Source organism: Momordica charantia, assembly GCF_013281855.1.
Source record: "Momordica charantia cultivar OHB3-1 chromosome 1 unlocalized genomic scaffold, Mcharantia_2.0 BLBB01000001.1, whole genome shotgun sequence".
NCBI classification, from domain to species: Eukaryota; Viridiplantae; Streptophyta; class Magnoliopsida; order Cucurbitales; family Cucurbitaceae; genus Momordica; species Momordica charantia.
In genome coordinates, this window is record NW_028275157.1 from 12,764,422 (window position 1) to 12,875,218 (window position 110,797).

General features: G+C 33.6%; 7 protein-coding genes across 14 annotated transcripts; 2 read left to right on the top strand and 5 right to left on the bottom strand.

Annotated features, from left to right (window-relative positions):
* The first annotated feature begins 4,903 nt into the window (after positions 1 to 4,903).
* On the top strand, positions 4,904 to 16,012 carry LOC111023173 (ankyrin repeat family protein / regulator of chromosome condensation (RCC1) family protein). 3 transcript variants are annotated; one of them, XM_022300546.2, is made up of 11 exons: positions 4,904 to 5,061; positions 6,395 to 7,093; positions 10,089 to 10,266; positions 10,344 to 10,572; positions 10,849 to 10,988; positions 11,190 to 11,479; positions 11,639 to 11,851; positions 11,939 to 12,430; positions 13,423 to 14,085; positions 14,820 to 15,359; positions 15,463 to 16,012. In XM_022300546.2, exons 2-11 carry the CDS (start codon positions 6,818 to 6,820, stop codon positions 15,688 to 15,690), a joined length of 3,249 nt encoding a protein of 1,082 aa, XP_022156238.1. In that variant the 5' UTR covers positions 4,904 to 5,061; positions 6,395 to 6,817; the 3' UTR covers positions 15,691 to 16,012. The 3 variants fall into 3 exon arrangements, with proteins under 3 accessions (XP_022156238.1, XP_022156239.1, XP_022156240.1); XM_022300547.2 differs by having other exon boundaries at positions 5,042 to 5,182; XM_022300548.2 differs by lacking the exon at positions 4,904 to 5,061 and adding an exon at positions 5,098 to 5,261.
* Positions 16,013 to 25,425: 9,413 nt separating this feature from the next.
* LOC111023192 (hydroxycinnamoyl-CoA:piscidic acid hydroxycinnamoyltransferase) lies at positions 25,426 to 28,189 on the bottom strand. Its single transcript, XM_088123915.1, has 2 exons — positions 27,638 to 28,189; positions 25,426 to 26,732 (listed from the first exon to the last, which is right to left on the bottom strand). Exons 1-2 carry the CDS (start codon positions 28,187 to 28,189, stop codon positions 26,346 to 26,348), a joined length of 939 nt encoding a protein of 312 aa, XP_087980041.1. The 3' UTR covers positions 25,426 to 26,345.
* A 12,321-nt stretch (positions 28,190 to 40,510) lies between these two features.
* Positions 40,511 to 42,524, bottom strand: LOC111023154 (hydroxycinnamoyl-CoA:piscidic acid hydroxycinnamoyltransferase-like). The gene is made up of 2 exons (XM_022300519.2): positions 41,693 to 42,524; positions 40,511 to 41,225 (listed from the first exon to the last, which is right to left on the bottom strand). Exons 1-2 carry the CDS (start codon positions 42,484 to 42,486, stop codon positions 40,640 to 40,642), a joined length of 1,380 nt encoding a protein of 459 aa, XP_022156211.2. The 5' UTR covers positions 42,487 to 42,524; the 3' UTR covers positions 40,511 to 40,639.
* Positions 42,525 to 46,633: 4,109 nt separating this feature from the next.
* LOC111023137 (Tmem18) lies at positions 46,634 to 48,435 on the bottom strand. The gene is given in 5 exon segments (XM_022300496.2): positions 46,634 to 46,941; positions 47,080 to 47,228; positions 47,867 to 47,972; positions 48,107 to 48,163; positions 48,165 to 48,435. Coding segments are annotated over 5 exon segments (492 nt in total). The 5' UTR covers positions 48,249 to 48,435; the 3' UTR covers positions 46,634 to 46,845.
* Positions 48,436 to 52,461: 4,026 nt separating this feature from the next.
* On the top strand, positions 52,462 to 59,977 carry LOC111023153 (C2 calcium/lipid-binding plant phosphoribosyltransferase family protein). Of its 6 annotated transcripts, none has more exons than XR_015791701.1 (6): positions 52,462 to 53,115; positions 53,990 to 55,506; positions 56,497 to 57,569; positions 58,158 to 58,905; positions 58,989 to 59,490; positions 59,572 to 59,977. XR_015791701.1 is itself a non-coding variant. In XM_088125706.1 (3 exons), the coding sequence occupies exons 1-3, from the start codon at positions 52,557 to 52,559 to the stop codon at positions 57,571 to 57,573; spliced, it is 3,153 nt and encodes a 1,050-aa protein (XP_087981832.1). In that variant the 5' UTR covers positions 52,463 to 52,556; the 3' UTR covers positions 57,574 to 57,662. The 6 variants fall into 6 exon arrangements, 1 of the variants encoding a protein (XP_087981832.1); XR_015791702.1 differs by having other exon boundaries at positions 59,103 to 59,490; XR_015791703.1 differs by having other exon boundaries at positions 58,158 to 58,517; positions 59,103 to 59,490.
* A 6,282-nt stretch (positions 59,978 to 66,259) lies between these two features.
* Positions 66,260 to 68,970, bottom strand: LOC111023179 (hydroxycinnamoyl-CoA:piscidic acid hydroxycinnamoyltransferase-like). Its single transcript, XM_022300555.2, has 2 exons — positions 68,222 to 68,970; positions 66,260 to 67,249 (listed from the first exon to the last, which is right to left on the bottom strand). The coding sequence occupies exons 1-2, from the start codon at positions 68,888 to 68,890 to the stop codon at positions 66,512 to 66,514; spliced, it is 1,407 nt and encodes a 468-aa protein (XP_022156247.1). The 5' UTR covers positions 68,891 to 68,970; the 3' UTR covers positions 66,260 to 66,511.
* Positions 68,971 to 82,125: 13,155 nt separating this feature from the next.
* Positions 82,126 to 84,120, bottom strand: LOC111023140 (hydroxycinnamoyl-CoA:piscidic acid hydroxycinnamoyltransferase). Its single transcript, XM_022300498.2, has 2 exons — positions 83,388 to 84,120; positions 82,126 to 83,033 (listed from the first exon to the last, which is right to left on the bottom strand). The coding sequence occupies exons 1-2, from the start codon at positions 84,048 to 84,050 to the stop codon at positions 82,305 to 82,307; spliced, it is 1,392 nt and encodes a 463-aa protein (XP_022156190.2). The 5' UTR covers positions 84,051 to 84,120; the 3' UTR covers positions 82,126 to 82,304.
* Between the last annotated feature and the right edge of the window lie 26,677 nt (positions 84,121 to 110,797).

Consider the following 110,797-nt stretch of genomic DNA (forward strand, 5'->3'; position numbering starts at 1 on the left):
GAATTAGATCCTCAATTTGGCGCTTCAATTCCCAGCAGTCCGACGTGTTGTGGCCGTGCTCCCGATGGAAGCGGCAATACTTGTCCTTGCTGCGCCTCTCTGGGGCTCCCCGAAGTTTCTCCGGACGCTTGAGTAGTTTTTCCATTCCAGAATTCTCGATGTTCGTTAGGATCTCGGAAATTGGAATCGTGGTTGGGGTGAAGCGCTCGTAAGGTCGGCTCCTGGTAGGTCCGTTCTCCGCCCTTCGATACTCAGCTCGGCCGCTGGAGAAGGATCCCTTGTCCTTGGACTTGGGATCTGCCCTTTCATCTTTCCCACTTCTGCCCCGGCCGATCTTTTGTTCAGGTCGGCCGGTTTTGGTTCGGAGGAGCTCCTGTCCATCGATGACTTTCTTCGCCTTCTGGAGCACCTCGGCGAAGGTGGCCGGGGCCTCTTCTCCAAGTTTCACCGTGAGGGCTTCGTCGGCTAGACCGGTGAGGAAATAGCACATGGCCGAGTCATCGGAGCAGTGTGCAACCTTCAACTGCTCCTCCTGGAATCTGGTGACATACTCCCGCAGCATCTCACCCTCCTTCTGCCTGATGGTGGCGAGATGGGTCGCTGTCTTTTTGTCATAGTGCCGAGAAGAGAACTGGGCGAGGAACTCCCTTCTCAGCTGAGAGTAGGTTGAGATCGACCTGGCTGGCAGTCTCCGGTACCACAATCGCGCGCTGCCAGTAAGCGCGATCTGAAAGGCGCGACATTTGATTGCGTCTGATGCCGCTTGGAAGTCCATGAGGCCTTCAAAGACTTCAACATAGTCCTTGGGATCCTTCGTCCCGTCATAAGGCTTCACGGTAGGAGCTTTGAACTTCGGAGGGATTGGTGCTTCCAAAACGTCCGAGGTGAAAGGCGATTCTCCCAAGTCGCCATCGTTCAGTGAATCGTCTTTCTGCTCACATTTGGCCTTTAAGGCCTCCACCTGAGCATCGAGCTCCCCCCTCAGCTGGTCGAACTCCTCCCTTGTGATTATCCCCGCGGGATTGTGAGAGGATTCAGCCTGCTGGTTGGAGTTCCTGTGGGAGCGGGATGGTGACTGCCCTTTTCGGAGAGACGAGCCTCTCTTTCTGTTGAGATGCTCACGGAGGTCTCCCCTCTGGCGAGTGTACCCCTCACTCTCGTTGTCTTTGGGACGTTCTTCCTCGGCTGGGCCGAGGTGGGAACCCCTTTGCTCGCGTACGTCCATGCGCGTCACTCGATTTTCAGATTGGGACCCTGCGCCTGCAGCCAGCACCATTTCGTTATACATTGCCTCCATGGAGCGCATTTGTGTGCGCATTGCCTCCATCTCTCTCTGGAGCGCATCAAAGTTCTCGCTTGTTGGAGCCGGGGCTGGACCCCGAGCGCCCTTCTTAGAGGTCCCACCTCGGCCACGGGTGGCCTTGGACGTCCTCGGGTGCGCAGGCGGTAGGGCAGGCGCGGTGATCCGTGCCGACCTGCGGAGGGGTTCCGTTGCTAGGCCGTCGTGACCTTGCCCCTCTACCGCCGCTGCTCCGACCTCCCTTTGGTGGGCATCGCTGGCAGCTAGAGTCCTTCGATCTGTCGTATTAGTCGAATTCGCTGGTTGAACCATGTTCGCTCGCGTGTTGGTTTAAAGGAATTGGGATGACTTAGATTGTCAGTCGTTCCCACAGACGGCGCCAAATGTTTATGCAGAGATGTGCACAACAGTGTGTTCCTGATTGTAGCTCGAACTCGACCTCCGGACCGACCTGAACACTTGGGCGGACCTGCACAAAAAGGTGAGCACTCCGACGATCAAGTCAGTATAGGTCGGATTCCAAGTTTAGTTCGGAGCCAGAAATCATCGTACCTGATCGGGGAGTGAGGTCCTCTACTTATGGGTGGCGGTCCCGCTAATCTAGCGGCTGTTACATTCGGTAATCTCGGGGCCGTCGGTTACACCCGGTAATCTCGGGACCGACGGTTACGCCCGATAATCACGCCGCAGACAGTTGCTCATCTCGGTCCCTACCGAGCTCCCCGGTAGGTCAGACCTGGGCCAGGCTCACCTCGGCCTTCATACTTAGCATTTGTCGGCGTTGGTGGCGGCCATCTCGGCTATCCGAGCTGGGCATGACTCATGAGCCATCTTGGAGCGTCAATGGGGGTCCTCCACGTGTCCAGGGTATTCCCCTCCCCAAACACAATACTTTTCAATTGCACTTCTCCCCTAAAATAAAAAAAGACTCAAATGTTATATTACACGTCACATTTACGTGCATCTATATTTAATTATATTCTACAAAAATTTACACCTGATAAAATATAATTTTTCGCATATTTAGATTTCTAAGCTTTAATAATTATTTGTTTTGGTTCCTAAGATTTCAAAATTTTTTGTTTTTGTTAAAACTCTAAAATGTTATATTTTAGTTTTTTTTTCCTTTCTTTCTAGACAGGGTTCTATTTTATTACTTAAAACTCTACCTTAACGAAAATTTGTTTGCGTAAACGTCTAATTTACATGTACTTATCCATATAAATATTTGTGGATAAGGTAAATAATGAAAAATATGTTATTAAGTCAATCCAAGCATTATTTGATAGATATAACATTTATTATGGTTGAATCTTTCAGCATGTAATTGTTGAATTTGAAAAATATATATGTGATTACAAAATCAACAAAAAAAATTAAAAAAATTATTACATCATAGTTTTTTGAAGTTTATAAACTAAAATGAAACCAAGTATAAAACTGCACATGATTTCAACCAATAAATTAGGTTTAAATAGTATTTTGGTCATTATATATTTTTTGCTTTGATTTATGTTGATATTTATACTTTCAGCTTTTGTTTATTTTAGTCATTCTATTTTTCAATGTTTGTTTTGGTCATTTACTTAAAAAGTAGTCGTTTTATTTTCTCTTTGTAAAAATTTAACACATTTTATTCACAATAAAAATCATTTAATATATATCTATGACGAAATGAGATAAAAAAATAAAAATGAAATAACCAAGATAATCATTTTTAAAAAATACAAAGATCAACGTATACGTTTTAAAAGTAGACAATTCAATTGAACAAAATTGGGAAGTATATGAAAAAAACGAATATTTTAAAAGATAAATGACAAAAAATGAATAAAAAATACAAAAATACAAAAATGAAGGATGAAATAAAACACGTGATGTGCATGTGAAGCGTACCTGTCAAATGGCCTTTATTCCCATTATTACGTTTCGTTTTCAACTTCCATGTGGAAATAAAGGGTTGGTTGATTGAACATTAATTAGTTATTTTTTTTAATTTTGTATTTTTTATATTATCATTTTCTTATTTCATGATAGCTTACCGAATCAGCAAAAAGTTGGTCAACTTTTTCCAATATATTTCTTTTTTATTGAAAATACATTTTTAATTCAACCTTTATTCTTCATAATATTAAATAGCTTATTAATATAGAGTCGATGATGCAAAGTTAATGACATTTGGAATAATATATTATTGAGTACAATTATTTTGTTTTATTCAAGACTCTTGTATTTCTCAAAGTTTTGACTGCAATTTTAAGAATTTTATTATTTTAAAAAATGAAGGGTTGAAGATTATTTGGATAATTTTAAAAGTGATCAACCATCGATCTTTTAAAAAGGTTGTCTTGGGTGAAAAAGTCAATTAACTTTTTTTCTATATCCAATTAACTCATATTTAATGAACTATTTTTGATAAGATCAATATTAGAAAATGCTTGTGAATATTTTTAATTTCTCTAAAATCAAAATCAAACTTTTTAGAGTGAAGGTTTTTTATATGGTTATTTGTAATTATTTGATTAAATCATAAGTTAATTTATATCAATGTATATACTAAATGATTATATTTTATGTGTTAAATACGTAAAGAATATAAATATATATTTTTAAGCTTGTTCGAGTTTTGTATGGTGTGAAAGTTTTTGCCACTGCTACATGACTTTTTTTTTTTTTTTTTTTAAGTTTGATCCCTACATGTTTATTATTAAGGTTTTGATGGTTGTGAGTTGTGGGGGCATATAAGTAATATTTGAAGTAATAACTTTACTTTTAATTTAAGGAAAATAAAAAAATAATGGAAAAATGTGATTGCTTGCATCCACACACTCTTCTTATTGGTCCAATATTTGATTGAAAATGAAAAACAAAAGGAAAAAAGAAAAAGAAAAAAGAGTGCATAAATGTGAAAGTCAAGAATCAGATGCCCTTTTAAAATAAAATACCAATGGGTTTTGCTAAAAAATAAATAAATAAATAAAAAAGAAAAAAAAAACAATGGGTGAAATGGTAATTACATCCCACAATCTAGGTTTACATGGTACTTACAACCCACATTGTCCAACAAATTTTCTAGGCCCATAATTGGCAACTTATATTTTTGTCCTAATTTGTATCCTTTCATTTAATTTTAATTTCATTGAAAAAAAAACTTGTGCGTGGGGTTTTTTTAGGAAAATTAGAAGTGGAGTGTAAAATGATTTTAATTATAAATGAGCTATGCTCAACGATAATTGACATATACCTTAAACTAAGAGGTTGTGAGTTCGAATCCCCTTTCGGGAAGAAGTCCCACTCGACCAGGTCTCGGCACTGAGACCTTCTCGATACCGAGCAATTCTCGATTTTCCGATCGAGAACTATAACGATCCATCCGATCGTTACACAGTTACACCCGAATACAGATACGAAATGTGCAGATTGAACCATTCCACCCTGCTCTAAAATATTTAAATACATCTAGGGAAATCTTGAAAATATTTAGGCAAAACCTGTGATGGTGAGGTGGCAGGCTGTGGAGAGTCCACGTGTCAGGAGGATGAACGTGGAGAGCTGGAGAGCACGTGACAACTCAAACTCTGACGACACCAACCAATCTCATACCGAAAAGTCAATTTCCGAAATCTTCAGGGGCATTTTCGTTAAACACCTCGAATTTCCCAAACCGCCCCTTACCAGTCGAAGAAGAAACCGAGCTTCACCTTCTGTAACTCTCTCTCTCTCTGCCTCTCTCTCCTCAGTGTGCGAGCTTTTGATTCGAGGTATATTCTTTGGTCCGATTCCCTTCACCTCCTACAGATTTTTCACAGCTTTATATTCAATTTGAAGCTTCTTTCTTCCTTCTATGCTGGAATCTTTCCAAGTTTTCGAGCTCAGGCCGAGGTGATTCTGGTCTTCTCTGTTCTTCTCGGCCGCCCTTCATTTGTTTCATTTGAGTACTTGCTGCTCATAATTGGATCATGTAATTCGATTGTTTTTCTGAGTTTCTGTTCCTTGTTAGCTAGTTTGTGGTAGCAATTTTGCGGGTGGGATTTTGGAATGGGGATTTTGTCTGTTTCTAGGATTTCAACCTGTTTTCGAGGAGCATTTTGGTGCTTGGCGTGAAATTTGATGAAGTGGTGATGTTATTTATGAGCTTATTTTGGAGAAAGTTGGCATTTTCTTTCGTGGGTTCGATTTTTTTAATGGGGGAATTCTATTTTTACTCCACGGGGGCTTCCATTTTAAGGCGATCCATTTCTGTGATTGTTTGACAACTGTTGTTGATGATTAAATAGTTTGCATTTTATGTGGTTGATGATTAAATTATACGAATGCTTGCAAATAAGCGTCTGTTTTGACGCATACATGTCTACTGGAGGACTCTGGATGTGACTCTCTTCTCTTCTTCTTCATCGCTTCATGTAATTTACGGAGTATTCCTTTTTTTTTTTTTTTTTTTTCTAATTTTTGTTTTGAAGAAGAAACAAGATAATGAATGTCAGTAGAACTTACGACTTTGAGTATATGCGTTTTATTGATTATTTCCCATTCTTAGCTTAGCAATGGACATGTAATCTGCTTGCTCCCTGATTCATAATTTTTCTCTGTATATGTGTTCTATATCGATTGCCTCTTGATACGGATTTTATTATTTCTTAAGGAAACAGAAAAAAGAAGAAAATGTCTCGTGTGATGTTTTCTTCATTTCTACTTTTTCTTTACCCAATGATTTATTGATAATCGAAGAAGTACCATACCGTGCAGTCTTTACTGAGTCTGTTGATGATAGGCGCGAACTGCCTTTATGAGACAGATAGCATGTTCTAAGAATGCCTCTTATATAACTGTGTACAAGTGTCCCATGCCAAGATATAATTGATATTCACAGTATGGTTATTTTATTTTTGTTAAGAAAATGGTTATTTTATTTCCTTACCCAAGCTGCAAATGGTTGTGCCACTTTTTTCTCTTAGCATATCATGTTTCTTTGTGTGTTAACCATCACTAGTCACCGTTGATTTTGTTCCTCTAATTTTTTTTTTCTTCCTTTATTTTATTTCATATTCATTTTTTAAAAAGTTAACCTTTCTAATGGACAACATTGAAATGCAGGGTTCTGCTTCACCTGTTTGCACGTTGATTCTTCTTATCATCCATAATGATTGGTGTTCTAAGTGGCTGCTACATTGTGTGTTCTCAATGATTATGGAGATGTTCAGGGAATGATGTTCTTTTAATCCATTGAAGGAATGTGCTGCTACCCTGTAGTTTGATTTTAGTTTGGGACATTTAGTATAGCATGGACTAAGATGAAAGGGCATATTTTCATGTAAAAGAGGAGTTGGTTGGCTTGGACTTTCTTCTTACCAGACTTCTGTTGATTGACGTCTTGACTTTATTGGCTCATGAGTCATGATAACATATTCTTAAGTAGCTGTTTTCATGGTTACTGTTCCGAGAATTAAGGAATATTTATGTATTGTTCTTCTCAAATTTAATCGTAGGAAGTGAAATAGAATACTGCACATCTAGAAAATGGATGTGCTAGTTTCACCAAAAGGACAGAAGCAAACTCTACAGACCTCGTTCCGCAAGTCTTCTTCAATGAGTTCCCAGAAAGATCTGTGGCTTGTTGTTCGTGAAGGGTCCTTCACAGATGTGGATTCAGCATTGGCACTGCTGAAGAGGAATGGGGGAAACATCGATGCAAGAAACCCATTTGGTCTCACGCCTCTTCATATCGCAATCTGGAGAAATCATATTCCCATTGTAAGGCGGCTTCTTGCAGCTGGTGCTGATCCGGATGCTAGGGTATGTTGGTTATGTTCTTTATCTCACATTTGGGCATGGAATTTGGCCAAAAAAGGAAGAAGAGATGGATAATAGGGAATTTAACAAACTAAAGAAAGTCGAGGAACCAGTTAATTAATTGGTGCTTTCTTATCATGAATGTACATTTGCTCCCTGTCTCGTATTAAAGTAATGGGAAAAAAATCAATTTATGCCCTTAAACTATGCCGGTTGAATCAATTAAAACCCTAAACTAATGATTGAATCATGATTTTTGTTTGAAAATCGTTAATAAACAATTTTCACACATGGATAGACTTCTTTAAATGCAAAATTAATGAAATATTATATGGAAATATTGTAATCAAGTGGGTTGTAGTGGCTTTGATCAAAAGAAAAATAAGGAAGAAAAATGGAGGAAGAAGAGAAGATGAAAAATTGACCATATTGATGAAATAACTCTCTCTCACTTAATTCTAGCATTTTTCTCTAATATTTCGTTAATCTTGCATTTAAAGAAGTCTACACAGTGTGAAAATTGTCTATGAACTATTTATTAATGATTTTCAAATAGAAACCACAACAGAGAGTGTAAATTTATTCACTTATGAAAGTTACTTTCAGGGTTGTAATTGATACAATTGTTACTTAGGATTTTAATTGATCCAACTTGTATAGTTTACCGGTATAAATTTATTTTTTTTACCTAGAGTAATTCTTGTCAGAATTTGTCTAAAAAGGGGGAAAAGTGAACTTGTGTTGTTTAGTTTTGTCTTTTGGATTGAACTTTACTCTTCGAAACCATTAACACATCTAACTCTTAATTAGTGAAATATATAAATTCTTTTCTTGAAAATTTTAGGACGTGCTTTAATTTTTTTTTTTAACCTCCATTCTATATGATATGCATGCATGTATTGTGGTAGCTAGGTGGATTAGCTGCTTATATGGCCAGTAACGGTAAGTAGGGATATGATAGAGGAGTTGCTCAGTAACCCTCCTTTTCATTATAGGGATTGGGCCTTTGACCGGTGACATTCTTTGCTATCTGATAGAATTTATGGCATGAAGGAAATATGAGAAATTTTAAAGACGTTGAGAGGTCTTGGAGAGGTTTGAAGCAAGGTTTATTTCAATGGCTTGCTTTGGATGTTCTTGTCAGAAGATTTTGTAATGACCCTTTATTTGTTTGATTCTCGAAACCGGAACAACTTCTTATTATTATTTTTTTACTTTGCTCCTTGTTTGGGTCGTCTTTTCTACTAGCCTCCTTTTAATTCTTTCTTTTGTTCGAGTGAATGCTTGTATCTTATCCCTCGCAAAAATTCTTGCGCTACTTCTTTCTATCAAGGACGGGCGAGTACCCTTGAAAGGGCTTTGTAAAGGATATTAGAGAGTGTGTCCTTAGGGCACTTTAACAAGATCAGATATTGTCATGCAAGTTCCCTTAGGGTGCTCCTTCAACCATAGTAGCATATTTGGTATGAGCCTATCGTTGGGTTTTTTTGATAAACATCAGGTCCTCATAATTTTCCTTGTCTTGGTTGGTGATAGTTTATCACGTTTCAAGTTCCAATAGTCTTTGCCCAAGAAGATGAACCAATCTTGTTTGATGGATGCAAGAATTGGTTCAATGTCATTTCACCTTTCTTTTTGTATCCATATCATATATTTGATAGTGGGCTGTTCCACGTGGTTGAGAGAGGTCTTCAGAGGTGGTTTGGAAGCTTCTCTTTTATTCCTCTCTTGAACTTACCGTAAAACTTTTTGGGAAGGTTTTTCTAGGTTCCTGTAATCATGTTAGCCCCTCCAAATTGTGTTGTGTTATGTTTGATGAGATCTCAATTCACACTCATCCCTCTGGAAGAAAGTTCGATTATGTTTTGCAGCATACTTGACTTGAGAGAAAGGGGCGTTTTAGTGGGAGGAGAAGGCATGAGAGGATCTTTGGTTTGATGATTACTTCACCTTTTCCTTTGGTCCTACGGCTGTAAGTTAGCCTTTTTTCTTCCTCTCTCTCTCTCTCTCTCTTTTTTTTTTTTCTGCTTTTTCTTTTTTGGTTGTCAACAACTGAAGTTTCTTTTTTCAAAGTTCTACTCATTTTTGTTGCCCTGTTTTTTTTTTTGTTGTAAATTTTGCGTCCTTTCTCTTCTTGCCTTTATTTTTATATAAGGCGGGAGTAATTATAGAATGAGAGTGAAAGGGAACACCAAGGACACCATTGAGATTTAACTAAATCTGAACTTCTTCCATATCCTAGATTCAAACCCCCTGATGTTCCTATCTATCCAAAGTCCCTGCGGCAATGCCTGCAGTACTTCACATTTTATTAAAGCCAATTGGAATTTTCTGTAAGACTACAACATGTTTTGCGGCGGCAATGAGGAGAAATCAAAGTATATTTTTAATGTTCTTAACATTTTGAGTTAGCATCAGCCCTAAGGATGAACCCTTCCTAAGACAGCTCTTTTCTTTTCTTTTCTTTTATTATTTATTATTTTTTAAATGGATTTTACCAGGGAGGATCACTGGGAATTTGGCTATTAGGAATCTTGCTGTCCTGGCGAGTGGTTATAATCTTGTGTGTGGTTCCTTTGTCAGTTGAAGATTTAAACCCCAACTTATACCAAGTTGTTGCCTAAGAAGAAGCACAGAATCATATGCTCAAATATCTTTTGCCCGCTCGTGTGTAGTTTGAATTCAGTGGAATAGAAAGGTTTTTTTTAAGGATATAGGTTGGAATTTGTTGAGGTGTGAGATAGTATATATCTCTTTGAGTTTTCCAACACCGAAATAGTTTGACATTATCCTGTTGCATTTTTTATTAATTGGTTGGAGAGTCGTTTTACGGTTCATAAGTTGGGTATGGTCTACTGCTTTCACTTTCTTTGCATTTTTTCTCTCACTATATTGTTATTTCTTGTGGAAGTATTTTTGAAGCTCACCTCTTTTGATTTTCCTTATTTTAATTTCGCAATTTCATTAGTTGACAGATGACATCGATAATTTGTTTCAGGATGGTGAATCTGGATGGAGCAGTCTTCACAGAGCTCTACATTTTGGTCATCTTGCAGTGGCGAGTATCCTTCTCCAGTGTGGTGCCTCTATTACGTTGGAGGACTCCAAGTGCAGAACACCAGTTGACCTCCTCTCTGGACCTGTATTGCAGGTTGTGGGAGGTGAACCTAGCTCAGGTACCTTTTCTGCCTTCTATGATATGTACTTGATAACACTGATCGTTAGACTCATCACATTCATTTTCATTTCTCAGTTGCCACAGAGTTGTTTAGCTGGGGTAGTGGCACAAACTACCAACTTGGAACTGGCAATGAGCACATCCAAAAGCTTCCATGTAAAATAGATTCTCTTCATGGTTCTTTTATCAAGTTGGTTTCTGCGTCGAAGTTTCATAGTGTAGCTGTGAGTGCTCGTGGAGAAGTTTATACCTGGGGATTTGGAAGGGGAGGCCGGCTTGGGCACCCAGACTTTGATATTCACAGGTTTGAGTTCTCCTTTAACACATACCTGTGATTCAATCATTCAGTTACATTTGTATGCTTGTGTTAAATTGTATAATATAAAGTGGTCAGCAGTGGATTCTTTTTCCATTGACAGTTCAATGATCCTGGACTTAAAGAGACTATGGCAGTCAATCCCACTTTAAATGGGAGATGCTGATGTGCTTTTGTCATTGTTACAATTGGCTAAATGTTCTTTTCCAGCCTTAATTTTTCCCTCATATTTTCATTAGATACATTTGACTTCATTCATAACAGTGGTCAAGCCGCAGTTATCACCCCCCGCCAGGTGATTTGTGGATTGGGTTCCCGCCGTGTGAGAGCAATTGCTGCTGCCAAACATCACACGGTTATTGCCACTGAGGGTGGTGAAGTATTCACCTGGGGATCTAATAGAGGTATTATATTCTGGATGCTGTGGAGCCAATACATATACAAAGTTATAAGGCAATTATATGTTAAAAATATTGGATGGTGACCAGAGCTAATTATTCATTGAGGTCTATGAAGCAAAAGAAACATTGGAGCACATTGCTTTTAGCTTTCCGTGTCCATTTTACTATTAAATAGGAACTGAGAGTTTCCTTATTATGATGTAGAGGGTCAGCTTGGTTACGCTTCTGTTGATACCCAACCCACACCTCACAGAGTTAGTTCTCTGAGGTCTAGAATTATTGACGTTGCTGCAGCAAACAAACACACTGCTGTGGTCTCTGAGTCTGGTGAAGTTTTTACGTGGGGCTCCAATAGGGAAGGCCAACTCGGTTATGGCACCTCCAACTCAGCTTCTAATTACACTCCTAGAGTGGTTGAATACTTGAAGGGGAAGGTCTTCGTACGAGTTGCTGCAGCCAAATTTCACACAATATGTTTAGGGGTTGATGGAGAGGTAATTTTTTAGTATTGTTGAGCTTGTAATTTTTGATACTAAATAATTTTAATTAGAGACCCAGCCAATTATGCTATGTTATAATGTCATTTTGTGACAGTAGATAAATTATATATATATTTTAGCTCTAGTTAGAGAGAGAAGTCTACATTGTTGCAGGTTTACACTTGGGGCCATAGGCTTGTTACTCCTAGGCGTGTTGTAATTGCCAGAAATCTGAAGAAAAGTGGGAACACCCCATTAAAGTTTCATAGAGGGAAACGGCTTCATGTGGTTAACATTGCTGCCGGGATGGTTCATAGCATGGCTCTCACTGATGATGGTGCAGTATTCTACTGGGTTTCCTCAGATGCTGATCTTAGATGCCAACAGGTTTAATCTCTTGGTTTCATTTATTTTCTTGCAAACAATTTGTTAGTTACTTATTAAGGTGTAACCTCTGTTTTCTATTTCATGTAGTTATATTCACTTTGTGGAAGAGATGTTGTCAGCATTTCGGCAGGAAAGTACTGGATTGCTGCAGTTACATCTATCGGTGACGTATTCATGTGGGATGCAAAGAATGGCAAGGATAAGCTCCCTGTTGCAACACGTTTGTATGGGATAAAGAGGGCTACATCGGTGTCAGTTGGTGAAACACATTTATTGATTGTTGGTTCTGTATTTCATCCTGTATATCTTTACAATGTGAACAATATTTCAAAGAGCCACATCTTCAATGGCATGAATGAACTAGATGAGCTTAATGAAGATTTGATATTTAATGATATTGACTCTACTACTGAGTCGTCTACCTCCCCGAAGGTTGCTACTGAACTGCGTTGTGTACCTAGCCTAAAAAGTCTATGTGAAAAAGTTGCTGCAGAGTGTTTAGTGGAACCACGAAATGCTATCCAACTACTTGAAATTGCAGACTCACTCGAGGCTGATCATTTAAGAAAGCACTGTGAGGTATGCAATATGAAAATTATTGGATATTGAAAATTATTTTTATTTGGAACACGTGTGCTTCACTTCTAGATGATATGAAAACAATTAGTTATTGAAAAAGTATATTTATTTGAAATACTTCTGCTTCACTTCTAGATGGCTGCTTCATGAATCTTAGTTTGATTAAAATTTTGGGGACGTGATTGATGATACCATGTGTTATCTCAAATATACTCTTCTTTACTCATATATAGAGCTCCCCCTCAACACATGCCTCCATCCCTCAACCCCCACATGTATACACACACACATATATCTTTTCCCACCACCCTACTCCAATATGAAAACAATTGGATATTGAAAACTTAGTTTTATTTGGAATACTTCTGCTTCACTTTAGATGGCTGGTTCATAAACCTTCGTTTGATCACGATTTCGGGGACATGATATCAGTGTTATCTCAAACACACGCTTTTGTACCTCTTTCTGCCAGTTAGAGAGTTGCATGTGGTATTCTTATTCACTACAAAGTTTTGTTCTAAAAGAACACACATATTTCGTGGTCATTTGATTTAGTAATAGTTTAATAGTAATTCTGGTTGTCTTGTTCATTTCAAAATCCATATATTGTCTTTTCCACAGTATCATCTTAAGGTTACTTTGGGACGTTTTGATTGTTGCTGAAGGCGCTCTGTGTTTATCAATTGACTATTGTGTATACAGCTATCCTATGCTTTTATATGGATTGGATAGTATATTGGTATTCTAGACAAGTTGTCGTCTGGGCTACATGGTTGTGACTTGTGAGCACAACTTGTTGGATATAGCTCAATCACTTTATTTGGATGTATTGCTAACTTTAATACTATTGCTTATTTTTCATTGGTTTTATTTTTTATTGTCCAGTTTGAGTAGCAAAATGTGACAAACTTTTAATTTGGGTTACATTCCTGATTCCTGTTGATGTAGTCTTTGGTATGGCGACTAATATTTCATTTGCCACACGATTTCAGGAGATAGCTATTCGGAACCTTGATTATATTTTAACAGTGGCATCACAAGCTATTGCGAATGCTTCACCAGATATTATGGCTAAGCTTGAGAAGTTGTTGGACTTAAGGTCATGTGAGCCATGGAGCTACCGTCGACTCCCTACCCCAACCGCTACTTTGCCTGTCATTATTAACAGTGAAGAGGAGGATAGTGAAACTGAGATTTTAAGGTCTCGTGATAATCATATGATGAATAGCATGAAAAATGAAATGGAGCAAAGATCAGACTCTTTTTTCCACAAAGATAACCAGAATGAAGCCATCTCCAAACAAATTCGTGCTTTACGGAAAAAGTTGCAGCAAATAGAAATGCTTGAATTGAAACAGTCGTGTGGATATCTCCTCGACGAACAGCAAATTGCAAAGCTCCAAACAAAGGCTGCCCTTGAAAGTTCACTTCTGGAACTTGGTATTCCAGTGGATACCCTGCAGGCTAAACCATCTTTAGTATCTTCAGATGAAAAAGGAACTAAGAACACTGTGCTACCCAAAAAACATAGGAGGAGGAGCAAATGCAAATTAGAACCTTTGGAAACTTCGGCTGGTATTACCAAATCTGATGTAGAACCGGATCGTATGGAAGAGTTCCATGATGTTGAAATTCCTTCAGTTGCCAAGAATAAGGTTAGGCTTGAATTTTTCTTTGTTTTTCTTTTTGGAGGATTGAATTTCTGCTGCAGAGTTGTCTTTAAGAATTTTGCTGCATGGACTGATCCCCACGTTTTCTTTGTTAGCAATTCAAGGTCGTGTACTGCTTCTGTTTTCAATTACAATTTTCTGATTTTTGTTTAGGAACTATGTTTAAGAACTGTTATGGGACGGATGACTTGTGAAGGTCGTTGTAAAGGTTGATGTAAGAAAGAATTACTTCAATGGTTTTTAAATAGGCCATCTGAGAGAATTAAATAATGAAAACAACTACAAGTAACTTTTTGAAAACAATTACTAGAATGTCTTAACTGATCTTTTGTTCCAAAAAAACAGGGAACACATCTTGTAAACTACTCCCAAACAACCATTTAATTGTTATATGGTGCTTGGGAAGCTTTTATTTGTCCTTAGTTTATGAGTCTTTTGTATGTTTCTTTTCGTATTTTGATTCTTTCGCTCCTTTTAGAATCTTTGAATATTTCTGATTTTTTTTATTTATCAATGAAAATCTCGTTTCTTGTTAAAAAAAAAACCATTTAATTCAATGTTGACCTATTTTTGAATGTGGTCTTCCATTCCTCTTTACCTGGTGTAACGTTGTTGAGTCTTACCTTGTTCCCTTTCGGATTTCCACTGCATTGTGTTTACTTGATTACGACTTTCATTGTTTTCTGTTTTAGTTAAAGTTGATTGATTATGTTTGACAGGGGGACAACACCATTTTTGAAGAAACAATCAACAATAGTACTCTTGAGTCGTCCACTTGTATTTCAAAGAAAATAGATTCAAGCTTGTTAAAAGATACAGACTTGAAGAATAAAAATTCATCTCCAACAGCTACGAAGAAGAAGAAGAATAAGAAGGGTGGGCTTTCACTGTTCTTGAGTGGTGCTCTTGATGATACACCCAAAGATGTACCTGCACCATCACCAGCGGCTAAAATAGAAGGTCCTGCCTGGGGTGGGGCAAAGGTTGCCAAAGGATCCACAACACTACGGGAAATTCAGGACGAGCAGCGTAAAACCTTGGGCAGGAAAATGAATGAGAGTAAGGATCAGGCTGATCTTGTTGATTGTAGAAGTGAGGGGAAAATCCGATTAGTGTCATTTTTGTCTTCCAAGCCAATACCTGTAGTCCCAACTCAAACTTTTCAAGTTTCTGATGGGGAAAGAAACACGCCTCCTTGGACTGCATCTGGAACTCCGCCCCCTTCTCGGCCATCTCTTAGGGACATCCAGATGCAGCAGGTATGCCAAATTTTCACCTCTCTGCTCAAATGGATTGGTCCAAAACCAAGGCAATTTTTTATTCATGCTTGAAACTAATACTGCGATTTATTTTTCTTCACAGAAAGGAAAACAACAGGTACTATCAAACAGTCCAAAGATGAGAACAGCTGGCTTTTCTATTGCTTCTGGTCAGGGCTCTCCATCAGATTCCAGCGGCGGAGTAAATCGTTGGTTCAAACCAGAAGTTGACACACCATCTTCAATTCGTTCAATTCAAATAGAGGAGAAGGCCATAAAGGACCTGAAGCGTTTCTACAGCAATGTTAAGATTGTGAAGAACCCATCTTGAAATTGCTATTTAGATTGGGTTAGTCAGGTAGCAATTTAGGTTCTTGGTTCTCCCTTTCAATTCACTGCTGTAAATGTAACTGTACAAATGAGCTCACTGTACATCCTTAGTCCTAACTCAACTCCCTTTGATTCTAAAGTAGTTGACAATGTGGATCCTTGTCCTGATGGCGTAATTTGCAGTCATCATGGAGTCGCCCCATGAATTTGGATTCAGTCAATTGAAATAAAAGGGGGAAACAGAAACAGTATTCATGGGATTCATTTTGTTCTTTAACTAAAAAAGAATAATGGGAAGGAATACTGTAGCATACTTTGTATTATTATCATTTTTTTTTTCTGTTCTCAATTATTCCTTCAGCCATTTAGAACATTTTGTATGAAATTGTGAGCTCCTTGGGATCTTTATCATCTTCTGGTTGTAAATCATCGTCCGTCCAAACAACAGGTATCTATTATTACTCTGCTTGAGGGATTCTGTAGCATCCTCTCTCTCTCTCTGTTTGGCTTGGGGAAATATGATGAAAACTATCTGATTCTGAACTGAATCTTTTTAGCTGCTTGTAATTAATCATGAACCCATGTTTGTTGATGCCTTTTCACAGGGGAGCCTATCGTAGATGCATGTCCACGGAGACTCAGACCCGTGTGGGTGGATCCCACATGAGAACTGCATTTGTGACCATCGATCTTCCAACGGGCGATGGTTATTTGTCGGATCAAACAGATGACAAGACAGGTGAGTGGTCAAAAGTGATAGCTTGATTAGGCTTAGCTCATTGATCTTTCCTCTTGTTTCTCTTTTCTGCAAACTCTGCATGGAAATGCACTGAGATGGAAACAGGGGTTGTGTGCTTGAAAGAGAGAGAATGCGAAAAGAAATGAAGAGAAAAAAAGAGAAAAAAGAGGCAAAAGAAAAGCAAGAAAAAGAAAAAGAAAGATGAGGGGAACGTTGTGGCTGTGGAGCCAATGTATAGGGGAAAAGTTCTAAAAGTTCGTGATTTATGAAAAAGAAAGATAAAATCCTCTTTTCCTTGGGGTTATGGTCAGGAATTGAATGATCTCGTCGGCTATATGGGACTTGAATAAGAATGAGACAAACCAAAATGGAATGGTTGAGAATGAAAGAGATGCTTTTTTAGAGAGCGAGTGAATAGAATAGATGGGTTCTTTTTTCTCGAGGTAAATAGAAGAGATGCATTTAATAATCATCATGGGATGACCTAGTGGTCAATAAGGGCCAATGTTAATAGGAAAGAGCTCAAATACTACGTAGGATTTAATATATTACGAATTTCCTTATCAACCAAATAGAGTAGGGTCAGACGGTTAGCCTGTGATTAGTTGAGCTGTGTGCAAGCTGGTCCAGTCAAATGCGGTAGCTAGCATCAAAGAGAGCCATCATAGACGAGAAAGTGGGAGTTTGAACTTGGCGCCCTGAATCAGGGTCTTAGCTACTTGCTTTCGAACGATCTTGAAGAGATAGGGGGATTGGCCCCAATTCGACTGCTGTTAGATTGCTCATCAAATGATGGGTATAGCCCGAGTGTAAATGTAAAAGAACCATTGAGAATGACGTTTGGAAGATGAAGCCTTGCCCGATTTTAGTGATGTCGTCTTTGTTAAGGAAATGTTCCGATCAATGCGCCATCTCCCTGGATCAGGACTCGGCCGGTGTCACCAAGAAATCATGGAGCCAATTCATCTCCAGGCGATTGAGCCACCTTTTGGGTTGCCCTCGATTGTTCCAGAGAAAAGGATCATGGCACACAGATATATAAAAAGAAAAGAAAAGAATAGAGGCATTTAGTAATGGAGAAAAGGGAAGAAAAATTAGGCAAGACTACACAAGTTAGTAGGAATTCCTTTTTACGGGAGAGATTGTCGAGCGATTGTCGAGCGAGTATAACTTCTAGTGGATAAAATAATTATTATCATCACATGTTATACTTCTAGTGGACAAAATACTTATTATCATCACATGTTATATGGTTGGATTTTGACCCCAAGTGTTACACTAAAAAAGTAAATGGATTACGCCGTATCATATTTATCTTCAATTGGATTGTCTTGGTACTTTGTAAATTTCCCAAGTTTCATTATGAAATTTTTTTTAAAATTTTTTTTTATAGTATAAGGGAAGAGGATTCGAATTCACAACCTCTTGGTTGGAGGTATATGCCAATTACCGTTGAGCTATGCTCCCTTTGACGTTTCATTATGAAGTTGGAGAATGGTAAAATATCTTTGTAATGTCTCTCAAACTTGTTTCATCTTCAAAAATTGCTCAAAGAACTTCTCTTCTTTAATTTTCTTTGCTCTGAGGTGCTTATAACCTGCACTCTCCTAGATGCCTCATGGTTTCCCACAAATGCTAAGAATGTTGTTGAATGCTACAAGTTGGATTGTGAATCATTTGTGTCTTGACACTCCTTTTTGGAGTTCTGGGGTTCTTTCTCTTTTACACTCGTTCCTATGGTATCCAAACGTTATCGTTCACGGCTTTGATCAAATTTTAGTTACATATTGAACAAGTTCAATGATTAGACACACAATCATAATTATATATATATTTGATAGTCCCAAGGGGCTGCCTAAGCTAGCAAGAGATCTCTTGGTCATATTTGTTTAGAGGTCTCAAGTTTGAACTTCTAGTGAGCTTATATAAAAAATCCTTGACGTCTCTTGGGTCTGTACCTTGGGGTAGGCGTGGGTGCCTTTGAGTAAGAGGAGTAAAGTTCCGACACTCAGTTATCAAAAAAGAAAAAAAAATTATATACATATTTGATTTAACTACTACTTTTTATTAATTGGTTTTGCATCTAAATTGAGAGAGGAAAAATAGCAAGGAGTTTCACTAAGAAAAACAAGTTAAACTTACTTTCCTCTAAATTAAAAATTAAATCTATTTCTTTAAAAGTGAAATAAATATCTTATGATCTGATCCGATGATTATTCTCGAAACTATTCTCTCTACAACTTTGCCTCCATGAAAAGCATATAATTTCTTTTTTGAGTAATTTTTGGTCCAAAATGTGACCACATATAGACTTTCAATTGTATAATAATGGAAGATTCAGTATTGTGGTTGTGGTAGTGGAGGCCCATGTCCCCCCTTCCCTTTTTCCAATCCCTAAACTTGTCCTCTTGCCCATTTTCTCCCCCTTTTTATCTTTCCTGATTTCAGTGCTTAATTATTTTTAGAGAAGGACGGATAAGCCATTGGTTCTATAAAAAAAAAAAAAAAACAAGAAAGAAAGCATGCACTAGAAATTGAATAGGGGCAGTTTGCACTAGGATTCTCTCGTCCGTCGTCCGTACCAATTCTGAGCTAGAGTTAGCTGTTTGATGTTCGGAGATGGTTCTTGAGGGAGTTGTTTCTAGTTCGTCCTCTGGCTGGTACGCGTGCGCCTCATGCTTAGCCAAACTTTCTATCTGACAATGTCTTCCATCGGCCCGCTAGAAGTTAGAAAAAGTATTCTCCCACTCAATTTCCATTAATCCGGTCTACCATTGAGCTACCATTATATATATATATATATATATATATATATATATATATATATATATGTAAAATTCTGAGTTAGTGTTAGCTGTTTGATGCTCGGAGATGGCTCTTGAGAGAGCTGTTTCTAGTTCGTCCTCTAGCTGGCACGCGTGCGCCTCATGCTTAGCCAAACTTTTCATCTAACAATGTCTTCCATCAGCACGCTAGAAGCTAGAAAAAGTTATTACCTCCCACTCAATTTTCATTAATCTTGGCTAACATTGAGCTATCATTAGTTTTTGATATATATATAATTTAAATATAATTTTAGTTTATTAAAAGTATTGACCTTCCATCCTGGCTTTGAGACCTGAGCTTCCATTGTCCTAAGGGAAACTTCCGAGGGAATAGCTACCAGATACTTAATTACAATTTGACCTAACAAGCTAAAATATTTACAAATATGATACAATTTTCGAAAAACTCATTAACATTTAAAGCATCTCGCTTTGATCATTCGATTATCTACTAATGTAGAAGGACTGCTACAAAAGTTAGAAGTAATCTAATTCAATCAAAGCTAAGGGGATCTTACTTTCTTGACGCTGAGTTAGTTGGGCTTTGACTATGCGCACCATTTTGAACCTTTTTCTCATGTTGCTAGCAACTACATATCAGGAAAGGAAGTTGACTTTATTGACCTAAATTGAAGCATGCTCCTTTACAACTATCTTACACCAAACATGATTCTGAGAACCAGGATAGAGCATAACTTACTTATTCCTTGAACGAGCTCCAAACTAATTGCTTCCAATATTATAGGGCTTCCATTCTAATAGACGTACAATAGTCTCTATTAGTAAGACATTTCTAGACATATATGATAGACCTTATCAGTCGTAGACACATTGATAGATGTCCACTCAACAAAATTGTCATATTTGTAAAATCTTATTCTTAGGGTTCTTCGAACAACGTGATATCTCAAATCTAATAAATTCTTAATCCTTCTTCCTTTCATTAAGACTACAGAATGTTCGGTAGATTATAGACTATATATTTGGAAATATGATAAAATTATTTGGACCAATACAATTCACTAAATAATGGTACCACATGGCATATAAAAAGGTTTAGAAGAAGACAAGGTGATGACTCCAAAAACCACCAAAACTCCTTTTTCCATTATTATTCTTTTTTGCTTTCTATGACCTGTCTGTCATCATGTGTTTTCCCACCATGAAATAATGTATCAATCTTCTTCCCCTTTTTCCATTCCTGCCCTCATCTCTCTCTCACTCTCAATCAAATTTCTTCTTTCAAAGCTCAATTTTGAGGAGATGGGGAAGACATTTTAAGAACACCAATTTGTCCCTATCTCCCCTCTTCTTGACAGGGTATGAAAATTTGAGAGAGATTTGGAAAAGGGGTGTTTGGAATGGAGTTTGTTCCGAAATCTTTTTTTCTTCCAAGTTTTTAGTCTATTTTGTTTTCTTTTGAAACTCCTTACCTTATCAATCGTTAGCCTAAGTTTTTGTTTAATTTCGTGTATTGAGAGGGTCGAGAGAAGAAGAATGAGAAATAAGTAGTTGAGATATCCCGCCGGGGTTGAGGGATGAAAACTGACATGTCAATTGTCTTTGTCATCTTTTCTTTGCAAAGTTTTTTTCTTCTTCTTCAATTTGAAGATTTTTGTTGTTTTCAATTGAAAGTTGCCTTCTTTTTACCTTCTTTGTCTTTGAGAAGTTTGTTCGAATGGAAAAAATGATCTCGGACCAGGCTTCATTCCTCGCATGCAGCTTTTCCTTGAAGAATTTTGGGTATGACAAATATTTTCACGTATATATAAGAGAAGAACTCCGATTAACTTCTGGTAAGCTTTCTCTTTGAATCTCTCATCCAATCATGCACAATAGGTATATAGTTGCGATCAACCTATGTTTTTTCATAATTTACATTGTATTCATGTGAATGCAATATTTGGTAAGATGCATATTAATTTAAAGAAAGGTAGTTTTTTATTAGGAATATTGTTAAATAATTTTGAGTACTTGACCATGTAGATTGAATGATTCAATAGTTTTTCATTTCAGTGATTCTACATCTTGAGATATGTCGAGAAGTCACGTCATCTGTCTAATCAATCTAAAAATACAATTCAAGATTCAAAATATTTCTCAAAACAATAATATCTATTAAAAAAGAATATTATGAACAATATTAAGAGAGAAAAATCTATGACATAATGTTGTGAGATTGTAGGGTTATATATGTAATGAATTCACCATACAATTTTAGACTAAAGAATTATTTTGTTTAAATAGCTTAATTTTTTATTTGCAAGAATAGCAATCCTTACCGTTAAAGAAATGAATGGTTTTTAATTATCAATATGCGACCTATCGAATTGTATGAAAATTATTTTTAGCTAGTTAGTTTGTTAATGTATGTATTTAGTAAATAATGAAAATGTGAAAAAGATGATTCTGATTCCTCCATGCTTCATCTATCACTTTATAATTGGTTAGTTCATATTATATGTTTGTTAAAAATTCCTTACTTCGAGTTTGACCCACTAACTTAATTAAACCTGTAGTTTGACGATAAGAAAGTTTAATAAATGATTTTAGATGATGTGATTTGAAATTAGTGAAATATTTACAATTCTTTGTCTTATTTGAAACATAGTGATTTGAAAGGAGTTAAATTGAATATCTTTGTTTTGATGTCTGCTGGAAAGGAGAATTTTTTGTTGTATTTTTTACTGATATAGGATTTTGGTCTAAATTTATTAATTAGAAATTAAAATATCACAAATTAAAATCCGACTAGTTTGATTCGAAATTTAATTTATGTAAAAATAGGATTTGAAATCTGACATTCGAAATCACAAATTAAAATCCGACTAGTTTGATTCGAAATTTAATTTATGTAAAAATAGGATTTGAAATCTGACATTCGAAATCATGAAGTTACTAAACAAAAGAATTTATTTGGAATCCGTCATAACTTTTCATGGCCTCTATCTCATGATGAATAAACATTATTGGATTTATGTCGAAAAAAATACTTAGGTACTGAGTGGTAGCACCCCATGACTAGAATAAAAATTTGACAAATTTTTAATTTTTTTGAAAAATAGGAAAAATATTTAGTTTTCTACATTTTTCTCTTGCTTATCAAAGATTTAATGGTGGATAGTAATAAAAAATGAATGCTGATTGGTAAACATCTAAATATTATTATTTCTACGTAGAATTTCAAAGCAAGAGAAAATTCCTTATGAATTTTTCAATTGAAACCCAATATAGGGTCGTTTTCCCGAAGACTTTTCCCGAATAACTACTTCCACTTTCATTTTTTCCCTAATACGATTCCCGGGTGGATGTCCACATGTACAGAACATAAAATCTGCATATTTGGCAGTTTATTTACAACACATCAACCGTGCCACAGTGTGCCTATTTATCTCAATGGGACGAACACTTTTGAACCAATTAAGATCGACATTTTTTAAATTCAAGGACCAAAATTAAACAAACTAAACTCAAGATTTAAGGACCAAAATAAGATTTCAACCTAATTTTCTTCGTGCCGTCTCTCTGAAAAGAACTTTTCAAAATTTAGCCCAATTTTAAGAGAGAAAGGATTCGTGAATGCTAATTTTTTTACTTTAAAATTTTAGCTAGGTTTTTACAACTTTATTAAGACTAGAATATAGAAAAAGGGGAAAATTTTTAGTAAACGAGTACATTAAAAAAAAACAAAATTGTTACGGTTATAAATGAAATTCGCTAAACGTACTATGGATCTAATCTCTCTTTAAGATTGTATTATTTCCTTTTGATTCTTAATCTATCTATTGATGAAATTAAATTCGAGTATCTCTCTTATTCGATTCTTCTTGATATTCCCTGGCTACTTATTCTCAAAAATCATGATAAAGGGGTGGTTAACCTTCATGATTGAGGATTTCTAGTTAACGAATATGAAAAAGATTAGATATAGATCGATCGATCAAGATAGTGTTTTATAGGGTGAATTGGAAGACAAATTATTATCATAATTAAAGAGTATACTCTTATTAAGATTTTATTTCTATCTCCTTGATATCACCAAATTCTCTCTTTTCCTCTCTCTTATGCTCTCCAAACTTCTCTCTAAAATCTCTCCCCACTCACAAACCATCATAGATACAGCTTCCTCTTCTTCTTCTTCTCCGAGCAAACAAAAATCAGAAGATGATTTTTCAAAAGTTTTAGCCGAGCATAATTCAGACGAAGCTCATCTAGCCAAGGTTGAAGATATCTCAAAAATTGGTCTATCCCTAAGATAGATCCAAATCAAGTATATAAAATAAATACCTTCAATTTCTCCAACATATTTCTCCCAACAAGATGTTATCGTCATCACAGAGGAGAACGTTGCAATGAAGGATGAATTCACCGAGATCACTCCTCTCCCTGAAGAAACCCTCTTCAAAGTCAAGAGCAAATTCAAGTACCTCCATATAGGATGTGTTCAAGTTGCTCTGAAACCTCTCTTCAGAGAAGGCTTAGATGTCCCAGTTTATCTCGTCCTAAGAGATAAGAGGCATCTCAAATTTACTCCCTCTTTGCTAGGGATCGTTGAATCTAACCTGGTGCAAGGCCCGGTATACTTCAATTGCAAAACCCGGTCTTACCGTTTCTCTTCAAGATAAGAACATCATGGACGTCCTTTGTCTAGATGTTCATTCTGAAGGGCTGGAGCTAAAAGAAGGTTTTCTCCCGTTTGCTGTTTCTTATCGCATCTATTACAAATTAATGCATACAAACCTTTCTCCAAAATCACTTGGCGTATCTCCAAAAGGTTACACCATGTTGATGGAAGTCAATATCAAAAAATCTTCAATGACCATTCCAAAGACACTTCACTAGGATGAGATTTCCAGAAACACTATCTGGAAACTATAAGGAGTAACAGCCCCCGCTAGAAGAACTAGCACAGAGGCATCAATCACCGAATTTCCAGATGGAAACGTCGAAATACAATTCAATTCTGGGGTAAATTCAATTCTGAGGTAAGATACCCAAGAATTAGAGAAGTCATGAGTAGCCGCCCAAGCGTATCTTCAGATACAAGGTCGGTAAACTCTATTAATAGATCTTTTAAAACTCTATTAATTCCCGCCCTTTCGGCCCTACAACGAAAAACAGGCGTCCTGCTTCAGCGGTCGTTCCTTCAAGATCTACTATTCCGAGGAATCCTTTCTCGTTTTCTCAAATCGTCAGGCCAAAGGTTTTTCAGCCAAGGCCCCCAATCAATGGATATTTCACCAAAACTACAATGGTGGATTCAACTATCGAACCAGAATTCGACTGACCTTCGGTCCAAGAAGTCTACAAACAAATATTTCCTCACGGCTTTAACTTCTTGCCAGAGGATCTTCAAAAGACTCGCACCTTTTATGAGTTTATTCTCGAACCAAAATTTACGCTTTGAAATTGCCACTGGGTTATATCTAATCTTTTTCATATTCCTTAACTAGAAATCCTCAATCATGAAGGTTAACCACGCCTTATCATGATTTCTGAGAATAAGTAGCTAGGGAATATCAAGAAGAATCGAATAAGAGAGATACCCGAATTTGATTTCATCAATAGATAGATTAAGAATCATAAGGAAAGGTAATTCTAATCTCCTCATAAATTTTGGCTTCCTTCTATATTTCCGCTTTTTTGTTTAATTATTTTTGAACTATTATAAGATACATTTAAATATTTACCCATGCATAGGAGACTACTGGATTTTATTTTTTCCTTTTATTCTGTTTGTTTACGTTAAGAATGTTGTTTTTTCATGACGATTTATTTCATTGAATATGTGAGTTATGTTTATATGTTTTACAACATGCCATTAGGATATTTGGACTCATAGAGATTATTGTTGATCTTATTTTCTTGAATGATATCTTTTATATGAATTGTTCCAAATACTAAAAGCTCAGCTGGTTATGTCCTTATGCACTATTTATTATAATTGAGAAAATCGATAACTGCTACTACATTTTAACGACTGGATTAATGCACACATAGTATAACTAAGAAATAAATTGATATCTAGCTACTGCTTAACTTAAGGTCGAAAGTTCGTATTCTCATATTTCATTCCGATGTACTACAAAAAAAAAAAAAAAAAAAATCCTTCATTGAACCACCGGCATCCATTCAACCATTCTGGAGGCTTCATTAAGGTTTTAAGCCTACATCTAGCTCTGTTTAATTTTTTTTTATTTTGAGAATTATAAATGAATAATTAAATAAAGGTCGTCCACCAGTTACATAAGAATCATGAGCATCACAAGAACCATACTTAACTATTAATTAATAGGGTAGAGGCATAAAGTTTCTAAGTGGTTATAGGTAAGGATTTGATCATGCGTATAGACTGAAACCTGTACGGGGCAGAGGCACATGTTGCCAATTTGATCAAGGCTAGTGGAAACATGATATGGGGTAGCGTATTAATTTGATCATCTAGCACCGACACTAGCACATATCTGAAAGAGATCGAAAATAAGTTGTTTCAAAATTGATTATCGAGTAGCAACATCCCCAACCTTCCACAACCACACCATGGAGGTGGCCTGGTTTGTTTGAATTGGGCTTGAGCCTGGATGATGAAAATTATCGTGTCTAGAGCAAGTCTTTGTCGACAATATTTTCATTGTATGGAATGTGATCTATCTTTTAACTCTCTAAATATGAAGACACTATGATGGAGAGTGAAAACATAGAAAGGAGGGAAAGAGGTTGCCTATTAATTACATATTTTTGTATATTTATTCCAAGAAAATTTACTGCAACTAAAAATCAATAAAAAGAAAAAAAAACAGAAATGAGAAATTAAAATATCGAAAAAATTTAAGGTCTATAGAGACATTTCTTTTATGCGGTGGAAGTATATTATAAGATCAATTTTAGCACATTGAGATTTTTCGAAAGAGTTTGTCAATAAAAGTTCTTTCAAGTTCTCTAGCGAATCTCATGCTCAAAGTTATGACAGTTTCGTTTCAATATTCGTATCAATAATGAAAGACAATTTATGTTGATAGCTATTGATTTGATTTAAAAACTTGTAATTTACTTAAAAACCATGCTCGCTCATCAAAATAAAATCAATTTGGCTCACAAATATTGATAGAATAACTTCTTAAACTCATCCATATGCTTGGTCTGCAGGCATATGACCACGGCGAGAGATCCATCATCTGGACCCGTCATGATTATCGACCACCCATCATCGACTACCAACGGAATCGGACCGACGTACGATGGTCTTCCCCATCCAAAATCGGCATCGTAAAGTGGCATCAAGGTCCAGCACCCCAAGTCCAGGTTTGGGTTGCCCCAGAAAGGAGTTGCTTTAGTTCGATACCACTCTTTTATCCACTCAATTTCTCTACTCGCCAGAAAGCTAATCGCCGACTTGATGTATTCGTCTGTAAGTTTCCATGTTCCTTCTCTTATTTTCCCTGCAGCATAACTGAGCGGATTCTTTATAAGATCCCCAAACTTGCATATTGGTGTCACAGTCAACAAAGTTGCATTTCCACAGAATCCTTCAGGGGGAGGTGGCCTTATCCGCTGCCTTATACTGGCCGTGATAAGGGCCGCTGTCGGTTGGTCGCTTTCACATGTTGTTGTACTGTTGCGAGCCTTGCAAGCACACGCCCATATATGCCCTCCCACGGCCTCAAATCTTGTGTATGGTCTATTAAAATATAGATAAAAGATCAAATTTATCGTAAACCACTAGTTTTATCTTTTTAGTTTAATGATAGGTAGTTTCATGTGGTAGCAGAACGTAAGGTTATGTATGTGTTTGAATCCTTGCAAAGTCATTTTCTCTCAAACTACTCCATGGAGGCATTTAAGATACGGATGAAAGATTAAATTTACTATAACTCATCAATCTAATCTTTTGGATTCAGTGGTATAGTAGATAATTCTATATTTGAACTCCTACAAAATCATTTCCTCCCCCAATTAATATTCATAACTACGTATCGAGAAGTATCAATAAAAGATTAAATTGACTGTAATCCATAAATTTAATCTTTTGGTCGTTTGGTGGTAGTGCAAGAGGTTCTGTTTTTAACTCCTGTAAGGTCATTTTTCCACCCCAAATTTAATATTGAATAATCACATAGGTAGGCCTTTAAAGTATGGATAAAAGATTGAGTTTACCGTAACATTGAACTTCCTTCATTTGCTATCTTTTTCAGTTTCTCATGTTGGTGTTTTGTGAGTTTTAGCAATGCGACGGTGGTTTGTTTGTTCCGCTCCTCCTCGACGCATGAATGACCGATCAGAAGTGGAGGTGATTCGTACTCTTGATGATGGAAGTGCAGTGGGTCGAGTACTGGTCGTAGAAAGTCTCTCTCGTGATTTGGCCACTTAGGGATAATACTCTCTACCGTCTTCTCTCCTCGTGCGATGCTCGCCCACGAGTTGATAAACGTAATGACCGAAATCCCATCGACCACAAAGTGAGAAACAGCAATGCCGATCACAACCCCACCGCAGCTGAATCTCGTCACTTGCACAAGAACCAACGGTTGGTCCTCGATGGGAGCGCGATAATCAGGTTTTGGAACGAGTTGTCTCGTCGCATCGGAGGGTTCAAAGTCACCGTAATCATCAAACTTTGCATCAGCGGAAGCTTCAGCCTCGGAGAGTTGAACTCCGGCACCACAACAATCTATCTCGAGACGACCGCCATCAATCCATCGGAGACGGCCAGCTAGAGGATAATATGGAACCAATATCTGGCTCAACGAGTTTCTCATGGAATCAATGGTGAGTGAAGAAGCATCAATATCAAAGGCTTTTTTGTACACATAAATGATGAAAATATAACCCTCCAACATTGCTTGGTCGCTCTCTGATAATGTAAGTGTGCGATGGGGAGTAGGGTGGCTAGGGATGATTGTAGATGAAGAATGAAGGGTTACACTCGGCGAAGCCATTGCCATTTTGCTTTGCTCTGCTCTACCAAGTCACATAAACACCTTATATACAAACAAGAATGATTGTTTATGTGCTAATTTAGTAAGAGCTCTTGCTAACAACTACTAAGATATTTTGTTCTTCCTTTGATATTGTAGGTTCTTACTCTCACTCTAACATATTTATTTGATAGTCAATAGGAGAATTTATACCTTTTTTTTCCCTGGAGTACATCGAGTATGTTGGAGTGATGTACTTCAGGGAAAAAAAAAAGGGTAGAAATTCTCTTATTGACTTATATTGCATTTAATTGATAACTTGCTATATGAATTCCAAACATCCCCATTATCGGGATGTAAATGTGTTGAGTTACTTATCCCTTGGTCTATTAGTGAACTATAATTGAAATAGTGCATTCCTCGAAAAGTTAAGGATTTAACTTTTTCGAAATCGAGAATGGATTCGGTTAACTACATATGCGTGAGGAAGGAGAAAAGGAAAGAAGGTGAGTTTTTTCTTTTTTCACTCAGAGCTTAGGAACTATGTGAGATGAAAGACTCATGCACTGTTTTGAATGAGAGAAAGAAGTGAGGAATCCTCTTTGGACTCTAACTCTCCCACTCCTTACTTTTCTTTTTGTTAGTTCAAAAGTAGCTGTTTCAGCTTTAGTTACTCGAATTTTCGATATTTCAGGTAAAAAATGTTCCATTAAAAATACTTTTGTTATTGTTTTAATTTGACCCATACTTCCCAAAAAGTGGAGCGTCTCTGAAAATATGCCACGAAATTTCAATAGTAACTCTTAGTAGCTGATGTTTATGTAACTACGTAAATATTTTTCTTAAATACATAATCAAGAATAGAAAAACTACATCCTATCAAATTACTCAATATAAGAAAAGACATCTCTCTAAAAGTATAAATATGTGGCGAGAGGTGTGTTGGCAATATTGTTTTGGACAAAAGCTTGGAGAGAGGGAGAGAAAGGAGAAAGAGACAGATCTTTTTTTCTTTTCATGATATCATAAAAATATTGATAAGAAAAGAAAAAATATACAAAATATCAACCATATCAAAACAAAATGTGAATTATTTGTTATTAAGTTAAATATATTTTTAAGTTTCAAAAATTAAAAAATATATATTCGATCAACTTTGCCACGTGTGAATATTAGAGGTTTATTCACACCTCAAAAATTCGAACTTTATTTTGGTCCACACGATGGCGATGATAATAACAATAACAATGACAAGTTAAAAGACAATGATAATAAAGTTGATAATAACTTTAATTTGGTAATCGTATTGGCAACAAGTAACATGCTTTATTTGGGTTCAATTCCTTTCTTTTTCTACCCGAACTATCCCTATTTGTTTGTTTGAACAAGACTAAAAAGAATGCCCGCCAGATAAGGAAATGACCTTTGTGGAGATATAATCCTCTGTGATGATACACTAAGGTTAAGAAGGAAAATTAAGAGACTAGAAGAAGACAATGGAAATAAGAACATATTTTGTTAAAGAATATGCGGCCTAGTTACCTTCACGAGCTATATGGACATGCAAGAAGAAGAAGGAGATTGAATGAAAAGTTAGAGTTGTTGGGTTCCTAACTGAGATGCAAACAAAGTCCATTGGTATAAGGTTTTTTGGGTGAAAATCAAAGGCAAAGTCGTGATGGTCATGTTGAAAACGGACAATATCATACCATTGTGGAGATACTCGGATACTAAGATGTCGTTGTGAACTTTCAATTAAATCAATTGCCTGCTAAACTTACAAATTTGAATAACTACAAAGACCTACTAACCCCATTTTTTCATTATTGGTTTTTATGCTTTCTAGGACCTATTTCGTCATGTGATTATTCTTCCACCCCGAAATAATTAATAATGTACCAATCTTCTTCCATTTTTCCATTATCTCTCTCTGATCTCGTTCTAAAAATTTCGTGGTCTACTTTTCTTGTATACGTAAGTGAATCTCACTAAAATTTTGAGTCAGTAAAAATATATCACATCATTAAAAAGTCAGTAAAAGTTTCTACTGTCCATCTCTCTTCGTGACTATTGTTTCTCGTTTCAAAAATTGAGTCGAGATTGTTCCTGTTTCTTGTTTGAATTTCTTCATTTTTAATAAAGAAAGATAGAATTTTATAGCCCAACACCTATGAATTCAAAGATGATCAATTAATATTTATATTTATGTATTGTAACAAATTGGAAACAGAAACAAGAAACATTTTTACTTGTTTGGATAGTTTCCAAAATTTCTATACAAGAATGTTTCAAAAAAAAAAAAAAGAAACAAGAAACATATTTAATTGCAAAATGCTTAAGTTTCTTAATAAAATTTGGAAACGCGAAAAAGAAACGGAAATGTTACCAAACGAGTCCTAAAAAAGAGAGACGAGAGAGAGATGGGCGTTCCTGATGAGATTTGTTTCCCAAAGTCTTTGTTTTTCTTTTAAGTTTTTAATCATTTTAAATGGTTTAGTATTTTCTTTAAAAAGTTTCTCTCTTTTTCTGTCTTCTTGAGTTTGTAGATTTTTCGGTTACCTTCTTCTTTTTCGTCATTCGAAAAGTTTGTTAATGTTAATTATTGAGTGGAAAAGATCATGATCTCGGACCAGGCTTCATCCGTTCCTCGCACGATAGCCTTTCTTTAGAGAATTTTGGATATATAGTAGCATATACTCTCATGATGAATATTGTATTGGTATGGTGTCGCTCTCTAGGGTTTAATCTCTATGTGAAGATCAATTTGTGATATTGGGGTTTGTCTATAAATGATGAATGATTTGTAATATGGGGTAGGGGTGCAAATTATTTTGAAAAATATGGTAGCTTTTGTGATAGGTCGATATGTTGGGGTTAGGATGTCGATTTTTGAACATGTAGGGATGGATTCTTTTATATATTTTTCTCTATTTTAGTAAATTACTTGTTTGTCCTTCAGGTTTGGATAATAGTTCTATTTAGTCCCGAGGTTTCAGAATTTGACATGTTTATCCTTAAGGGTTAGGGAATACTTCACTTTAGTCATTTAACTGCAACCTAAAAGAAAATTGGCGTGACATATTTTATAATAAAATAAATGACGTGATAGTTTTTATTTTATAAAATAGGTGATTGTTGCAGTTAAAAAAAGAAATCCCTCTCCTTCCCCCTTCTTTCCACCCATCCTTCTTCCCTTTCCCGTGACTCGAACCGCGCTCTGAAGCCACTTCCTACTGTACCAACGTTGTTCCTCTCCCTCTTTGGCACTCTTCCCCCATTAGCTCCACCCCATCGAAGGAGATGGGAGAGAGGGGGGATTGGATGGGGTCGATAAGGGAAGGGGGCGTCAGAATGGGGGAAGGGACATTGGAGCTGGGAGATAAGGTGGCATCGGAGTGATAGGCCTCTAGTATGAAGTATATCACTGTTTTGAATGAGAGAAAGAAGTGAGTGATCCTCTTTCGACTCTAACTCTCCCACTCCTTGCTTTTCTTTCTGTTACTTCAAAAGTAGTTGTTTCAGCTTCAGTTACTCGAATTTTCGATATTTCAGGTGAAAGATGTTTCATTAAAAATACTTTTGTCATTGTTTTAATTTTACCCGTACTTCCCAAAAGTGGAGCGTCCCTGAAAATATGCCACGAAATTTCAATTGTAATTCTTAGTAGCTGATGTTTACGTAACTACGTAAATAGTGATAGGCCTAGTATGAAGTATACCACTAATAAACTTGATATTAGGTATGTCAATGCAATGGGTATAAGTGACCATTCCCTTTCATATTTGCACTTGGTTGGGCTTCCATTCTTTTTCATTTTGCATTTGGGGGAGCGATGGCTATATTTGCAATTAACTATTAATTTTTTTCTATAATTGCAAGAAACCTATAAAATAATAAAAATTACAATTAATAGTTAATTATTTTAATTACAAATAGTAAAAATAGTCTTTATCAACCAAAGTCAGAATACGAACTTTTATTTTACCTACAGGATCGGTTCTTTTGTTTCTTATAATAAATAAATCATTTCGATAATACGAGACTAAACGTGGTAACTAGTAACCATCTATAAAAGACACTTGCAAAGGTGTTAATACTTCATCACGAACAAACTATTCTTGAATCTAACTTAGTTTATGTACCTCACTTTTTTAAATTAGTAATCGATGACAGATTCAATATATATGATTTGTGACAACTCCAAATTTTTATTCTCAATAAAAATATAATAAAAAAATAATAAATATGTGTTGTCCTTTGTTGCAATCACGTTGAGACACGTTTAATTTGACCAATAAGGTAAGTCAAAAATAAAAAATAAAAAAACATAATCAACAAATTGGGGACCAAGGGTGAAATATGTGAAATTTAGGTTAATTGAAATTACACCTCATTTGGATATTTTGTACAGCAGAATTATTGCAGTAGGATCCTCCCTTTATGAGAATATCAAAATTTCCTTACCAGAGAAGCAACCATTAATTTTCCCAAATCGATAACAAAAGGAAAAAATATGGCTGGAAGGTTAATCATTCTTATTGATCATTACAGCTGTATTGCCTTTTCAATTGTGCTGTAATTATTTTGTTTAAATCCCTTTTAGTTCTTCCCTTATTTGTGTTCCCCAAATTCTATTTTTGTTCGTGTAAGTAGTATTTTTCTAGACTAAGGTGTATTGTTCAGATTGAATAACAAGAATTAGTACATACTGTAATTTGTATATATCAAACTGATTTGAATCTTCATTATGGTATCAGAATCGATATACTTAGACGAAAGTAGAACTAATCACTTTCTTCAAATTCTAACAATGGCCCCTTACAATATAGTTTTTTCACCAATCTGCTAGTCTGATTTCTATCAAATTAAACTCCACCAATTATCTTCTTTGGAAATCTCAGATTTTGCCTCTCATCATGGACATTGAGGGACATCTAACTGATGACACGCCACCAGAAGAATACATCGCTGATAACAAAGGAGAGAAACAATGCAATCCCGAATACTCTACTTGGAGGAGTAGTGATGAACTTTTGTCTTTGGCTCTTGGGAACCAGTGATGAAGAAATCCTTAGCATGATCGAAAATACTGATACAGCTCGACAACCGTGGATGTCTTTGGAGGAACAACTCCTCACCATGACCAAGGAGAATGAAATCAATCTCAATGAAGCATTGGTTAGCCTAAAAAAAGGTAGTCTCAATTTCAAAGAGTATGTAAAAAGGTTTAATTAAATCTATTTGTGACAGGTTAGCTTTAACGAGGAAGGCTTTGGATGAAACCACCAAAGTATTTCATCTAACAAAAGGATTGGAAAGTAAATACATGGATTTTAGAGTTGCAATGCTATCAAAAGCGCTCTATCCGAATTACAATCAATTTATTAAAGCCCTTAGAAATCACGAGGCCAAACTTACATATTGCATCATTTGCTTTACAAAAGATTCATTGTGATTTGTGGGGACCTTCCCTATCTCTTCTTGTCAAAATTTTAGATACTACGTTAGTTTTGTAGATAACTTCTCTAGATATTGTTGGATATACCTGTTAAAGAAAAATCAGAATTTTTGTCTTGCTTTATTAAGTTTCAAAAATTTGTTGCGAACCAATTTGAAAGAAAGATCAAGATTTTTTAAAGTGATGGAGGAGGAGAATCTAACTCCATAGCACTCAACATCTCTTTGAAAAACGTGGCATCTTTTCACCAATTTTCTTGCCCACACATCCCACAACAAAATGGAGTAGCGGAAATAAAACATAGGCACATAGTTGAGACTGGATTAATTCTTTTATTCCAATCAAAATTGCCCACAAAATATTGGGTGAATGCTTTCTTAACAACGGTTTATCTCATTAATAGGATGCCTAGCAAGACGCTTGATATCCAAATTCCTTTCTGCTTTTTCGGAAAAATCCCGACTATATGGTGCCTTAAAGGTGTTTGGGTGTAAATGTTATCCTTACTTAAGGAATTATAGCAAATTATAAGTTCTCTTGTGTCTTTTTAAGCTATAGTACCGAACATAAAGGGTATAGATGTTTGGATCATTTCATTAATAGAATATACATATCTAGACATGTTATTTTTGATAAAATTATTTTTCCTTTTGATAACACAGCTAACAATGTAGAAAGAGAGAGATCTTTCCATTTGTGAACTTACAAGATATGAAGGGTGGGTTAACACATGGTTTCCTAAATATCCGTCGACACATCGACATTTCCATCAACATATCCATGTTTTCAAGGGTTCAACATCGACATAAAGGATAAATCGATATTTTCATAATAGTATAAAAAAATCGATAAAATATGAAAAATATCAACAAAATGTCACTAATATATACATTAATATTAATTATTTTTTAAACTTGCCAAACCGTGCATAGCTCAAATGGTTAGGCACCTATCTCTGACCAAGAGTTTATGAGTTTGAACCCCCGCCCCCCATGTTGTATCAAAAAAAATTATTTTTTAAACTTATTTAGAAAGAAAATATTAATTTGTTAATTTAAATATCTTTTACAATTTTTAATTTCTATAACTTTTATAGAAATATCCATTCACATCAACCTTTTATTGATATTTCCAGAAAATTGAGACTTCGACATTTCCATCGACATCGATATTTAAAACTTTGGTTAACACTAAGAAAAAGTCAAATAACAATCCGGAAAGCATCACATAACAGACTGCATCACATAATCCAGCAAGCAGACTTCACTTACTACCCTTTGACAATGAGCCATCTGTGGGGAACAAATTAGCAAATTACAAACCGATGAGAATGGTAGTGAAGTAGGACACACAAATGACCAAAATGAGTATTCAAAACATCAAATATGTAAAGGGAAGAGGAGAGCACAAATGACCTATCAACCAAAGCAATCAAGAGCAAAAATATACAAATTACTCAACATATCAGTAACTTCACACCCAAACCGAGCCTTGGTAGCTGAACCAAAAAACTACAAGTTAGCACTTTAAGTCCCACATTGGAAGCAAGCCATGGAAGAAGAAATGGAAGCCTCGGAGAAAACCACCCATGGAACCTTGTTCCTCCTCCGCACACCAATATTGTTGGATCCAAATGGATTTTTAAAACAAAATTGAAGGAGGATGGCAGTATCGAAAGATATAAGGCTCGATTAGTGCCTCAAATTGAAGGTGTAGACTATGATGAAACCTTCAGTCCAGTGGTTAAACCTACAACAATTAAATTAATCATTGCCTTGGCCATCCACTTCAACTGGAGTCTCAAACAACTTGATGTGAAAAATGCCTTTTTCCATGGTCAAGGAAGATGTGTACATGAACCAACTACCAGAATTCCAACATCGAGAGAAGTCTCACCTTGTGTGTAAACTTAATCGATCGCTATATGGATTGAAGCAAGCTCCAAGAGTATAGTTTGAAACACTCTCCCAGTACCTTCTACACACAGATTCTCCAATCCTTACTCCGAGCCATCTCAGGGTCCTCCTCATAGGACAAGTAATGGGCCAATAAATAGGGCCTCCTCAGAAGGAGTGGCCGCATAAGCGGTTGTTATCCCCCATTGTTGGGATAACCAAAGGACTAGGAAATATGGTCCGAAGAATCTCGATAGTAGTTCCATGAACAATCCTTTGCGGTATTTTATTTTTTTATAGTGGAAATGCCATAAAGCGCGAACCAAGATCCGTGATACGAAAACAAAAATCAGAATGAGGAAGAAAAAGATATCGTGATGTAAGTCTATTATCTCATTCTGTTTGAAAATTCGTGTAAAAGTTAGTAATTCGACTTTCTAATAGAGTCGTTAGTTTCGCAGCTCTGGGAGAGTCTTCCATTTATTTATTCTCAAAACTGATTCAATCTCTCATTATAATGTTCATTTATGTTGATGATATAATTGTGATGAGTACAAATACAAAAATGATGGAGGACCTCATTCACCAATTGGGCACGGAGTTCGTCATATAGGATTTGGGAGCTCTTCGTTACTTCTTTGGCTTAGAAGTGTTAAACACTCCAACATGAATTTCTATATCACAATTTAAATACTCTCAAGACCTCCTCTGCCAAACTGGAATGCTAGAAGCTACTCATCTCAGCATTCCAATTGAAGCCACAACCACTTCAATCCATACACAACAATGATCTTGTTGATCAAAATAAGTATAGAAGTATTGTAGGATCACTATATTACTTGACCCTTACAGACCAAACATAACTTTTGCAGTAAATAAAGTCTGCCAACATCAACAGGAACCAAAGCACAAAGACTTAAAAGATAGTGAAACAGATACTGAGATACATCAAAGGAACACTAAGGTATGGGTTAATTTTCCACAAAAATAGCTCCCTAAATGTTTATGGTTTTTCTAATGTAGATTGGGCACAGGATGACCTAACATAAGAAGGAGCACCACAGGATCATGTATCTTCTTAGGAGCAAACTGCATATCATAGAGCTCAAAGAAATAAACAACAGTGGCAAGATCAGACTCATGAGCTGGAGCAATGACATCGACTACAAGACCTAACTTGGATCATTTTCTCTCTAAAAGACATTGGAATAAAAATCTTAAAGCCTCCCCAACTTCTATGTGACAACGTTGGTACCGTGTACATGGTTAAGGACCTCAGGAGCAAACTAGGAGTGCATGAGATACCCACCATTTCGAGGATAAAAGATGTGAAATTTGGGTTAATTGAAATTACAGGTCATTGGGCTATTTCCTTGAAGCTGCCATTAATTTTCCCAAATCGGTAACAAAAGGAAAAAATATGACTGGAAGGTTATTCATTCTTATTGACCATTACAGCTGTATTGCCTTTTCAATTGTGCTCAAATCCCCCTTAATTTGTGACGTATTTGATTGTAATTATTTGTTTAAATCCCCTTAGTTCTTCCCTTATTTGTGTTTCCCAAATTAAGTCAGCCGTTGTACACTTTCTATTTTTTATTGTGTAAGTACTATTTATCTAGCATGAGGTGTATTATTCAGATTGAATAACAAGAATTATACATTGCAATTTGTATCAAACTGATTTGAATTTCTTTAAAAGAAACAGTTTCTTAGAGAAAATTTGAATATCTAGAAGAAGAGAAAAAACTCCCAAATTTATGACAAAAAACAAGGCATGTTGAAGTCTCTTTCTTTTCTTCTTTCTTTTTGAGTTTGAAGATTTTTTGGCTGCCTTCTTCTTTTTCGTCATTCGAAAGTTTGTTAATATTGATTATTGAGTGGAAAAAATGATCTCGAACAGACTTTGTTATTCTTCACACGATCGCCTTTCTTTATAGAGTTTTGGATATGGTTTGACGATGAATATTGTATTGGTACAGTGCCACTCCTTAGAGTTTTATCTACATGTGAAGATTTGTAATCCAGGGATTTTTGTCTATAAACTGATGATTTGTAATATGGGGTAGGGCTGCAAATTATTTTTAAAGATATGGTAGCTTTCCTTATAGATCAGTACATTGGGGTTAGGATGTTGATTTTTGAACATGTAGGAATGAATTATTATTATTTTTTCTCTTTTAGTAAAATACCTTGTTGGTCCTCCAGTTCAATTTAGCCTATAGATTTCACAATTTGACATGCTTATCCTTGAGGTATTTAGGGAGTAATTCATTTTAGTCCTTTAAATATTAGTCGAACGTAAAAGAAAAATGATGTGGCATATTTTATAATAAAATAACTGACGTGATAGTTTTATTTTATAAAATAGTGGTGATGTTGTAGTTAAAAAGAAAAAAAGAAAAAAAAAGAAGAAGAACGTCCCTCTCCCTCTTTGGCACTCTTCCTGGCCCCGATAGTCCCTTTCCCATCGTTTCATCTCCTTAGTGGGAGAGAGGAGGAGATTGGATAGGCCGATAAGGGAATAAGATCGGAGTAATAAGTCTAATATGAAGTATACTCACTAATAAACTTGATATGGGTATATGTGATCTTTATTCGTATTTTGGTTGGGCTTCTATTTTAAGTCAGGGTTATATTTGCAATTACCTTTTTTTTTCTGTTATCAAAATAAAAAAAAAAAAAGAAAAAAACTATTAAGGTTTTTCTGTAATTGCAAGCAACCTATAAAATAATAAAAATTACAATAGTTAATTATTTTAATTAAAAATAGTAAAAATAGTCCTTATCAGCCAAATTCAGAGTAAGAATTTTTATTGTACTTAAAGGATTGGTTCTTGTTTCTTATAATAAATAAATCATTTCGATAATAGGAGACTAAATGTGGTAACCAATAACCATCTATAAACACTTATAAAAGCGTTGATTCTTCCGCACGAAGAAACTATTCTTGAAACTAACTTAGTTTATGTGCCTCAAATTTTTAAATTAGTGATCGATGACGCATTCGATATGATTTCTAACAACTCCAAAATTTTCTTCTCAATAAAAACCTAATAAAAAAATAAATATGAGTGGTTTCTTATTGCAATCACGTTGAGACACGCTTAATTTGACAAATAAGATAAAGAAAAAAAATCGAAGAAGGTTACACAATCAACAAATTGGGGACCAAAGGTGAAAGAAGCAGTTTCTTAGAGAAAATTTGAACACTGAAGGAAGAGAAAAAACTCCCAAATTTATGGTAAAAACAAGGCACGTTGCAGCAGCTCCTCCTCTGAAATCTCAACAGATAAGAAGCAAAATATGTGGCCTTTGTAGCTTCTTTTGAAACAAACTCCAAATGATCCAAGTTGGTCAAAAAGTGGCGTAAGCTCTCATGTGATCTAACAATTGAACTATGGAATCATTCGTATGTACTTTTAAGAATGAATAAACTACTCCTCAACCAAAAAACTAAAACTAATGGAATGGATAAATTTAATTCATATATTGGATATCTAACACTAACTGCACATCTTTTGGCAGTTTAGTGATCTATTTAATAGTTTAAGATAATTCTAATCCTTTACAAATTTTTGTTTCCTTCCCTACTTCGTTTTTTAAATTATTCTTTGAATGATTATGAGATAAATTTAAATATTTATCCAGGTTTGCACAGGAAACTACTGGTGTTTTTTTTTCCTATTTTTTGTTTGTTTATGTTGAGATTGCTGTTTTTAATGTATTAATCTTTATTTATTTCATTGAATGAGTTATATTTATATGTTTTACAACATGCCATTAGGATATTTGGACTCGTAGATTATTACTAATCTTATTTTCTTCAACAATATTTTACATGAATTGTAATTTTAAATACTAAAAAACTCATCTAGTTATGTCTTATGCTATAATATTGAGAAAATCGATTTATTTCATTTTTGTTGTACTACAAAAAATAATCCTTCATTAAGCATTCATTAAACAACTGACATCCATATTTTCAACCATTCTGGAGGCTTTATTGGGGTTTTAAGGTCACATCTTGTCCTGTTTATTTTTGTTTTCTGAGAATTATAAAAAAATAAATAATTAAATAAAGCTTGTCCACCAATTACATAAGAATTATCACCATACTAAACTATTAATTAATAAAGTAGGGGCATAAGGTTTCTAAATTGTTATAGGTTTAAATTTAATCATCTTACATGAGACTACTGAAACTTGTGTGAGGGGTGGTAGGTGCACATGTTGCCATGGTTAGTGGAAACATGATATAGGGTGGTGGTCGCACTTATGGACCACATACACATTTCTTTTACTGTGTCCTATTTTTCGTTTGACTGTCTCATTTGATCCCCTTTAATAGTACGAAATTAATTGACTATCTAACACCAATACCAACACATATAAGAAAGAGATTGACAGTAAGGTGTTCTTTTCAAATTGACTATCAAGGTGCGACAACCCCACCCACACAACCATAGCATGGAGGTGGTCCGTTTGAATTGTTCTTGAGCTGGATGACGAAAAAATATTGTGTTTGGAGCAAGACTCGTTCAAATCTTTATTGATAATATCTTCCTTGCATAAAATGTCCATTTTAACTCTCTAAGTATATAAAGACATTAGGTTGGAGGGAAAACATAAAAAGGAGGATTAATTACATGTTTTTGTTTATTTATTGAGAGAACATTTACTGCAATTAAAAATCAATAAAAAGAGAAAAAAAAAATGAAGAAGTGAGGAAATAAAATATAGAAAAAATTTAAGGTCTATAGGCACATGTCTTTTATATTGTGAAAGTATATTATGAGATCAATCTTAGGTAAGTTTGAGATTTCTGAAATGAGTTATGTGCATAAAAGTCTTTCAAGTTCTCTAGTACAGTGATTATGCACTCGGGAATATTTAAATGATTAGGGGCGATAAATGATAAATGTCCCTTGAATATTAGAAATGAAGAGTTTCATGCCTAAAGTCATGACACTTTTGATAAAGTATTCATATCAAGAATGGGAGACCAAATTTATTTTGATAACTCTTGATTTGATATAAAGAGTTGTAAGATACTTAACATAGGAAAACATACTCACTCATTAAAGTAAAACCAATTTGACTCGAGACGTGTTTTGCTCATAAATGTTGATAGAACAACTTCTTAAACTCATTCATACACTTGGTCTGCAGGCATATGATCAGGATGAGGGATCCATCGTCTGGACCCGGCATGATTATCGACAATCCATCCTCTACTACCAACGGAGTCGGACCGACGTAAGACGGTCTTCCCCACCCAAAATCGGCATCGTAAATTGGCATCGAGGTCCAACACCCCAAGTCCAGGTTTGGGTTGCCCCAAAAAGGAGTTACTTCAGTTTGATAGCACTCCTTTACCAACTCATTTTCTTTACTTGCTAGAAAGCTAATAGCTGACTTGATGTATTCGTCTGTAAGTTTCCATGTTCCTTCTCTTATGTTTCCTGCAGCATAACTGAGTGGGTTCTTTATAAGATCCCCAAACTTGCATATTGGTGTCACAGTCAACAAAATTGCATTTCCACAGAATCTTTCGGGGGGAGGTGGCCGTATTCGTTGCCTAATACTGGCAGTGATAAGGGCCACTGTCGGTTGGTCACTTTCACATCTCGTTGTATTGCTACGAGCCTTGCAGACACACGCCCATATATGCCCTCCCACGGCCTCAAATCTTGTGTATGGTCTGTTGAAATATAGATAAAAGAATAAATTTATCGTAACCCATCAATTTAATCTTTTTAGTTCAATGGTAGCTAGTTCTCGAATGGTAGCATATCAACATGAGATTATGTATTTGAACCCTTGCAACATCATTTTCTCCCCAACTATGCTATTTGAAGCTTTTAAAGTATGGGTAAAAGATTAAATTTATTGTAACTCATCAAATTAATCTTTTGGATTTGGTGGTAGTTGATTATGTATCTTGAACGGCTGCAATGTCATTTCCTCCCTCAGTTAATATTGATAACTGCATATCAAAGGCCTTTAAAGTATGAATAAAATATTAAACTGAGTATAGTACATAAATTTAATCTTTTAAGACGTTTAGTGGTAGTGCAGGATATTCTGTGTTTGAATTCTTGTAAGGTCATTTTTTCCTTCCTAATTAATTCATATGCATGCCGGTGGCTTTAAAGTACGGATAATTACCTTTGAGGGGTTGCACTTCCTTCATTTGCCATCTTTTTCAGTTTCTCATGTTGGTGTTTTGCGAGTTTTAGCAATGCAACCGTGGTTTCTTTGCTTCGCTCCTCCTTGACGTCTGAACGACCGATCAGGAGTGGAGGTGATTCGTACTCTCGATGATGGAAGCGCGGGGGGTCGAGTACTGGTTGTAGAAAGTCTCTCTCGTGGTTTGGCCACTTCGGGATAATACTCTCTATCGTCTTCTCCCCTTGTGTGATGCTCGCCCATAAGTTGACAAACATAATGGCCGAAATCCCATCGACCACAAAGTGAGAAATAGCAGTGCCGATCACAATTCCGCCGCAGCTGAATCTCGTCACTTGCACAAGAACCAATGGTTGGTCCTCGATGGGAGCGCGATGGTCAGGCTTTGGAACGAGTTGTCTCGTCGCATCGGACGGTGCAAAGTCACCGTAATCATCAAGCTTGGCATCAGCGAAAGCTTCGGCCTCGATGAATCGAACTCCAGCGCCACAACAATCAAGCTCGAGCCGACCGCCATCAATCCACCGGAGACGGCCGGCTAGAGGATAATATGGAACCAATATCTTGCTCAACGAGTTTCTCATGGAATCCATGGCGAGTGAAGAAGCATCAAGGTGATCAAAAGCTTTTTTGTACACATAAATGGTGAAACTATAACCATCCAGCATTGCTTGGTCGCTCTCTGACAATGCAAGGGTGCGATGGGGAGTGGGGTGGCTAGGGATGATTGTAGATGAAGAATGAATGGTTACACTTGGAAATGCCATTGCCATTTTGCTTTGCTTTGCTCTACTAACTCACATATACACTTTATATACAATGAAAGAATGATTATTTATGGGCTGATTTAGTAATAGCTATAGCTAACTTGAGTGCATAATTCTACCATTAATAAATTTTACCTTCTTTTAAGTTGGAGGTTGAAACTCTCACATTTGTTGTACTGAAAAAGAAAGTCGAAATCTCTTATTGATTTATATTGCATTTGAAATATGCCACCTCGTAAAATTTCAATAGTAATTCTTAGTGGTTGATGTTTACGTAAGTATTTTTCTTAAATATATAATTAAGAATAGAAAAATGACATCCCACTAAATTATTGATAAGAAAATAGACATGTCTTTAGAAATTAGAGGTGAGTTGGTAAGTATTGTGACTCGTCATCTGCTAAATAAATTCATAGAGATATGAGAGGAGAAAGACACCATTTTTGTTAAAAAAATATTAATAATAAAGATCTTGCAAAGGATACGTATCTATATAAAAGTATTGATAAATATATATTAAAAACTCTTCCTAAACAAGCATGTACATAATAGATCTTTTTTCTTTTCATGATCTCACAAAAATATTGATAAATATATATTAAAAAAATCTACAAAATATCATCCACCTACAAAAAATTGTGAATTATTTTACCACCTAAAATATTAATAGTCAGTCAATAATTAAAAAAAATAAAACATTTTTATATTCATGAAACCTTTTCTATTAAAATTCATGACTTTTCATTTTCTAAAATGACTTTTCATTTTCTAAAGTTATGTATTTTATTTTTTATTTTTACTTTTTATAAGGCTTAGAAAACTAAATTGATAAATAAAAATTAATTGCTCCTATAATTATAATATTAATGACCAATCAAAAAAACATTCTTACATTCATCATAAAACTTTCGTCTTAAAATTCATTACTTTTCTTTTTCAAAGTTAATTTTTTATTTTTTATTTTTGACTTTTCATAAGGGTTAGAAAATTAAATTGGTAAATGAAAATTAATTGCTTCCATAATTACAAAAAAATTATAATAGGCATAGTTTTACCACCTAAAATATTAATGGTCAATCAAAATTAGAAAAATATATTTTTTACATTCAACACAAACCTTTCATTTTAAAATTCATGACTTTTCATTTTCTAAGTTAATCTTTTATTTTTTATTTTTGACTTTTTATAACAATTAGAAAGTTAAATCAGGAAAGAAAAATTAATTGTTCTTATAATTACAAAAAAAAAAAAAAATAGGGATAATTTTACCAACTAAAATATTAATGGCCAATCAGAAATTAAAAAAAATTACATTCATCATAAACCTTTCATTTCAAAATTTATGACTTTTCATTTTCTAAATTAATCTTTTATTTTTTAATTTTAATTTTTTTTAATGGTTAGAAAATTAAATTTATAAATGAAAATTAATTGTTTGCAAAGGCAAGTGAATGAAAATTAATTGCTTCCATGATTATAAAAGTGTAGAATAGGCATTAGGGCTAGGGAGGTAATACGGGCCCGAGAGCCCGAATGGACCGAATACCCTAAATTTGACTCCTGCAAGCCCTAAAGGAATAAGAGTTAAGCAACTATAAATAGGGAGGAGGCCAAAGACTAGGAGGTACGCAAAACATATCCCACACTCCCATACTCTATACTTGATAATCAAAATCTAACTTAGACATCGGAGCTCCGTGTGGTAAAGCCATACCGGTCTTAGGGTAGTTTCGTTTTGCAAGTTGATTTGGTCCCTTTTCATATCTAGAGGGTTGGTGCACGGTCCCGAGAGAATTTCGTGTAGCTGAATTCCATCATCAACAGAAATCAAATCAATCGAAATTAGAATGTTGTTCCTTTGATGTTGTTTACCAAAAATTTTATGGAATCGAAATCAGAATTCCTTTCATGTTGTTTACTAAAACTGTCTGGAATCAGAATTTGAATCGGATATAAGACAATTGCTAGTATACATTTTTATTCTTCCTCGCTAATTACAAATATATTGTTGTGCTAATTTTTTAATTACAACAATAATATAGTTTGATTTATTTTATTGCTATATTATTGATAGTATTTTTGTTTATCCTAACCATTTATTTAATATTAATATTAATGAATAATAAATAATTAAAATGAATTATATCCACTAAAATATTTTTTTTATTATAGCCATCCTCATTTAATATAAAATATTAATAATTTTTATTATTATAATATTTAATAATCATGAATAATGTTTTAAAATTCTATTGATATTAATTATTAATGACAAAATAAAGTTAAAAAATTTAAAACTAAATATAAATTTATAATATTTTATCATAAAATCATATCAACTGTGAGAGAGAGTAAAAATAGGGGTGTTCAAAAAATCCGATGACCCGAACAACTCGGACAAGGTTTGGGTTGGGTTAGAAAAATTTTCGATTTGAGTTGAGTTGAATTTTTTTTAAATTAAATTTCGGTTTGGTTCATGAGTTAGGAGGTTTTTTTCTCGGTCTAACTCGAACCAAACCGAACCACCATTAAATTACATATATATATATATATATATATTAACAATTAGGGGCGTTTGTTTCATGGGATGGTCGTCCAGATGTCTGTGTTTGTTTGATAGGAATGTTGGATTCCCAGACATTCTTAGATGCCCGGACATCCTAGGATGTCTATACGGGAGGCGTCTGAGCAACTTTATATGCCCTCCTGTAACATGGGTTTCTAAGATTCGAGGGAATCTTCTTTTGACAATTTTGTCACTCGTCATTTTTGTTCAATAATATTTATTTCTCATTTATTTTATCTTATTTTAAAAATAAATGTATGCACTAATTCATTGATCAATGTCTAAATATAATTTTATTTATATGCTATATTTATATATAAAATAAACATTAGTCAATGGTATTATATCTTAATTTGTTTTTAATTCAAATCTAGGGTGCCTTTCGTTTATTTTACTCATCCAACCGTCACCAAACATAAACTAAAATTGAAATAAAAATATAATATTAAATAAATAAAATTACAATTTTTATATGAATTCCAATAATATTAAATTTAACTATAAATTATACGATGACCGCTAAGGGCATTTTTGGAAAATTACATAAATTTACAATATTCCCATGAATAAATCCTGCAAAACAAACATGGTTATCAAAAATATTCCCAAATATCCTTAAAATTTCAGGCATATGATATTCCAAGCATGTGAAAATGTCAGGCATCTACATTCCCAAAAAACAAACGTCCCCTTATCAATTAGGGTTTTCTTTTTTGGTAGTCACCTCCTTCCACACTCATCTTCTTCCCCTCCCTCTCTTCTTCTCACTCCCTCCCTCGTCTCCCTTCCATCATCTCTCACTCATCTTCTTCCCATCTCTTTCATGTTCTCACTCCCTCCCTCGTCTCCGTTTCCCATCTCTTTCATGTTCTCACTCCCTCCCTCGTCTCCCTTCCTTCACCCTTCCTTCATCTCCGCTCCTCTTCTTCCCTTCCTTCCCTCTCATTTGTTAGCCATCTCGATTCCCTCATCTTCTTCATCTCACTAATTTCTAGATTTTTTGATTTGGGAGATTTCGATTTCTCTCTAGTGACGTAGGCTTCGATTTGGATCTCTAAGTCGTCGGAGAGGGTGTCGCCGGATTTCGGGAGGAGGAGGGCCGAATTCCTTCGCATTTGATAACGACGGAGAATGTTGGGAGTGACGATGAACTTGGAGATTGTGGGGATGTTGATGAACATGGTGCTTGTTGAATTTCTGGGTTTTGGGATCCGATCTCCCAATTTCTTCCCTCTGGTCTCTTCTGCACAAAATTTCTTAGCAACCCGAGAACCCAACCTGACCCGACCCAAAAATATAAGGGTTGGGTTGGGTTGCAGACTATCTTCGGGTCTTTCGGGTTACAATATTTCATCAACCCAAAAATTCGGGTTGGTCCCTAAAATCCTTCTAATTCGTGAACACCCCTACGTAAAAGTAGAAAAGTAATTGCAAATGATCCAAGTTGGTCAAAAATGGTGTAAGCTCTCATGGTGATCTAACAACTGACCTAGGGCATCAACATTTTCAGCATTCCATCTACATTTTATCGTCTGTATCGATGTTGAAATGTCGTTTTTAAAGTAAATAACTGAAAAGACTACTCAATGGTGAAATTCAAGCTATATGAAGTGAATGTGGTATAAAGTTTGATCACAATAATATCTACGTAGGCTATTCAATAAATAAGAGAAAAGGTGTAAACAAAACCGCTCCTCACATTCTGCTCGTATCAGTCTAATAGTCTCAGTAAAGGATATGGTATAGCTACAAACTATCAGCAAAAGACATTAAAGCTAAAGAAACTTCACTTCTGGGGGTTAATCTTCTTTACTCTGCGAAAGTCTTGCACGGTGTTGAAGCTCGGCTCTTTTCCATCTAACCACTAGAAAGCATAAAGTCAAGAGTGTGTTTATCTGCCATACAGAAATGAGAGAGTTCAGTTAGATGTTCTTAAACCAGAAAACGAAAAGCAATTTCATTCAAGAGTGAGTGATTGGAGATGTTGGGGTCTATTAGGGGCTTGAGAAAAACAAGTAACCACAAGCACTTGCCAGGATTATCATCGAAATTACAAGCAGCGGCCCAGACCAGAGTGTCGATAGGAAAACTCCATTTGGATCGAAATAGTTCTGGGTGGCAAAATTCTTCCAGTTTTTGCTCAGGATTCTATTGATTCTTTCAGCAAAGTATACACCAGCCACTGCAAAAAGGACCTCTTAAAATGAGAATTGAGAAATTAATGCAAATCTTCATATGAACCTATAAAATGTTAATATAAACTGTATCCACAGGCATGTATTAACATTGAAATTATAAGCATGAAAGAATTTTTGTTGTATGCAAAAAGGATTTCTTCTCCCTGAAAGGGTAGGCCATTCTCAATATATGAAAATGTGAACATGAACTGAATGTGAAGGAAATGACATTTAAAACATTTGATCTTCCACCTTATACTTTCTACAACAAGCAGAATGAGATTGAAAAATAGAGAGATCAATTAATTTACAATAGTCAGAAATACAACAGGATTAAAGTTTAAACAAATATCTGAAGGTTGGAAATTACACAAGTATATGAAACATTGATCACCAACATAAATTCCAGTTCGCAAATATAATTCTCTGATTGCAATGTGAACACAGCAATAATTCCCAAAAGATAATTAAACCTCAGAATTCGTCTCCAAGCTCAAAAAGTAGTAAATTTTCATAACCTAGATGGCTAGACCAAATCTTACTACTTCGCCAGTAAAGAGGATGCAATATGAACAGAACAGCAACAAAACATTTCAACATTGCAAAAGCACAGATACAGAGCAAATGGAAGTAATAATCATACGTGCAAGAAGGAACAAGAACATCTGGAAATTGGTACGCTTCCTGGTAACAATAGTGATTATCAGCAACAAGGCATGAAAACCCAGTAACCCCATCAACCAAGGTTCCTGCAAAACGTTGAAACATATAAACAAATTTGATTTCGAATACTTAAATTCACACAGTTCCAGATTGAAAAACAAACTCCAAAGGAAACATAAATAAATTTCATGTGGTCTAAAAGGAGAGAGTAGGGGAGTACCTTCCAGCCAATGGCGTGGAAGAAACCGATGAAATTATCGACGGCGGGACGAAGACCGGGATCGGAGTTCGGAGGATAATTTGTGAATCAGATCCGCCATTTGGTCCATATGTTCCTCCATTGCGGATCGCAACTCCTCCATCAAGTAAAAATCAAATTGAAGCTCCAAAAAACCCAATTTCTTGATAATGGAGTTTACAGTCTCAGTCTCGGATTTCGTCTTCTCGATCTTCGGATAATCTTCGGGGTTCTTCTTCGACCCAATTTCTTGCTCGGATCTGAAATCGAAATATGAAACGGCAGCGTTTTGCTCTCAACACCGCCGAAAAGAATCTCCTTCGTTTTTTTTTCCCTAAATTTTTATGAATTATTTATTTTGGTTAAAAAACTTTTAAAATGTATATTTTAATTGTTAATATTTGAGAACTACTTCATTTTAGTTCTGAAAATGTAAAATTTATGGTTTCGCCATTAGACCTTTTTTTTTAATTGACTTTCACTGTGAATTAATAATTGGATAGTGTGAACCTTAAAATGAGTGGAATTAATATGCTAATATGAGTTTTAAGTGGGTGAATATTAAGGTGAAATATAATAATAATAATCAGAATAATTACTTTTTGAAAGTTGAATGACTAAAATTATATTTTGATAAGTCAATAACCAAAATGATACTTTATTTAGTTCAAAAATTAAAATAGACATTTAAAAGGTTTATAAATAAAAATAAAATCAGTTAGAAAATTTTAAGAACTAAAATGAGATTTAAAACTTGTTTTTTTTTTCTTTTTAATTTAACTCTACCTAATATTTGAAGTTGTGTGATCGATTTTATATTAATTTTTTTAAATATAAAAACCTAACCTAAGCATATGTTTCTTTATCGATGTGCCTACTGATAAAAATTTCAAGCCTATTTGAATTACATAGTTATATTTATGTTAAATAATTTGTGAAAAATTAATGACAATGATTAAATAAGTATATATGCAAGAATTTAAGAATTAGAATAACTGACATGAAAGTTAGAAGAGCTAAAACAAGACATTTGAAAAATTATAAAGACTAAAACAAAGCTTAAGGTGAGATTGTACTTAATCAAATGGACCAACAATATTAACGTGTGATTGGCAACTAACAAGTGGGAGATGAATTTGACAAAGCTTAATCATGAAGGACAGCTTAAACATATAATTAGAATTCAACAAGTGTTAACGCTTTCCAAAGCTCCGTATAAAAGCTAGGGTCGATATTTCCTAACGTGCAATCTCTAAGCAACTTTATTAATCTCGACTCGAAATCGATTCGAATTAAATACTAACTTAAGCCTTGAAATGTAGTAATTGAGCACCACACCAGTGTAAGATTCAGGTCGGAAATCAACTCGTCACCTCGTTCAAAAACATATATTTCGTCAGCAAATATATCTATGACAATGAAATAAGGAATTCTTTTTGGTACAAGATTGTCTCAACAATTCTACACCACAAAATTGGCAATGAAAATTGTTTATCATAAAAGAGCTTTAGCAACAAAATATGCCGTTATGTCGATAAGTTTATGCATTGAAAAAATTTGAATTTGTTGGAGTAATTGTTGGAATTAATTAAATTAATTCATTAAATGAGTAATAATTTATGATAAATTATATGGTAAAATAAGTGGTCTAGTTAAGGTCTATAAACTTCCTATCTATAGTATGGTCCACGGGACAGATACCAACCTGTTGATTCTAGAGCATTTCTAGAATCAACTTATAAATACAGGGTTATGGTCCCCAATATACTATGTCTCTTTAGTCTCCTAGTTCCCATCTAATAAAGAGTATTGTCCATCTTCGATCTCAGGTGCATAATTGAGGATGACCCAAACCATGCAAATATTGTTACAGAAATTTTGGAATCTCGACTCATTCCAACTCATGGATCCAGATAATTCGAAATAACTTAGAGTTATTTGGCCTACTCTCATGCATAGATCCTATAATAATGTTTTTTTGTTTTCTAACCGTGATAGCCAATTAGAATCATACCTTGCTCGAGTTTGGGTCGAGTTGCACCAAGCATAACATAGACATAATAATCGATAGCATTTGGCTCTCTTGTTTATGAAACTGGTTGGACTATATGACAATGAGCTACCATATTAAGTAATTGATAGTTGAGAATAGCCCATATTAGTGAATATACTTTATACAAATATTAAAAATCTCACATTTATAGAAGTTTGGGAAAGTTACATTTTAGTGGTGGTGTGACTAACATCTATGTCAAACAATGTTTAATGGTCGGTGTGTGACACAAAACTAAAGCTGTTTTTGGATAAAAAAAAGGTACCTCCTTTTTGACTCATTTTCATTACCCATCTATCCATCTTTGTTAAATAATATCAAACGGTCCGTAAAAGTGATTGCTACGTTGCTCAACTAGTTAAAATATACATCATCGATTAAAAAATCAGATGTTCGAATTTCCATCTCCAAATGTCGTTGAAACTATAAAAAAGTGATGCTAGTGCTACGTTACATTTATTTAAAAAATTTTAATAATTAAAGTTCAGGAATCTATTGTTTTAGTGAAGGTTTCATGTACTGAAATATTTTTGTCCATAAATAAAGAGTTCATAAAGAATATTTAAACTAACAAATAAACATTCTTCTCTTAAAATTTATTACTATTAATATTTTGTTTAAATTTTATCTTTTTTTTACGATGCTATGAAAACGTCAATTCACCTTTTATGTGGATGTCGAACTCATAAACATATATAAATGTCAATGGAAATGTTTAGACAAAAATTTAATAACCTGATTTTAGCATTAAAGAAATTATAAAACTTTATAAAAGTTTAGAAAGTTTAATAAGTTTGGTTCGTTTATGTTAAAGTGAACGGAATCTCTATGGAATTGAAAAAGTTGCAACCTAGAATACCTTACATAATTAAATAGGTATTAGTTTGGTTTTCTTAACATTATTTTTAGAAGTTATAAAACATAATTTCTTTTTAATATTCTTTTTATAACTATTAAGTTTAACTAGATAAAGTATTTTCTTGATAATTAAATAGAATATAATACTTATTTATCAAACCCTATACTTTTTAAATGATTAATATAACATGTGAATTTAGAATGAATGTTAAAATTGGTGGATTATAATTTTTTTTATTATTATTTAGGTGTCAGCGACCCATTGGCTTTTATGCCCCTATACCTGGGATATAAATAGTATCTCCATATATGTACATACCTAAGGAGTCATTGCTTAGTGGAGCTGTCGTTTCATGCTTTAACCTAAGACCTCAAGGATATTCCTTGAAGCCCCAAGCCACTCAAGCTATCCCTTGAAAACGATGGATTATAAATTTATTTGGTACGATACTTAGTCAGGTACTAGAGACCACACGAAAGAAGAAAAGTTGAATTTTATGCTAATTTCTTATAAATTTGGAGGAAGTATTAGAAACTTTTTTCTCTCCGATAGCTTAAGTATCTTTTAAATTTCTACCAACTCACGAAGTACATGTCAGGTAAAAATTATCGTTAGTGCTTGTATAACTGAAAAATATTAAAAATTAGGGACTAAATTGAAATATTAAAAAAAAAGTTCTTGAACTTTCATGTGTCCAATATGTCTTCGACCTATTCGATGTTTTTTAAAATTAACAGATCTATTAAACATAAAATTGAATGTAATGTTTAATAGAACTATATAAACTTTCAATTTGAGTCTAGTATATCTATAAATTAAAAATTATATTGATCAATTATTGGTCAAGAATCTATAAGACGTCAAATTGAAAAGGTTAAAAACCTAATAGATGCATAATGAAATTTCAGGTTTGGGACACCTTAGAAACCCTATTAGACCCAAATTAAGAGTTTAGAAACATATTGGACACTTGTTAAAGTTTAAGAATCGAAAATTACTTGGATACTTATTAGTCAGCACTTATATTTTGCTTATCCTATCAAATTTTTGACAAGCAATAGATATAGATATTAAAAAGATGTATTTCAACCATTTCAATAAAAAAACTATTAATTTTTTATTAGGATAAGACTAATAATTAAGCAACTAAGTATTATTCTTAAAAATCTATTAACCAACGCTTAAAAATTTAGAGGGTAAACTTGTAATTTAATATGTATATGTATCTATGTACTTTATATATAAGCTACTACTCTATATTTATGAAACTCTAGAAAGTTCCATATGATATATCATAAATTTCTCCTTCATTAAGTAAAGTAAAAAAGATCACTAGAGAAGACGTGAAAAGAGAGAGTGTGTGTGAATAAAGCTGCTTGCCCATGAAGTTAAGCACCTTTAAAAACTTTGTAATATATAATAATATAATCTTTCATCTTTCCATCTTCATTTTCCTCCTTCCCATTAAAAGCTCCACTATTTTCATTCCCGCCGGTCACCGGAAAGAGCTGTCTTTTACCATGGCCACGGCCGGGCACGTGAAGAAGCTGATCGTGGAAGTCGTGGATGCTCGTAATCTCTTGCCAAAAGATGGCCATGGAACTTCAAGTCCTTATGTCATCGTCGACTACCACGGCCAGCGGAAGCGGACCCAGACTGCAGTTCGGGACTTGAACCCGACATGGAACGAGGTTCTCGAGTTTAATGTCGGGCCACCATCGAGCGTGTTTGGAGATGTTTTGGAGCTCGATGTGAACCATGATCGGAGCTACGGTCAGACGCGGCGGAGCAACTTTTTGGGACGGATCAGGCTGAGTTCCACGCAGTTTGTGAGGAGGGGTGAGGAGGCTTTGATTTATTTTCATTTGGAGAAGAAGAGCCTCTTTAGTTGGGTCCAAGGGGAGATTGGTTTGAGGATTTATTATTCCGATGGGGTTGCTCCGCCACCGTCTCCACCACCACCGGCGGTTGCAACCGTTGATGGTGTGGAGGAGCCATCACCAACCACGGAATCTGAGCCGCCACAACTACCATTGGCTTCCAAAGAAACGGAAGAATTGGCTCCAGTCGAACAACAAGGTAACTCAAATTAAAAAATTTAAGGAGATAGACTATATTAAAATTTAAGGAAAGGAGATAGATTTAAGGAAAGGAGATAGACTATATTAAAATTTAAGGAGATAGACTATATTGTAAATTTGATCCGATAAAATTTTTCGTTTTTATTTATAAATTTTTCTTTTTAATATAATAAGTTAGATAAGGATTCCAACTCACAATCCTAAACTTGGTTTTTGTCTGTAACCATAAGTAAATTAATTTGAATCTTGAATTTTTTATTTCATTAGTTAAAACCTTTTTTGTGATTATTTTATTACTATGTTAAATTTGGATATTTTCATGTTACATGATATGGATGTTTTGTTTAGTTGAATTTTTTTTTTTTTTAACCAAGATTTATTGGTTGATTCACACATGAATTTCTAATTTAATTTTGTAGTATTAATTACCACACCTATTTTTGTGATAAGTTCCGGCTTTAAATGAATGAAATTGGAAATACAAGATTAAAATTGCCTCACCCCATCTCAATTGAGGAGTAAAAATTCAACACCTCCCTTTAATCTTTTTCCTTCAAACATATAAAACCTCTTCTATCTCAAAATTATTATTTAATTTGACCCGTACAAGGTAACTAAATTTATAAATTTTTTTAGTAAGAGTTAAGGATTCGAACTTACAACCTTTGCTGGTCAGTAAATTCGATAATTATTTTATAAAAAAATTGATTAATTATTCTATAAAAAGATACTTTTTTGAATTCCTTTTTATATATACTCAAGGTTACAGAATTTTCAATCGCGACCTCCAATAAATTCTCATTAGTTTAATTCCACGTTTAAATGACCGTTGAATTCAAAATCTTAAGCTAATTTCTTCGTATTCTTGATAGCCGCAGAGCCCACCGTAGAAATACGAGCCACTGAGATCACTCCTCCAGTAGAAACCGTTGTTGAAACGCCGACCACTGAGATCACTCCTCCGGTAGAACCTGCTGTTGAAACGCCGGCTGCTGATAATAGTCCTCCAGCGGCTGAAACGCAGCCGTTGGAACCACACCCACCGCCGGAATCAAACGTGGGAGCGGAGGAGGCGCCGCCGGAAACATCATCGGAAGACGATCACTTTCAAACAATGACATCATTGGAGTCAAATTCAGAACCAGAAGTCAACTTCGCGCCGCAGCCAATCAGAAGGTCGGTTCCTGCGGTAAGATACTCATTGGAGTCGGCAGAAAGTCAAACGATCGAACGGTCCACATTCGATCTCGTCGAGAAGATGCACTACCTCTTCGTGCGAGTAGTAAAAGCGCGCTCGCTCGCCACCATCGACCGTCCGATCGTGAAGATCGAAGCATTGGGCCAGCGCGTCACATCAAAACCAGCAAGAAAGAGCCACGTGTTCGAGTGGGAGCAGACGTTCGCTTTCGGCCGCGATGCACCAGATTCCGCTTCCACCATGGAGATTTCGGTCTGGGACAGTAAAGAAAACGACGCCGCATCGTTCGACGGGGAGCCACATAATTTCTTGGGCGGGTTATGTTTTGACGTGTCTGAAATTCTCCTGCGGGACCCACCCGATAGTCCGCTGGCCCCTCAGTGGTACAGGCTGGAAGCGGAAGGAGACGACGTCGTTTCAGGCGGGTATTTAATGCTGGCCACGTGGATCGGAACGCAAGCCGACGACGCGTTCGCCGACGCGTGGAAGACAGACGCCGCCGGGAATTTCAACTCCAGAGCGAAAATTTACCAATCGCCGAAGCTCTGGTATCTCCGAGCCACCGTGATCGAAGCCCAAGACGCGGTTCCTCTCGCCGCCATGAAAGAAGCTTCGTTCCAAATCAAAGCTCAACTGGGCTTCCAAGTTTCGAAAACCAGAGCCGCCGTGGCCCGGAACGGAGCGCCGTCGTGGAACGAAGATTTGCTCTTCGTCGCCGCCGAGCCGCTGACCGATCACTTGGTCTTCACCCTCGAGATCCGCCAGTCGAAGGCGGTGGCCGCCGTGGGAGTAGTTAGAATCCCGCTCACCGATATCGAGCGGCGCGTGGATGACCGGAAAGTGACCTCCCGGTGGTGCACGCTCGCCGATCCGGCGGATGAAAAGGGATCGTCCTACATGGGAAGGATTCAGGTGAGGCTTTGTTTTGACGGTGGGTATCACGTGATGGATGAGGCGGCGCACGTGAGCAGCGACTACCGGCCCACGGCGAGGCAGCTGTGGAAACCGCCGGTGGGGTCCATTCAAGTCGGAGTGATTGGGTGCAAGAATTTGGTTCCGATGAAGTCGACGGCGGGCGGGAAGGCATCCACAGACGCGTATTGCGTGGCCAAATACGGGTCGAAGTGGGTCCGAACCCGGACCGTTTGCAACAGTTTCGACCCGAAATGGAATGAGCAATATACGTGGAAGGTAATTTAATTTTTTAATAAAATTTTCTTTCTCCTTATTTTCACTAAAAAAGAAACATCTTGATTCTTTATCGATTCAAATATATGCATGTAAATAATCTTTTTTTCTCCTTAATTTGAAACACTTCTTTAAATATGGTTTTTTCCTCTGTATTGATATTCAATATACATTAAAATATGTGAACTTTTTTAACAACATTTGAAGAAGCTTTTTTATAGAAGCTTTCTTGAGTTTTTCTTTTAAGTAAAATTATAATTTTATTTCCTAATCCTTTAGATTAGATTTGTGTTTAATTAGATCATTTCAACTTTAAATATTATCTAATATATATTTAAATTTTTAACTTAAATATTATCTAATATATCTTTAAATTTTTAATTTCTTGTCTAGGTTATTTTTTATATTTAATAGATCTTTAAACTTTTAATTTTATAATTAATAGATCCTTGAATTTAAGTTGTTTTTTTAAACCATTTACTATTTGGACGTTTTTTAGAACCCATTTAATTTTATATTTCATAAATTTATCAATTAAAATAACTTGAATAAGACAAAAATTATTCCACAAAATTAAAAGTATTTATACATTTTTAATTTTATGGATATATTAGTTACAAAGTTACAAGTTTTGAAACTTATTAAAAAACTTGAAAATTATGGAATTTAATTTTTTCACCACACAAGAAAAAAATAATTTTAACGACTAAATAATAAAATAAATCTGACTTAATACTGTGAGTTTAAAACATTTTAATTTTCTTTACAATCTAATATCAAAGATATACAAAAATCAGAATTTATTTTTTAAATAAATTGATATAATCAATAGTATTTAATTTAATTGAATATTAAACAAAACTTAATTAAACTTAAGACTCCAAGAGAATTTCCGACATATATGTTAGGAATTTATATATTAATATATAAAGAATATAATATTTCAATCAATAAATCTCAAATTATTTTTTAATTTAACATAAAATTTTGTAGGTTTACGATCCGTGCACGGTGTTGACCATCGGAGTTTTCGACAGTTCAGGAGAATTCAAAACCGACGGTCCAGCCGAACCGGATAGGCCCGATTCGCGAATCGGAAAAGTTCGGATCCGTATCTCTACGCTAAAAACCGGTAAGGTGTACAGAAATTTCTTCCCTCTCCTAATTTTCTCCGCCGCCGGAGCGCGGAAGATGGGGGAAGTGGAACTCGCCGTCCGATTCATCCGCACGGCGCCGCCGTTGGATTTCATCCACGTGTACGCCAAGCCATTGCTGCCGTTGATGCACCACGCGAACCCGCTCGGAGTGAGGCAACAGGATCTGCTGAGGAGCGCGGCGGTGGAGACGGTGGTCGGCCACCTCTCGAGATCGGAGCCGCCGCTCCGGCGGGAGGTCGTCAGTTTCATGCTCGATGCGGAATCGCAAAATTTCAGCATGCGGAAAGTGCGTGCGAACTGGTACAGAGTAATCGGCGTGGCCGCCACCGTCATCGCCGCCGTGAAATGGATCGACGATACAAGGTCGTGGAGGAATCCGACAGCCACGATTCTCGTCCACGCGCTGCTGCTGGTGCTAATTTGGTTTCCAGATTTGATTATACCGACGGTTGCATTCTACGCGTTTGTGATAGGCGCGTGGAATTACCGATTCCGGTCGCCAGACTTGCTCCCGCATTTCGATTCGAAGCTTTCGTTGGTCGACGTCGTCGATCGGGAAGAACTGGACGAGGAGTTCGATGGCGTTCCGAGCAGGAGGTCGCCGGAAGCCGTACGAGTGAGGTACGACAAACTACGCGCGCTTGGGGCGCGTGTGCAGAGCTTATTGGGGGATTTGGCAACGCAAGGGGAGCGTATGCAGGCGTTGGTGACGTGGCGTGACCCACGCGCCACCGGGATTTTCACGGCGTTCTGCTTTGCAGTGGCGGTTGTGTTGTACGTGGTGCCGTCCAAAATGGTGGCGGTGGCGTTTGGGTTCTATTATCTCCGCCACCCAGTATTCCGGGACTGGCTGCCGTCGCCCGCGCTCAACTTCTTGAGAAGGCTTCCGTCAATGTCTGATCGCTTAATGTAGGTTGCCCAACAATTTACTCTTTGTACTTCTAAATTGTTCTACGCTCCCAAATTTAGGTACGTAATAATTTATTCTTATAATTCAAAACTCTTAATGATTTAGTCTATACTGAAAGAAATCTCATAAAACATAATTGTTATTTTTATTATATAATGATTCAATTTTTGTATCTTAATGAACATATTTATTTCTCCTACTTTTATATAAGAAATCTTATTAAATTTTCAGATTTTACAAATGAGATTAAATCATTATAAATTTTAAACTACAAGTAAATTGTTAAATATTAAAATTAATTGGTTAATTATTATTAATTAGTTAACTAAAATTTTTTAATTTATCTTTTATTAATTTGTATAATTAGATTTAGTTACCAAATTTAAGTCATGTGGAGTTTCACTGTTAATAGTGGTATTGATTTTGGACATTTTGTTGAAATGGTTGGATTATCATTGAACTAGATATGCTCGTGCTTACATTTTGCAACTTATCGGTGGTAGCCTATTTGCCGATAAGTCTAATAACTTGGTTCACTTGATATTCCTTCCGTTGTTGGCTGATTTTGAAATTGTTGGACGATTCAGTTGGGGAGGAGCATGCTTGGTATGGTTGTATCAACATTTATGCAAGACATGTCGATCTGATTCACGAGACATTGCTGGTCTGATTATACTTCTTCATGTATGGGCTTGGGATCGGTTCCCAAGCATGGCTCTAGCTCGTCGCAACATCGCGGAACATGAGCTAGCAGGACAACCATTAGCTGCACAATATACTTATCTAACTATTTCATTGTGACATAATATTAATTCTTTTAATATATATACAACTTGACAAACTTAGAGTATTATTGTAGGTGGAGAGATCAATTTTGTGTCACAGAATTATCGACACATGTATTGGTTCAGTATAGATACATGTCGGACTTCCTGACACTGGGATCGGTATGTATTTAAATATTTAAAATTATATATATAACTTGGTTGACTTTTGACATTGTTTGGGGAAAGAATACCCTGGACACGTGGAGGACAGCCATTGGTTCTCCAAGATGACCCATGAGTCATGCCCCAGCTTGAACCGCCGAGATTACCGCCACTAGCGTTGACAGGTTCTAAGTATGAGGGCCGAGGTGCGACCTGGCCAAGGTTCGATCTACCGGGAAGCTCGGTGGGGGCCGATGTGAGCGACTGTCAGCGGCGTGATTATCGGGTGTAACCGTCGGTCCCGAGATTACCGGGTGTAACCGTCGTTCCTGAGATTACCGGGTATAACCGTCGCGGGATTAGCGGGACTACCACCTATAAGTAGAGGATCTCACTCCACGATCAGGTACGATGATTTCTGACCTCGAACTAAAATGAGAATCCGACCTATACTAACTTGATCGTCGGAGTGCTCACCCTTTTGTGCAGGTCTGCCCAAGTATACAGATCGGTCCGGAGGCCGAGTTCGAGCTGCAATCAGAAACACACTGTTGTGCATAACCTTGCATAAACTGACATGATATTTTTGTCTAAATATTTCAGATGATTTGGGACCATATAATAAGGAATTTACATCCCTACCAGATTAGTGCAACAACGGACATGAAATTGGTGCACAGTAAGTGTACTCATTTGTTTTCATGTTGTTGAGTGGCATCATCCAGATAGAGTTGGTAGGCAGTTCGGGATGAAACAATCAATTCCAGATGTTCCTAGTTGGGACCCGAAGATACATGATATAGACCTTCGACATCGGGGATGGCAGGACCATGTAACACCTTTTGTGGCAATGTGGTGCATGCGTAGAGATTATATTGCTATTAGTCATCTGGTGGACGATGATGGTGATTGCGATCCCAGATACATGAGTTGGTATTTGTCAATTAATAGACTTTATATCACTCAAGAAGGAGCAGCGTCTAGTGCTACTGTATGTTTTTCAATGTTTTTCAATTTTGCTTTACAAATTATTTGAATTTTATATATTTATCTTAATTCATTTTCTATGCAGACGGGCATGTTTTGAACAAATTAGTATCATCCCATCGTCAGAAGATATTAATAGCTTGTGTACCACTAGTGGTAGATATCTTCAAAGGCTTCATCAGTTGTATAGAGTACCTACACCCAGGGTTCAAAATGCCGCTCGACATGTCGAGTATGTCATCATTGACATAGGGGGTAAAAGTCGATTTTCCCTCATATCGTCGACATGTCGAAATGTCGACAAAATGTCGACATGTCTTTTTTTTCCTCTTCTTCTTTTAAGGTTATTTTATTTTCATCATTTTCCTACTATATCACTATAGTCTATAATTTCTTACAACCTCGATGATTATAATCTTAGTCTGTTCAATGAAATATTCGAATTTTAATACCGTATAAATTATAACTAATAAGATTTGAAATTTGCTTTATTGATAATTTCTAATTCAATCTAGTTCTTAGTTACACAATTGAACAATATATGTAAAATATTGACATATATAAAGATTAGAATAATCTTAGAATTTTTAAAAAATAAAATATTATTATTATTATTATTATTATTATTATTATTATTATTATTTGGAAAAACTACATTTAAATATGTGAGAAACATACACAAAAAAAATAGGACTAAATGAAATCACTAAAATTTAGAGATATGGTGGTTGCATCATCATTATAAAAAAAGGGGGATTTTTAGAGGACCAAAGAGAAGCCGAAATAGTTATATCTTCTCAAAGGTTGGCCGGGGACTTCGATGTGCCTGAGAAAGTACAATGATTTCTCTCCAACCAGATATGCCAAAGAATCGAGCTCACAGCGTTACTCTAGAGAATATATCTTGGTTTAGTGAGTGGAACAGGTAGAACCTCAACAATGAAATTATCAATATGGTTCGGGAGAGCGAAAGAAATATGGAAAGTATCGAAAAGACGATACCAAATACTTTCTGTGTACTTACAGTGGAGAAAAATATGATCTAAAGTCTCATACGCTGATTCACAAAGATAGCACTGATCTGGGCTGATGCTCATATTTGGAAGGTGTTTCTGCAATCTTTCCTACGTATTTAGTGCTCGGGTTACTTAATATTTGTATAAAATATTATTATATACAAATAGTGGTGAAACATGAAGTAGAATAGGTAACTTAATTAATACAAAAAATATGATCTCGGAGGATCCAATGCACTATCTTGATAACTTTGATATAAATTACAATAGTTCTCCTCGGTCATCTTAGCTGAAAGTTTTGAAAGTAGTTGTTCAAATGAGTAGACTATGAAGCACATATGGATGCCATTGGTAGACACTTTGGATGAATGACACAATCACGCTCCACCTTTCACACAGCACAAGATGATGCCGACACATCCACACCTATGGTTATGATACCGACTCCTGATTCCATCCAGGTTCACACACCAGTACAATATGATTATAAAGGTCATGGACATGGACATGGAGATTATGGACAATACATCAACCCTAACGAGGATCAATAGACAGGCACCGAGAGCTCGTCGTCGACAACCACATCGTCATCGACGACCTCCCTCATGTGGCACACATTAGATGGATTGATGAACTATAATGCTTAATTTTGGTTAATCAACTGTACCTTTTAGATATTAATTAATATTTTATTCATATCTTGAATATTATTTAATAATCTGATAAATTAACTATAATTCTCTAATATTGATAAATTAATAATATTATTTTCTAATTAAAGTATGATATTAACCAAATTAAATCTTTAAATATTAAATATATTAAAATCAAATTATAAAATAAATATAGCAAATAACTTAAGAAGCAAAAAAAAAACACAATAATTACTTGGTCTCGAAGAGACGACCAGTTAGTAAAAAAAATGAAACTTGGTCGAGCCATATAATTAAAAAGAAAAAGGACTTGGTCGTCTCTTCAACCAAGCCATGTAATTTTAAGAAAAAAGGACTTGGTTGTCTCTTAGACCAAGCGTTATTTAAAAAAACAAAAATTAACGTGGCGCTTGACCAATCTTTGCCACTTCACAAGTCGTCTCTTAAATAGACGACCTGTTATTTCCAAAACATTATTTTCAGAAATAGTTTAGGAAGTGGTATATTTTCGTAATTACTTTAACCTTTAACATTATATAAAAAAAAATTCATTAAAGATCTATTAAATACTTTTCAAATGTTGGATGAAATTATTTAATAAGTTTGGTCGTTGATAATTTTATACTCTTTAATGTATAAGATTAACTACTTTTTAAAATCCGTGGACTTTTAGGTTTATAATTTTCCAAAAGTCCTTTTTTTTTCTTTGAACAAATGCAAAAGTGAGAATAACTATATTTTGTTCATTGCTACTGTTTTGCTAAATAATATACATTTAATGTTCATCTCAAATAACATAAGAGACTTCAATACATATCCACATCAACATCTAAATATAGCCGTCATATGTTAAAAGTAAATCAATATAAAAGTCGAAGATTTGGTAGTTTTCTCTAATTCTTCCCCCTCCAAATTTTAGGATATAAAAGATAATTTTATCAATACCAAAAAATAATGAAAGAAACGTCCCTACACAAATTTTTAAAATTGAAATGATTAAAATAATATATTTTTTTCTTCGTCTTCAATATTTCTTCTTTGTCATACAATGTTTACGTAAACTCCATCAATTCTATTTTCAATAGTTTTGATTATTATCTCGAGTCAATTAAAGGACATGTTTGGGAGTGATTTTAACATGTTAATATTAAAATTACTTCCATTTTAAATATACATACTTGACAATAATTCTTAAATGATTCTCTGTGAATCACTACAGAGATGATTCTCCAAATAGTTTGTGGTCAAAAATTAATAAGAAATTCATTTTTAAAATGGTTGTTGTTTTAAATCTCAAATTTATTTCTCTATTTCACCTTATATTTAGCATTTTTTTAGTACAACTATAATTACCATTATGAGAAAGTTAATTTTTTCACTATGCGTCTCTCTAACTTTATATATTTTTAATATTTTTTCTCTCTCATTTTTTAATCTCTTTATAAGTTTTTAGTCTCCATCTTTTTCTAAGTTTATTTCTCTCTCTCAAATTTCTCTCCCTACATTTTTTTCTCTTTTAATTTTTTTTCTTTCTTTAAAAGTTTTGTCAAATTATCTCTTTAAACTTGAAATATTAAGAATTAAAAGTTACTTTTAGAGTCAAACGGATCTCATCAAGGTAAAACGAGAAGTTACTTAGAAATAAGAACTAAAACAAGATCCTAGACGTAGGCTCTCTTACCCGTTAAACATAAGTTGGCATTTAATTTATTTAGGATTCTAGAGTTGCATAAACATATGTAAACACTAGCCTAAACTTCTAAACAAACCAAAAGCAGTATGGAATAGGAGTTGAACCAGTTTGCATAAATTGAGTGTAATTACGGGCACATTTGGTAGGTGTAATTCATCATTTTAGAACTAAATAGTAGTAGGGGGGTTGGTCTTTTAAATTCTATTATTTTCATGTGTTTTTCGTGTTCAACCAATCTGACCAATTTTTATCACAACCCCGATTGCTCATTGCAACCGTTTTCAAATTCAATTTCAAAAGAAAAACTAGTCCCTGTGGAGACGAACATGGAATACTTCCAGATTATTAATTGTGACAGTGTGCACTTGCACTTATCCTCTAGCTATTAAGCTGAGGCGCAACAATAGACCACAACATGCTGGCAACGAACGTCATACGGCTATGAGGCTGCCTTTATCTGAGTCGACCGAGGGTGAAACAGGTCGACAACTTCCCGAACAGGCCCTGGGTAATACAAGACGACTGATTCTAGGGCAGAACAAACAACAGACAGAAATTCCTGAACAACAGGAGAACAAATGGGCTACTTTAGAAAAGAAGATTGCAGGAGTTAACCGAAACACACCTCTCACTCTTGAGAGACTTGAGCAATAAGAGAAGAGTCCACCAGCACTTGTATGAAATCTACAAAAGGGCAAAGCTCCCGAGAATAGAGACGTGAGGGAGTCGACAAACAGCCCATTGGCACGAAGTAAACTGGTAATGGGAGGGAACGACAAACCACGAAATGATACTTACCGTCGACAGGAAACCCGACAAGGCCTCAAGAACACTACGCTACATAAAGAAAAATCACTTAGCCAACATGAGCTTACAGAAAGATCACAGAAAGACTGTAAAAGACAAAAAGATAGAAGATACGATCTTGAGGAGATTATAGAGCCAACAGATTCCCCATTCGTGGAAGAAATAATGAGAAAAAAGATCCCTCCAAAGTTCAAACTCCTTGCTATAGAACAATACGACGGCTCGACAGATCCTTTTGACCATTTGGACGTGTATAAAGAATGGATGGACCTCTACGGGATGACAGAAGCAGTCAAGTGCAGAGTGTTCTCTTTCACGTTAACAGACACTGCTCGTGTCTGGTTTCGACAATTAAGAAGAAAGTCAATCTTCTCCTTCAAAAAACTGGTCGAAGCATTTGTCACGCAATTCATTGGATGGCAGAATTGGAGCCAACCTGTGACTTACCTCCTGACCATAAAGCAAGAATCAACTGAGAGCCTCAGAGAATATGTGGCTCGCTTCAACGAGGAAAGACTACTAGTCAAAGATCTTACCGACGGAATATCACTACTCGCTTTCCTATCTGGAATAAGAGATAAAGAGCTTTCATTTTCTTTTAGAAAGAGAGCTCCAATAACCTTCTCATAAGCATTGACTCGAGCTAAAAAATATATGAGCGCAGAAGAACTACTCCATTCAAAACAGGGTCTTGACAAAACTCAAGACCGGTTGTATCAACGAGGCCATTTGAAGAATTACACTCCAACGACAGACTCATTCAAGCTAGAGTCGGGAGAGAGCAATGAGTATTGCATGGATGCTACTACGTCATCTCAAGATGACGCGTGACGACCTGATCAGACAGGACAATATTTCTTTCTTTTTTGCCTGGTTAATAGTTTAGGCTTAATTTCTTTGATAATTGCTTATATAAATTATCGTTTACTTCGTCTCAAATTACGTTTGGCCCTACATTTCAGAAAATTTCTACTTGCTTTTGGTTATAGCATGTGATATTTGTTTAATTCTTTACTACTTGGGCATTTATCTTTATTCTAATGAAAACTCCTCAAGTGGGGGGCATGGATAGATTAATCAATAGTTGGTCAATGAACTCAAACTGGGACATACCTAGAAGCAGGCCGATAAACTGGAAACCAATCAGTGAAACCAGGGAATAGAATCCTAAAGGTGCTGAAAAAGATATGCATACAGGCCCAGCAAGGTTGAAACAGAAAGCATGCAAGTCAAACCAATCAAGGATATTGATTAAACCCAGGGTAAAAAACTGGCAGAGGCCAAATAGGTTAGAAACCCAAGGGTTCCGACTAAACTCAAGGTATAAAACCATTGGGAAAAGTCAAATAGGTTAGAAACCTAAGAGTAAACCCGGAGGTATAAAACCATGGGCAAAAGCCAAATAAAGTTAGAAATCCAAGGGTGGTATCGCTGGCCGAGCTATAAGTTAGATCTCAAGGCTAAAATCTAAGGTTAAAACTAACCATATAGTAGAGCCCATGAGACTTGATTGCAGCCAACTATATAGAAATAGTATGGAGCTAGCAAGATCAGCCCATGAAACGACAACCGACAACGACAAAAGGGTATCAACTGGATTCACGGTATAAATCCATTGGCAAAAGCCAAATAGGTTGAAAACCCAAGATTAAAGTCTAGAGTATAAAACCATGGGCAAAACCCAAACAGGTTAGAAACTTAAAGGTGATACAGCCAGTCCAACCGAGAGTTATATCCTATAGCAAAATATGGTGGTTAAAACTAAAACTAACAGTACGGTTGACCCAAAAGACTTGATTACAGCCGACTCAATCAAAGATAATGGGGGCTAGGAAAGTTAGCCTATAGAGACGACAACCAACAGCGACTAAAAATAGGGCTGTTCCACAAAAGTAGTCATTCACACCAGATAACAAGTACTCTCAATATAGAAGTCTTAGCATGTTCTTGTCTTCTATTTTGAGAGTGGGGACTACTGTTATGGGGAGATAAAAGAAGAATAGACCAAGCGACGAGGCCCGAAGGAAACCCAAGAGAAAGCCCGAACCAGGAAAGGGGGGCCGGCACCCCACGACTTGGGCCGGCCCCCGGCCTACCAGGCCTCGGTGCCGAGCAGTTCTCAACTCCCTGGCCGAGAACCATAGCAGTTCATCTCGATCATTTTGTAGTCCCACTAGAAGTATCCCGACTTGATTCTTGATTTGACCTAAAGCCCACAACGAACGAGCGAGCCCGAATATTAAGATGTATGAGGATTCGACTGGGGTAAACCTTAAAGGGATGAGAACTCGACTTCTATAAATGGAAGGGTGAGCCAAACCCTAGAGGTATTAAAAAAAACACCCTACTCTCTACACTCTAACTTGATTATCCATTTACCCTCCTTGCTAACTTAGGCATCGGAGCCCGTGTGACTGGAGTAACACCGGTTTAGGTTTGACTGGTTTTGGAGGTTCTCTGATCCCCGATTATCAAGTTTGATGCGAACCTCGAAAAGATCCAGGAGAGTATAATTCACGCATCAACACATTACTTCATGATGCAATACCGTCTTAAACATGATTAAATCACCAATAAACCCAAAAGTTAAATAGAGAGGAAATAAAAATATAGGGTTTCTAACACAAATATGGTTAAATCACTAATGAACCCAAAAACGCTTAAGCTAATGAATTAGGGTAAATTTAATCATTTATAAGATATCTAACCATATGTAATAAATAATGGTGAAAACTGAGGTACACGTAAAGCTAGTTCAGACACTTGTAAAAAGAAAAAATTAATGGCGACAACACTTGCATCGTTAGATGCAAAGATTATTCTATTTTATTCCATTAATGATCGATCCTTGGTTTCTCACAGATCTTCATAAAAGAACTTCTTGAAATCATCCATATGCTTTGTCTGCAATCGTATCGCTATGATGACCGACCCATCATTGGTTGGCCCCGACATGATGTACGCCTTTCCATCACTGTTCACCATTGCCGGCCCAACGTAAGATGGTCGTCCCCACCCAAAATCTGCATCATACAACGGCATCGACATCCAACTCCCTAAAGCTAGATTCGGGTTGCCCCAAAATGAACCTTTGACCCGAACTATGGAGTGGTGCAATGTTCTTGCCCAGGTGATGTCCTCTTTCCTAGCCAGAAAGTCCATTGCCGACTTTGCGTATTCGTCGGTCATCTTCCACGTTCCTTCTCTTATTTTTCCAACAGCATAGCTTAGTGGTTGAGTCATCAGATCACCAAACTTGCATTGCGGTGTTATCGTGATCAGACATGAGTTTCCAGTGAAGTTTTCGGGGATGGGTGTCCTTAGTCGTCGACTTATATCGACGATGATACGGACCACTGTCGGCTGTCTACTCTCAGCATTGTTACGGGCCTTACATGCACACAACCACATGTATCCAGTGATAGACTCATATCGACTGTATGGTCGTGGCTGCAGTTCATGATCAAGCATTGCCATGTTTTGATTAGTTGTATTTGGATTTGGTTGGTTCGAATTTGCTCTCTTTTTCAACTTTTCAACTTGTTCCTTTGTAAGTTTTAGCAATGCACAAACAGATTCTTTCTTCTCCTCCTCCTATTATGAATATCAATAAAATATTTTATTAGTTTAAATATTATTAAATTAATATATTTTTCCATTTGAGCTAGGTTCAGTTTGGCTCACGGACAAAAAATATATATTTTATTATTTCTCAAGAAATATTTAAATAACATACCAGCAATAAGAATACTAAAATATATAATTTCACATTAATATTATAGGTAAATAAAAGAAATTATCCGGTCACCATTAACTAATTCAAAAGGTATTCGTTGGACACAACTGATTTTTTAAAACCCAGAGGGGAAACGTGGCTTTTCAGAACTAGAACAAATTAAAAGAAGTGTGTCCTATTAGCAAAAACTTTAGACTAAGAAGAGGCATTTTTCTCTTTTATATTTTACAAGATCCTAAATTCTAATACAAGTTTGACTCAATAATTTTATTTTAATTATATATTATTTATAATATTAAAGTAACATATTGCTATCAATACAATACTAATAAAATAAATTAAAATTTATTATTGATTTGAAAAATAATATTAATATTAATGTATTTCTAATTATTTAAAAATTAGGAAGAGATGTTCTAATAATTGTTATAGGTTGACTCATTTAGGTTACAGATAGTTTTAGAAATTAACATGATCAATAGATTTTCAACTTCTAACAATCAACATACCAGTTAAGATTTCCTATTTCAATTCCGGATAAGTAATTGTATGAGGTGAAAGAGATAACCTAGAGCGAAAAGTAAAGAATAATTTTGTTATTTAGAAAATCAAGATTGATAAGATTAAAATAAACCAAAAGCGAGTATAGCTCAACGGTAATTGTCATATATCTCCGACTAAGAGAGTGTGGGTTCGATCTCCTATTAAAAATAGATTAAAAAATAATTCATTCCGTACAATTAAAATTATATTTAAACAATAAAAAAGAAATTTGTAACTTTACAAAAATGATCATGTATATTGTAACCTATTTGCTAAAGCTTAATTACCTCGGCATTGGAGTATCCATGGAGAAGCGGTGGTTCATCATATTCACCATGGTGAAACCGCGGTGGAGGAACCGGCTTCTGCGGTTGCAAAAACTTCCTGTCATGAAACGGCTGCGGAATACTGTCCACCGTTTTCTCGCCGCGCGCCATGCTCGCCCACGAGTTGATGAACGTAATGGCGGAGGCCCCGTCGACGAGAGTGTGAGAAAAGGTGACGCCGACGACAAGCCCGCCGCAGCTGAATCTCGTCACCTGAACCAGCAGCATCGGTACCTCCTCGATGGGAGAATTATCGTAATCGACGTTGGGAGCGAGTCGTCGGAGAGCATCGGAGGGTGCGAAGTCGCCGTAGTCGTCGAGCTTGGCAGTGGAGGAAGCTTCCATGAGTGTGGCTCCGGCGGCGCAGCAGTCAAGCTCGAGGCGGCCGCCAGCGATCAAGCGGAGGCGGCCGGCGAGAGGGTAGTAAGGGACGAGGATTTGGCTGAGGGAGTTTTTTAAGGAACCGAGGACGGCAGCGGTGGCCGCGGCAGCCGGAGATTTGTAGATGTAGACGGTGGGGACGTGAGTCCATGCCCTGAACTGGTCGTTCTCCGATAAGGAAAGAGCGGCGGCGGGAGTAGGGTGGCTGGGAAAGACGGTGGTGGAAGAATTAATGGTTAAAGACGCCATTGATTCTGGTTTTCACGAGAGCTTGGATTGGGAGGATTATTCTTTTTTTTTTATCAAATTTTATGAATGGAGTTGATTTCATAAATCATTTCATTTATAGTTTTTCTTTCTTTAAATATTATAGTCTTCCTCTTGAAAATATTTAAGTGAGATTAAGGTTTCTTAGCTTAATTTTAAAAAATAGAAAACTAAAACTACTTAATCAACTTTCAATTTCATCAAATTAAAATTTTAAATTTTTTTTTCTTTTTTAAATGTTACCATGTTTATCGTAACAGAGTTTGATTTTCTCATGTACATTCAACAAATTATAAAATATATTTATGGGACTTTAAAGAAATAAAAGAAATACACACCACACTGGAGCCCGCGTGGGATATTAATGTAATTTTTCTGGACAGTTTCATCGATTGTATTAGCCAAAAATTTAATTTTATGCCAGCCTTGATTTTAGTGAAATTAAGTAAGTTTTGAGAAATTTTTCCTTGTTCTTTCTTAAAATTTCATGATGGTTGTTCGCGGTCGAATTCAGAATCGACGTCATGTCCCAACTCAGTTCGGAGTCTTCATAAGGGATAAAACGATCCCTCCGTACCTGTCGACCTGATCAATATCGAGGTGAGATTACCAAATCATACCAGCCGACTTGAAGAATTCCACCTTAGATCCGACCACCGACTTGGGACCCAACAATCATAACCGTCGGTCGGAATGATTCCAGTGGCTTTATCTCCCTCGTTTGTCTAAAAGGGGCACTCCACTCCATGTGTCAAGTATGCAATTCTGTCCGAGAACGACTTACTACCACTCAAGTTCACTCTAACTTGAACGTCGGAGTTTTTGTTCCCTATACAGGTCTTACTGTCGCTTGAGCTCGTACTTCAACAACTCACTCCGATTAGCTCATGACAGACTTGTAGCTCGACAAAAATCTGCATCAAACAATGTATATAGTAAAAGTTGAACACAATGTAAAAATATTTACAACAATTGTGTAGATTAAAAGCCTAAAATGAAAATTTATTAACTTTGCCCTGTTAATGTTAATTATATTAGGGTAAATTTTATTTTCTCTCTTCATAAAAAATGTGTAAGAGCAAATTTTGCCCACTCGCCAATAAGTATGAACTCCTATTTTTGGACTTATACAATTCTCGTCTTGGTCTCAAGTTTTACTAGTCGCTTATGGATAAGATGCTTTGAAATAGGATGTTTTTTTAGAGATAAGATAGCTACATGGATGGCTATTAGATTTCCATAAGAAAAAATGGCGATAATGATATTTATTTTATTAAAAAATCTTGTATAATTGGGATATATAATCAAATAATCTTAAAATCAAAATTATTTCTAAGAAATAAATATAAACTATTTTTTAATTTTATAATAATAAATTAATTCATTACAAATTATTAGTGAATAATTAATTGTGGTTATTAAAAATGAGCCCTATAATTAATCAAATGTATTTAAAATATTAAAGAATAAATAATAATTTAGAACAGATTTTTTAAAACAAAACTATGTTTTCAAAATCTGTTTTTTTTTTTAATTGAACAGACTAATAAATGGTCGGCAAGAATTTATATATTTTTTAAGTTATAATTAAAAGTAAAATAGCCATCTAAAGTCAAAACAGCGGTTTTTAGCTATAAAATTTTGACAAATGTTTCATAAATATTTTTCAAATTATATAGAAAGAATAAAAGTAAGTACTTATTGAACTTTCGTACAAATATATAAATTGTTCAAAGTTCTCATGCCTCACATCCACGAAAAAAAGAAAATACTTTTATCTTTTTTGTGGTGTTGTTTTTTTTTCCTTTTTTTTTTATTATAAAAAAGCATGTAAGTACGTATAAGTGTCATTTTGACTTAATATTAACACTAATTAAGTCACTAAATGCAAAATACAAAAAATAGAAACTCCGACTTCTTTTGGTAAAAACATAAACATCTTGCTTCTCTTTCTCGATTTTAAGAAATGTTTTAAAAATTTATATAACACTCTGGAAATAACCAATTAATTTATATAACACTTTGTAAATAACAAATTCATTTATATAACATTTTGTAAATAACAAATTTAAGTTTCTGGTCTCTTATTCGTTTCTAGTTTTTTTTTAAAAGCATAATCAAAATGTATAATAAATATTAACAAATAAATATAATATAAAATTGAATATTTAATTAAAAAATTTCATATAAAAATTTTATTTTTTAAAATTTTAGAGAAGGAGAAACAAGAAGGTAACAATATGTTTCTATTTCATTTTTTCAATATAAAGAAGAAATGACAAGAAATAATTATCATGTAATCCTATTCTTATTTATTAAAAAATAAAAAATAATAAACATAAATAGAAACCAGAAAAATAGAAAGAAAAATTACCAACCAGAAAATAGTCTACCTTTTGTATAAGGAATTTGGTGAACGCATTTTGTGTTTTATTCTGAAGTTTACCATTTGAATTTAAACTATATTTTATTTTTTAGTGCAAGACATTTTGGATGGAGCGGGATTAAATTTTCAACCTCAAAAAAGGTTAATTAGTGTTCTATCTCCTAAGCTATATTCAAGTCGACTTAAACTATATTTTATCTAACAGTAAGCAACATGTGTGATGCAGGTGAAATTTATCATTTTTATTAATATTAACTTAAAGAGCAAATTTGTTATTAAAAACAAATCCGTCTCTCAATTTCTCCTTTTATTTCTCTTTCTAAATACTATATCTCATTCTTTACAAATTTCTCTCTATCAATCTCCACCTTCCTAATTTTATCTATTTCTTTCCAAATACTATCTCTTCACCTTTACCAATTCCAAATAAATTTAAACAAATATGGTAACGTGAGTAAGGAATTTGGATGGATAGAGAGAAAAGGAGTCTAAGAGTAAATGAAAAAAAAAAGTAATGAAAGATAACACAGAGATAAAAATAAAATAGAAAAATAATAAACAAGAAATTGTTATCAAGCAATGCTTCCATTAACATAAAAACAAAACGTTACCAAAGGGACACCTAACTTACTTCCTATTAAATCTAGATTTTTCATTTTAGAGATGGATATGTTTTTTTTTTCTTTTTCGGAAATGATAGATGGATATGTTCAATCTAAATTAAGTTGAAATATCTTTTCTTAACACGCAGATTTAAAGAAAAAGAAAAAAAAACACTTTAATATCACATTGCCCATAAGAGCTTAATGAAAAAAACTTATGTCTTATTTACTTATCAGGAATCAGAACGGGAATGAATTGGAATAAAAATCAATCGAAATGAAAATGTTATTCATTTGATATTGTTTACCAGAAATTTTCTACAATCGAAATCAGAATTCCTTTGTATTGTTTACTAAAATTGTCTGGAATTGAATAGGTAGTCATTTTCTTCTTTCTAACTAATTATAAATACATTATTGTGTTAATCTTTTTTAATTACAATAATAATAAATTTTAATTTATTTTATTACGATGGATAGTAAATATTCTTTTTTTATTCTATCATTTAATACAAAAATATTGTTATAAAAAATCATTTAACATAAAATATTATTAAATTTTATTATTCTAATATTTAATAATAAAATCTTTTTAAAAAGATCTATTGATATTAATTAACAGTAACAAAGTAAAAAATTTTAAAATTGAATATAAATTTATAGTATTTAATAATAAAATCATATCAATCAGTATAAATTTTTATTATAAGAAAAAATATTAGTAGTAGAAATGAAAATGAAGTAATTTATAAATAATTAATTAGAAAAATTATCTCCTTAATAAAGACAGAGAAAGGGTAAAAATAAGGAAATAATTCTAATAAATGTATGGGCCCATGGAATAAGAAATGAGAATTAGATTGAGAAGAGTCTAGGAGAAGAATAAGATTACCCGTTTTAAATTTGAGGTGGGTCACAATTTGATTCTATTCCTACGACTTACTAAATACGTTCAATCCCATTCTTTGCTTCCCACCCTTCAACTAAACATGGGCTTAATTAATTTCAAAAGGGAATTGGAATTTAACCTGGCTGCCACAAATGGGGGATACTTTTCAAACCTAATATTATCTTTTTAAGACGTATAAAATTTGATAAATAGGCCAAATATCCTTTAAAAAGAAAAAAAAAAGGCTAAATATATGTTTTTCTTTTAAAATAGTAAATAGGTTTTAATTCTTAATATTTAGGTGTTTTTTAATTTAATTTTTTTTATTTTAATACTTTTCAATTATATATTTTTTGTCGAGACTAATTTATCTACCAACAATTATAAGTGGTGGAATGTATCAAAAGTTGAATAGAAGATAAAATTTTAATAATTATCTTAGTCTATGATTTAATTAAATGAACTTGAAAGTTTATGGTGAAAATTAATTATCCATGTGTAGAAAAATTAATTTTTCTATCTTAATTGAATGTGGGAAATCTATAAGAACAAAATTTGCCCACTTAGGTGAAAATTAATTATCTTAATTTTTCCATCCTAATTAAATGCGAGAAAGGTATAAGAACAAAATTTGCCCACCTAGCCATAAGTATGAGCTCCTCTTTGATAAATAAATGAATCTACTAAAAAATCTTTTTAGATAATTTACACTACATAGCATAAATTTAATAGCCTAAATTATCTTTAAAAAAATAGTCTTAAATTTAGAGATCAATTTCAAAAATACCTTTATCCATACTGGCTATGAAGGAGAATAATTCTTCCATTTTTACCTTCAATTTTTTAATATATACCTATTTTGTCCTTCAAACTCCTGCAATACATGAATATTTGGATCAATGTGGCTGTTGAGATAAGTTCATCCAAAGGAATTGTCACTGTTCGACAAAGTGATACATCCATTCGTGAATAGGTGTGATTATTGTAAAACCATTTTTAAAATAAAAGAAAAAGATATATTTTTTTTCTTTTGCCCAAAACTCATGTTCAAGACACTCTGTAAACCTTCCTTCAAGAGGGAGAATTGTATGGCCGGACAGAAACTAGTGGTGCAAGTGGTTTATAATGATGAATAAAGATGAAAGTAATGAAAGTTGTGGAAATTGTAGACCTTAGTTAGCAACGATGAAGACGACGTTAGTGTCATGTTTCTGCAATTGGATGTTTATTTTTTATTTATTTTATTCTTTTTATTGTTGATCAATCATATATATGGACTTAGATAACTATGGTTCGGTTAAGGATGGTTCGGTTCAAGATATAATATAAAAATCAAACTCTTCAATACTAAATCGCTGCCTATTCGATTTGATAGGTATAGTTCATAACTTTCATTTAAATTACATTATATGTACTTTAATTTGATTATATATATATATATATATATATATATATATATTCATTTTTATCTCTTTCGTTACTTTTTAAATTCATGCAAAATATTTAATATTTAAACTAAACAAAAAAAAATTCATTCAAATGTTTCACCCAAAATATTATGTTTCAAAATTTTTAAAACATGTGCAATGCACTAATTATTTTAAAAACTTCAATTTTTACCCTTCACCTTTAAAATCTTTAAAATGAGTAACAAAAAGTGACATGGCTGACGAGTTATAATCAAAGCCATGTGAACAGCATCATAAATTTAAAAGATATTGTAATATTAAGCCAAACATAAATTAAGAAAGAGAAATTTAACTCCCATGACATAAATTTAATATACATTATAAAAAACCTTCCCAACCTTTAATTAGTTTCAAATATAGGATATATGTGATTTTTCAATGTCCTTAATTTTATTTATTAGTTTGTATTTGATAATACAATTTTTTTAGTTCAACGGGATAGAAAAATAATCGACAACCTTAAATGAAGATAATTAGTAGTTTATCTAACTATGTTCAAAGTCGAGTTGGTTAGAAATACTTTTTCTTATATGCTAAAAATACATCTTTATTTCATGCTGCCTAACTTTTTAAAATATTGAAAATAAGTAATTGTCATTGTTTGGTTAGAAATTTGACCACCTCGACTCGAGTGAAGGATGACCTGGCAGACGAGCTGAAGTGTGATGGACAGGAAACTTGCAAAATAGAATATACTTCGACGTCCAAATCAGTGAATGGTCAAGCTATATCCGAGAGAGGATATAGTTTCACGTACTTGGAAGAGTTGGGAGGTTCCTATTTATAGGCGGAGCTTCCGATAGGGCTTCCAACAACACCCCAACGACTCTTTAAGGTTCCAAAAATGACGGCGCTCTGTCATGGAATTTGTAGGAAAAGCAATCCCGAAGGTCCCTTCGTCATCTCAAATGGCTAATATGTGTAAGATAAGGACGGCTCGACCGGCTCACCGAATTGGAATTAGGTCGGCTTAGTCTGTTAAGCAACGTTCAAAGCCACAAATCTTTTTCAGCATATTGAAAGCTGCCACGTGGTCAGTGAGAAATCAACTCAACCGTCGTATATAGAAAGTAGATTTTTTTTAACCATTAAGGCCTCGTTTACTTACTCTCAATCGTAATGAAAATCAATCGTAATGAAAATGAATCGGAATGGGAATGTTATTCCATTGATGTTGTTTACTTGAACATATCTGGAATCGGAATCAGAAACCAATTCATGGTGTTTACTTCCATCTGAAATCATAAGCAAACGTTGATTACCAAAATACCCTTATATATTTATAACTAATATAAAATTACATTAATTAAAAAAGGATGTTATGAGATTTTTTATATTAAAAAGAATAATTACTTATAATAATTTTTAGATCTACTTATATTATTTTACTTAATAGTAATAAATTATATATTTTGTATTTAAGTCTAAATTTTTTTACACTTTATTTGACATTATTTATTATAATAAACTTTCTTTTACCAATTCAATCTAAAATTAAATAATTTTATAATCCAAACAGACAAATGAGAAGAGGAAAAGCGGCAATAGAGCAGTTGAAAAAATAACCCTAAAAGAAAGCAAAAAATTGTGAGTCTACATGAGAGAGAAAAGTGCATCGGTTGTCAAATTACCAAAAAATGTATTGTAGGTGTCACACATTAAGGAATTGAAATGGGATTACACACCTATTTTGCTTGTAATGGGATTGCGCATTTTTTAGGGAGTGATTCCAAAATTAGGATTGGGTCCCACGTTTTATTCTCATTCATTTATTTTGGTAAACATAATCAAACGTAATGAAAATTTTGATTACGATTCTTTGATTACGATTACGAGCAAGTAAACGGAGCCTAAAAGAAAATCATGATCGTTATAACTTATAAGTCTTGATAGCAGGGTCGGATGTACATGGGGATGGGGGCACGTATACATATGTACTAATAATTTGTTGATGGCTTGGTGGCTTCTTACTTGACTTGAAAGTGTGCCCCACCCCGTGAACCTGTGTTCGATCCCCATCTTCAATGTGGTTTTTAATTTCTAAACATTTTGTCCATACACTTGCGTTAGTCTCATTATTGGGCCGGGCCGGGCCGGGCCAGCCCAAAGAAATAATGGCCCAAGCTTGGTCCAGGCCCAAGTCCTACGGGCCTTAAGTATCGTTTGGGCCGGCCTAACCACTCAAACCTAGGCTCATAGCCCAATCCATGGACCTAAGTTGATGAGCCAAAATTGGATCGGCCCGTATATTAATATAGTTTTAATTATTAAATTTTAAAATTTAAATAATTTCCAAATTAAGTTTTTTTTTTAATTATAGAATATGTATTTTTATATAATTTTTGGTACATTTTTTTATTATTTTTTTAACTTGAAATAGAAATAATTTGATATGAACCTAGGTTAAATACAAGAAAAATTGAATACTTAAACACTTTGAATTGAAACTTGAGAGATTTTGAGATTGAGAATTAGAAAGAAATTGAAATTGAGAATTAGAATTTGAGTGAAGAAAAATGGAAGAAGTTGATATTTATAAGAAAATTTTGTATTAAAAATTTTAAAAAATTACCACCTAAATATTAGATATGTTTAAAATAATTTTAAATTTTGAATTTTAAAATATCATGTAGTTGAACCTTTCAAATCTTTTGTACTTTTCAAAACAAACATTTAAATAAGATATTGAGAAGTTTGAGAGTTTATTCGTAAGATGTTTCAAAACAAACATTTAAATTAGATATTGAGAAGTTGGAAAGTTTCTTCGTAACATGTTCGCAAGTTGCTGCATGTCAGCCTACCATACCTATGCGTATTTTTTTTTTATAATAAATAGTAAATTAATATTATATAATATAAATATTAATAAATATTAGATCGGACCTTTGGGTCGGTCCAATAGGCCGATCCAAATATGGCCCAAACGGGTCGGCCCATGGGCCAACCCAGTTTGAAAAACAAAAATCCATATCCAATCCAATTTATGGATAAGCTGGACTGAGCCGGGCCGGTCAAACGTTGACCTTGAATCGGACTTGGATCGGGCCTAGGTTGTACTTGGGCCGGCCTTTGGGCTTTGAGCCCGATGATGAGGCCGACACTTGCGCTCTGAATCTCAATTCGACCGGTCTTTTTATTTTCTAAAGTTATTTTTTTCATACTCCAATGGCCTGCGTCGTTTAATATATATATTATTGTAATCTTTATTTTAATTTTTCAAATATATGAAAAAAAAAAGCCTTTTTCTTTCCTTTTAAATGAGAAAGTTTAACTTTTATATCTAATTATTTTTAAATGTTTAATTAAATTTACATGAATTTTAGATAAATGTCCTAAATTTTATCTCTCCATTCAATTTCTTATAATTCACTTATTAATTTGAAAATTTATAAGAATTCACTAATTTAACAAAAATCAAGTTTCTTAAATTAAGTTACATAATCAAGGATTAAATAATTATATCAAAATTAACAAGTTTAAGACAAAAAATCAACTCTATTGCCTTTTTTTCTAAATCTTATCGGTTATTTCATTGAAAAAATATTTATTTTCTAACTCATTTGACATATGGAAATGATTTTTTCAACCATTTTTCAAATGAACGTCTATCGGAAGTAAAATTTGCAACACAAGTAAAAATTATAATACATATCTAAGTGTAAGGTACAAATTGATATACTTACATTGTCAATTTTAGGTTTAAAATTGATATTTCTTCGTTATGTTTATATACATTTGTACCCGTCCTAACATCGAATCCTGGATCTGCCACTGTTTGGTAGATGCTATAGATATCTGATCACAGATGGGTTTCATTGAGATTCACAAAAGTCGTTATTCTCTAGAAGAAAAAAAAAAGAAGGGGAAAAAAACTTTGATCCAACCCGAACCGACAGCGACCCGACCCGAATGAATTACACCCTTATTTAAGATATATAATAAAGGCATGACTTGAGGTACTTAAAGTGGGTTGGTGTGATATGACAAAACATTTATTCTACTTTTGTTGAAATAAACGATATAGTCAATTGATATTCCTCTGAAAAAGAGGGAAAAAAACGATTTGTCATTGATTTCCTTGGAAAAAAAATGATTTTTTAATTTTAATTTATAACGGTTTAGTCATTGTGACTTCAAATCGAAACGATTTAGTCTCTAAACTTTAGTATGTAACGTTTTAGTCCATGTACTTTAAAGTTTATAATGATTTACTCCCTATCGTAAAAAAATTTGTCAAATTTTTTATATATGTCGATTGACTCAATAAATTGAGACACTAAATATGTTTCTAATTTACCAAGACTAAATCGTTGTGCAATAAAAATCGACATTTAATTTTAATAAAATTTTTTATGATTTTGGATTATATTGTTACAAAATTTAAATGATAAGGATTGAAGCATTAATCAATACAAACACTAAATTATTACAAACTAATTAAAGTTTCGGACTAAATTGTTATTTTAAAGAAATTATAGATGCGTGTGGATGAAAAATTGAGGATAATATTGGAAATGAAGAAAAAATTGGCCCTTATCCAGGTATGAATGAATATGCATTAACTACATTGGCAAAAAAATAATAACAATAATGACAATAATAATTATTATTATTATTATTATTATTTTATTATTATTATATACACGCATTAACTAAATTTGGATTTTCTTTTCCATTATAATCGTGATGTTTGGGTAATCCCCAATTCGAAGTTTAATCTTTTAAAAATTTTATTTAAATTTCTTTGTAAAAGATATATTAAAATTGATTTATATAAAAGCTGATGTACCAATTAAATTATCGTTGAATTAACTTTTTCTTTTTTTTTTCCTCAACTAAAGTGAGCATAATAAAATGTTAATTTATAAAAACCTTTTTTATAAATAAATTTTAATGACATTCGTTTCAAATATTAATGTCAAATGTCTCTATTTCATGAAAATACCAATGAAAACATGGATAAAATGTTAGTGTCAATAAATATTTTTTAAAAGGTTAAATAGTAAAAACAATCGTGAAAAATATTTAAATTAATAAATAAGCATTTCATCATTTCTAAGAAATTTAAAAGTGATTGATATTAATATTATTTTTATATTAGTGATATTTGTTTATATTTTTTATATTTTGTCTATTTTTTTATAATACTATGAAAATGTCGATTTATCTCATCATGTCGATGTCGAATCGTCTACGAATACGTGAAAATATCGATGTAAATATCAACCAATCGCGAAGATTTAATACCTTGAATAACTTTTGGCTGGTATTTCTTTTATACTAATTAACATAATAAAAGAATGTAATTAGCATTTTAGTCATCTCATGATTTATGGTTAGCTTCAATCAAGTAGTTTTTTTTTAAGATTATAAAGTGGAAATTTAAACTCACAATCTTTTCTTATTGGAAACATATATTTTAGCTAGTTGAACTATGTTCAGATTGATAATTTCAATTTTATTCATATTACTAAAAGTTTTAATTTGGTCAATGTTCGATTGAATTTCCCAACTAAATCACTTAGCATCATTTTTTTAGAATTAATTAGCGTAGTTATCTATATTACTTAGGTTTAGGTTTATTAATAATATTTGTTTGTAAGTCCTAATAAATTAGGAGTAGATTAAAAAAATTTACAAAAATAATAGCTAAATTTCTTAAATTAGGGATTATGAAACTCTTATTGGAACTTTTTTGTATTCTTTTGAACATGACCAGCCAAATTTCCTCGCATAAGAATTTGTTGTAGCCACCAAGATTTTTTGTGAGTTAGATGAATCAATTTTGTATCTTCATTGATTTATTTTTAATCTATTAATTCATTTTCATTTGCGTTTCTTTAATCTTTTGATTACGGATTAATTATTTATAAATCTGAATCTTATGCTCGAAAAAGGTAGTTTAGATTGAAACCTGAATGCATGACTAATTTAGAAGTGTTTTAGAAGTTGTTAAAAAAAAGTAAACTCGATGTCTTTGACTTGTTAAATAAACTAGATAGGGATATTAGTTTTTTTAATGAGTGAAAGAATTAATAATTTTGGCATGTTTAATTTATGGGCTTGTAAATTCAGTTCGTGAAATCAATTCCTCTAGACTTTTTTCTCATTGATTTTTCCTTAGCTTTTGCTTTTTGCATTGATTTCTTTATTACTTTTAAACATAATTGTCGTTTCTCGAAATAAAATTAGGTATTGACATTTTTTGTACTTTGAGTGAACTAGAAATCCAACCCAGAAAATATATTGATATTGACTATCCACTTTTATTATGACTTGATTCATACGCTTACAGTAAGCGATTTTTGTTTCATTCACGTAGGAAGATCGAACTCACAACCTCTTAGTTGAAGACATATGTCAATTACCGCTTTTGACCACCTATGTATGTGGATGGTTGAATGGTAAATATATAGAAACGTTGACATGTCAAAAATTTAATTCCTTCATTGTGTTTATGTGGAACTAAAAAAGTCAGTCTTTCCAATCTAATCCTGACTACACCAAAAGATTATAGGATCAAATTCTCGCCTTCGGATTGCATCGAAAAAAATAAAAGAAAATAAAAAGGAGAAAGAGAAAGAAGGGTTCGTTTCGTGGCAACTTATACTCCACCCTTCGGGGCATTTATGGTAAATGGTGACCATTTATTTGTAATTATTGATTACAAAAAATTCAATATAATATTGACAGTTGGACAATATGAATTAATTTGTTCCTTCTCCACGTAGGAAGTAGGAACGTGAATTAATTCCCTATGAAAAAAAAAGGCAAAAACAAATAAATAAACATGCATTAACTAAATTTGTTGAGTGGTCCTTCCTTTTTTGGATATTTATTTTTGAAAAATCTATCGAATCGTCCTTCTTTAAGATAATTTTTTCAATTTGACTCTTAAATACATTTAGAATTTCTAACTAAGATGTTCCATAAAGAAATATATTTGAAAATTTGATATATCATTCAGCTATTTTCTTATGTTATTTAGAAATTTTTGCAGGTTTTTCTTATCTATTAATTAATGTAATTTTTAAAATACACTATTAATAATTTTACAAAAATAATATCATTTTATTAATGTATTTCGAAAAAAATATTTTATGAATTTTTTTGGTATTTATGATTTAGCTGCAATTTAGTTGTATTAAAAAAGTTTTATTCACTCATGAATTGATTAAATCTATCAAAAAATTTCTCTGATTCTGACATTTTTTTATTGGACACCAATTCATTGCCCCTTTCTCTGCCACGTTCAAAGAAAATATGCCACATGAGACGATTAATTGTCAAGCTGTTGGAGACGTTGATATGGAAAAAATAAAAGAAGATTGTTGGAGAGATTTAATAAAAATTGACAAAATTAAAAGTTTTAAAATGTTAAATTATATGTTCGGTCTCTAAACTTGTAACTCATATATCCCAAAAATCGTCAATTTTGTTTGACGGGTTGCTCATGTGTATAAAAGTTTATAGTAAGATTCATCCATTTTCAATTTGTGTTGGTTCTTGAACCTTTATATTTTGTCTAATAATTTCATAACTAAAGCAAAAGAAAATATATTGCAGCCTTTTATAGAAAAAAGTTATAGTACTCGAATGGTACTTAATGCACAACTCGTACATTATGATTTTTTTTAATAAGTAATTTTTAATACTATTAGATAGGTCTATATCTTTTTAAATGACGTCGACATGATTAACAGTAAAATTTGAGTGTTGTCATTGTGACGTAGATCGATCGACTTTCTTATCGAGAGGAAAAACATGAAATTATGAATTGGATTGAAATTTTTTTAATTAGTTTTCAGAGATATGGGATGGATGAAATTTGAACCATAATAAATATATATAATAATCAACCTGCCACGAAATGACGCAAAAGGGCACACTCAATAGTTTTCAAATAATAATATTTAAAAAATTCAAACAACTCAATTACTGCATGCAAAAGAAAAGAAGAAAGTAAAAAAGCTCGGCCCTACAACAACAAGGATGACCACACTGCATAATTTGAGAGAGACATTATTTTCGATTTGTTCAATCTTGTTCCTCACAAACCTTCGTAGAAAAATTTCTTAAAGTCATCCATATGCTTCGTCTGCAGTCGTATCGCTACAATGAGCGAGCCATCATCGGTTGTTCCTGGCATGATGAACGACTTTCCGTCTGCATTTAGTGTAGGTGGCCCGACGTAACACGGTCGCCCCCACCCGAAATCTGCCTCGTACAACGGTAGCGACATCCAACTTCCCAATGACAAATTAGGGTTCCCCCAAAACGGAGCGTCGAATTGAACAACAGTGTGGTACGAGGTTCGGACCCAACTAATGTCTTCTTGACCAGCCAAAAAATCCATGGCTGACCTTGCGTACTCGTCGGTGATCTTCCACGTCCCTTCTCGGATTTTTCCTGCAGCATAGCTCAACGGTTGGGTTATTAGATTACCGAACTGGCATTTTGGTGTCACCGCAGTTAGCGTTGAGTTTCCAGTGAAGTTATTGGGAATTGGTGTTCCAAGGCGTCGTCGTACGTCGACTGCCACGCGAATCATTGTCGATTGTGAGGCGTCACCATCACCAGTACTGCGGGCTTTGCACGCACATACCCACATGTGGCCAGCAATAGATTCATATCGGCTGTATGGTCGCAACTGTTTCTCATCGAGTCCCACCATGTTCACATCAGTTGTGTTAGACGAATTTGCTCTCTTTTTGAGTTTCTCAACTTGCTCCTTCGAAAGTTTCAACAACGCGCATGTACATTCTTTCTTCCGCTCCTCCTGTCACAGAATTTCCCATACTTAAATTTAAAGTCAAATGTTCGAACTACTCTACAATGTCCTTTCTTCTTCAATTAATTAGCCCTTGCCCTCAAGCTAGGGAAGAATGTGAAGAATATAAATAAAACATTAGGCAAAACAAAACGGTCCCTAACCTTTCAAATAATTCTCCCTTTCATCTCCCATCTTTCAAAATTCTCAAATTTTCTGTATATTAACATATTTAACACAACCCCACATGACAATTTTATATCTTTTTAAGTAATAATTTAACCATAAATAAAGATTTGACTGAGGAATTTTAAGGAGATAATTTTGACCATGACAAAAGTGAGAATGATCATAAACTTTCACCTTAGCATCGGAGTTGCCGAGGAGAGGTGGTGGTTTGTTGTATTCATGGTGGTCGAACCGCGGTGGCCGGAATGGCTTCTCCGGCTGCAGAACTCTCCGGTCATGAAAAGGCTGCACAATACTCTCCACCGTCTTCTCCCCACGCGCAATGCTCGCCCACGAGTTGATAAATGTAATGGCCGCAACCCCATCAACGAGAGTGTGAGAATTGCAGAATCCGACGACGACTCCGCCGCACCTGAATCTCGTCACCTGCACCAGCATCACCGGCAGCTCCTCGATCGGAGTTTTGTAATCCACCTTCGGAGACAGCTGCCGCACGGCGTCGGTCGGAGCAAAGTCGCCGTAGTCGTCCAGCGTGCCGTCGGAGGAGGCTTCGATCAGCTGGATTCCGGCGGCGCAGCAGTCCAGCTCGAGACGGCCGCCGCCGATCCAGCGGAGGCGGCCGGCGAGAGGGTAATACGGGACAAGTATTTGGCTGAGGGAGTGTTTTAAGGAGTCGACGTCGACGGCGGCGGCGGCGGCCGGGGATTTGTAGACGTAGAAGGTGGGGGAGTGAGTCCATGGCTTGATTTGGTCGCTCTCCGATAAGGAAAGGGTTCCGGTGGGAGTTGGGTGAGCGGGGATGACGGCGGAGGAAGAATTAATGGTTATGGACGCCATTGATGAGCTTCAGAAGGTTTTATTTTTTTAACCTTCTTTAGGATTATTATTCCCAATGCACAAAAGTTTAGAACTTTCGCACTATATGTAGATGAGAAGATCTGGTGGGTAGGTGGGGTTATTGGAGGAGAATAACAAAGGTTTTTCTTTTCAAATTATAATTATTTAGTTTTTTAATTGGGTACCAAAATAGGATGTACTACGATCGGATCCGTGTAATATCATTTTCGATAGTCACTTTAAGACTTGTCTAAAGTCGCTTGGCTGAAAGATTTTGAATTTAGTGATGATTTAAGTGAATAATAGTCATTAAATAAAGTTATTTTTCGAAAAGAATAAAAACAAAAATTCAAGAACATGCAGAGGTGGGGATTTGAATGTTTGGTATTTTTGTCGATGATAAATGTTTTAGTTAGATGGACGGATGATATCGTTGGCAATTGAAAGCTCAAAACGGAAGTGAAGATAGTCCTTTCATGCTATGTGGCGTGGTTGTTCCGGATTCATTGAATAAGGGATATGGTAAGAGATTTTGAGATGGGCCATAAAGCAAGCTATTGAATTTGTCTTAACCAAATAAAGTTGACCAAAGTTACAGATTTTGAGTTTAATTAGTGATGATTTAAGTGAATAATAATCAATAAATAAAGTTGTTTTTTGAAAAAAAAAAAATTCAAGAACATGTAGAGGCGGGGATTTGGACCTTCAATATTTTAGTCGATGATATATGTTTTGATTAGATGGACGGACCGCAGGTCAATTGAAAGCTCAAAAAAGAAGGGAATGATAGTTCATCTCATGTAATGGTGTGGTGTGGCCGCTTCTGATCCACTGAATAAGGGGCATGGTAAGAAATATTGAGATGGGCCATAAAGCAAATTATTGAATTTGTCCAAACCAAATAAAGTCGATCTATCAGGTACATTCATCATAGATGTTCCCTCTCCCTCATAAATAAAAGCTAGCTATATTGAGATAGTACGTGTAAAACACACGGAGCATTTGGGTAGAGTCATTTTAAAAATATGTCAACGTGAAGGTCTCAATTTTATAAAAATGTCAAGGAAAATATTGATAAAATGTGAATACTATTAGAATTTTTTTGAAAAAATTCTTAACAAAAAATTAATAAATAGACATTTTACTCTTTTAAATAAGTTGAAATTTATTAATCATCGTTATGATATTAACATTCTATTAAATTTTTTATTTTTCTTTTACAATTATCGAATTCATAGATATACGAAAATATCGAGCTAATGAAAAATCAATACCCCTACTTGTTTTTCTTTTTATGCGAGGGAGGCACAAGGTTCGTGGCAACTTATACACCACCCATTCTGTATTATATATGAGACGAGGCACCACCCTTGGGGGCATTATGGTAAATAGAAAGTTATTTTTATTATTTAATTATAGAATACAAATTGAAGTTACCATTGACGTATTAATTTATTTGAAAAAGACAATTTTTGACATCTGTAAAAGGATGAAATAATTGATCCTTAGTCAATATACGAATATGCATTAAAATTTTTTGTCAGTGTTACTTCACTTCTGGATTATTTTTCTGACATCTTTAAGATAATTCTAAACTTTTAATTTTTTTTTAATTCTTAATTTTTGCATTAAAGACTTTTCAACTAAATCATTCTGTAAAAAAACAAATTAAAAAATATATAGTGTATTATTAAATATTGTTTAACTTTCTTTTTTTTTTATAACAAAATTTACCAATTTTCTTATGTTGTTCACAACTTTATTTTGTTGGTTCTTTTTTCTACTAATTAACATAACAAAATAATGTGAGTTTAAAAATACTCTAGTAATAATTCTACAACAATAACACTATTTAATTAAGATTTTGTGTTCTTTTATCATTTGTGAATGGTTTCAATTGAGTTCGTATAATATTAAAAGGTTTGATTTGGACGTAGATTTGATTAAATTTGTCAAACAGCCTATGGTTTTATTAAATGTTGACATTTTATTATGGACCACGTATTTTCTTTGGACACTAATTCATTGTCCCTATCTATATTATACGTTTAAAGTAAATAATGTCACACAAAACAAATAACTATCAACTTGTTGGTACCGTCCAAGTGGCTTCAAGAGATTTAACAAATATAGAGAAATTAAAAATTTTAAAAGGTTAAATTATAATTAGCCTCTAAACTTTTAAGGTGGTAACTAATAGATCTCAAAACTGTTAATCTTGTGTTTAATGGGTTCTTGATGGATAAAAGTTTCCAGCACGCTCATACATTTTTTATTTTGCATCTAATAAATCTTTGAATTTTCAATTTTGATCTAATGGTTTCGTAATTTAATTCAAAAATATATATTATGGACTTTTATAGGAAACATTTCCCATACTACATACTCATCAATCAACTGGTTATGATTTTTTTATAGATAATTTTTTAATGCGAACGATTCAAATATCATCCTTAAATGACGCTGACGTGGTTGGCAATAAATGAGGATGTCATCATGGGTTTGCAATGCGGAATCACCAACTTTCTTCTTTGAGAGAAAAAAATTAGAGTTAACATCCCGACTAGTCACCAAAGTACATGAATAGATTAATCTGTAAATAAAATAATCGGGTACGAGAGGTTTTTTGTATATGGGAAAGTATATGAGCACTCTATGATTACCAATTTTTAGTAATTATTGAAAAAGTTGCTTCGTTTATTAAAGAGAGTTACCTTTTAGAAATAAAAAAAGTTTTATACATGTGTTTAAATGTCATATTCTTATTAACCATTACCCTTTACTAATTTCATGTTTTTTCACTAAACATGGGACGATTTCACTTTTTGTCTTCCAAAGCTTGAGCGATGGGGTCTTAGTATATCGGTGTATGATGTGACGAATCGTCCTCCGTCGTTAATGACCTTTAGCGATATAAAATGGCTTTTAACGACATTTTTTTTCGTCGGTGAAAGTACCAATTCTTGTCGTGTTAAGAGTAAGATTTTAAACCATAATTAAGAGTGGCATGTAAAATAATTATTAGCAAAATGACTTTGAACAATAATTATGAATTCTTTCAAAGTTTATTGATATTTACGTGGGCAGTAAATTACTCCCTTCAAGAATATAATGAAGTTATTCACATGAATTTATTAATTTCTGTCATATGATTTTTGAAAATATATTATGGAAAATATATTTACTTATTTATTTAAAGAAAAAAGATTGTTAGCAAATAATTTTAAATTCTTATCACGCTTGTTTTTTAGGAAAAGAAAAAGTATTTTATAAGAGTTTTATTAATTACTTTATTTCTTTTTCTTAAAATCAGTTTCAGCATCCTAAAATGATTCAATTAAAAAGTATTAAGGGAAACAAAACTAATTTTAAAAAATATAAAATTAATGAGGTTCTAAATGTCTCTAAACTAATTTTAAAAATATATAAAATTATCAAGATCTAAATCTTAGGACCCTCCGCTCCAGATACCATGTTAAAAATGAATGAACTGTCACTCAACCCAAAATCAAGTTCGTCCATATACAATTTTTATATCTAAATAGTTTAATATGGGATCTTTTAACATACCCTCTCAAGATGGTGCCTCTTGGTCGAATCCTATTTTGAGGAGATGCTTGTCTGAGCTTTTAGATTCGATATCATATCAAATATCCATGAGATTTATCTCAAAACCATTGACAATAAAAGAAGTAACCCACCAATTAGATTATAAATCATTTGTTAGGCCTTTTATATTTTCAATACGAGATCCTTATCTGATAAGCTTTTGAGCATATATAACTCGTTATCCTGTAAAACTCTATGAAACTCTAGTAATGCAATAGAGGTGAAATGCATTAAATTATTCGTCAATCTTTTTAATAATAGTAGTTGGGAAGATACGTACATACCAATAAAGTACATAGAATTTAATGTCGTTTTAAATGCGTAATAATTACATGATGCAACGTATATCAATTTTGTTTGTGTGGAAATAAATTGGCTGATGCGATATTGTAGCTTCGCGGCAACTTATGCTACCACCCATTTTTGAGTTTATGGTAAATAGCGATTTAGTGTTATTATTTAATTATTTTTTTTAGTACAACAATATGAGAATACTGGAGATTGAATATCTGACTTCGAGAGAAGGAGATATCGTTGAGCTATGTTTACGTTGACATGCTAGTATTTAATTATTGGATAAAAATGAAAGATAATGTTCATTTAAAATAATGATGATGACATCAAGAAAAATCATGATACCACGAATCACAAACACTGCCTACCTAAATAGACCGGTCGAAAAGGAACTACAAAAAATCGAGTGCACAGAGTCGACCTCGAGCTCGGGCTTAGGATGTTTGAGAGTGTTTTAAATTATATACCAATGCCTTCTAACAAAAGCATTTTTTTAAAATGTAACTCGTCGTCTGGATTATTTTTAATTTTATTTGATATTTGTTGTAAAAATACATAAAATATAAATATAACAAAATGTAAAAATAAATATAAAATTAAAATTTGCTATTAAAAATTAAAAAATAAAATAATATTATCTTCCGTAAATTTCTGTCCATGTTCCTCCATTCTACCTCTAACTTCTCACTCTCTCCCAACAATATATTCTTCTCTCAAATTTTACGTGTTTAGTCTTTCCAAACTATTTTTCTTCCTCTCTACGGTCCCTTTTTGGGAGAATATCTTAGTCTCTGAAAATTTGCTGGAATTTCAAATTTTTTCTCAATTATCAAAATCTCTCTCCTTATAGCTCGCAAAAACTCTCGTTTTTCCCTACTGCAATACAAAGGATTCTCTCCAAACTCTCCGTTTGGTTGGAAACTCGGATTCTGTGTTTTATTTTCAGATTCATTAAATCAAATCAATTTAGTGAATAGGCGTTTGACAGAATTTTTGAAATTTGTTTTTGAAAATTGTTTTCGGATTCTGTGATCCAACAGTAGAAATTCTGAAAATGACTTTTTTATGTTTTCAGTGTTTTCAGATTCAGAATTTGAAATTTTTAAGAGGTAGAATTATATTAAAAAGATAAACACTTTGATAAAATATATTACTTTAAATTATGAACTCATTTTATGCTCGTTAAAATTGAAACATTTAAAATATAGTATTCTAAATTATATAATCTTGTAAAATAATAATTATACAAAATTCATGAAAAAATGTTAATAAATTATTAATATAAATTTAGATTAAACTAAAATTTAGTTTGTAACTACTCCTAGGTTTACAAATATATTGCGATTCAATTACCAAATCTAAACACTGAAAACAATTATTGTTTTATTGAATCCTTTGTTTTCAAATTTCTGTTATCTGATTACCAACCGAGCCCTTGCTTTTTTCAAGGATCCTCGCCAAAATCTCTCTCTCATCACATCATCACCTCTCCTAATAAAATCTCCATTTTTTTCCTTTACATATACACACAAACTATTCTTTTGAAAATCTCAAAATTCTCTCGGATTCAACCTCTACGAAAAAGTTTGAAATTCTATTTCATGTTATTTTATTTATTTAATAATTATTATTTTAAATTGAAATGAGAGGGAATGCGATTTTATTGCACTGTTATTTTGTATGATGTAATTTGACGCACTCCATAATTTCAATTTCAAAAATTAGTTACTACATCTTTTCTATTTTTTATTTTGGAAATATGTATCCTAGTTTTATTTCATTTATAATTATTAGATGACATGGAAAATCTAATTTATTTTTAAGTTAATTATTATTTTTTAGAATTTAAAATTATGGTAAGATAAAATACCTATTTAAAATTATTTTTTAGAATTTGACGCATTCTAGTTTTAGGATTTAAAATTACGATATTACGCAAAATAAAATAGAAAATCAACTACGTCTTTTCTTCTAAAATTAAAAAATAAGTTGGAGAAAATAAATATTTAATTTGGGAGGTTGAGTAGTGTTATGTTTGTGGAGTAGTGTTAAAATCCTATAAATACATGAAATTCCTCACCAAAATTAATTTTGTAAAAATTTGAAAAGAAAATCAATTATTTTACGAAACAATTTGAGAATATTCCCTTTTGTGGATTTTGTTAAAATTCATAAATACATGAAAATTTTCGTGTAAATAAATATATCAATTTTCATAATTTTGGAAAAAGTAGTGTTCTTTTCGTGGATTTTATAAATTCCAAAACTAGATGAAATTTCTGTTTTAAAATGAATTTCATTAATAAAAAAAAATTTATAAAATAATTTTCAAAACCACTCACAAAATTTCTAAAAAATTAAAGGGAGATTGAGTAGTGTTATTTTTTTTTAATTTACTAAATTTCTTAAATACATGAAATTTCTCCCAAAGATAAATTTTCATATTTTTAATGACATTTTTGTCGTCCATTATCATTAATCCATGTTTTATTTCTAAAATGTGTAAACATGAGACATTTAAAAATAAAATAAAATGAATTTCTGTAAACCTTCAATAATTTAATAAATTGGAAGATAAAAAAATATAATATCGATAACCGTTTTCACGGGTGTTTTGTAGAGTGCTAACACTTTCTCTACACACAAATGACCCCGAATTCAATCTGATTTATGCAAACAAATTTTTTTTAATGTCTTGTAATTTGGTGGCCAATCACATGCTCATTGGTGACGATTCCAAAATCTTTTATTTTAAAAGATACTTAAAAGATAACGTGAACCGCTCCATGTCGCAATAATGTTGCAACAATAGTACAACACAAATGTGTAAGAGTAGATATTTGAATCTTCTGTACCTTTAGAAAAGTTATTATTAAATGTCTTAACCGTTTTAAGCTAAATTATACATAAGTTTAAAAATTACGTTTAGATCACTCTTGAACATGATAATTTTGAGTGGCCATAACCATGGGAATATTGGGAAGTGCTCTTTTGGTCATGGGGCAAAAGTGTTCCCAAAACATATAGCTTTCATTTTGTGCTTTTTGTGGTTTAAATAGACTGGTCAAAAGAAAGATGCATCCATATTGGTATAAGTAGTATTTATGCATGCTATCCCAAGCACGAACAAGCTCAAGATGCATATAAAAACTCCGACGTCCGTCTAGGATTCAAACTAGGATGTTAATTATTATTTGGTCCATTTTTATACATTAGGTCAGGAGAGTGAATATTTTTAGTTTATGTGAACATGATCCAACCTTTTTCTAGTACAGAAAATGTGGAGAGGTGATGATTTGAGATTTGAATCTCAACTCAAAGGAACGAGCAATATTATCAAATTATTAAGTTAAAATATAGATCAAGTTATTCAATACTTAGTTTAGAAAATGCATTTTATGATCAATTGCGTTGATGATCATCACTTTGGTTAATAGATTGTATCATGTTCAGTAATTATATCAACACTTCAATGAAAATTTTTAATTAGTTTCAAGAGACCTAAGATAACTGAAATTTGAACCCTAATTAATGTATATAATAATCTAGCGGCCACAAAATGAGGTAAAAGGCACACTCAATACTTTTTAATTTTTAAGTCCGCTAACCTGAACTTAACTCAGAGGTAATTGACACGATCAAAAAGTAACCAGTTCGAATATCCTATCCCACTCATCGTAGTAAAAAAAACACTTTTCAATCCCAATATTACTCTACAACAACAATGGCGAAAAAACTTGGCATCATTAGAGATAGAGATTATTGAATTTGTAGATACCGTATTTGGTTCGACTTCATTTTAGTTTTATTTTTAATATTTAATTTTTATTTTATTAAATACTATAGGATTACTTTATTATTGGTTATAAGCTAAAGTTTAAATTAAATTAAAAAAAATAGATTTTGTTTTAAAGAATTTGATTAAAATTAAAATAAAAGAAATAAAAAGATTTGATTTTATTTATATAATTTTGTTTTAAATAAAGGTTTTTTTAATTAAAAAAAAATTTAGATTCTGTTTTGAACATTTGGTTTCTCTTCCCGTTTTTCGTTCGTCAACGCTTTCCCTTCCCTCTGGTTTTACTCGACTCCCGTTACTATTATTTTTTTGGTATATTTAAAGGGCACACGAACACACAGAGGGAAAAAACAGCACAGAAGAATGATTTTGGTGAAGAAAAATTTTTATTTTTTATTTTTTATTTTTTCCCTTAGTCTCTAAAGGCGGTTCAATAGAACCAACACACTCTAACACGACGAACGACATCCGTGGTAAAAATCTTTGCACAGTATACCCCTACACTTCTTTTAATAATAAAAAAAAAGTTTCTTTTTAACAAAAAAATAAAAATTTTCCAGTAAAATAAAATAATTTTTAAATAAAGTAAACAAAAAGTTAATTTCATTTAAATAAAAGATTTTGCATTAAAGTTTTATAAGTTAAAAAAAATAATAAGAATTTTTATAAACTAAATCTTGTTTAAAAATAAATTGGATTCTTTAAAATTTCCATTCAAAGTTCTTAATTTTGTTTTTTTATTTTTTTTATTTATTTTTAGAAAGAGAATTTCTGCCGCAGGGATTTAAAAAAATAGAGGATTTAAAGAAAATTGTTTTCTATGGATTTGTTTTAAAATAAAATCTTATCTTGTAACATTTGTAATTTACAATAAGTTGTTAGGGGAATCATTTTAGAAAAGAACTTGACAATTTGTTTTAAGTAAAATTGATTTTTTTAATTAGAAATAAAAGATTTTCTTGAAAAAATCTTTTTAATGTCAAAATACATAAAAAGTATTTTTTTTTGGTTTTAATTTAACAAAATTCACAGGTTTTTTTTAGTTTAAAAAATAAATTAAAACTTTTGTTTTTGTAAAAGAGTATAATGTTGTTGACATAGTAGTAAGATGTTTGGCTAGAATGTGCTACCGTTTTCGAACGGGTGTCCTGTGCAAAATGCAAGCACCCTAATTAATTTTACCACCCAAATTATTGTCAAGTAATTGAACTAAAAATTAGCAATTAAAAGTCATAATAAATTCTAACAATTAATTTGATGCAATTTATGTTAATATAAAATTAATTGCAAAAATTAAATAGAAGATAATTAGAAAAAATGACATAATAAATTGTTTCCACGGTAGGAGTCAACCAGTACAATACTTTTTTTTCGACAACAAGAAGAAATCTGATCCTTTCCATGATTTAAGATCAAACCGTTATAACGATTTTTTAGTGGGCTCAAGAGCAACACTTAGAGGATTTGAAAATTGGAAGAACAAGATTACAAACTCTCTTAAATAGTATATCTTACAAATTTAACTCACAAATTTGATAAGAAACCTCCTTACAAAATAAAATCCTCAAAGAGGCGTCGAGTTGTCAGTTGTGTTTGTCGGGTTCATCGATTATCGTGGTTCATGCACGAGTTTCAGCATCTTTCGAAGATTCCTTGCCTGTGACGTTGGATGTTGAACGGCTTGGCACGACCGGCGTTGGCTACGAAGTCAAGGAGATGTTGTATGCAATACTTTCCTTTTGCAACGAGTACCTTTTTTTTTTCTTTCTAATTTAAAACATCACATTGAATGTGAATGGCCATGTAGTGTTGGGCTTGGGCTTTTAAATATTGGATATGTGGGCTTAAGATGGTTTGTTTGAGTAAAAAAAGGATTAATACATAGGTGGTCTATTTAGGAGACCTAATTACATAAAAGGATTGAAAGTACTAGAATTTACACTTTTGTCTAACATAATTCCCAAAATAGATGGTACCCATAATAGAAATTACTAATATATCCATCTCAATATTAAATCATTAATAAAATATGAAATTGGTAAATATTTATTAAGATATATGAAATCCCTACAATCAGGCAAATTCAAAATTCAAAAATTGGGATTTTTAGAAACCCAAGATTTCGTAACCTCTTCATCTCCGTTGTTTTCTTCTTCTTCACCGCTGCGACAAAACCTTTTCTCCATCATCAAGCTTCCGGTCGCGTTTCTGAAGAGATATCTCCGGCGGGTGCTTCTCCGTTCTCTACAGAAAATATCTCCGGCGGGCTCCGTCGCATTTCAGAGGGCAACATCGTCACGCTTCCTTCGTCTCTGGCGGCTACGTCGACCCATTACACTGTAAGTTCTAATTTCATCTTCTTCCTCCGTCACATGATCAATCCAGCTCGTTATGTCCACTTATACCGTATTTTATGTTATATTGAGGTTTCAATTTTGTACAGAACATTGGAGATATAGTTCTTATTGTATATTCTAAAATTAGGTTTCATTTTTTAACAGAATATGTTGCTCTCTGGCTTCTGGTATCTCAATGTATCTGCTATTATCGTTTATAACAGTGTATATTTGAGTTTATATAATATAGTGATACAAATTAGGATATATAATATATATCTACATAAAAGTATCTCCATATATACCGGTGAAACAATTTCCATGGAAAATATAATAGGATATATAATATATCTCTAGTTTACAGAGGACTTTCAGTATTAAATTGGTATATACGAGTATATTTTTCTTTACTCGTTTGTTCTGAGTAACGTATGTATGGTGATATATAGTGTTTAGATAAGGATATATATTATATCTCAAGATTTATGTATCTCGATATATACGGATAGTGATTTAAAGTTAAAAATATATTGGATATATACCGTTAATGATTTACATCAACACATATGGATAAATTTTATATCGCATAAGGTTTAGTCTATGTTATATCAGATATATTATATACTCAATATGTTATACTTTGTACAATGTCTTTTAGAACTTCATATTGGCTTTCAGCTTGGATTGTTTGCCCTATAATGAGCATTTACTATTTTACATGTTTTAGGTGAATATATATTAGTTGAATTACATTAACATGGTCAAGTGCAAAGGGCTACCAAAACAAAAGGAAAGAATAAGAAGTAAGAAGTGCTACCTACATGACATTTATAAAAGTACATTACATGGGTATAAATTATATACTACTTAATAGGCGTTTATACGTAATTGATAGTATATTTCAATAGTACAAGTATATTATATACCCATGTATGTACTAATCCCTATCTTATAATAACAAAACAGCATGAACATAATTTATACCCATAAATATGAATAGCTAAAATGTAATTTAAAAGAAGATAGTAATAGGAAGTGCAGAAATAATGTGACAGTGGAAAAAACTGTGATATTAACCTGTAATCATAAGAAATAATAAAAACATATAATTGCTGGAGGCGTGAATGACGGTGGAAAAACCAGAATTCATGTTTTGAATGATGAGTGGCGTGTAGCATACTGTGTTTTTTTTTTTTTTGAACAAGTGCGAATGTGAGAGGAGTGCAGAAAATTTAGATTACCATTTTGAAACATTGTAGCACCATGCAACATATCAGAAATCGAAGGGAAAGTGTTCGTAGCACCGTAGCAGACGACAAAGATGTTTTGTTGGGTAGTGAACGAAGAAGAAAACAGAAACAATGGAGGAGAGATGAAAAACGGAAGAAAAAACGAAGAAGAAGAAAATCGAGGGATTTGGAGAAGAGAACGGAAACAATGGAGGAGAGATGAAAAAAATCATTTTTGAGGGATTTGGGGGAGAGAATTAAGGAATTTGAATTGAGATAATATCTATGGGGCCCACATTTATTAAATGATTGTGATATTGATTTATGGAAATAACAATTTTATATTTCAAAAAATACAAATCCATTAATAAATGAAAATGCAATCAATAGGGGTAAATTCTGAATTAAATGAAAATCCTACCTCCAGAAATCTAAAAGTGTAAATTTATAAAAATTTAGACATTTATATAAATAAGTTTCTAAAACAGCCCTCCGAAGATATTATCTCTAAAAAAAATAAAACCGGCAATTGCAGGAATAGACAAATTTAATAACACGTTTTAAAAATGGCCAAACCTATGAGATATTGCAATAATGGCTAAATGACCTTTTTTTTATGTTTGTACTCTTGTAACCAATGAGGTATATATACATAATTTTAAGGATTTAAGATTTTTACGAATAGCAAAATCAATAGACCTTAATAATAGAGATTCAACTGTATTTAATAAAAAGTAAATGAAATTAAAAAATTATCATAAATCTAATTTTAAATTGCTAACTAGAATTTGAGAGTAGATTTTAAAAAAATTGATAAGACCGTATATTTTGAAATTTACCTCTCTAAATTAGAAGATTTACAAATAAACAATAAATGAAATTAAAATAATTATCTTAAATATAATTTAAAATTGCTAGTTTGAGAGTAGATTTTAAAAAAATGATAAGATATGTTGAGGTATATTTTGAAATTTACCCCTTTGAAATAGAAGATTTATAAATAAGAGGTAAATATAAATAAGGAAAATTAACATTACCGTTTTTTTAAATAAAAAAAGAAAACAAAAGGGTTTTGAACGGTACCCTGCCTCCAACAATCCAATCCTCAGAACCTCCACCACCGGCCAACCCTACCTTCATATTCATTTGCCTCCATCTTCATTTACAGAACCTCCGCCGCCTAACAATCCACTTCACCGCCGCCCAACCCTCAGCCACTCTTCATCCACGCCGAACGCCACCGAATGCTGCACCCCCTCAACGCCGAATGTCGAACGCCGGCCCTCACTGCTTCACGTCGCTGCGCCCCCTCCTGTCGCCACGTCGTCCGCCCAAGTTCCTTCACGTCGAACGCAATCGCCACCGCATCATCCATCCCGCTGCTGCATTGTCCACCCCACTGCTGCATCGCCCACCCCGCCGCCGCTTCGCCCAACCTGCAGCCGCACCATCGCCCTCCTGTCGCCGCACCATCGCCCTCCTGCCGCCGCACCACCGCCCCTCGTTCCTTCACATCGAACGCAGTCGCCCAGAATCCAACGTACACTTGATCCATCCAAACCAGATTCGACCCTCCCGCCACAGACTAAAACCAGTCATTGTTGCCCATTACTCCGACTGTTTGAGGGAGGTAAAATCTTTGTTCTGATTTTGCCTATAAAGCTTAATTTAAAAAAGATATTTTTTGTCTTCCTAAATTTCATGTGTATTTTTAAAAATATATAAATGTGGGACCTACCACATGAGTGTTGTTAATAACCAAATTTCAGGAGCATATGTGTTTATCTCTAACAAACATATTATATTTAAGTAAATTAAAAACTAAATAAAATCTATAGATAGTTAAAGTTAGAGGAGGAATAACTCGATTAAAAGGCTGCTGGAATAACAAGGCGTCAAAGAGAAACGTGCACAATCAACTTAGACAGTGAAGAAGAGGTATAGATGCAACAGTTTATATATGGCTTGTTTGTTTGTTAAAAAATCATCCCATAGATGTTTTATCTTTATATGTACCGATTGAATCATCAAAGATCTAGGGAGAGACTCCAATGTTGAAGGTGTAGGATCGAATGGCAACACTAGAGGGGGGTGAATAGGGTTGCTTACCACTTTTTGAAAATTAAAAATAAATTTAAAGTAATGAACAATTATGCAACCAATAAAAGAAGATTAACAAGAAAAGGAAACATTGAGCAAAATATTTAAGTAAACCTATATGCAATCTACCAAGATTCAAAGTAGGTAAATACTGAATTTAAAAGAGAGAAGAGAAGAGAGTGGTGACACCGAGAAATTTTATAGTGGTTCGGAAATTCCTACTCCACTCCCCAAGACTCCTTCTTTGGTATTTTACTGCAGTGGCTCTCTTAATGAGTGAGAACCAAACCGATCGACCCTCTTTTTGTCCTAGGCTAAAGAGAAACCCAAAATCCTTTTTACTGGTTCAGGATCCAACCAATTTACTCTTCTCACAACCCAAGGTGCACCCACACCTTAATACAAAACCCAATTTGAAAATATAGAATTCAAAAACAAAGTAGATTACACAAATTTTGCACCAAAGTAATGGCTAAAAAGCCACACTCTAATGAATCTCTCACAAAAAAAATTGAGCAAGTTATGTGACTGGCGTTTTGCTGAACGCACGCACTAAGCGTGGTAACAATTATATAGATGCAAGTGCACACCTGTCAGAGTAATATAAAATGGATGGAGTATCCAAGTATCGATCCTCAAGGACTTCTAAATACTTTCCAAACTCTAAAGTTTTAAAGAATAGTGAATGTTGAAATGAGTGATTCTTGTAAAATGGGAAGTGGTCACAAATAATGGTTTTGGATTTGGGATTTGGACTTATAATGATAAAACCTAGCCCAATTACTTCAAGTTAGCCAACAAAGAATCAAGGACATGCTAAGGACAATATGCATTTTACTTTAGAAACCAACGACTACGCTTCTCACTTGACTTATGTCTAAGCAAGTTCAAAGTCCTAAGACATTCCCTAATATGTCTATTACGAGAGATATCTTAGTTTTAGGATGGAAATAGTCGCAACCTCGGGTTAAGGTCCTATGTCTAGGCTACTTAAGCGGAACCCTTATGTCTAAGGCGCTCCTCTCCTCGGTTTAACCACACAACAATGCAAATAAGCAACCTTTTCAGTATTTACTTGTTAAGACTTACAGTGGCCTTCTCTAAATCCTAACTTTTTGAGAAAACATGTTGAGCAATGAATGGAAAGTAAAAACACTACTTCTTAGCAACCCTTTTTAGAAATAAAAGGCTAACTATCCATAACCGGGCTAGAGACGGGAATTTAGAAAGACATATTGAAGAAAATACAGCTAGTAAAATGGTTGAATGTGGAATGCATGTGTGAAAAACAAAAGTTAACTAACGGAGAGTTTTTCTCGGGATTGAGAGCTTCGCCCTTCTCTTTCAAGCAAGGGGGAGTGTCACATGCTCTTTCCTCCAAAAACACAACTCTCTTAACTAAAAATAAATTAAAGGCAAAGAGAAGAGAAGCAAAGTGCTGGATTTTTATATATTTGAATAAGTAGAAAATAACTAAGTACAAATGGAAACAAAACAAAGCTCAATAAAGGAATGTAAAGTACTCGGGATTTAAAAACCAAAAGCAACTAATGAAAGCAACTCAAAAGTACTTAGAAAGCAACAATGAAACACTAAAAATGATCAAGAGAAGGAAGCAAGGCTTGATGAATTTGGTGGAGAAGTTGCTGGAATTTATAGCTGTGCAGACTTGGTTAGGTAAGTCCTAAAACGATGGTGAATCACCCATTTCAAACTGATAGTGGAACACTTCTTCTACACGTATGCATCGGTTGGAACCACCAAAACGCATGGGAAGACGCGTTTCATTAAGGGCAAAGTTGGAAGAAAACCAATTTTTCTGCAGCCACGCAGGCGCCTGGCGCCTCCCATGTAGGTATTTCCGACTTTTTGCTTCTTTTGATTAATTTGCACTCCCAAATGGTCCTAAAATGTCATAAATACAATATAAGCCAACCACAAACCATCATATATGAATTTTGCATGAATTAGAACTCAAACGACCGAGAAAAAGTCCGAAACAAAGTTAAAACATAGTAAAAACAGCATCTAAAACCCTCTTTTTACGCATGTAAACAAGCGTAATCATTATGTGTAGGAGAGAATGAAGATTTTGCAAAAGTTGAGAGGAGAATTTGAAAACAAATGATTTTGATTTGATAGTTGGTGTGTAGAATGATGAAATTTGGTGGCTTTAAATAGAGTTTCTATGATGAATTTTGGCCATTGGATTTAGGGCAACAAAGGATGAATGGTATAGATTAAGATGTGAGGTAAGGAAATTAAATGAAAACATAATTATGGTGATTAAAAGAAATTGGTGGAGATTGAGAAATCATTGAGATTGTGAGTGATTGAGGAGATTGAGAGAAATTGGTGGAAATTGATTTGTGGAGATTGAAAGCGCCACATGTCATCTTCTCATTTGTTCGATTGTTGGATGCCACGTCAGCATAAGTATGTCCTCTTGATGCCACATGTCAACTTCTAAGCGGTCCACTTGTCCACGTCACCCACCATGTAGGATTTGTCCACGTCACCCACTACGTAGAATTTTTCTCCTAACTTGTTTTGACCATAACTTCTTCGTTTAAACTCCGATTTGAATGATTTGACAGACATTTGTTTTGTCTTTTCGAGCTCTACACTATGGACACACTCAAATTGTTAGTTTATACTTTGTTTGTGATCATCAAAATATTTGGTTTGATTGAAGCCATAAAGCTAACAGAAGGAAACCAGCAAAAAGAAGGGTGGGGGAGACTTAATTGGAGGTAAAACAAAACAGACTAAACTTGACCCTAAAAGGAACTGAGGTGGTAAGAAATCTACCAAAAAGGTAAGAACTCAATGTATGTTGAGTTGAATAGTAATATTTAAAAATTATATTTACTAAGCTAATTCTACTTTTATGTTTCAGGGAAAAAGAAAATGTCTCCAAGATAGTTGAAGAAGAGCTAGGTAATTATTGGGATATACATGTACTAGCAGTAGTCAATAGATCTATTGACTTTCGTATTTTGTTTATGAATTGATATATACATCCGTTGATTTTCATGTTTTATTAATTGTTGAATTATTAGTACATACATATATAGATGTTTTAATTATTGGAAGGTACATGTAGTAGTTTTATATTTATGATATTTTAGTTGTACAACAGTAAATAGATGTATTCAATTATTACTTTTTGGTTGTTTCTTGAATTGATATATACATCTATTAACTTTCATGTTTTTGTTAATTGTTGAATTATTAGTATATACATATATAGACATTTTAATTTTGATGATTGAGTTGCATGGCGATATATATGTGATTTGTATTCTAATTTTGGTTTTCATCAACTGGTATATACATTTACTGACCTTATTATTTTGATAATTCTTCTAATATAAGGATGATACAAAATCTGAGGAAAATAATCAAATGGTGAGATGAAGACCGAATATTAGGATGATACAAAATCTTATGAAGATAATCAAATGGTGAGATGGGAACCGTGGAATACTGGTAATCGTTTAAATTTACTGAATTTCCTAATAAAAGAATTAAAATAATTAGGATAAAATCCCTTGAAGGTAGGGAACAAATTTTGAATTGAACGAATTTTGTTGAGTTGTTAAAATACTTGTAAATTCTAAAAAGCATAAGGAGAACATTACGGGGAAAAAACTAAAAAATGTAAAATTTCAAATATATCCTTTAGCCATTTTTGCAAAATTATAAACAAATAGACATTTTCTTAAATTGGTGGCCAAATTTACCCACTTACTTAAATTTACCAAAATAAAATGAGCAACTAGAGGAATCACCGAAATAAATAACGCGATTTAAAAAATAGTCGACATATCAGCACGAATGGTTAAATGACTTTTTTTTAATCCTGAATATTTTTTTAGACAATATAACCTTGTAACAAATGATGTATTTTTGCTTAATTTTAGGGATTTATTTGATTCAATAAATAGCAAAAACAACGGACCTTAATCGTAGGCTGCACTTCCTGAGAAAGAAGTCGTCTTGGTATTGGATTCGCTCTTCTGTTAGCATGAACATGAATTAGATTCTATTTGTCTTCTTTATTCTTAAGAGAACCCCCCAGTCGAACCATTCTTAAGACCACCAAGCCCTCTCGAATGAGTTCGACTATAGAAGCTTTCAACGAACACCCGGGGACAAATCTTTCACTCACTGAGAAGTGAAAACCTATGACTAGATCGTCCTGAAGACAGATGCAACAGGAAGAAGTGGCATTTGGAAGTGTAAGTGTATCTAATCAAGTAATGAATGAAATGTAAATAACTTAAATGCAATTCAAAAATTGATACTCTATATTTTGAAATCAAATTTGAAAGTAGATATAAAAAAAAATTATTGATAATTTGTTAATGTAGATTTTGAAATTTATAGATCTAAAATCTAAAATTCTTAGACAGGAGGGGTAAATATGATTATAAATTGAAAAATTTAGAGTCCTGACCATTTGATTTGAAGGAGAGAAATTTAGGATTTGCACAGTGGCATATGCACACTACCAGCTTGACGTCCATCTACTGTCGCAACCCATCATCCACAACCTTGCTACCGTCACTCCCCCACCTTCCATCTGTCGCCGACTGACTGTTGTTTGCCCCACCGTTTCACCGTTGCAACTCGTCGATTGCCGCCCAACCGTTCCGTCTGCTCCTGCCACCTAACCATTCTTAGTCATAGCTCTCTGCCCATTTCTCGTATGCTCTCTACCACCGTTGCAACCCACCAGAAATCAGTCCGCATGCCGCCCGCTGTCCCGTTTCACTGTCCACCGCATTTGCTCCAGATCCACCGTTCGTCACCACATTTCGCCCGTTTCGTCCACCGTTCTTATTCATCGTCGTTTCATCCGTTGTCGTTCCCTGTTTCATTTGTTCAAGCAATAGTCACCGCCACCAACACCCCTTCTTCTTCCACTGCTCAACCATTGTTTGGGTTTTTGGATTCAAAATAAATGAGAGCGCAAGTGTACACCCGTCACAAGTAGTAAAACGGAACGAGTATTCCGAATATCGATCCTCAGGGACAAATGAAGTCTTTTTATAGGAAATGTTAATGATCGGTGACTTTGTAATTGAATTTGGGGTGACAAATAATAAGGATAATGTTGGTTTTTATTTAAAAACTCAATGCAATAAACCCAGCCCAGTTACTTTAAATTAGCTAAAAATACACAAACTTTTTCCAATTAGGCGCCAGGCGCCTCTCATAAATTTTCTTCGGTTTTACTTCGTCATCTTGTTATGTCTAAGTGATTTTGAAGGTTTAAGTCCATTCCTAATATGTCTATTAGAAAAATAACTTAATTTAGTAAAAACCAACTGTAACCTTAGGTCGAGATCCTATGTCTAGGCTACCCGAGCGAAATCTTTATGTCTAAAGTATTCATCTCTAAAGTTAAATCAGTAAAGTTGTGAAAACGTATCAACCTTTTCAGTATTGATGCTTAGTTAAAACATTAATTGGCCAAATCAAGTTTCAACTTATGGAAACAACTTTAAGTGATAAAAGAGGAGAAAAACGCCTTTTGCCTTGTTGGATTTTAAAAACTTTAACTAACTATCCATAATCGGGCTTGGGAAAAATAAATTTAGCTCATGCTAATAAAGGAAAAATAGAATTTAATGTTGATGGAAGTAGACGACATGATTAAAAGATGAGTAGAATTAAAACAAGCTGGAAATTGTGGAGTTGTAACCCGAATGACCCTAACCCGTTCTCTTCCAAGATTGGGGAGCAGTACTCGGTCGATTCCTCAAGGTTGAGTGATTACAATTTTGTAATGAGAACGAGAGAGAGATGAGAGTAACAAAGAACTTGCTGGAATTTTAATTAAACAAGATTAAACTTACAATTTAAGACTAACAAGCTAAAAATAAGGGTGAACTATAATTAAACAAGGTTTAAAACCATAACAACTCAAAGTTGAAATATGGAATGAAATTATTAGAAAAATATTTTTTAAAAAGTTGAAATATGTAAATATATTTGTTTAAAAACTATCTTGTAATATTTCAAAAAATAATAATAATGGTAAGATACCTATTATTATTGTAGTAAGACCCATAGTTCAATCTCATACCTTACCATTATTAAACTAAAAAAATAATTAAAAAATAACGATATTGATGAATTAGTGTAAATTGAATATAAAATGGTGAAAAATTGAGCATAAAATGTTGAAACATTTATACTTTATATTATATTTTAATCCTTTTAAGAATTTATTGAAAGAAAAATAGTAAGAAGTGAGTGTTGATTAAATTTAGTATAAAATGTTGGAAGAAAAATAATTGAAGAAGTGAGGAAAACTGAGGGGAGATGGAGACTTTCATATTTATATTAATAATATTGGGCTCAAAGTCCACATAAGACATAATTAATAATAAAATCTATAAGGAAAAAAAAATAAAACCCTAATTACTTGATTTTACTTCTCCGACTGTCGCCCATACATTTTGTCCACGATCAAAATTTGGACCTTTTGTCCAAGCGTCCATCGGTGTCGTATACTTACGAATAAAGTTGTTTGCATCATGTTTAGAAGGAGAAGACGAAGAAGAGAAGAGTGTTCCCAGCTTCTATAGGCTAAGGAAGTGGAAATTTCTTAGAGATTTCATGGGGAATATTCAAATTGGTTTCTTCGAAGTCATGTTCATGTTTAAGGCCATTGCATTTGTAGGCATCGCCGTGTGAAATTGAATCGATCAATTTGTATGTTCTTCATAACTTCTTCCTAATGACTGAAATCTGTATGCTTCCTTATCGACTCTTCTTGTAGAGGCTTATTCTATAATCTATATATGATATTGTGGAAAGCATTGGAAATGAGAAGTATCAGAACTCAATAGACAGGAAGTTATAATGCGTATTAATGATCAATTCATTGTAGCCTAAATTCATGAATGTGATGAGGTTTTGTGGCGTGCTTTAATGGTGAGTGAATTATGATTGAAGAAGACTAACCCTCTGTTTGGCTTCAAGAAAGTTGATGAAATGATTTTAAATTCCGTGATTTGAAATCCAATAAATTATTCTAAATTCTTTAGATTTCTTTGTTTAGATGTTGGATCACTGGAAATGAAAATAAAATAGAAATTTTACTGAATTAGAAATTAAAATATGTCGAGGTTAAATAGGTAATTTATTTCGAAAGTCTATCAAATCCTGCAAAATCCGACCATTTTGATATGGAAAATTTTTTAAGTAAAAATAGGATTTTAAATCTTCATTCAAAATCACGTACTACCAAATAGTGGAATCCATTTGAAATCCGAAGTACCAAACAGAGCATAAGAGTCTCTTCTTTCATTTATTAAATAATTTTACTAAAATTGATAATTAGTAAAGGACAAAATTGCCAACAAATTAATTTATATCTAAAAGAGTTATAATTAAGAGGGTAAAATCGACGTAAAAAGTTTCTCCTCATTATCCCACATTTTATATATACTATAGATATAGATATAGATAAGCGACTTTAAGCAAAGTACCTTCAACACTAAACACTTTATAAAGTGTATACTATACTCTTAAAAAAGTGCTTTCCTAACAAGAAGTTGCATCAAAAGCACCGTATACAATTGCTTTCTCGTAAAGGCATTTTTTTAAAATATAGCACAACACAAATGTGTGATGGTAGAGATTTGAATCTTCTACCTTTAGAAATGTTATTATTAAATGTCTTAACGTGTTGAGGTAAAATATAGGTAAGCTTAAAAAGTACTTTTAAATCACTCTAAAACATGATAGTTTTTAGTGGCCATGGGAAGTGCTCTTTTAGTCATGTGGCCAAAAGCGCTCCCAAAACATAGAGCTTCATTGCGTGCTCTTTTTGGCTCAAAATGCATGTAACAACTCCGACGTAGTCGTCTGGGATTCAAATTAAGATGTGATTTATTATTTTGTCCATTTTATAAATTATTATTTTGTCCATTTTATAAATTAGGTCATGAGAGTGAATAAATTTTACGTACAAGAAATATTTGGAAGGAGGTAATTTGAATCTCTGACTCAAAAAGAAAGGAGTAAAATTATCAAATTATTAAACTAAAATATTGATGAGTTATTCAAATACTTAATTTAGAAAATGCATGCTATGATCAATCGTGTTCATCACTTAGTTTATATCATGTTGTATAATTAACACTTCGCTGAAAAATCTTAATTAGTTTTAAGAGTTTATAACGGTCGTTTTAATTGTATTGATAACAGTATTTCAATAAATGTCACGTTCTCTTTCTCCTTGATGTCTTAATACATGATAGTTATATAACTGTCATGAATTATGTTAATGATAGTTTAAGTCCAAGTTTCTACTATTGGATTGGGATCACAGCGAAAGTTTAACTCTATAAACGTTTTAGAACTATTTTTCAAATGTCAAGAATCAAACTGTCACTTTTTGAAAATTGAATACCAAATAAAAACCTATATTCAAACTCACAGACTTGTATTTTTCCAAAAATAAAAAAGGAGAAAAATATAAATTGACAATTTTTATTATCAAAGATCATTATTTTTTAAAATTGAGTGACAAATAGAAACACTTACAGTAAATTCTCAATTAAATTCAAGTTCTTGGGAAGCAAGTCAGCGGGTCCATGGGTCTCAGTAAACTACAGCCCAAGCTTGGGCTTCCAATTCTGAGATTGGGCCTTTGGGAGTTGGCCCAAGAGGAGTTTGTTAATTGGTGGACTTGTTGGATTTCCCAAAGGCTCGGTATTACCATCTCTTGGTTGCAGATATATGTCAATTACCCTATACTTGCTTTGGCCCCAAATGGTCGGTGTTAACTATTACTGGAGCTTAAATTTCACAATATATGTATTTTTCAGCCATCAACTTTTAAATTGTTTATTTCAATTAATAATTTTTAGATTTATTCTATTTAAGTCCATGAATTAACAACTACTTTATTCCTGTTTTTTTTTCCAAAGTAACTATTTTGATTCTTGTCGTTGGGTTAATTATTTACCTTATTAATAAATGCAATCATCGTTAACATATATTACACCTACTTTAGTCTATATATTTTCATCTATTTTCGAGACGTTGGTTTTAGTTCTTAAAAAAATTATCTTTTTAGTCCATTCAATTTATTTTTTATCTCATTTTTATTACAATTTCAATACGACATTACACTCAATCTATTTTTTGAAATGTAGTCGTAATTTTATATTAAAAAGGTTCCCGCTGTGTACATAATTTGCATTAAAATTTTGCAAACATAAATCAAAATGATCAACTTTTTAAAAGACATGGACCAATTTTACCTTAAACTTTAAACTTCATCAAATTGAACCGCATACTTAAACTAGTATACTATTTTTTACTCTCCTTCAATTTGGGCTAAATTCACCAACTAATTTTTTTTAAAAAAAAAGTAAAAATCTACTTAAACTTATTAAATTTCAATACAAAGGGAGAAGGGTACCCTAATACTCCGAGCATCTCCATAGTGGTATGATATTGTTCGATTAGGGCATTGTCATCACCGGCTTTTGGTTTAACCCAAAAGACCTCATATCAATGGAGATAATTGTGTTCTCCTATATACACATGATCATTCTCATCCCTAACCAATATGTGACTTTGTTTGTATCCACCTCAGAAACCCAACAGAATCTATAATATATACAAAAGTCACTATTTAGATCAATTTTGTATTTCTTTTGTTTCAAAAAAAATTTTTTTCCTTTCTTTATAACTTTTTTTTAATAAAAATTGGGGGCATATTTGTCTTTTACTTAAATTAGAGAATTAAATACACCTAATTTAGTAATTACTAATCTTATTTAATATTGATGTAGATGAAATAACTCAAATGACAATTATTTAGAAGCCTCTTTTGTGTCCTTCAAACCATAATTAGAGTATGACATTAATTTTCTCAAAAAAAAAAAAAGAGTATGACATTAATTTTTTATTGTGAAGAAAAGATTAAAAATATAATTTTGACTATATATTTAATAGGGTAGTATGTCTTTTAAAACTTAGTATTATCCTATTTGAATTCCAATATGCCTTTTTTTTCTTTTTTGTGAGTACCCAATATGCTTTAATTTAGTAGTTGTAGTTTCAATAAATCTTAAAATAATATCTACTATTAGTTCATAATTAGCTTCCAAATTTTCGTTATTATTGTTTATTTTTGTTAAGTCGTTTTAACATGAAAAAATACATAGATTAAAATTAAAATAATTATAAAAATGGTTGTAGAACCATAAATTTTGGACCAATCATAAACGACTACATCATTATCTATTTTATTTAGGGATTAATTATATATAAACCCTAAATTAAAATTAAACATAAATTGACCATTAAAATATGTAATTTGGTCGGGCTTGGAATCAATTTGGTTCACGGCCTAAAATCCAATTTACAATAAAACCAGGTGGATTTATATTTAAATTTAAATCAATTTAAAGAATTAAGCTGGACCCAAAATTATCAAGTCCAAAGACCCACCAAGCATATAGAAACCTCAGTAAATAGGGTGACCTCATTTGGTTCAGAATTGAGAGAATTCACACCAAACTGAAAGCTTTCTGAAGACTTGAATATTCGAAGACCGACTTGAAGACTTTGAAAACTTGAAAACTTTCAAAGAACATATAGCTTCGATCCAAATTCAAGAACAAACATCTCAATCTTCACATCAAGTTCGAGAGGAAGAAATAGAGGATAAAGAGTAGAGATTGAATCCATTATACAACACATGCAACAAAAATCAAAGTTCAACTCCACGAAATATAATTTCTTCGAAAATTTCGTGCGAACAATTGGGTAAACGAAAAGTCGAAAAGAGTATTTAACTCTTTATTTAATTATTATTCCCTTTGTTATTTACATTATAGGATTGGTCTGCCTCTAGAAAGGTTAGTTCATGTGCATGATATAATTAAAATCATAGGACAATCAAAATGAAGACCGTTCCCAAGACAATTAGTATAATAATAATTAAGTGTTTATCTAGAGCCTAAAATAATAATTTTCGTATATTTTAGTTTAATTTGTTTGATCTAATATTCAATTTTAATTTTTCTTTTCATGTAATATTAATAATTGTAATTTCAGATAATACTTGATGAGATACTGTATATAAGTAATTTATTCAAAAATTTTAAGATGAAATACTTTTTTTTTGGCATTTTATTTTTCCATGATTTAAATAAGAAATCAAAATAAAGTTTTCTTTTCTTTCGTGGATCGTTATTTTTAGGAACAAACAAAAAAAAGGTGAAAATATAGGAATATGTGTTAAGTTTTTTTTTTTTTTTATATGTTAAGTTATTTAGTCTTACTTGTTGTATTTTACTTATACAAAATTTTCAAGTAATCTATTCTTCTCATTTTTTTTTAGTTATACTGCTCGGAACAATGGGTGATTTCAATGATTGAAACAACGATTTTATAAGATAAAAATGGAGAATACGACAAAATTTGTGTGGGGGAGAAAAGAGACAGATTATATAAAAATATTTAACTATTTAATTAAATTGTATGTTTGTAAACTTAAAAATAAAAATTATAAAATTTCACGTACATTACACGTGTTTCTTATTAGTTTCACTAAAAACGCATCACAAATTGTAGATGAAAATATATGGACAATGTAAAATTAAACACTTTTCAAAATTGAGTAAAAAGTGCAATATTTATCTAAATTTAAAGATGGGATGACATTGAAAGTTTTAACTAAAAATTAACACATTTTGGAAAATCTACGGCTAAAAATAGATTTTGTCTCAACTTTTCATGCCAAAGAAAGTAAGTTTCAAATATTTTGATCTAAGATGATCGTGTTTTGGATTATTCTCCATTTGTTCCTTTTGATCTTTCAAAGTTCTCATACAAAGAAAAAAAAAAATCTTTCGAAGTTCTCGAAAATGCTACCTTAGTATTATATTTCTCTAAAGTCCTACCAATTTCCTACTTTAACATATATTTTAGAATTTCAATAAATGCATGTATTTTTTTTATCGACAAAATTTCAAATGAAAATCTATCGTAATATAAAATGACAATACTTTTTTGTACCCCATAAAATTGGTAACGTCTATTCAAGTTAAAATAAGATAAAGTTTAAGGCACAATTTAATGAAATTGAAAGTTAAATGATCTATTAGATATAATATTGGAAGTTCATAGATTTATTAGTTACTGAGATATCTATTAAACACATAATTCAAAGTTTAGAGATTTATATAATACATGTTATAACGTTTAAGCATCTATTAGACACAACTTTAAAACTTCAACGACTAGACTTACAATGTTAACACAAAATTGATATGTGATTAAATTAGATTAAATTACTATTTCGGTCATTGTACTTTGAAGCTTTGGTTCATTTTGATTGTTGTACTTTCAAAATGTTCATTTTGGTCATTATACTTTCAACTTTAGTTCATTTTAATCATTGTACTTTCAAGGTTTGTTTTGGTACTTGTATTTTAAAAAGTGATAATTTTGGTCCCTTAATTTTATTTGTAAGTTCATTTTTCTATCAAATTTAAACACGATACACTCAATATATTTATTGAAATGTAACTCGGAATCGACTCAGGCCCAATCCAAGTCCAGTTCAAAGTCAACATTTGACCTGCTCGACCCATCCCAGTCCATACATATTTGTTTTTTTGGGAAATTTAGTGGCTAAATTATGTCACCCACTTAAGAAAATGTTCATTTGTTTATAATTTTGCAAAAATGGCTAAAGGATATAATTGAAATTTTACATTTTTTTGTTTTTTTCCCACAGTGCCCTTATGTTTTTTTTTTTCTTTCTGAATTTACAAGTATTTAACCACCTAACAAACTACTATTTTTTTCCTATATTTAAAAGATTTCATTGATTTGATTTCATATCTCCACCTTTTAAGTTTTCGTCTTAATGATCTCCAATAATTTTCTCCCATGCAACAACCAACTGAACGACTAATTGTATCTTAGAAGCTCTTCGCTACAACAATGGATTAAGTCTCATCTTTCCTCTCCTATCGGCAAAGTGAATTCTATACTAATTGCATTTTTTAGGGTAGTTGAGACCAAAACGAATCACTCAGACTAGAAACCTGTTTTAGTATCTGTAGTTTCCTACACATTAGGCGATGGATGTCATGATTGCAAAAGCCTCATGGTATCTACTACTGTTGACTTGGGCATGAATTAAGGTTATTCTTATTCATTTTTCTTTCTGTTGCTTTTCTCTTAGTCTTATTAATTTTCTTTCTATTTGTTTCTCTCTCCCCTTCCTATTCTTGTTGGAGTTTGCAACTTAGCCTCTGAAATTACTTTCCCCCTCTTTTCCCCTCAAGTTCTTTATTATAGGTCACGATTGTGCTCACAAATGATAGG

Bases quoted from the DNA above. Each gene is read 5' to 3' on its own strand.
- LOC111023179 (XM_022300555.2), bottom strand. From the start codon at position 68,890: ATGGCGTCTTTAACCATTAATTCTTCCACCACCGTCTTTCCCAGCCAC. The intron at 67,250-68,221 runs GTAATTAAGCTT...TATTCATAATAG, and splicing joins ATGGATACTCCAATGCCGAG to GAGGAGGAGAAGAAAGAATC.
- LOC111023173 (XM_022300546.2), top strand. From the start codon at position 6,818: ATGGATGTGCTAGTTTCACCAAAAGGACAGAAGCAAACTCTACAGACC. The intron at 10,267-10,343 runs GTACCTTTTCTG...TTCATTTCTCAG, and splicing joins GGGAGGTGAACCTAGCTCAG to TTGCCACAGAGTTGTTTAGC. The intron at 11,852-11,938 runs GTTTAATCTCTT...TATTTCATGTAG, and splicing joins CTGATCTTAGATGCCAACAG to TTATATTCACTTTGTGGAAG.
- LOC111023140 (XM_022300498.2), bottom strand. From the start codon at position 84,050: ATGGCGTCCATAACCATTAATTCTTCCTCCGCCGTCATCCCCGCTCAC. The intron at 83,034-83,387 runs GTGAAAGTTTAT...ATTCTGTGACAG, and splicing joins TCGGCAACTCCGATGCTAAG to GAGGAGCGGAAGAAAGAATG.
- LOC111023192 (XM_088123915.1), bottom strand. From the start codon at position 28,189: ATGGCTTCGCCGAGTGTAACCCTTCATTCTTCATCTACAATCATCCCT. The intron at 26,733-27,637 runs GTAGAGAGTATT...CCAATATGCAAG, and splicing joins TCGCACGAGGAGAGAAGACG to TTTGGGGATCTTATAAAGAA.
- LOC111023154 (XM_022300519.2), bottom strand. From the start codon at position 42,486: ATGGCAATGGCATTTCCAAGTGTAACCATTCATTCTTCATCTACAATC. The intron at 41,226-41,692 runs GTAATTATCCGT...ATATTTCAACAG, and splicing joins GGAAGTGCAACCCCTCAAAG to ACCATACACAAGATTTGAGG.
- LOC111023153 (XM_088125706.1), top strand. From the start codon at position 52,557: ATGGCCACGGCCGGGCACGTGAAGAAGCTGATCGTGGAAGTCGTGGAT. The intron at 53,116-53,989 runs GTAACTCAAATT...TATTCTTGATAG, and splicing joins GGCTCCAGTCGAACAACAAG to CCGCAGAGCCCACCGTAGAA. The intron at 55,507-56,496 runs GTAATTTAATTT...AAAATTTTGTAG, and splicing joins ATGAGCAATATACGTGGAAG to GTTTACGATCCGTGCACGGT.